Source organism: Engystomops pustulosus, chromosome 8 (assembly GCF_040894005.1).
Source record: "Engystomops pustulosus chromosome 8, aEngPut4.maternal, whole genome shotgun sequence".
Taxonomy (NCBI): domain Eukaryota; kingdom Metazoa; phylum Chordata; class Amphibia; order Anura; family Leptodactylidae; genus Engystomops; species Engystomops pustulosus.
Genome location: NC_092418.1, coordinates 14,348,750 through 14,488,380, shown reverse-complemented (window position 1 = coordinate 14,488,380; position 139,631 = coordinate 14,348,750). Strand labels below are relative to the sequence as shown.

The 139,631-nt window shown below is 46.5% G+C and overlaps 5 protein-coding genes across 13 annotated transcripts; 3 read left to right on the top strand and 2 right to left on the bottom strand.

Annotated features, from left to right (window-relative positions):
* Positions 1–22,262: 22,262 nt before the first annotated feature.
* On the top strand, positions 22,263–69,099 carry PPL (periplakin). Its single transcript, XM_072119799.1, has 22 exons — positions 22,263–22,486; positions 45,972–46,071; positions 50,035–50,189; positions 52,105–52,228; positions 52,322–52,447; positions 60,795–60,836; positions 60,919–61,080; positions 61,190–61,297; positions 61,610–61,705; positions 61,814–61,936; positions 62,054–62,200; positions 62,320–62,471; positions 62,563–62,657; positions 63,709–63,875; positions 63,995–64,173; positions 64,317–64,455; positions 64,556–64,749; positions 64,828–64,978; positions 65,071–65,154; positions 65,290–65,403; positions 65,551–65,643; positions 65,730–69,099. Exons 1-22 carry the CDS (start codon positions 22,422–22,424, stop codon positions 68,394–68,396), a joined length of 5,283 nt encoding a protein of 1,760 aa, XP_071975900.1. The 5' UTR covers positions 22,263–22,421; the 3' UTR covers positions 68,397–69,099.
* A 3,802-nt stretch (positions 69,100–72,901) lies between these two features.
* Positions 72,902–90,314, bottom strand: UBN1 (ubinuclein 1). Of its 4 annotated transcripts, none has more exons than XM_072119788.1 (18): positions 90,169–90,314; positions 88,267–88,681; positions 86,652–86,732; positions 86,411–86,503; positions 85,482–85,616; positions 80,605–80,690; positions 79,960–80,395; positions 79,810–79,880; positions 79,241–79,370; positions 78,786–78,904; positions 78,411–78,533; positions 78,196–78,339; positions 77,247–77,297; positions 76,978–77,020; positions 75,056–76,777; positions 74,737–74,977; positions 74,582–74,656; positions 72,902–73,815 (listed from the first exon to the last, which is right to left on the bottom strand). In XM_072119788.1, the coding sequence occupies exons 2-18, from the start codon at positions 88,495–88,497 to the stop codon at positions 73,757–73,759; spliced, it is 3,840 nt and encodes a 1,279-aa protein (XP_071975889.1). In that variant the 5' UTR covers positions 88,498–88,681; positions 90,169–90,314; the 3' UTR covers positions 72,902–73,756. The 4 variants fall into 4 exon arrangements, with proteins under 4 accessions (XP_071975889.1, XP_071975892.1, XP_071975891.1 ...); XM_072119791.1 differs by having other exon boundaries at positions 88,267–88,529; positions 90,169–90,310; XM_072119790.1 differs by lacking the exon at positions 90,169–90,314 and adding an exon at positions 89,885–89,934.
* Positions 90,315–90,517: 203 nt separating this feature from the next.
* On the top strand, positions 90,518–112,712 carry GLYR1 (glyoxylate reductase 1 homolog). 6 transcript variants are annotated; one of them, XM_072119798.1, is made up of 18 exons: positions 90,518–90,599; positions 92,233–92,269; positions 92,499–92,578; positions 96,585–96,726; positions 98,650–98,805; positions 99,508–99,594; positions 101,037–101,090; positions 101,727–101,798; positions 102,179–102,229; positions 102,311–102,384; positions 105,460–105,559; positions 105,852–105,905; positions 107,567–107,677; positions 108,168–108,269; positions 108,349–108,511; positions 108,694–108,873; positions 109,072–109,196; positions 110,311–112,712. In XM_072119798.1, exons 4-18 carry the CDS (start codon positions 96,637–96,639, stop codon positions 110,383–110,385), a joined length of 1,494 nt encoding a protein of 497 aa, XP_071975899.1. In that variant the 5' UTR covers positions 90,518–90,599; positions 92,233–92,269; positions 92,499–92,578; positions 96,585–96,636; the 3' UTR covers positions 110,386–112,712. The 6 variants fall into 6 exon arrangements, with proteins under 6 accessions (XP_071975899.1, XP_071975894.1, XP_071975895.1 ...); XM_072119793.1 differs by having other exon boundaries at positions 90,518–90,703; XM_072119794.1 differs by lacking the exon at positions 101,037–101,090 and having other exon boundaries at positions 90,518–90,703.
* Positions 112,713–120,354: 7,642 nt separating this feature from the next.
* On the top strand, positions 120,355–128,949 carry ROGDI (rogdi atypical leucine zipper). Its single transcript, XM_072119787.1, has 11 exons — positions 120,355–120,519; positions 125,341–125,412; positions 125,511–125,593; positions 125,676–125,730; positions 125,823–125,903; positions 126,620–126,715; positions 126,825–126,923; positions 127,257–127,370; positions 127,537–127,586; positions 127,714–127,840; positions 127,940–128,949. The coding sequence occupies exons 1-11, from the start codon at positions 120,391–120,393 to the stop codon at positions 127,979–127,981; spliced, it is 948 nt and encodes a 315-aa protein (XP_071975888.1). The 5' UTR covers positions 120,355–120,390; the 3' UTR covers positions 127,982–128,949.
* Positions 128,950–131,745: 2,796 nt separating this feature from the next.
* Positions 131,746–138,560, bottom strand: SMIM22 (small integral membrane protein 22). The gene is made up of 3 exons (XM_072122553.1): positions 138,392–138,560; positions 137,032–137,114; positions 131,746–132,243 (listed from the first exon to the last, which is right to left on the bottom strand). The coding sequence occupies exons 1-3, from the start codon at positions 138,519–138,521 to the stop codon at positions 132,193–132,195; spliced, it is 264 nt and encodes an 87-aa protein (XP_071978654.1). The 5' UTR covers positions 138,522–138,560; the 3' UTR covers positions 131,746–132,192.
* Positions 138,561–139,631: the final 1,071 nt, after the last annotated feature.

The following is a 139,631-nucleotide window of genomic DNA, read 5'->3' as shown; positions in this document are numbered from 1 at the left end:
TTCCTGTACATAGGGGGCAGTATTATAGTAGTTATATTCTTGTACATAGGGGGCAGTATTATAGTAGTTATATTCTTGTACTTAGGGGGCAGTATTATAGTAGTTATATTCTTGTACATAGGGGGCAGTATTATAGTAGTTATATTCCTGTACATAGGGGGCAGTATTATAGTAGTTATATTCTTGTACATAGGAGGCAGTATTATAGTAGTTATATTCCTGTACATAGGGGGCAGTATTATAGTAGTTATATTCTTGTACATAGGGGGCAGTATTATAGTAGTTATATTCTTGTACATAGGGGGCAGTATTATAGTAGTTATATTCTTGTACATAGGGGGCAGTATTATAGTAGTTATATTCTTGTACATAGGGGGCAGTATTATAGTAGTTATATTCTTGTACATAGGGGGCAGTATTATAGTAGTTATATTCCTGTACATAGGGGGCAGTATTATAGTAGTTATATTCTTGTACATAGGGGGCATTATTATAGTAGTTATATTCTTGTACATAGGGGGCAGTATTATAGTAGTTATATTCCTGTACATAGGGGGCAGTATTATAGTAGTTATATTCTTGTACATAGGGGTCAGTATTATAGTAGTTATATTCTTGTACATAGGGGTCAGTATTATAGTAGTTATATTCCTGTACACAGGGGGCAGTATTATAGTAGTTATATTCCTGTACACAGGGGGCAGTATTATAGTAGTTATATTCTTGTACATAGGGGGCAGTATTATAGTAGTTATATTCTTGTACATAGGGGGCAGTATTATAGTAGTTATATTCTTGTACATAGGGGGCAGTATTATAGTAGTTATATTCTTGTACATAGGGGGCAGTATTATAGTAGTTATATTCTTGTACATAGGGGGCAGTATTATAGTAGTTATATTCTTGTACATAGGAGGCAGTATTATAGTAGTTATATTCCTGTACATAGGGGGCAGTATTATAGTAGTTATATTCTTGTACATAGGAGGCAGTATTATAGTAGTTATATTCCTGTACATAGGGGGCAGTATTATAGTAGTTATATTCTTGTACATAGGAGGCAGTATTATAGTAGTTATATTCCTGTACATAGGGGGCAGTGTTATAGTAGTTATATCCCTGTACATAGGGGGCAGTATTATAGTAGTTATATTCCTGTACATAGGGGGCAGTAATATAGTAGTTATATTCTTGTACATAGGAGGCAGTATTATAGTAGTTATATTCCTGTACATAGGGGGCAGTATTATAGTAGTTATATTCCTGTACATAGGGGGCAGTATTATAGTAGTTATATTCCTGTACATAGGGGGCAGTATTATAGTAGTTATATTCCTGTACATAGGGGGCAGTATTATAGTAGTTATATTCCTGTACATAGGGGGCAGTATTACAGTAGTTATACTCCTGTACATAGGGGGCAGTATTATAGTAGTTATATTCTTGTACATAGGGGGCAGTATTATAGTAGTTATATTATTGTACATAGGGGTCAGTATTATAGTAGTTATATTCTTGTACATAGGAGGCAGTATTATAGTAGTTATATTCCTGTACATAGAGGGCAGTATTATAGTAGTTATATTCCTGTACATAGGAGGCAGTATTATAGTAGTTATATTCCTGTACATAGGGGGCAGTATTATAGTAGTTATATTCCTGTACATAGGGGGCAGTGTTATAGTAGTTATATTCCGGTACATAGGGGGCAGTATTATAGTAGTTATATTCTGGTACATAGGAGGCAGTATTATAGTAGTTATATTCCTGTACATAGGGGGCAGTATTATAGTAGTTATATTCATGTACATAGGGAGCAGTATTATAGTAGTTATATTCCTGTACATAGGGGGCAGTATTATAGTAGTTATATTCTTGTACATAGGGGGCAGTATTATAGTAGTTGTATTCTTGTACATAGGGGGCAGTATTATAGTAGTTATATTCCTGTACATAGGGGCCAGTATTATAGTAGGTATATTATTGTACATAGGGGGCAGTATTATAGTAGTTATATTCCTGTACACCGGGGGTAGAATTATAGTAGTTATATTCCTGTACACCGGGGGCAGTATTATAGTAGTTATATTCTTGTACATAGGGGGCAGTATTATAGTAGTTATATTCTTGTACATGGGGACAGTATTATAGTAGTTGTGTAAATGCGGCGGTTTTTCCGAATCCGTGTGCGCCAAAATCCTTTGTGGGCACAGTGGGGGCGGGGCTTGTCAGATGAATATTTTCCGCAGACCCCCACATCTTTTCTCCCAAGAGTCGTGAGGTGTGTAAGGACCTTCTATGGGGGCGGTGGTCATGTTATTGCCCTACAGTACAGTTCACCGAAAAAGTCAAAATCAGAATGTTGTAATGACACATTTCACCTGCAGATGGCAGCAACACAAAGCACTGAGAATGATACATTGTATAACAGGGGATTACTGTGCCCTTTCCATGTGTCAGTGCAGGGAGTCTTATCAGAAACAATGTCACTTCCTCAGCCCCAGACGTGTGTCCAGTATCATGGGAGCCTTAAAGGGGGCATTACATTTAGAAGTGATTGTATTACTTGCAGTACCACTTTTCACCATTGACAGAGGTGGATATTTCCCATAAACTGCAATGCAACAGCGCCCCCTTCTTCTTCCATAAGTCAGTCAGAAACCTGATCTGTGAAGTATTCTGACCTATGAATGGAGGAGGAGACCCCTTTATATATCAGTAATGAGAACACCCCTGTTGGATATGTGGGGGGACAGCGGATGACGTGACCCTTTATGTGTTACCTCCTGTACGTGGGTTGTCAGCCGTGTCGGCTCGCTGGTTTCGATAGAGATTTGGGTGCTGGCACACCCCAGGGAGAGGAGGATGAGGAGGTCTCCTGCCAGCGAGCCGGACTAACTGGTTTCACATAGGGAGTAGATGTAATAATGTGTCACCTCTCCTTTAATTAGGAGCCGTCATCCCTATGCAGGAGGTCGCTCATCGTACAGGACACGACACCGGTCACAAGGTCTAAAGTTTAAAGGAATTCTGTGGATTATTTAAGTATGAGACATAGAATAGACAAATCCTTCCACACCGCTGATGTAAAGCCCCGGGTCACATATAAACTAACAGAAAGTGTCCTCATTATGTGTAATTTCTATGTCAGTGCACTGTGGGTGTGGCTGTGAGGTTTAGAGCACTTTGGGTGTGGCTGTGAGGCTTAGTGTACTGTGGGTGTGGTGGTGAGGTTCAGTGCACTGTGGGTGTGGCTGTGAGGTTCAGTGCACTGTGGGTGTGGCTGTGAGGTTCAGTGCACTGTGGGTGTGGCTGTGAGGTTTAAAGCACTTTGGGTGTGGCTGTGTGGCTTAGTGCACTGTGGGTGTGGTTTTGAGGATCAGTGCACAGTGGGTGTGGCTGTGAGGTTCAGTGCACTGTGGGTGTGGCTGTGAGGTTCAGTGCACTGTAGGTGTGGTGGTGAGGTTCAGTGCACTATGGGTGTGGTTTTGAGGATCAGTGCACTGTGGGTGTGGCTGTGAGGTTCAGTGCACTGTAGGTGTGGTGGTGAGGTTCAGTGCACTATGGGTGTGGTTTTGAGGATCAGTGCACTGTGGGTGTGGCTGTGAGGTTCAGTGCACTGTGGGTGTGGCTGTGAGGTTCAGTGCACTGTTGGTGTGGCTGTGAGGTTCAGTGCACTGTAGGTGTGGTGGTGAGGTTCAGCTCACTGGGTGTTGCTATGAGGTTCAGTGCACTATGGGTGTGGCTGTGAGGTTCAGTGCACTGTGGTTGTGGCTGTGAGGTTTAGTGCACTGTGGGCGTGGCTGTGAGGTTCAGTGCACTGTGGGTGTTGTTGTGAGCTTCAGTGCACTGTGAGGTTCAGTGCACTTGTGGGTGTGGCGGTGAGCTTCAGTGCAATGTGGGTGTGGCTGTGAGGTTTAGTGCACTGTGGGTGTGGTTGTGAGGTTTAGTGCACTGTGGGTGTTGTTGTGAGCTTCAGTGCACTGTGAGGTTCAGTGCACTTGTGGGTGTGGCGGTGAGCTTCAGTGCAATGTGGGTGTGGTTGTGAAGTTCAGTGCAATGTGGGTGTGGCTGTGAGGTTCAGTGCACTGTGGGTGTGGCTGTGAGGTTTAGTGCACTGTGGGATGGACAGACCATTCATAAAGAATGAAACTAGCTCACAGCGGGTAATGTGTACTCCACCCGGTGCACAGGAGAAAGAGCCTGGGGCTGCATAGAGCCACCTTGGAGGTCGATGATGGACAGAGCAGATGTCCAGCACTCTGGGGTGCTGTGTACAAATCCATCCATTCTATAAAAACTGCCATTACAGGTCTATTGCCCAGACACATCGTATCAAGAACGATCTATGCGATTCAACATATAGCCTTAGTCATGATCTCAGTGCACTGTGGCTGTGGTTGTGAGTTGCGGTGCATTGTGGCTGCATTGTGGCTATGATTGTGAGGTCTGGTGCACTGTGGGTGTGGCTGAGTTGCAGGGCTCTGTGGGTGTGGCTGTGAGTGTCAGTGCACTGTGGGTGTGGCTGTGAGGTCCAATGCCTCTTTTCATGATTTCGTGTCAGAGAGTGAGAAAAACATCATCCGTGGCTTTCTATAGAATGTGAGGAAACTTCTGGTGTCAGCTGCATACAATGCAACATGGTGCACACATAATAGTTCCATACTGTACATATAATACCGCCATACTGTCTGTGCACCATGTAATGCCCAGTCTTTACCATTATATTACTGCCACACAGTAACTATAGCATTGTACACTGCCCAAGTAGCCTGCAGCATGGTGCTCACATAATAGTCCCATACCATACTTACTATAATACCGTTTAGTGTCCCAATATTACTACTTACTGATGCAATTTATAGTGCTGCCATATGTACTAAAGGAGACCCACTTACTAGTACCCCCATTATACTGCCACTTAGTGCTCAGATAATAGGCATAATACCGCCGTACAGTGCTCACATAATACATCCATACTGTGCTCAAATAATATTGTCATACAGTACATGGTAACATAGAATCAGTATTTACATACTATCAGCATACAATAGCGCCCACCATATAGTACTCACATTGGGGGTCATTTACTAAGGGCCCGATTCGCGGTTTCCCGACGTGTTACCCAAATATTTCCGATTTGCGCCGATTGTACCTGAATTGCCCCAGGATTTTGGCGCACACGGATTCGGAAAAACCGCCGCATTTAAAAAAGGAAATTGTGTCGCGGAGCTTGCACTCACCTTCATCCAGGATAGGATCGTGAACTTCAGTGCGTTCCGATGCTCTTCAGCGCAGCAGCGCCACCTGGTGGACGGTGGAGGAACTGCCTTGATGAATCCCTGCCGGACCTGAATCCAGCGCAGAGAACGCGCCGCTGGATCGCGAACGGACCGGGTAAGTAAATCTGCCCCATAGTGTTCATGTAGTAATAGCGCTCTCTGCTCACACTATAGTACACTGCAGTGTCAATAAGGGTTACGTTTCCAGCTACTTACAGCCTAAACCTGATTTAAACTTTTTTTTTAAAGATGTTCTGCAGCAGCTGAGTTGTGCGCCACATAAGACATACAACCTGTTGTTGTATTACTATTGCACCATTAAAGCCCAGCCTGCAGTACACACTAATACAGATGTCAATCAATAATTGGAAACTCACACACTCTATGTTAAAAAAAGAGGTTCTACAGCAGCTGAGGTGATAAGGGATTAACCATTTTAACTGATCAGAAATGTTACAAGCCTCTTCCTGGTTCTAGAACTTTATCTCTGGACTTCTATCTGGCCACAGAGCACAGCAGTAATGGGATATTTTCCAGCAGGGGGCGCTCTACCCCACAGCTCCAGGTGACAACCAGGGAGATTCCCAGTAATGTGGGGGAACACAAACTGTCTGACTCACAGCAACCGCCCATGTAATACCGCACAGCTGTGCCTTGTGTATGTATCTGCGCTCCCCCTCCTACTCCCTGCCCCAACACCTTATTACATCCATGTTTTCCATCACAGCGTCCAACAGCTCATCATATAATACATCCATATACCTGACCAGTGCCAAGAGGGGCCACCATACTCTACATTATCATGTAATAGCTTATACATAGGGGGCAGTATTATAGTAGTTATATTCTTGTACATAGGGGGCAGTATTATAGTAGTTATATTCTTGTACATAGGGGCAGTATTATAGTAGTTATATTCTTGTACATAGGGGGCAGTATTATAGTAGTTATATTCCTGTACATAGGGGGCAGTATTATAGTAGTTATATTCTTGTACATAGGGGTCAGTATTATAGTAGTTATATTCTTGTACATAGGGGGCAGTATTATAGCAGTTATATTCCTGTACATAGGGGGCAGTATTATAGCAGTTATATTCTTGTACATAGGGGGCAGTATTATAGTAGTTATATTCTTGTACATAGGGGGCAGTATTATAGTAGTTATATTCTTGTACATAGGGAGCAGTATTATAGTAGTTACATTCCTGTACATAGGAGGCAGTATTATAGTAGTTATATTCTTGTACATAGGGGGCAGTATTATAGTAGTTATATTCCTGTACATAGGGGGCAGTATTATAGTAGTTATATTCTTGTACATAGGGGTCAGTATTATAGTAGTTATATTCTTGTACATAGGGGGCAGTATTATAGCAGTTATATTCCTGTACATAGGGGGCAGTATTATAGCAGTTATATTCTTGTACATAGGGGGCAGTATTATAGTAGTTATATTCCTGTACATAGGAGGCAGTATTATAGTAGTTATATTCCTGTACATAGGGGGCAGTATTATAGCAGTTATATTCTTGTACATAGGGGGCAGTATTATAGTAGTTATATTCTTGTACATAGGGGGCAGTATTATAGCAGTTATATTCCTGTACATAGGGGGCAGTATTATAGCAGTTATATTCTTGTACATAGGGGGCAGTATTATAGTAGTTATATTCCTGTACATAGGGGGCAGTATTATAGTAGTTATATTCTTGTACGTAGGGGGCAGTATTATAGTAGTTATATTCTTGTACATAGGGGGCAGTATTATAATAGTTATATTCTTGTACATAGGGGGCAGTATTATAGTAGTTATATTCTTATACATAGGGGGCAGTATTATAGTAGTTATATCCCTGTACAGAGGGGGCAGTATTATAGTAGTTATATTCTTGTACATCGGGGGCAGTATTATAGTAGTTATATTCCTGTACATAGGGGCAGTATTATAGTAGTTATATTCTTGTACATAGGGGGCAGTATTATAGTAGTTATATTCCTGTACATAGGGGCAGTATTATAGTAGTTATATTCTTGTACATAGGGGGCAGTATTATAGTAGTTATATTCCTGTACATAGGGGCAGTATTATAGTAGTTATATTCTTGTACATAGAGGACAGTATTATAGTAGTTATATTCCTGTACATAGGGGGCATTATTATAGTAGTTATATTCTTGTACATAGGGGGCAGTATTATAGTAGTTATATTCTTGTACATAGGGGGCAGTATTATAGTCGTTATATTCCTGTACATAGGGGGCAGGATTATAGTAGTTGTATTCTTGTACATAGGGGGCAGTATTATAGTAGTTATATTCCTGTACATAGGGGGCAGTATTATAGTAGTTATATTCTTGTACATAGGGGGCAGTATTATAGCATTATATTCCTGTACATAGGGGACAGTATTATAGTAGTTATATTCTTGTACATAGGGGCAGTATTATAGCAGTTATATTCTTGTACATAGGGTGTAGTATTATAGTAGTTATATTCCTGTACATAGGGGGCAGTATTATAGTAGTTATATTCCTGTACATAGGGGGCAGTATTATAGTAGTTATATTCCTGTACATAGGGGGCAGTATTATAGCAGTTATATTCTTGTACATAGGGGGCAGTATTATAGTAGTTATATTCTTGTACATAGGGGGCAGTATTATAGTAGTTATATTCTTGTACATAGGGGGCAGTATTATAGCAGTTATATTCTTGTACATAGGGGGCAGTATTATAGTAGTTATATTCTTGTACATAGGGGGCAGTATTATAGTAGTTATATTCTTGTACATAGGGGGCAGTATTATAGTAGTTATATTCCTGTACATAGGGGGCAGTATTATAGTAGTTATATTCCTGTACATAGGGGGCAGTATTATAGTAGTTATATTCCTGTACATAGGGGGCAGTATTATAGTAGTTATATTCCTGTACATAGGAGGCAGTATTATAGTAGTTATATTCCTGTACATAGGGAGCAGTATTATAGTAGTTATATTCTTGTACATAGGGGGCAGTATTATAGTAGTTATATTCCTGTACATAGGGGGCAGTAATATAGTAGTTATATTCCTGTCCATAGGGGACAGTATTATAGTAGTTATATTATTGTACATAGGGGGCAGTATTATAGTAGTTATATTCCTGTACATAGGGGGCAGTAATATAGTAGTTATATTCCTGTACATAGGGGGCAGTATTATAGTAGTTATATTCCTGTACATAGGGGGCAGTATTATAGTAGTTATATTCCTGTACATAGGAGGCAGTATTATAGTAGTTATATTCCTGTACATAGGGAGCAGTATTATAGTAGTTATATTCTTGTACATAGGGGGCAGTATTATAGTAGTTATATTCCTGTACATAGGGGGCAGTAATATAGTAGTTATATTCCTGTACATAGGGGACAGTATTATAGTAGTTATATTATTGTACATAGGGGGCAGTATTATAGTAGTTATATTCCTGTACATAGGGGGCAGTAATATAGTAGTTATATTCTTGTACATAGGGGGCAGTATTATAGTAGTTATATTCTTGTACATAGGGGGCAGTATTATAGTAGTTATATTCCTGTACATAGGGGGCAGTATTATAGTGACCATGACTAAGAATGTAATATAATCATTCGAAACGCGTAGGTCATTTTTGGGTCTCTGGACCGTATGTCCCTTTTTCTGTAATTTTTACCTATGGATTAAATAAACTCTAATAGATTTTTTACTCTACTGGATATCTGGAGTGCTGGACTTTCTTGTTCTACTGGATCTTTGGTTTGGCTGCTGATCATCGACACAGCATTTCTTATCCGAGCACCCTCCACCACAACCATGGACTTTATCCACCGGCACAAACCGTGAGTGAGCTGACCCTACCTCCTCTTGCAGTATTATAGTAGTTATATTCCTGTACATAGGGGGCATCTGTTCATCATTCCCTCTTCTCGATACCATGGCAACATTATGCCCTCAGCCGGCAGCGCGTGCTTATTAGCCTTTGTTCGACTTCCAGTATCGGCATTGCATACTTCCGGTCATGCACAGTGCTGTTTATTGAACGCCGCGCCTGTGAGTCAAGGGGGTGAGCTACTGTATTTAAGGCGAGTGTACTAAAGTGGGGCTACATACCCCTGAGGAAGTCGCCTAGAGCGACGAAACGCGTGGGGAGTCTCACACCCCTGCCGTCCTCCCGCCACCTGTATGTCTGCCTGCCAGCACCCTTATGGGTAACTAGCACCTTATCTTTGGTATATCCCTTTTTCGTTTCAACTTTTTCCTGTTTTTTTGTCTCAGCACTTGCACTTTAGACGAACACTACAGATTTTGCACTTTATTATTCCAGAATATTTAGGAAATTTTTCCCAACATTAACCAGAGGTTGGTACTGATCTATCTTTGTGTTTCACATGGCAAATTGTGCATGCTGGTATACATAACCGTTTACATATTGGATCCCTATTTGGGACATACACTCAGCGGCCACTTTATTAGGTACACCATGCTAGTAACGGGTTGGACCCCCTTTTGCCTTCAGAACTGCCTCAATTCTTCGTGGCATAGATACAACAAGGTGCTGGAAGCTCCTCAGAGATTTTGGTCCATATTGACATGATGGCATCACACAGTTACCGCAGATTTGTCGGCTGCACATCCATGATGCGAATCTCCCGTTCCACCACATCCCAAAGATGCTCTATTGGATTGAGATCTGGTGACTGTGGAGGCCATTTGTGTCCAGTGACCTCATTGTCAGGTTCAAGAAACCAGTCTGAGATGCTTCCAGCTTTATGACATGGCGCATTATCCTGCTGAAAGTAGCCATCAGATGTTACAGGGTACATTGTGCTCATAAAGGGATGGACATGGTCAGCAACAATACTCAGGTAGGCTGTGGCGTTGTACCAAGGGGCCCAAAGACACCATGACACCACCACCACCAGCCTGAACCGGTGATACAAGGCAGGATGGATCCATGCTTTCATGTTGTTGACGCCAAATTCTGACCCTACCATCCGAATGTCGCAGCAGAAATCGAGACTCATCAGACCAGGAAACGTTTTTCCAATCTTCTACTGTCCAATTTCGATGAGCTCGTGCAAATTGTAGCCTCAGTTTCCTGTTCTTAGCTGAAAGGAGTGGCACCCGGTGTGGTCTTCTGCTGCTGTAGCCCATCTGCCTCAAAGTTGGACGTACTGTGTGTTCAGAGATGCTCTTCTGCCTACCTTGGTTGTAACGGGTCGCAATTTGAGTCACTGTTGCCTTTCTATCAGCTGGAACCAGTCTGCCCACTCTCCTCTTACCTCTGTCATCAACAAGGCATTTCCGCCCACAGAACTGCCGCTCACTGGATGTTTTTTCTTTTTCGGACCATTCTCTGTAAACCCTAGAGATGGTTGTGCGTGAAAATCCCAGTAGATCAGCAGTTTCTGAAATACTCAGACCAGCCCTTCTGGCACCAACAACCATGCCACGTTCAAAGGCCACAAATCACCTTTCTTCCCCATACTGATGCTCGGTTTGAACTGCAGGAGATTGTCTTGACCATGTCTACATGTCTAAATGCACTGAGTTGCCGCCATGTGATTGGTTGATTAGAAAATAAGTGTTAACGAGCAGTTGGACAGGTGTACCTAATAAAGTGGCCGGTGAGTGTATATACTTATCTGTTTACATTTATAGAGTGTGTAGGAGGAATCATTGTGCACCATTGAGTGCTCGTGGCAGGTGGATTCACTGTGCGGACCTTTACCAGGGTCGCCAGTCGTTGTTTTCATGTACATTATCTGTTTTAAGGGATTTTAAATGTATGTCTGTTTGTTTCTCTGTTTGGATCGAAATAAAATTGATACTGTATTACGTTAGATGAGCTTTATTGGTGCATCTTGTCTCTTTGTTGGTCTGCCGATTATTGCTTATGCACCAGCTCAATTATACTATTTGGTTGTGCTACCCTACTCATTTTTCAAGAAATAGTATTAGCAGTATGGTGGTAACATTTATTCTGACAGTGTATTGAATGTTTCTGTTGTTGTTGTGTCTCAGTTTCTCTTATTCTTGTGGGTTTTCCTTGCATCTGTGATTCATCCCGTGGAGTTTGTTGCTGCTCTGTTTCTTATTATTGTGACTTTTTGCAACAGTTTTTTATTTTGTGAGCAACTGAGAAAATACTACAGTGGGTAAAAGCATCGCCCACAGATGGGGCCCAGGCTCAGGGTTTGGTAACAATCAGATATTAGTTACTCAACTGACATAAGACCAAAACCTATCACATCTTATCAGCATAAACCCAGCGGCACAGAGAGCACAGGATTGTGGGTGACAACTATATATATCACAAACACGTTCTGTGTGAACATTCCCTGAGAAGTTCTTGTTGTCTCATTTACTGTGTTACAACATCAAACCGCATCAGGGCAAAGATAACAAAGTAAAGAAAATTTGGTAGCTACAAAACCTGATTACTCAGCGAAAGGCAAATAATTTGGTGTGTCCTCACTGCAGGAATCCACTCCAACCAGAAATACTGCCCCAGCAACATCTAACTGTAATACCAGGTATGGCCAGGAGGTGTCTGGCTGACTGCAGGATAGTGAAATGTTCTACTGCCCCTATGTACAAGAATATAACTACTATAATACTGCCCCCTATGTACAAGAATATAACTACTATAATACTGCCCCCTATGTACAAGAATATAACTACTATAATACTGCCCCCTATGTACAAGAATATAACTACTATAATACTAGCCCTATGTACAGGAATATAACTACTATAATACTGCCCCCTATGTACAGGAATATAACTACTATAATACTGCCCCCTATGTACAGGAATATAACTACTATAATACTGCCCCCTATGTACAAGAATATAACTACTATAATACTGCCCCCTATGTACAGGAATATAACTACTATAATACTACCCCCTATGTACAGGAATATAACTACTATAATACTGCCCCCTATGTACAGGAATATAACTACTATAATACTGCCCCCTATGTACAAGAATATAACTACTATAATACTGCCCCCTATGTACAAGAATATAACTACTATAATACTGCCCCTATGTACAAGAATATAACTACTATAATACTGCCCCCTATGTACAGGAATATAACTACTATAATACTGCCCCCATGTACAAGAATATAACTACTATAATACTGCCCCCTATGTACAGGAATATAACTACTATAATACTGCCCCCTATGTACAAGAATATAACTACTATAATACTGCCCCCTATGTACAGGAATATAACTACTATAATACTACCCCCTATGTACAGGAATATAACTACTATAATACTGCCCCCTATGTACAGGAATATAACTACTATAATACTGCCCCCTATGTACAGGAATATAACTACTATAATACTGCCCCCTATGTACAGGAATATAACTACTATAATACTGCCCCCTATGTACAGGAATATAACTACTATAATACTGCCCCCTATGTACAAGAATATAACTACTATAATACTGCCCCCTATGTACAAGAATATAACTACTATAATACTGCCCCCTATGTACAAGAATATAACTACTATAATACTGCCCCTATGTACAAGAATATAACTACTATAATACTGCCCCCTATGTACAGGAATATAACTACTATAATACTGCCCCCATGTACAAGAATATAACTACTATAATACTGCCCCCTATGTACAGGAATATAACTACTATAATACTGCCCCCTATGTACAAGAATATAACTACTATAATACTGCCCCCTATGTACAGGAATATAACTACTATAATACTACCCCCTATGTACAGGAATATAACTACTATAATACTGCCCCCTATGTACAGGAATATAACTACTATAATACTGCCCCCTATGTACAGGAATATAACTACTATAATACTGCCCCCTATGTACAGGAATATAACTACTATAATACTGCCCCCTATGTACAGGAATATAACTACTATAATACTGCCCCCTATGTACAGGAATATAACTACTATAATACTGCCCCCTATGTACAAGAATATAACTACTATAATACTGCCCCCTATGTACAAGAATATAACTACTATAATACTGCCCCTATGTACAAGAATATAACTACTATAATACTGCCCCCTATGTACAAGAATATAACTACTATAATACTGCCCCCTATGTACAGGAATATAACTACTATAATACTGCCCCCTATGTACAAGAATATAACTACTATAATACTGCCCTCTATGTACAAGAATATAACTACTATAATACTGCCCCCTATGTACAGGAATATAACTACTATAATACTGCCCCCTATGTACAGGAATATAACTACTATAATACTGCCCCCTATGTACAAGAATATAACTACTATAATACTGCCCCCTATGTACAGGAATATAACTACTATAATACTGCCCCTATGTACAAGAATATAACTACTATAATACTGCCCCCTATGTACAAGAATATAACTACTATAATACTGCCCCCATGTACAAGAATATAACTACTATAATACTGCCCCTATGTACAAGAATATAACTACTATAATACTGCCCCCTATGTACAGGAATATAACTACTATAATACTGCCCCCTATGTACAGGAATATAACTACTATAATACTGCCCCCTCAGTACATCCCAGAGCCGTGTAAATGACAGGTTGGTGTCAGTGATGTCACTTTATGGGTGTTACTTACTTCCCACCAAAGGTAAAGCAAGACTGAGGCTCACATTTACTAAGGGCAGTGCAGTGTGTAGTAGGTGCAGTTTGCCTGTGTAGTGTACAGGGGGCGTCAGGATTTCTTCAGTAACCTGGTGCCCCCTGCATTGTCCCGGCAGAGTGCCTGCCTCTAAGAACGTGTAAATTCCTCCAGAAAACTGGTTCATGCACCTTGGTGAATGTCTTACAATGATGGGAGTATAATAGGGCCACATGTGTATATGACGGTATAAATACCTGGCATATGATACATCACCCGGGGCACCCGCCCTGCTCCCGGTGCGACTGAAACCGGAGATGAGTGAGGTGTCATTTATCATATTCATCTCCTTACACTGTATCATAGAGAATCCTCTGGAGCATCAATCACTGGCTCCGCCCCTCAGATCTGGGACACTTCAGGGGTTCACATACTTATCATTGTGCATTCCTCTCATTATCTTACAGTGAGCTCCACGGCTTGTTCTTATGTGTGAGTAGTAGTGATGACTCTTCTAGCACATTCTATTTCGAGTGCAGCTTTGGATGTGACTGGAGAAGAACAGATCATTAATTGACATTTTTATCAACTTTGTGTTGAGAAGTTTGGAGAAGTTTCTTAAAAATTACTATATACACACTTGCAACCAATTAAAAAAAAAAAAAATTCTCTGTATCCTTCACGATAAGTTTTTTGATAATGAATGCAGGGTCAGACTACATAGGGTGTGTTTGTAGTCTGTTACCACGGAGACAACTATGTTTGTACTGAGTTATAGATTGTCAAAATGAAACATTTACAGTAAAGTTATCAAAGTGAATGTCATGGATACATGTTAAATAATAATGGGTTTCTTAAAGGTGATGTTCATGTGATGTTGGGGGGAGGGGGTACCCCAGCATTTTGGATATGGGTGCTTAGAGCATGGAGTAGTCATAGATGGAGGTGCCCTCTTATTAGCTGCTGTGGGTATCTTAAAGGGGTGATATGCTTTGCACCGCAGGAGGTGACACTCGTGTCCCTTTCATGTGTCTTCCCTGTTTACAGAACTTTTTGCGGGCGACACGCCCTGCATAGCGATCACACCCCACCCACGCCCTGCAGACCCCAGGGCAGAATACACATCAGTGGCGGGAGCTGATGACTGATCCCCATTCACTGCTGCCAGGTTTATACACTGCACAGACTGGCACCCACCTGTGCGGCTGAGGGCAGGAGACAGTCCTGGGTGCCCACACGTCTATGTACAGGGGAGATCATAGCGGCACCTGCATAACAGGAGGATGCTCCTTCAAGGGGCCGGTGTTATGTATTGTCCCTGGAGAGATGTGTAATCAGACCACTGTGTATGTTGTTAGTAGCAGCAGGACTGTGAAATATGGATTTATATTCCAGGAGTATACTGGGGGTGTGTCCTCACCCTGCTGTACTCTCTGCCTCCAGTGTTAGATATTGTCTCTGGAGAGATGTGTAATCATAGCTTTCTGTATGTTTTTAGTAGCAGCAGGACTATGAAATATGGACTTCTATTCCAGGATTGTACTAGAAATGTGTCCGCATACTGCTGTGTTCTGTGCTCTCTGCAGCCAGTGTTATGTATGGTCCCTGGAGAGATGTGTAATCAGACCTCACACTGCTGTGTTCTGTGCTCTCTGCAGCCAGTGTTATGTATGGTCCCTGGAGAGATGTGTAATCAGACCTCACACTGCTGTGCTCTGTGTTCTCTGCAGCCAGCGTTATATATTGTTCTTGGAGAGATGTGTAATCAGACCTCACACTGCTGTGCTCTGTGTTCTCTGCAGCCAACGTTATATATTGTTCTTGGAGAGATGTGTAATCAGACCTCACACTGCTGTGCTCTGTGCTCTCTGCAGCCAGTGTTATGTATGGTCCCTGGAGAGATGTGTAATCAGACCTCACACTGCTGTGTTCTGTGTTCTCTGCAGCCAGTGTTATATATCGTTCCTGGAGAGATGTGTAATCAGACCTTTGTGTATGTTGTTAGTAGCAGCAGGACTATGAAAAATTGATTTATATTTTCACACTGCTGTGCTCTGTGTTCTCTACAGCCAGTGTGATGTATTGTGCCTGTTGACATGTGTAACTCTACCTTTGTGTATATCTATAGTAGCTGCGGGACTGTAAAATATGGATTTATATGCCAGGACTGTAGGACTGGTGGGGGGCGAGTCCTCACACTGCTGTACCCTGTACTCTCTGCATTCAGCTGCTTCGAAGCCCCTCCCATCTGAAACTCTGTTATAGTATTGAGGCAGACGTCTACCATGGTTTGTCTTTGGAGCAAAGGGGAGGAGCTATGCAGAGAGCTCAGAGCACAGCAGTGTGAGAACAAATAAAGAAGCTAAAGTCCTAAAATTTAAATAACTTTTTTTTATCATGGTGAATTCCTCTGGGCTTTCACATTTACCTGCTGAATCTGTGGCTGTGGGGAGGTGTGAATGTGCCATTCAGGGTCTGTAGAAAGTTGTGTCACTGCAGAGTTGATGGAAAGTGCTGGAGGCCTCCCCCTGCTGCAGGGGGTTGTTAGGTTGTAGTGCACCCATGTAATTGACTCATACAGTATAATTAATGCTGCAACCCAAAAAAATCCTTTCGTGATGTGTCACTGGGAAGAATGAAGACTCCTCTGCGGACACTCCCTTTAACACAACACAGAATTCTACAACCGAAAAGAATGTGGATCGTCCGCTCGGCGCCGATCCACCAAAACCTGTTACTCTAAGATGTGGAGACTGGAAATACCAGCGATGTCTTAAAGATTTACACCAATGCATGTCCTGGGGCCTATACAGCGCTTAAAGGGGTCCTCCATCTATCACAACCTCATAACTGCTCCCCCTGCAGGACGGATGAGGCATTACATGACTTGATATAGGATGGCTGTGCAGATGTGGCCAGTATTCACACACTGCAGGTTAGCGCGGGGTCTTCTCTAATAGGGGGAGGACGACTAGAAAGGTGCGTATAGAAGTGTAGAGGTTTCCACGGTTACAGACTACACACATTGCCGATGTAGTCTGACCCTGAGAGCAGGACACACATACACCTGCAAAGCAACTGTATACTTAAAACGAGGACACGTCGGAGTGCTATGAGAAGATACAAAGACATATTTGCACTGCAGGTGTAATGGGCTTCTACAACCTGTAGTTAGCGAAAATTAGGTCCTTCTTGACAGGTTCCCTTTAGACGAAGGGTTAAGATTGGTTATAAACAAACGCTTGCTAGTCTGATCCTTTAGTCACTGGTTACTTCTCTCTGGCTTCCCCATCTTTTTGATAACCTCAACTGTAGGATCAGACTACACAGACTTTTGTTTGTAGTCTGTTACCACGGAAACACTGTATACATAAAAGAAAGGCAGGAGATTGGTTTCACGATTAAACACAAACTCTATGTAGTCTGGTCCTATCGCCATGAATTACTCCACTCTCTCTCCCGCCTCCTTTCTAAGAGGAGGATCAGACTACACAGAGTTTTGTATGTAGTCTGTAACCACAGAGACACATAAGCGTGCACAGAAACTGTAGACATAAAAAGCAAGCTAAAGATTGGTTACATGATTTAACACAAACTCTATGTAGTCTGATCCTACCGTCCAATTACTCCACTCTCTCTTCCGTCTCCGTTCTAAGAGGAGGAACAGACTACCCAGAGTTTTGTATGTAGTCTGTAACCATGGAGACACACAAGTGTGCACAGAAACTGTAGACATACAAAGAAGGTCAAATACAAACTCTATGTAGTCTGATCTAACGCCCCCTCTCCCATCTCTTCTTCATAACTTCTCTTTGCCAAGTTGCCAGGCTATGACTACACAAGGTTTTGTTTGTAGTCTGTCACCATGGAACCACATAGATCTGCATAGGAGCTGCATACACATAGTGATGTATTACATTGCTTATACCCTTTAGACAAACTCTATGTCCAATGTCCTCAGCCCCGATGTCATATCAAGTGATATAAACAAATTCTATGTAAAACCTCCGGAGGAAGCGGCGGCTCAGTGACCGGCAGGCGGCCATGTTTCCTGAAGATCCACTGCACAGATCCATGTCTGCCGGATATAAAGAAGAATGTCATCATGGTCACGAGTGACATCACAGCATGGAAATCCATCTAACCAATCAAGGCTCTGTTACGGGGGTCTATAGAAATATCATATAGGTGACTACACATGTGAATATAATATGTTATGTACTGCTGTGTCAGTCTTTACTGTAGTCCTGGAATTGTATTCCCGACTCAGACTCCAAAATAAACTATAACAAGTAAACAAATCATATTACAGTGCCTAAAACTCCACTCCACCCCCTCATTCTCCTCTGGCAGCTCTGCCAATGTATTCATGCACCAGGAGGCGCAGGATGAACTATAGAAAATAATAGGGGGGTATATTTTGGGGCTGTTTAAGCAGTTTTGAGGTCTTGGCGTGTTCTGTATTGACTATGTTGGATAATAGCAGGCGAAGTGTCATTGGCAGGGACCTCAGCGGGTGGGGGGGGGGCTGGGAGTGACATTAACACATTCCCATCCACTGACTCACCCTGGGCACAGAACTACCTGCAAAACTGCAAGAAAATATTATTGACGAGGAGAAAAGAATGTGAATAACTTTGTGTCAGGATGGACCAGGGACGGGCCCTCGGAGCAGAACTCCCCAGCACTTAACCCCTACACCGCCAGCAGCAGATATCACATTGCTGATTCTGCAGACCTCCCAAATAGAGAACTGAACCCCTGAGAGGGAACATCTGAGCCTGCGCACATCTGATGCCTTCTAACAGCTGAGGGTTTGCTACAGTGTAGACAAACCTCTGAGAGCTAAACTCACAAGCAGCAAAAGAATCTTGTGTGTGTGTGTGCGCTGATAGTTTGTTACAATGTAGCAGTGCAACATAATATTCTGATCATTTACTACTATTACATATGTAGCACAGTTAAGTGGCCTCTATATAGCATTATATCAGTATTATGTGTGCACTACATGGCAGTAAAATGATCGAGCTGTACAGTATGCTGGCAGTAAACAGACCTATATGGTCCTCATAGCACTATAGGGCACTATTGCATATGCAGTATATGGCAGTGAGCTGTGTGTTGGCGTTATGTAGGTACTGTATGGCAGCACTATGTATATCCTATGTGGCGACATTACAAGGCAGTATATGGCAGTGAGCTGTGTGTTGGCGTTATGTAGTCACCGTATGGCAGCACTATATATATGCTATGTGGCGGCATTACAAAGCACTATATGGCAGTGAGCTGTGTGTTGGCGTTATGTAGTCACTGTATAGCAGCACTATATATATGCTATGTGGCGGCATTACAAGGCAGTATATGGCACTGTGATGTAGGACCTACTTGGATGTCAGAAGCACAGCAGGGTGAGGAATATACCAGTATATACCAAGATATCATTAAGTGTAATGTGACATCATACAGGGTGATATTATATAATGGGATATAACATTGTCCTGGGTGTTGCGTTACAGTGTAACAGTGTATATATGGATGGTATGTTCTGTATATTACGCTGCGGAGTAATGTGTCATTGCTGCGCTGTGAGTCACTGGTGGAGGTGAGTGCAGTATTTTGGGATGTGGCCCCTCCTGCCTCTCTGGTATGCACCCCTCCCTCCCTGCCTGGAGCTGTCACTTTTAGCCACTCCTATCCCTGCACTATAAACAGAAGGTGCGGATTAACCCCTCTCCTGGCAGCTGGCATACAGTGTGTGGGTCAATAGGGCATCCAGGGCACTACAAGTCCTAGCATGCCCTGTACCTGTCACAACTGATGGTAGTGATCACTTCAATCAAACGTATTGGTATTTTAAGAGGGGTACTGGCAGTGCAGAGGTTAAAAGGCATATAGTGTCATTGCCCAGGAGTGGTGTGTACACTACAGGCTGCTGCAGACCAGTGACAGCCCCAGTATGTGCCAGGCCCCGACTATAATGTATGGTTTATAGAAATAGTCTTCTCATATGGGAAAATGACACCATAAGAGCAGGGGCGTAACTATAGGAGGTGCAGAGGTTGCGGTCGCACCAGGGCCCAAGAGGTTTAGAGGGCCCTTATGGTGTCACTTTCCCATATGAGAAGACTATTACTATAAACCATACATTATAGTCGGGGGCCTGGCACAGACTTTGCACTGGGGCCCATCAGCTTCTAGTTACGCCACTGGAGAAGGGGGCTCCATTCAAATGTCTGCGATGGGGCCCAGCCTCTGCTGGTTACTCCCCTGTGTTTTGTGCATATGTAGTGTATGTGCTTATGTCTGTGCAAAGTATATATGAAATATGTGTATTCTGCGGTATGAGGCTGGCAGCGAGGGTTTAGGTATTTGGGGGGCCCCGTCATTAAGTTCACACCAGGGCCCACTGGGGTCTTGTTACGCCATTACATAAGGGCCCCCTAAACCTCTTGGGCCCTGGTGCGATCCCAACCTGTGCAAAGTTACGCCCCTGATGAGAGGTGGAGTGTACACTACAGTATGAGAGGTGGAGTGTACACTACAGTATGAGAGGTGGAGTGTACACTACAGTATGAGAGGTGGAGTGTACACTACAGTATGGGAGGTGGAGTGTACACTACAGTATGAGAGGTGGAGTGTACACTACAGTATGAGAGGTGGAGTGTACACTACAGTATGAGAGGTGGAGTGTACACTACAGGCTGTTGCAGACCAGTGACAGTCCCTAGTATGAGCAGTGGAGTGTACACTACAGTATGAGAGGTGGAGTGTACACTGCAGGCTGTTGCAGACCAGTGACAGTCCCTAGTATGAGCAGTGGAGTGTACACTACAGTATGAGAGGTGGAGTGTACACTACAGTATGAGAGGTGGAGTGTACACTACAGTATGAGAGGTGGAGTGTACACTACAGGCTGTTGCAGACCAGTGACAGTCCCTAGTATGAGCAGTGGAGTGTACACTACAGTATGAGAGGTGGAGTGTACACTACAGTATGAGAGGTGGAGTGTACACTACAGGCTGTTGCAGACCAGTGACAGTCCCTAGTATGAGCAGTGGAGTGTACACTACAGTATGAGAGGTGGAGTGTACACTACAGTATGAGAGGTGGAGTGTACACTACAGGCTGTTGCAGACCAGTGACAGTCCCTAGTATGAGCAGTGGAGTGTACACTACAGTATGAGAGGTGGAGTGTACACTACAGTATGAGAGGTGGAGTGTACACTACAGGCTGTTGCAGACCAGTGACAGTCCCTAGTATGAGCAGTGGAGTGTACACTACAGTATGAGAGGTGGAGTGTACACTACAGTATGAGAGGTGGAGTGTACACTACAGTATGAGAGGTGGAGTGTACACTACAGTATGAGAGGTGGAGTGTACACTACAGTATGAGAGGTGGAGTGTACACTACAGGCTGTTGCAGACCAGTGACAGTCCCTAGTATGAGCAGTGGAGTGTACACTACAGTATGAGAAGTGGAGTGTACACTACAGGCTGTTGCAGACCAGTGACAGTCCCTAGTATGAGCAGTGGAGTGTACACTACAGTATGAGAAGTGGAGTGTACACTACAGGCTGTTGCAGACCAGTGACAGTCCCTAGTATGAGCAGTGGAGTGTACACTACAGTATGAGAGGTGGAGTGTACACTGCAGGCTGTTGCAGACCAGTGACAGTCCCTAGTATGAGCAGTGGAGTGTACACTACAGTATGAGAGGTGGAGTGTACACTACAGTATGAGAGGTGGAGTGTACACTACAGGCTGTTGCAGACCAGTGACAGTCCCTAGTATGAGCAGTGGAGTGTACACTACAGTATGAGAAGTGGAGTGTACACTACAGGCTGTTGCAGACCAGTGACAGTCCCTAGTATGAGCAGTGGAGTGTACACTACAGTATGAGAAGTGGAGTGTACACTACAGGCTGTTGCAGACCAGTGACAGTCCCTAGTATGAGCAGTGGAGTGTACACTACAGTATGAGAGGTGGAGTGTACACTGCAGGCTGTTGCAGACCAGTGACAGTCCCTAGTATGAGCAGTTTAGTGTACACTACAGTATGAGAAGTGGAGTGTACACTACAGGCTGTTGCAGACCAGTGACAGTCCCTAGTATGAGCAGTGGAGTGTACACTACAGTATGAGAGGTGGAGTGTACACTGCAGGCTGTTGCAGACCAGTGACAGTCCCTAGTATGAGCAGTGGAGTGTACACTACAGTATGAGAGGTGGAGTGTACACTACAGGCTGCTCCACCTTCCAGGTAATAACAACCTGCCCATCAGATCCCTCCCCTCCTACCTGTAGAGCAGGATCCCCAGCTCTTCACTGACTCCTGCAACTCCCCAGCCAGGAGCCAACACCTCAGAGACTGTGCACAGGGACTACACCCGGGGTCCCCAGACTGCGGCATCACCCCAAAACCAAAGAGCAGCCACCGGTCCCACCGAAATATGAGCTCCATATTCAAGAAACGAAATGCTGCGAAATACAGCCCCACCTCTGGGCAGCCTAAATTGTGAGTAACCTATCACCCATATAGGGAATCCCCTTACCTGTACACTGTCACCTATAGAGAAGGATAATGTATAAACAATCACCTATATAGGGAATACCCTCATCTGTATATGGTCACCTTTATAGGGTATTAGCTATAAACTGTCAACTATATATAAGATCCACTCACCTGTACACAGTCACCTGCAGAGAGTGGATCCCCTCATATGTACACTGTCACCTATAGAGAGGCATCACCTGTATATTGTCACTCTTCAAAGAGTATCCACTCAGCTGTAAACTGTCCACTGTATAGAGAGGATCCATCTCCTGTGTACTGTTACCCATATAGGGGCTCCATACCCCTATACATTGGCTTGTCATTATTATACATCTAGCTGTATGCTGAGATAAGGATTATCTATTCTGTATATATGACACCCATCTCCACACACAGCAGCCCCAGTGCAAAATATGTAAAAGGAGCCCCTAAGGCACATACTGCTCTATACTGGGTTCTAGTACAGGTAATTCTGGTCTCAAGCGCTGGTTATACTGGGTGCAGAGGGCTCTAAACTGGATCTATTGAACTTCAATGTGTGTGCTACTGGTTAAACTGGGCTCCAGGACTGTATGTAGTGTTCTTGTGCTGGTTAAGCAGTTTTCTGGGTACAAGGGCCCTAAAGTGGCTGCATTGGGTTCTAATGATGTTTATTCTAAGCTCTAGAACTCTATGTAGGGTTCTGGAGTTGGTAATTACATAGGTCCTCATTTTTGTACTACTTGTCATACCGGACTCTTACATTTTTTATATAGGGTCCTGGTGCTGGTTATTTTGGTTTCTTAAAATGTATATCCAGGTCCAGTTACACAGGACCATCTCTGTGTTTCCCTGGGTTCTGGCTTCTGGTATCAGTGTAACTGAGCGGTTTCCAGACTGTGGGGTGCCCATATAATTGGAGCCATGATGCCCACTAAGTTTTCCTAGAAGCAGATAGTAATGGATGCTTGTTGTAAGTTCTTGGATTCTGCTGTCGGACTATCATCTTTGATGTCAGGAAACAGGTTTGTCCTTCATTGTTCTTCTTGTGTGACACAATGTCATTGATCTTGATGGATGACAGCTCGATTATATGGTAGCTGCAGACACTTCCTATAAATTATGGTCTGGGGGGTCCACCATGGAAAAATTCTGGTCATATGACCTATTAACCCATTGCTGTACTGTACAGGCCTCAATGACTACAATGTTTACAATCAATGGGGGTCCTCTACCGTCCCCGCTTCTCTATGTATGACATTGATAATGCATGATAAGTGGTGGCAGGGTGTGGAGGGGATGACATCTATCATTGTGCACAACAATGTATTGTGTAACTGAGGTGTGGATGATGATGATGATGTAGTTCTAGTCAATGGAGGCTCTGCTTTATTGTGAAACTACAACCTGGCACAGCGGGCAGAAGTCCGGGGCAGGCCCTGAATCTATCCGCTGTAGTGGTGTCACTCCTGTATAGGGCAGGCATTGTTGTCATTATTTATAGTGAGACTACAACCCTCATTATGCCTCGACGGTCAGACATGACGGCTTCATTCATACTATTTGGCTACACCCTCTGTGGGGTGGCTCAGATGAAACTTTAGCACAGTGACATTATACAGACCTACACGTTGTGACAAACAAACCTAATGTGTGATTCATAACCAGACACTGAAGGTTTCGGGCCTTATTTACAGGCCTTTATGAAAACAGGCCTCATTACCCTAAGCAACGAATCACAGCGCAGCTTTCATTCTGTAAACTGCACAGGAAAAATGAGAGCCGTGCTGTGATTGGTTGCTATTGGTGACAAGGTCTGGCTTCCTGTTCAGTTTCAAGAATTGGTCTAAATTTGATTACATCAGAGCTGTTCTAGTTGCAACCAATCAGAGATCAGATATTATTTTATAAACAGCTGTGGGAGAACAAAAGCTGAGCCCTGATTGATTCTCATGGGCAACTTGAACTGTTCTGCTCACAGACACTTCTGATAAATCTCCCCTATAAGCAAATTATTCTGGGGCCCATTTCTGGCCATTTCCCACCAGTAACTCCTTTAAGGGCTTAGTAAACCTACAGTTATGCAATGACACGCATGCTGGGTGTTGTAGTTTCAATATGTCATCCTTTTGTTCCCACAGCATTCTGGGAGTTGTAGTTTTATAATGTGACCCTCTTGTCTCTGTACCAGTTTACTATGAGTCTTTGCCTGTATAGGTATGCTGGGAGTTGTAGTCTCATAATCTGACTTTCTTGACTGTATAGGTATGTTGGGAGTTGTAGTCTCATAATGTGACCCTCTTGTGTCTGTACCAGTGTACTTTGGCAGTCTTTGGCTTTATAGGTATGCTGGGAGTTGTAGTTTCACAATTTATGACTCTATAACTCTCCCATTATTGTAAAACTACGACTCCCAGCATGCCCTTTCAGTCATGAGCTTTGTAGGCATATTGAAACCTGCAATTTTAACACCTTTTATACATTGATCTCCATTGTTGTAAAACAACAGCATTCTTTCTTTGGATTTTGGTGCCAGAGCATGCTGGGAGTTGTAGTTTTACAACGAGGAGAGAGCCATAGGTCTGAGATCTTGTCATTTACACCTGTTGTGTGAAGGTGTCATCCCTACTGTCAGGAGTAGGCCTGTGGTGGCAGTAGTCTCACTTAGGCGGTGACAGTGACTTGTCTAATGGGTGTGGGGAGTGATCCGTCCTACGTGGGGAGTGTGAATGATGAGAGTATAAAGGGGACACCACCCCGATTGTATGTGAAGATCAACCTGGGGGGAGGAGGGGTAGAGAATGTAATTCTACATGTCACCTCCCTAGAGTCAGACACCATCATTGTATGGAGGGTAATGAGAGATGACTCTATTCACCACCATGAAAATGTGTACAATTAGATATGTAGGTTGTTGCGCTGCAAGGCAGAAAACCTCTACTACTGTAATACTTCTCACAGCTGATGGTTTGCTACAGTTGCATCCAGTCTAGACAGTCTTCTGTTAGCTAAGCTTATAAGCACAAATATCTCTCCTGCCTTTAAAGATTGTAACAATGTATCAGTGCAGCTAAAATGTATCAGTCAAGGCTGTTTGGTATTGATATAAGCATTGCAACATTGTAACAAACCCTCAGCTGTTAGATATATTATCTGAATGTAAACAAGAATGTAAGCATACCCTGGTCGGCTTAATACTAATGAATGAATTATTGCCCATTGTGTACTTTTTGAAGACAGGGATGGACCAGGGAAACATTCCTGCTGTAGGAGCAGCGTACATTTGGCTTGTTCGACAAGGTTTTTTTGTAGGTATTCCAAGAATGTGACCTTAGAAGGGGAAAGAACCTGTATTTGGTCTTATTATTGACAACACCAATCCAACTGGTTTAGGATACATCCAATCTGAAACTACAAGAAGGGCTACTATTGACTGGGATCCTCAAATTCCTATCACATCAATGGCCAAATATGGAGAATGTCATACGACCCTTACTACCCAATCAGCCAAAGGAAGAAGGTGACTTGCTTGGCCAGACGCCATCTTGGATGCGATTATAGGCTTCAGTTTATAGAGGAAAATCCCAAGTGTAGGCCCAAAAAATCCCCTTGGGCTCTACTTTTACAGATGGTGCCTTTAAGAGCCACCAGGACAGTTACTTGACTCATGAGATCCTTGCACTGGCATGTTACTGGCACCTGTCTTGTGGTGGCTCTTTTCCCAGTCATGACGCCTCTTTTCTCTGGATAAGAAAAAGGCTCCTTTGTTTGCAAACAATGTGGGACGCCACACGTTCCTCATTGTACCTGTGACTGGATTAACTTGTGTTCATTATACTCAGCCAAGGGGCCCTTCTACGGAGAAATCAAGGATGGTGACATCAATAACGGAGCCTTGAGCAAAAAGTAAACTACCAACATCATATATAATATATATCTATAATACCTCTATACAATGTCCGTAGTATACACCCCAGTTATATCACCATATTTTCTAAACATTACCCCCATACAGTCTCTATATATTATCACCATATATCTAGTGCAATACTGCTAGGACAAACACCAACATACAACAAGCATTAAAGTACATCTACCACCAGGATTATGGTTTATAAACCAAGTACACTTACATGCTGGTGTGTGCCCCCTTTGTCAGGATCCGCTTTTCTTTAAGCTTTTTATGCCTTTGTTTTTACGAAAAAAGGATTCAAAATGAGCCTGTGGGGCTCCACGTTCCATAGAAGTTAATGGGGCCTGGAGCCCCTCAGGCTCATTTGCATAGTTTTTAAAGCATATTTTCTTAAAAATTGAGGGCATATATAATTAAAACAAGAGCAGATCCTGATAAAGGGGCCCACACCAGCATGTAAATGTATTTGGTCTATAATCCATGATCCTGATGGTAGATTTCCTTTAATAATACATTATAAATTGCCCAAATTATACCTTTATACTAAGTTCTTATAATACCTCCATGATACCTCCATGTAACACTCACATAGTTCTGACATATATTTCCAGTTCAGTCTTCAGAAACCCCTTTGGGAACAGAGGCACTAGTTGGGTTTTCCTCCTCAAAAGCAAAAACCACCAGCACAAAATATACCACCAAATATTTCCTGTACAGACTATATAATACCGCCATACAGTGCAAACTGACGTCCCTTAGCAAACAGGAGGGATGAATAATAGTCCACTTTGAATTCCCAAAAGCAGACACTATTATCTCATGTAATGCCGCCATACACTGCACAGCCCAACTGAATCCATACATTGCCTAAATAATACCTAAATACAGTGTTTATATAATACACCCATGTAGGACTTGCATAATTCTCCCTTATATCTCCGGTTTAGTCTGTAGAAACATTTTAGGAAACAGAGGGCAGCCTAAATAATACAGGCGGTCCCCTGCTTAAGCACACTCGACTTACATACGACCCATAGTTACAAACGGACCTCTGGATATTGGTAATTTATTGTACTTTAGTCCTAGGCTACAATAATCAGCTGAAACAGTTATCAAATGTGTTGAAGCTTTAGTGTTAATATTGATTCTTATGACAACCCAACATTTTTAAAATCCATTTGTCACAGAGAGCAAAAAAGTTCTGTCTGGGATTACAATGATAAAATATACAGTTCCGACTTACATACAAACTCAACTTAAAAACAAACCTACAGACCCTATCTTGTATGTAACCCGGGGACTGCCTGTACATCCATACATTATACAACTGAAATAAACACAATATGCATCCACAATGATAATATAATACTACCATATAATGCTCAGATAATACCGCCAAATAGTTCAGTACTCAGGGTCATCTTGGGTCCCATGTGTGTAACCTAAACCTTGACCTGAGTGATAAGGTCATAATATCATGGTGATGAGCAGACAAGATATAAAATCCTATAATTAACCCATAATAAGATCCATCAGCAGCTACAGTCCTGCCCTGATTTCCGCTCATATTGTCCTAAATTTGCCCCCTTCCAACCCCAAGACTCCTATGGATGAGGCGTCAGTGCATTGTGTTCTGGGTGTAAATCTTATATAATTCCTCAGGTATTTCTCGCTATATTTAGCGCTTCCTGAAGACGACAATGCATCTCCTCATCCTGCGCCTTCTGAGGTTGAAACTGATTGAAGATTCCAGAGACTTTGTGATTGGTGGGAGGAGTGCGATCCGCAAATCACTAATGTTATGTCAAATAAGAGAAGGGCGTGAGACAGACATAGCAGAGCTCGGAAGGCGAGCAGGTTCGGCAAGAAGTTGAGGCAGGGGTGTGACTGATACAGTTTCATGGCAGTCGGTGTGAGGGAGAAGGCGCTCGGTGATACGACAAGGATTCAACTCTGGATTATCTGAGGGCAACGGATGCACCGTGTCATAATACACAGCGAGGGCTAACTGCAGGGGGCGCAGGCAAAGCAGTGCACCCAGGCCCTGGTGCCTGAGGGGGCCCCAGCAACAGTATTATAAATGGCACATTGTCAGTGCAGCCATTTTCCAGTTTTTGCATAATAGAGTTCATATTCTGTCATCACTGATGGCTCGGGCTCTATATGGACATGATATAAGAGATAAACAATAGAGGAAGCGCCTTTTACTGAAATGGGGCCCTTGGATAGTGAGGTCCCCAGTATGAGCTGTTCAGTGAAAGCAGCCAACAGAGAGGTTAATAGTATCATGGAAGTGCTGTGACAAAATGGCCACCGTGTCAAAAACATTAATTTCCATTGAACTCTTAAAATGTTGATGTGAGAAGAAACAAAATGGCCACCATGTAAGATCCAATTGCCATAGCAACCACCCGATGGACAACAAATACTTTTGAATAGTGTACGGTATGAAAGTTGCTGTGGCAATTGCTTTTTCCGTGACGCCCATTTTGTTTGGATCTCATGGTGAAATTTTGAGAGGAATTATAACTTCTGACATAGCGACCATTTTGTCACAGCATGTCCTTGATACCATTAACCAGTCTTGACAATCTCGCAGAGTATTTCTGTACAAATATTAGAAGGCCCCATTATGACACAATGGCCTCCATTTTAGAATTCATGCCTAGAATTCATGAGAAAGCTACGCCAAAATGGCCACCCTGTCACAAATATGAATGAATGTGGAGTGACAACGTTCTTTCTGACATCTCCCTTTGGACCATTAACCAGTCTTGACAATCTGCCAGAGTATTTCTGTACAAATATTAGAAGGCCCCATTATGACACAATGGCCTCCATTTTAGAATTCATGCCTAGAATTCAGGAGAAAGCTACGCCAAAATGGCCACCCTGTCACACATATGAATGAATGTGGAGTGACAACGTTCTTTCCGACATCTCCCTTTGAAGGTTCAATTTGTTTTGTGAGAAATGATAGCCTTGAGTTGGAAATTTGAGTAATTTCTGTCTCGCTAGACCTGGTACTGCGACACCTCAGGAGGCCACACTTACATGACAAGGGGTGTGGTGACGCATTTTAGGGATTTTTGGCATTCTGAATGAATGGCAAAAAATTTTCATTGTGAAAAATTCAAAAAAATGTAGTACCACAGGTTTAATTTTTTTTAATGAGGGACTTCTGAATGATTAACCTCTGCTACAAGGGTGGCCATTTTGAATTCTTAAAAGATGTAATAAGATTTTTTTTTTTTCAACGAAACTTTTCCACCTGCTCCGAAGAAAACTGCTCTCCATTATTGTCACTACTTTATATTTAGGAATTACTGATCCCCTTATAATGTTCCGGCGCTACTATAATCAGACCTTTGTATGATGTAGTAAGAGTCTATGACTAGTGCGCACTCGGCAGAGGTCTTACTTCATTCAGTCCTTATCTCAGGAGATTGTAAAGCAAATACAGAGCACAGAATGTTTCCCGACATCCATGAGATGAAAGGAGAGAGAGTCCGTTACACATGAGCAAAAACTGAAGTGACTCAATGTGGGATGGTAGTATATACTGGGAGATACTCATCTTATATATATAGTGATAAGGAGCATGCTGGTATAACCTGGGGACCTCCTGTATATAATGATATATGTACAGCCGGTATAACCTGGGGATCTCCTGTATATAATGATATATGTACAGCTGGTATAACCTGGGGATCTCCTGTATATAATGATATATGTACAGCTGGTATAACCTGGAGATCTCCTGTATATAATGATATATGTACAGCTGGTATAACCAGGGAATCTCCTATATATAATGATATATGTACAGCCGGTATAACCTGGGGATCTCTTGTATATAATGATATATGTACAGCTGGTATAACCTGGGGATCCCCTGTATATAATGATATATGTACAGCCGGTATAACCTGGGGATCTCCTGTATATAATGATATATGTACAGCTGGTATAACCTGGGGACCTCCTGTATATAGTGATATATGTACAGCCGGTATAACCTGGGGATCTCCTGTATATAATGATATATGTACAGCCGGTATAACCTGGGGATCTCCTGTATATAATGATATATGTACAGCTGGTATAACCTGGGGATCTCCTGTATATAATGATATATGTACAGCCGGTATAACCTGGGGATCTCCTGTATATAATGATATATGTACAGCTGGTATAACCTGGGGATCTCCTGTATATAATGATATATGTACAGCTGGTATAACCTGGGGATCTCCTGTATATAGTGATACATGTACAGTCGGTATAACCTGGGGATCTCCTGTATATAATGATATATGTACAGCCGGTATAACCTGGGGATCTCCTGTATATAATGATATATGTACAGCTGGTATAACCTGGGGATCTCCTGTATATAGTGATACATGTACTGCCGGTATAACCTGGGAATCTCCTGTATATAATGATATATGTACAGCCGGTATAACCTGGGGATCTCCTGTATATAATGATATATGTACAGCTGGTATAACCTGGGGATCTCCTGTATATAATGATATATGTACAGCCGGTATAACCTGGGGATCTCCTGTATATAATGATATATGAACAGCCGGTATAACCTGGGGATCTCCTTTATATAATGATATATGTACAGTCGGTATAACCTGGGGATCTCCTGTATATAATGATATATGTACAGCCGGTATAACCTGGGGATCTCCTGTATATAATGATATATGTACAGCTGGTATAACCTGGGGATCTCCTGTATATAATGATATATGTACAGCCGGTATAGCCTGGGGATCTCCTGTATATAATGATATATGTACAGACGGTATAACCTGGGGATCTCCTGTATATAATGATATATTTACAGCTGGTATAACCTGGGGATCTCCTGTATATAATGATATATGTACAGCCGGTATAACCTGGGGATCTCCTGTATATAATGATATATGTACAGCCGGTATAACCTGGGGATCTCCTGTATATAATGATATATGTACAGCCGGTATAACCTGGGGATCTCCTGTATATAATGATATATGTACAGCTGGTATAACCTGGGGATCTCCTGTATATAATGATATATGTACAGCCGTTATAACCTAGGGACCTCCTGTATATAATGATATATGTACAGCCGGTATAACCTGGGGATCTCCTGTATATAATGATATATGTACAGCCGGTATAACCTGGGAATCTCCTGTATATAATGATATCTGTACAGCTGGTATAACCTGGGGATCTCCTGTATATAATGATATCTGTACAGCTGGTATAACCTGGGGGCCTGGCAGAAATGTATTATTGTGTGGTGTGCCTGATATTTTTAGGAGCGCGGTGTGAATCATTTTCCTCTTAGTCAGGAAACATTGCAGATAATAGTATTATGTGTCAGAGCTGAGGGGCCACAGGGGGCCGGTCAGGAAGGAGCCTTGTTGTTACCTGCGCGGCCTGGCATGGCCTGCTGTGTCCTATATGTACATTCCCTATGACTCTACATCTTCCATGTAAAACCTCTATTTATTATCTCACTTGATCCATTAAAGTTATAGACCCAAATCTTGAGGCTGCACTTACAATGATGACACCATCTTCTAATCTTAGCACTTGCAGTTATACAGGCCCCATTTTGTACATGGTTGTGTTTGGCGACCAGCGGCAGCCATGTTTGTTGTCATGGTACCAGTTGTTGTCGCACCTTCCTGGTAGCCAATCACAATGACAGATACAGTTTTGGATTGCAGCTGTCACTCAGGGTAGTGTTATCATCGGTGTAAGCGCTGCCAAGCAGATGTGTGCCGCAGCTATGAGCTGGAGGCGACCATGGCGGCCTGTGGTGATAACACTGCTGGATGTGTACTGGAGGCCCAATAACATCAGCCCCAAGTATCTGACCTGCCATGACTCCTGACCTTTCACATAGGACATATAGAGGTCTTTGAGAGAACCCCTACACATGGGAGAAGTTCTGTACATAGATGGAGATCACACGTGAAGGGAAAGTGACAAACACTAATTACATCTGTATTGTTACTGTGAGCGGAGGCACAAAGGAAGGATTTATGTGAGCGGAGAACAAAAATAACCTTCATTATAATCTTCTGATTCAGCGCCCAGCAACGCCCAACCGGGCCGAGCCCAGGACCTGCTGAATAATGGATGAGTGAAGAACATCCATCTGCATCCACCTACATACTGTGTATACACCGCATACATATTATAGTAGTTATATTCTTGTACATAGGGGGCAGTATTATAGTAGTTATATCCCTGTACATAGGGGCCAGTATTATAGTAGTTATATTCCTGTACATAGGGGGCAGTATTATAATAGTTATATCCCTGTACATAGGGGGCAGTATTATAGTAGTTATATTCCTGTACATAGGGGGCAGTATTATAGTAGTTATATTCCTGTACATAGGGGGCAGTATTATGGTAGTTATATTCCTGTACATAGGGGGCAGTATTATAGTAGTTATATTCCTGTACATAGGAGGCAGTATTATAGTAGTTATATTCTTGTACATAGGAGGCAGTATTATAGTAGTTATATACCTGTACATAGGGGGCAGTATTATAGTAGTTATATTCCTGTACATAGGGGGCAGTATTATAGTAGTTATATTCCTGTACATAGGGGGCAGTATTATAGTAGTTATATTCTTGTACATAGGGAGCAGTATTATAGTAGTTATATTCTTGTATATAGGGGGCAGTATTATAGCAGTTATATTCTTGTACATAGGGGGCAGTATTATAGTAGTTATATTCTTGTACATAGGGAGCAGTATTATAGTAGTTATATTCTTGTACATAGGGGGCAGTATTATAGTAGTTATATTCTTGTACATAGGGGGCAGTATTATAGTAGTTATATTCTTGTATATAGGGGGCAGTATTATAGTAGTTATATTCCTGTACATAGGGGGTAGTATTATAGTAGTTATATTCTTGTACATAGGGGGCAGTATTATAGTAGTTATATTCCTGTACATAGGGGGCAGTATTATAGTAGTTATATACCTGTACATAGGGGGCAGTATTATAGTAGTTATATTCCTGTACATAGGGGGCAGTATTATAGTAGTTATATTCCTGTACATAGGGGGCAGTATTATAGTAGTTATATTCTTGTACATAGGGAGCAGTATTATAGTAGTTATATTCTTGTATATAGGGGGCAGTATTATAGCAGTTATATTCTTGTACATAGGGGGCAGTATTATAGTAGTTATATTCTTGTACATAGGGAGCAGTATTATAGTAGTTATATTCTTGTACATAGGGGGCAGTATTATAGTAGTTATATTCTTGTACATAGGGGGCAGTATTATAGTAGTTATATTCTTGTACATAGGGGGCAGTATTATAGTAGTTATATTCTTGTACATAGGGGCAGTATTACAGTAGTTATATTCTTGTACATAGGGGGCAGTATTATAGTAGCTATATTCTTGTACATAGGGGGCAGTATTATAGTAGTAATATTCTTGTACATAGGGGGCAGTATTATAGTAGTTATATACCTGTACATAGGGGGCATTATTATAGTAGTTATATTCCTGTACATAGGGGGTAGTATTATAGTAGTTATAGTCCTGTACATAGGGGGCAGTATTATAGTAGTTATAGTATTGTACATAGGGGGCAGTATTATAGTAGTTATATTCTTGTACATAGGGGGCAGTATTATAGTAGTTATATTCCTGTACATAGGGGCAGTATTATAGTAGTTATATTCTTGTACATAGGGGCAGTATTACAGTAGTTATATTCCTGTACATAGGGGGCAGTATTATAGTAGTTATATTCTTGTACATAGGGGGCAGTATTATAGTAGTTATATTCTTGTACATAGGGAGCAATATTATAGTAGTTAAATTCCTGTACATAGGGGCAGTATTATAGTAGTTATATTCTTGTACATAGGGGCAGTATTATAGTAGTTATATTCTTGTACATAGGGGGCAGTATTATAGTAGTTATATTCTTGTACATAGGGGGCAGTATTATAGTAGTTATATTCTTGTACATAGGGGGCAGTATTATAGTAGTTATATTCTTGTACATAGGGGGCAGTATTATAGTAGTTATATTCTTGTACATAGGGGGCAGTATTATAGTAGTTATATTCTTGTACATAGGGTTAGTATTATAGTAGTTATATTCTTGTACATAGGGGGCAGTATTATAGTAGTTATATCCTTGTACATAGGGGGCAGTATTATAGTAGTTATATTCTTGTACATAGGGGCAGTATTATAGTAGTTATATTCTTGTACATAGGGATCAGTATTATAGTAGTTATATTCTTGTACATAGGGGGCAGTATTATAGTAGTTATAGTCTTGTACAATGGGGGCAGTATTATAGTAGTTATATTCTTGTAAAAAGGGGGCAGTATTATAGTAGTTATATTCTTGTACATAGGGGGCAGTATTATAGTAGTTATATTCTTGTACATAGGGGGCAGTATTATAGCAGTTATATTCCTGTACATAGGGGGCAGTATTATAGTAGTTATATTCCTGTACATAGGAGGCAGTATTAAAGTAGTTATATTCTTGTACATAGGGGGCAGTATTATAGTAGTTATATCCCTGCACATAGGGGGCAGGATTATAGTAGTTATATTCCTGTACATAGGGGGCAGTATTATAGTAGTTATATTCCTGTACATAGAGGGCAGTATTATAGTAGTTATATTCTTGTACATAGGGGGCAGTATTATAGTAGTTATATTCCTGTACATAGGGGGCAGTATTATAGTAGTTATATCCCTGTACATAGGGGGCAGTGTTCTCGTGTAGTAGTTATATTGCAGTATTATTCCTGTAGGTACGCAGTGTGGGCCAAGGTTGTTGCTTCCTCCTAACATGATAATAATAGGTTTGTGGCTTGGTCTTTGTATAGACATGACGTGTTAAGGACCTGAGGATCTTTCTTCCCTCTTCTTCTTTCCCTTGAATATTATTAGTAAACTTAATCCTAAATATGTAGAGAAGAATCTGTGTACAGGCTGTAACCTGTCAATGTCAGGACGTTTCCTCTCTGCATCTCGGAGAACGTGGCTCCTGACAATGGTGATTCTGCTCCCCTTTATTGTCAGTATTAGGGATGATCCCACACACCTCAGAGGATTACACCCCCCAGGGAAACACGTTGGGGGGATATTTGTATAAACATATTTCATTGACTGACATATTGTAAAATAGAGGAGAACAGTGCCATAGATTTGCTAAAGATTTGCTTCTGAGACGTAATAGGGCACTTCATTGAACTGATATCATTGGAAATGAGAGGTGCTAAATTTTTTGCTTCAGGGTGAAATCTGCTACACACTGCACAGCTTTGTCACTGTTCATATAACTATTGTCAAACAGTCCTCTGTAGTGATCCGCCTCCTGTAGTGGCTTGTCCTCTGTAGTGATCCGCCTCCTGTAGCGGCTTGTCCTCTGTAGTGATCCGCCTCCTGTAGTGGCTTGTCCTCTGTAGTGATCCGCCTCCTGTAGTGGCTTGTCCTCTGTAGTGATCCGCCTCCTGTAGTGGCTTGTCCTCTGTAGTGATCCGCCTCCTGTACTGGCTTGTCCTCTGTAGTGATCCGCCTCCTGTAGCGGCTTGTCCTCTGTAGTGGTCCGCCTCCTGTAGCGGCTTGTCCTCTGTAGTGATCCGCCTCCTGTAGTGGCTTGTCCTCTGTAGTGATCCACCTCCTGTAGTGGCTTGTCCTCTGTAGTGATCCGCCTCCTGTAGTGGCTTGTCCTCTGTAGTGATCCGCCTCCTGTAGTGGCTTGTCCTCTGTAGTGATCCGCCTCCTGTAGTGGCTTGTCCTCTGTAGTGGTCCGCCTCCTGTAGCGGCTTGTCCTCTGTAGTGATCCGCCTCCTGTAGTGGCTTGTCCTCTGTAGTGATCCGCCTCCTGTAGTGGCTTGTCCTCTGTAGTGATCCGCCTCCTGTAGCGGCTTGTCCTCTGTAGTGATCCGCCTCCTGTAGTGGCTTGTCCTCTGTAGTGATCCGCCTCCTGTAGTGGTCCGCCTCCTGTAGTGGCTTGTCCTCTGTACTAGTCTGCCTCCTGTAGTGGCTTGTCCTCTGTAGTAGTCCGCCTCCTGTACTGGCTTGTCCTCTGTAGTAGTCCGCCTCCTGTAGTGACTTGTCCTCTGTAGTGGTCCGCCTCCTGTAGTGGCTTGTCCTCTGTAGTAGTCCGCCTCCTGTAGTGGTCCGCCTCCTGTAGCGGCTTGTCCTCTGTAGTGGTCCGCCTCCTGTAGTCGCTTGTCCTCTGTAGTGGTCCGCCTCCTGTAGTGACTTGTCCTCTGTAGTGGTCCGCCTCCTGTAGCGGCTTGTCCTCTGTAGTGGTCCGCCTCCTGTAGCGGCTTGTCCTCTGTAGTGGTCCGCCTCCTGTAGTCGCTTGTCCTCTGTAGTGGTCCGCCTCCTGTAGTGACTTGTCCTCTGTAGTGGTCCGCCTCCTGTAGCGGCTTGTCCTCTGTAGTGGTCCGCCTCCTGTAGTGGCTTGTCCTCTGTAGTGGTCCGCCTCCTGTAGTAGTCCGCCTCCTGTAGCGGCTTGTTCTCTGTAGTAGTCCGCCTCCTGTAGCGGCTTGTCCTCTGTAGTAGTCCGCCTCCTGTAGCGGCTTGTCCTCTGTAGTGGTCCGCCTCCTGTAGCGGCTTGTCCTCTGTAGTGGTCCGCCTCCTGTAGCGGCTTGTCCTCTGTAGTAGTCCGCCTCCTGTAGCAGCTTGTCCTCTGTAGTGATCCGCCTCCTGTAGCGGCTTGTCCTCTGTAGTGGTCCGCCTCCTGTAGTGGCTTGTCCTCTGTAGTGGTCCGCCTCCTGTACTGGCTTGTCCTCTGTAGTAGTCCGGCCTCCTGTAGTGGCTTGTCCTCTGTAGTAGTCCGCCTCCTGTACTGGCTTGTCCTCTGTAGTAGTCCGCCTCCTGTAGTGGCTTGTCCTCTGTAGTAGTCCGCCTCCTGTACTGGCTTGTCCTCTGTAGTAGTCCGCCTCCTATAGTGGCTTGTCCTCTGTAGTGGTCCGCCTCCTGTACTGGCTTGTCCTCTGTAGTGGTCCGCCTCCTGTAGTGGCTTGTCCTCTGTAGTGGTCCGCCTCCTGTACTGGCTTGTCCTCTGTAGTGGTCCGCCTCCTGTAGTGGCTTGTCCTCTGTAGTGGTCCGCCTCCTGTACTGGCTTGTCCTCTGTAGTAGTCCGCCTCCTGTAGCGGCTTGTCCTCTGTAGTGATCCGCCTCCTGTAGTGGCTTTTCCTCTGTAGTGTTCCGCCTCCTGTAGTGGCTTGTCCTCTGTAGAGGTCCGCCTCCTGTAGCGGCTTGTCCTCTGTAGTAGTCCGCCTCCTGTAGTGGTCCGCCTCCTGTAGGGGCTTGTCCTCTGTAGTAGTCCGCCTCCTGTACTGGCTTGTCCTCTGTAGTAGTCCGCCTCCTGTAGTGGCTTGTCCTCTGTAGTGATCCGCCTCCTGTAGCGGCTTGTCCTCTGTAGTGATCCGCCTCCTGTAGTGGCTTGTCCTCTGTAGTGGTCCGCCTCCTGTAGTGGCTTGTCCTCTGTAGTGGTCCGCCTCCTTTAGTGGCTTGTCCTCTGTAGTGGTTTGCCTCCTGTAGTGGCTTGTAGTGGTCTGGGAGTTGTACTTTCACCACTGCCGGTTGTAGACCCCTCCATAGGGAATGGCTTTTTATGCGACTGTACTCATCATGGAATTGTCCGCCGGTGCCAGCCGTCCCTGTTCCTTACATAACTTGTCATCATGCTGCAGGGATCACCCTCCGCAGCAGAGCAGGAGGGTCACGTGTCTCCTCTAGTGTAGTTGTTGCCTTGGGGGGTCACTGGAAATTCTTTAACTCATATTTCATTTTTACTTCACATAAATTAAAAAAGTTTTCCCCGCAGCAAATCAGAGCTGACCCTGTGTGCGGAGTGCAGGTTACTGCAGGTACGGCCGTCACACTGTACATGAGGCGCCAGGTTATTATTATGTGTTCTTACCATCGCAGCAATGTGTCAGGCAGAGAGAGAAGCCAATCAGATGGTGGGAATAGAGGAACACCTACAGCCAATCAGATGGTGGGAATAGAGGAACACCTACAGCCAATCAGATGGTGGGAATAGAGGAACACCCTACAGCCAATCAGATGGTGGGAATAGAGGAACACCTACAGCCAATCAGAGGGTGGGAATAGATGAACACTCTACAGACAATCAGATGGTGGGAATAGAGGAACACCCTACAGCCAATCAGATGGTAGGAATAGAGGAACACCCTACAGCCAATCAGATGGTGGGAATAGATGAACACCCTACAGCCAATTAGATGGTGGGAATAGAGGAACACCTACAGCCAATCAGATGGTGGGAATAGAGGAACACCTACAGCCAATCAGATGGTGGGAATAGAGGAACACCTACAGCCAATCAGATGGTGGGAATAGAGGAACACCCTACAGCCAATCAGATGGTGGGAATAGAGGAACACCTACAGCCAATCAGAGGGTGGGAATAGATGAACACTCTACAGACAATCAGATGGTGGGAATAGAGGAACACCCTACAGCCAATCAGATGGTAGGAATAGAGGAACACCCTACAGCCAATCAGATGGTGGGAATAGAGGAACACCCTACAGCCAATCAGATGGTGGGAATAGAGGAACACCTACAGCCAATCAGAGGGTGGGAATAGATGAACACCCTACAGCCAATCAGATGGTGGGAATAGATGAACACCCTACAGCCAATCAGATGGTGGGAATAGAGGAACACCTACAGCCAATCAGAGGGTGGGAATAGAGGAACACCCTACAGCCAATCAGATGGTGGGAATAGAGGAACACCCTACAGCCAATCAGATGGTGGGAATAGAGGAACACTCTACAGACAATCAGATGGTGGGAATAGAGGAACACCCTACAGCCAATCAGAGGGTGGGAATAGATGAACACCCTACAGCCAATTAGATGGTGGGAATAGAGGAACACCTACAGCCAATCAGATGGTGGGAATAGAGGAACACCTACAGCCAATCAGATGGTGGGAATAGAGGAACACCTACAGCCAATCAGATGGTGGGAATAGAGGAACACCCTACAGCCAATCAGATGGTGGGAATAGAGGAACACCTACAGCCAATCAGAGGGTGGGAATAGATGAACACTCTACAGACAATCAGATGGTGGGAATAGAGGAACACCCTACAGCCAATCAGATGGTAGGAATAGAGGAACACCCTACAGCCAATCAGATGGTGGGAATAGAGGAACACCCTACAGCCAATCAGATGGTGGGAATAGAGGAACACCTACAGCCAATCAGAGGGTGGGAATAGATGAACACCCTACAGCCAATCAGATGGTGGGAATAGATGAACACCCTACAGCCAATCAGATGGTGGGAATAGAGGAACACCTACAGCCAATCAGAGGGTGGGAATAGAGGAACACCCTACAGCCAATCAGATGGTGGGAATAGAGGAACACCCTACAGCCAATCAGATGGTGGGAATAGAGGAACACTCTACAGACAATCAGATGGTGGGAATAGAGGAACACCCTACAGCCAATCAGAGGGTGGGAATAGATGAACACCCTACAGCCAATTAGATGGTGGGAATAGAGGAACACCTACAGCCAATCAGATGGTGGGAATAGAGGAACACCTTACAGCCAATCAGATGGTGGGAATAGAGGAACACCTACAGCCAATCAGATGGTGGGAATAGAGGAACACCTACAGCCAATCAGATGGTGGGAATAGAGAAACACCCTACAGCCAATCAGATGGTGGGAATAGAGGAACACCCTACAGCCAATCAGAGGGTGGGAATAGATGAACACCCTACAGCCAATCAGATGGTGGGAATAGAGGAACACCTACAGCCAATCAGATGATGGGAATAAAGGAACACCCTACAGCCAATCAGATGGTGGGAATAAAGGAACAATCTACAGCCAATCAGATGGTGGAAATAGAGGAACACCCTACAGCCAATCAGATGGTGGGAATAGAGGAACACCTACAGCCAATCAGATGGTGGGAATAGAGGAACACCCTACAGCCAATCAGATGGTGGAATAGAGGAACACCCTACAGCTAATCAGATGGTAGGAATAGAGGAACACCCTACAGCCAATCAGATGGTGGGAATAGAGGAACACCTACAGCCAATCAGATGGTGGGAATAGAGGAACACCTACAGCCAATCAGATGGTGGGAATAGAGGAACACCCTACAGCCAATCAGATGGTGGGAATAGAGGAACACCCTACAGCCAATCAGATGGTGGGAATAGAGGAACACTCTACAGACAATCAGATGGTGGGAATAGAGGAACACCCTACAGCCAATCAGAGGGTGGGAATAGATGAACACCCTACAGCCAATCAGATGGTGGGAATAGAGGAACACCTACAGCCAATCAGATGGTGGGAATAGAGGAACACCTTACAGCCAATCAGATGGTGGGAATAGAGGAACACCTACAGCCAATCAGATGGTGGGAATAGAGGAACACCTACAGCCAATCAGATGGTGGGAATAGAGAAACACCCTACAGCCAATCAGATGGTGGGAATAGAGGAACACCCTACAGCCAATCAGAGGGTGGGAATAGATGAACACCCTACAGCCAATCAGATGGTGGGAATAGAGGAACACCTACAGCCAATCAGATGATGGGAATAAAGGAACACCCTACAGCCAATCAGATGGTGGGAATAAAGGAACAATCTACAGCCAATCAGATGGTGGGAATAGAGGAACACCCTACAGCCAATCAGATGGTGGGAATAGAGGAACACCTACAGCCAATCAGATGGTGGGAATAGAGGAACACCCTACAGCCAATCAGATGGTGGAATAGAGGAACACCCTACAGCTAATCAGATGGTAGGAATAGAGGAACACCCTACAGCCAATCAGATGGTGGGAATAGAGGAACACCTACAGCCAATCAGATGGTGGGAATAGAGGAACACCTACAGCCAATCAGATGGTGGGAATAGAGGAACACCCTACAGCCAATCAGAGGGTGGGAATAGATGAACACCCTACAGCCAATCAGATGGTGGGAATAGAGGAACACCTACAGCCAATCAGATGGTGGGAATAGAGGAACACCCTACAGACAATCAGATGGTGGGAATAGAGAAACACCCTACAGCCAATCAGATGGTGGGAATAGAGGAACACCCTACAGCCAATCAGAGGGTGGGAATAGATGAACACCCTACAGCTAATCAGATGGTGGGAATAGAGGAACACCTACAGCCAATCAGATGATGGGAATAAAGGAACACCCTACAGCCAATCAGATGGTGGGAATAGAGGAACACCTACAGCCAATCAGATGGTGGGAATAGAGGAACACCCTACAGCCAATCAGATGGTGGGAATAGAGGAACACCTACAGCCAATCAGATGGTGGGAATAGAGGAACACCCTACAGCCAATCAGATGGTGGAATAGAGAAACACCCTACAGCTAATCAGATGGTAGGAATAGAGGAACACCCTACAGCCAATCAGATGGTGGGAATAGAGGAACACCTACAGCCAATCAGATGGTGGGAATAGAGGAACACCTACAGCCAATCAGATGGTGGGAATAGAGGAACACCCTACAGCCAATCAGATGGTGGGAATAGAGGAACACCCTACAGCCAATCAGATGGTGGGAATAGAGGAACACCCTACAGCCAAAGGTGCACCGTGATTGGCTGTTATGAACAACTGGTAACTCCCATTAAATCCAGATTTGAACAAGATGTCTCTTGTGTAATTCTCCTGCGGATTAGTAGAGGGTCTTGTAGATATGACGCTGCATTAGCGGCTTCAGGAGGAGACTTTAGGGGTTTTTATAAGATTAGTAAAACCTGGCTGCATCCTGACAAGCACAGCGCCACCAATGGTTACAGGCTGGATGTGGTATTGCAGCTCAGTCCTATCCACTTACATGGAGCTGAGCTGCAGACACAATCCCTGGACAGGTGTGGCGCTATTTTTGGAAGAAGGCCGCCATGTTTTCCTAATCCTGTACAATCCCTTTAGTAGCGTCCGCGGGGCCCGTGTCCAGGGAGAACATTCCGGAGATGTCAGTGTCGGGCAGGACAAGAATTACAAGGAGTGAGACAAGAAGGATTCACCCCGTCTCTCTATCATTAGTGGTCCCCAGGAAGTCGCTGGGTGCAGGAGCCTTAGGGGCCACATGGGGAGAACACGTACCACAATGTATTATAGATTGGCCCCTGGTAGAGATTTTACATGAGCGCCCCACAGCCTCTAGAGGACATGATTAGGTTGTAGATACAGCAGAGACCCCCAAATACAAGGTGTAGCATGACCCCCCTTATACACGCCAGGTGTAGCATGACCCCCCTTATACATGCCAGGTGTAGCATGACCCCCCTTATACACGCCAGGTGTAGAGTACCCCCCTATGTATGCCAGGTGTAGTGTACCCCCCTATATATGTCAGGTGTAGTGTTCCCCCCTATATACATGCCAGATGTAGTGTACCCCCCTTATATATGCCAGGTGTAGTGTACCCCCCTATATATGCCAGGTGTAGTGTACCCCCCTATATACATGCCAGATGTAGTGTACCCCCCTTATATATGCCAGGTGTAGTGCACCCCCTTATATATGCCAGGTGTAGTGTACCCCCCTATATATGTCAGGTGTAGCGTACCCCCCTATATATGTCAGGTGTAGTGTACCCCCCTATATATGTCAGGTGTAGAGTACCCCCTATATATGCCAGGTGTAGTGTACCCCCTATATATGCCAGGTGTAGTGTATCCCACCGTATGCATGCCAGATGTATACATGCCAGATGTAGTGTACCCCCCTATATATGCCAGGTGTAGTGTGCCCCCCCATATACATGCCAGGTGTAGTGTACCCCCCTATATATGCCAGGTGTAGTGTGCCCCCCCATATACATGCCAGGTGTAGTGTACCCCCCTATATATGCCAGGTGTAGTGTGCCCCCCCATATACATGCCAGGTGTAGTGTACCCCCCTATATATGCCAGGTGTAGTGTACCCCCCTATATATGCCAGGTGTAGTGCACCCCCTTATATATGCCAGGTGTAGTGTACCCCCCTATATATGTCAGGTGTAGTGTACCCCCCTATATATGTCAGGTGTAGTGTTCCCCCCTATATACATGCCAGATGTAGTGTACCCCCCTTATATATGCCAGGTGTAGTGTACCCCCCTATATATGCCAGGTGTAGTGTACCCCCCTTATATATGCCAGGTGTAGTGTACCCCCCTATATACATGCCAGATGTAGTGTACCCCCCTTATATATGCCAGGTGTAGTGCACCCCCTTATATATGCCAGGTGTAGTGTACCCCCCTATATATGTCAGGTGTAGCGTACCCCCCTATATATGTCAGGTGTAGTGTACCCCCCTATATATGTCAGGTGTAGAGTACCCCCTATATATGCCAGGTGTAGTGTACCCCCTATATATGCCAGGTGTAGTGTATCCCACCGTATGCATGCCAGATGTATACATGCCAGATGTAGTGTACCCCCCTATATATGCCAGGTGTAGTGTGCCCCCCCATATACATGCCAGGTGTAGTGTACCCCCCTATATATGCCAGGTGTAGTGTGCCCCCCCATATACATGCCAGGTGTAGTGTACCCCCCTATATATGCCAGGTGTAGTGTGCCCCCCCATATACATGCCAGGTGTAGTGTACCCCCCTATATATGCCAGGTGTAGTGTACCCCCCTATATATGCCAGGTGTAGTGTGCCCCCCCATATACATGCCAGGTGTAGTGTACCCCCCTATATATGCCAGGTGTAGTGTGCCCCCCCATATACATGCCAGGTGTAGTGTACCCCCCTATATATGCCAGGTGTAGTGTGCCCCCCCATATACATGCCAGGTGTAGTGTATCCCCCTATATATGCCAGGTGTAGTGCACCCCCTTATATATGCCAGGTGTAGTGTACCCCCCTATATATGTCAGGTGTAGTGTACCCCCCTATATATGTCAGGTGTAGTGTTCCCCCCTATATACATGCCAGATGTAGTGTACCCCCCTTATATATGCCAGGTGTAGTGTACCCCCCTATATATGCCAGGTGTAGTGTACCCCCCTATATACATGCCAGGTGTAGTGTACCCCCCTATATATGCCAGGTGTAGTGCACCCCCTTATATATGCCAGGTGTAGTGTACCCCCCTATATATGCCAGGTGTAGTGTACCCCCCTTATATATGCCAGGTGTAGTGTACCCCCCTATATACATGCCAGATGTAGTGTACCCCCCTTATATATGCCAGGTGTAGTGCACCCCCTTATATATGCCAGGTGTAGTGTACCCCCCTATATATGTCAGGTGTAGAGTACCCCCCTATATATGCCAGGTGTAGTGTACCCCCCTATATATGCCAGGTGTAGTGTATCCCCCCGTATACATGCCAGATGTAGTGTACCCCCCTATATATGCCAGGTGTAGTGTACCCCCCCATATATGCCAGGTGTAGTGTACCCCCCTATATACATGCCAGATGTAGTGTACCCCCCTTATATATGCCAGGTGTAGTGCACCCACTTATATATGTCAGGTGTAGTGTACCCCCTATATATGCCAGGTGTAGTGTACCCCCCTATATATGCCAGGTGTAGTGTACCCCCCTATATATGCCAGGTGTAGTGTACCCCCCTATATATGCCAGGTGTAGAGTAACCCCCTATATATGCCAGGTGTAATGTACCCCCCTATATATGCCAGGTGTAGTGTATCCCCCCCGTATACATGCCAGATGTAGTGCACCCCCCGTATACATGCCAGGTGTAGCATGGCCGCTCATATACATGCCAGGTGTAGCATAGCCGCCCCTATACATGCCAGGTGTAGCATAGCCGCCCCTATACATGCCAGGTGTAGCATAGCCGCCCCTATACATGCCAGGTGTAGCATGGCCGCTAATATACATGCCAGGTGTAGAATGGCCGTCCCTATACATGCCAGGTGTAGCATGGCCGCTCATATACATGCCAGGTGTAGTGTACCCCCCTATACATGCCAGGTGTAGCATGGCCGCTCATATACATGCCAGGTGTAGCATGGCCGCTCATATACATGCCAGGTGTAGCGTGGCCGCTCATATACATGCCAGGTGTAGCATAGACACCCTTATATACATGCCAGGTGTAGTGTACCCCCCTATACATGCCAGGTGTAGTGTACCCCCCTATACATGCCAGGTGTAGCATAGACACCCTTATATATATGCTCATATAATATTCGGGCCCCAGGTGTGGCGTGCTCTCCCTATAGCACTGACAGTACAGTCCGGGGGGCTCGGAGCGGGGCTGGACACACGGCTGTAGCTCTCGCTGATCCTTTGGCTCAGACACACAAATAGTTTAGGAAAGTAATACAAAAGGCCGAGTGAGTCACCGGCTAATGAGCTGGCAGCGCGCCCCGTCCCTGCTCCCCCTTGGCACGCGGCCGGCCGGCCCAGGGGTGTGAACCAGAGAGAGCCTGGACTGCGGGAGGACTATGCTCTGCCTGGCTGACAGCAGCTCCGTCTCCTCTTCTAGGATCTCCACCAAGGAGCTGTCCGACCTCATCGACCGACTCCAGAAGAATGCCGACAAGGTGGAGCGCAACGTGGTGGACACCGACTCCAAGCTGCAGAAGGTACAGGGGGGCAAATCATACACATACTACCCCTGCAGGGGGCTCCACACTATTACTCCACGCTCTGCAGGGCTCCACACTATCACTCCATGCTTTGCAGGGCTCCACACTATTACTCCACGCTCTGCAGGGCTCCACACTATTACTCCACGCTCTGCAGGGCTCCACACTATTACTCCACGCTCTGAAGGGCTCCATACTATTACTCCACGCTCTGCAGGGCTTCACACTATTACTCCACGCTCTGAAGGGCTCCACACTATTACTCCACGCTCTGCAGGGCTTCACACTATTACTCCACGCTCTGCAGGGCTCCACACTATTACTCCACGCTCTGCAGGGCTCCACACTATTACTCCACGCTCTGCAGGGCTCCACACTATTACTCCACGCTCTGCAGGGCTTCACACTATTACTCCACGCTCTGCAGGGGGCTCCACACTATTACTCCACGCTCTGCAGGGCTCCACACTATTACTCCACGCTCTGCAGGGCTTCACACTATTACTCCACGCTCTGCAGGGCTTCACACTATTACTCCACGCTCTGCAGGGCTTCACACTATTACTCCACGCTCTGCAGGGCTTCACACTATTACTCCACGCTCTGCAGGGCTTCACACTATTACTCCACGCTCTGCAGGGCTTCACACTATTACTCCACGCTCTGCAGGGCTCCACACTATTACTCCACGCTCTGCAGGGCTCCACACTATTACTCCACGCTCTGAAGGGCTCCACACTATTACTCCACGCTCTGCAGGGCTTCACACTATTACTCCACGCTCTGCAGGGCTCCACACTATTACTCCACGCTATGCAGGGCTCCACACTATTACTCCACGCTCTGCAGGGGGCTCCACACTATTACTCCACGCTCTGCAGGGCTCCACACTATTACTCCACGCTCTGCAGGGGGCTCCACACTATTACTCCACGCTCTGCAGGGCTCCACACTATTACTCCACGCTCTGCAGGGCTCCACACTATTACTCCACGCTCTGCAGGGGGCTCCACACTATTACTCCACGCTCTGCAGGGGGCTCCACACTATTACTCCACGCTCTGCAGGGCTCCACACTATTACTCCACGCTCTGCAGGGCTCCACACTATTACTCCACTCTCTGCAGGGCTCCACACTATTACTCCACGCTCTGCAGGGCTTCACACTATTACTCCACGCTCTGCAGGGCTCCACACTATTACTCCACGCTCTGCAGGGCTCCACACTATTACTCCACGCTCTGCAGGGCTCCACACTATTACTCCACGCTCTGCAGGGCTCCACACTATTACTCCACGCTCTGCAGGGCTCCACACTATTACTCCACGCTCTCCAGGACTTCACACTATTACTCCACGCTCTGCAGGGCTCCACACTATTACTCCATGCTCTGCAGGGCTCCACACTATTACTCCACGTTCTGCAGGGCTCCACACTATTACTCCACGCTATGCAGGGCTCCACACTATTACTCCACGCTCTGCAGGGCTTCACACTATTACTCCACGCTCTGCAGGGCTCCACACTATTACTCCACGCTCTGCAGGGCTCCACACTATTACTCCAAGCTCTGCAGGGCTCCACACTATTACTCCACGCTCTGCAGGGCTCCACACTATTACTCCACGCTCTGCAGGGCTCCACACTATTACTCCACGCTCTGCAGGGCTCCACACTTTACTCCACGCTATGCAGGGCTCCACACTATTACTCCACGCTCTGCAGGGCTTCACACTATTACTCCACGCTCTGCAGGGCTCAACACTATTACTCCACCCTCTGCAGGGCTCCACACTATTACTCCACGTTCTGCAGGGCTCCACACTATTACTCCACGCTCTGCAGGGCTCCACACTATTACTCCACGCTCTGCAGGGCTCCACACTATTACTCCACGCTCTGCAGGGCTCCACACTATTACTCCACGCTCTGCAGGGCTCCACACTATTACTCCACGCTCTGCAGGGCTCCACACTATTACTCCACGCTCTGCAGGGCTTCACACTATTACTCCACGCTCTGCAGGGCTCCACACTATTACTCCACGCTCTGCAGGGCTCCACACTATTACTCCACGCTCTGCAGGGCTCCACACTATTACTCCACGCTCTGCAGGGCTTCACACTATTACTCCACGCTCTGCAGGGCTCCACACTATTACTCCACGCTCTGCAGGGCTCCACACTATTACTCCACGCTCTGCAGGGCTCCACACTTTACTCCACCCTATGCAGGGCTCCACACTATTACTCCACGCTCTGCAGGGCTTCACACTATTACTCCACGCTCTGCAGGGCTCCACACTATTACTCCACCCTCTGCAGGGCTCCACACTATTACTCCACGTTCTGCAGGGCTCCACACTATTACTCCACGCTCTGCAGGGCTCCACACTATTACTCCACGCTCTGCAGGGCTCCACACTATTACTCCACGCTATGCAGGGCTCCACACTATTACTCCACGCTCTGCAGGGCTCCACACTATTACTCCACGCTCTGCAGGGCTCCACACTATTACTCCACGCTCTGCAGGGCTCCACACTATTACTCCAAGCTCTGCAGGGCTCCACACTATTACTCCACGCTCTGCAGGGCTCCACACTATTACTCCACGCTCTGCAGGGCTCCACACTATAACTCCACGCTCTGCAGGGCTTCACACTATTACTCCACGCTCTGCAGGGCTTCACACTATTACTCCACGCTCTGCAGGGCTCCACACTATTACTCCACGCTCTGCAGGGCTCCACACTATTACTCCACGCTCTGCAGGGCTCCACACTATTACTCCACGCTCTGCAGGGCTCCACACTATTACTCCACGCTCTGCAGGGCTCCACACTATTACTCCACCCTCTGCAGGGGGCTCCACACTATTACTCCACGCTCTGCAGGGCTCCACACTATTACTCCACGCTCTGCAGGGCTTCACACTGTATGAATCCACCCCTGCATGTCACAACCATAATGTGCCGCCATAGAGTGCACAGACAACTTATGTACCCACCTGCATGAGCATTCAGCTCTAATTTACCAACATGTCAGAGTATCCCTTTAAGGGCTGAGCTGCATGTCTTGCTTCATGCTGTCAAAAACAGCGCCACACCTCTCCACAGGTGCTGTGTGGTATTACAGCTCATCCACATTCACTTCAAGGAGCCAGAGATGCAATACCAGACACAACCACTGGCCAGAGGTGGCGCTGTTTCATCATAAATGTTTTTGTCTACCTCCTAAACTGGAATTTATATTATAATTACATTTAGTCTCTCTCTCCTGAAGCCACCACTAAGGGGCGCTGCACATTATGTCTGTGCTGGGGATTTGGTGCTGTGTTTCGGATTAGGGTAGCTCCAACTACTACAAAAATGTAGGGAACAGAATAATGTACCAGGAAGGTCCCCTAAGGTTTCAGAGACCCTCCACAATTCTGCATGTCCCATCAGGGAGCAATGCCTTGTGGGAAGTCAGACGACTCATTAGCTGCTTTGGCTGTGACTAGAGAAACAGTTCAGAAATTGGTGCAAAAATAGTAAAGCCTGAACATGTCGAGTTGTTTTTGAGCGCAGACTACTGGTGCGAACACAGATAACCGTGTCCTCGCCTCGTAAATCACTTTCTTGTGGAATTTCGTAAGGAAAAATAGCAGGAAACGGGCTGGGAAGTAACCTGGACGCAGATCACAGGGCAGGGGGGACTCTCCCAGTGTTTACACAGACCCGTCCGGGTCACACACACAATCTGCAGGTGCTGGGGATGTTTTTCTGCACATGCGTTCCTACATCACACCACTAGGGGGCAGAGTTTTTCCCATGACCCGAGGCTATTTCTATTAATGCGCATAGCAATAGCGCCGCCTGGTGGCGATAGAGGAATGTTTTTTTTTTTACGTAAGTGTCTCGGAGCTGCATACATTGAGACTATTTATACGGTTTTAACCCTTTATTTTCTGCCCAGGATGTGGAGAACATTCTCGCCCAGCGGCCTGTGATGCACAAGGACTACACGGATAACACCATGTCCGAGACCGAGAAGATCATCGTAGTCCTGGAGACGGACGCCGTGCTGGCCCGTCAGTTCAATCACCCCCAGGCCGACATGATAAAAGAGGAGTGAGTGTACATTCATGGAGTCATATACTGACCCACTAGCAGGGCGGCTCGGGTCGTAGGTAACGGGTGGCCCTATCTTGTACCCAATCTTTAACAGGTCCTTGGAGGCTCTCTATATGATTGACAGCTCACGCCCCACGCCTCTCCTGATCCAGACTCATGTCTTGTCATGTCCGAGGCTCAGGGCTAGGGCTCACTACAAAACCGGCCCGACAGAAATAGCCAAAGAGCGACACCGGATCCCTGACAGGTGGTCAGCACCACGCCAGGCACATTCCCTAATGGGGCGTCATGTATTAGGTCGCCGGGTGTAGGGAAGGGTTAAATAATATTAATAATATCCTAGCCTGTCCAAGTCAAGTGCGGGAATATGCTTTTATCCAAGGTCCAAGTGTAGCAGCACGTTACTATCCCGACCCAGGTCAACTATGAAGTTATGTGACTATCCTGGCTAATTATAATACTATGTTATCACCCCAGCCTGGAGCATGTATGGTACTGAGGAAGGGTATTATATTATACTACAATCCTGGCCCAAGCCAAATACAATAGTATGCGACTATCCCGACCTGGGAGTACTGTATCATTAGCCCGGCCAGGAACAAGTAGACTATTGGGGCAGATTAACTTACCCGGTCCTGTCGCGATCCAGCGGTGCGTTCTTTGTGGAGGATTGGGGTCTTCCGGTGATTCACTAAGGTAGTGCGCCCGATGTCCACCAGGTGTCGCTGCTGCGCTGAAGTCTGCCAGAGTTTGCAGGAGTTCACGATCCGTTGCTGGGTGCAGGTAAGCGCGTGTCAAGCGCCACTTTTTCAAAAAAAATTCAGCAGTTTTGCTGAATCCGTTGCGTTTTCCAACGGGCGCCCCCCCCCCCGATTTCCGTTGCGTGAAAACCGGCGTCGATGCACCACATGCGCCACAGTCCCGGGGCAATTCAGGGAAAAACTGTGCAAATCGGAAAAAATCCGAGAAAACCGACGAAAATGTGCGAATCGGACCCCCATTATGTTACTATCCCGGACAAGATGAAGTATCATATTACCCTACTAACTCGACCCAAGCCAAATAGAATATCACGCGACTACCCAGACCTAGGCCAAATACGATATTATGCGACTATACTGACCCGGAAATAATATATTATTACCCTGGCCTGGACCAACTATAATATTGGTGGTAATTTACTAAGGGCCCGATTCGCGTTTTCCCGACGTGTTACCCGAATATTTCCGATTTGCGCTGATTTCCCCTGAATTGCCCCGGGATTTTGGCGCACGCGATCGGATTGTGGCGCATCGGCGCCGGCATGCGCGCAATGGAAATCTGGGGGCGTGGCCGAACGAAAACCCGACGGATTCGGAAAAACCGCCGCATTTAAAAACGGAAAATGTGTTGCGGAGCTTGCACTTACCTTCACTCAGCCCGGCCTCGGTGTATTCCAGCGCGTTCCGATGCTCTTCAGCGCGGCAGCGCCACCTGGTGGACGGCAGAGGAACTACCTTAACAAATCCCGGTCGGACCCGAATCCAGCGCAGAGAACGCGCCGCTGGATCGCGAATGGACCGGGTAAGTAAATCTGCCCCATTATGTTACTATTCCAGACTTATCCAACTATCTTATACAATATGTCGCGACTATTCCAACCTGGGTAAATACAATTGTGTGTGACGATCCCAACCCGGGAATATTATGTACCGTAATTATCCCCAGTTATATATTTTACCCAGTTACTGTCCTGACCTGGGTAAAATATCGCACGACTATTCTGGCCCAGGTGAGGTTTATTATTTGTACTCGGGTCAGGTAATATGATACAACCTGTGCCATGTGTGGCCAAGTAGTGAGAGACTCTCCCAATACATCTGAGCCCTCTTCAGGACCAGGGTTGATCCCACTGATCTCCTCATTTTCCCAGCATCCGTCAGCTAAAAGAACGTCTGGAGAGCCAGAGACAGAAGCACGACCAGATTTACAACCAGAAGATGCCCATAGTGGATCCTCCAAAACTCAACTGGGGCAAAGTCATCGATGACAAGATGGTAAGTGATGGATATTCCAGGACCAGGGTAACACGTAGGTGACAGGTGTGACGCTACATGACCACTTACTGTATGTATCATCCACATTTCCAGGACCATTTGAACAACACCACATTTGCCACCAATTTACCCGACTTGGAGAACCAGATTATGAAGCACAACATGTTCCACAACGAGGTGAAGGCCATTGGAGATCACGTCAACAAGGAACCGGACAAGGTAAGCAACGTTTATCACCAAAAGTACATTATAATTACTTTTCTTACTACTACCCCTGTCGGGGGCGTAATCTACAAACAACCGGTCCGGTCAGTCACCTCGAATTAGACAGAGCAAGCGTGCACAGTCTCAAGAAAGACTCTGATATAAAGTTGTACAGTTTCAGTCTCGAGACAAGCTCGTACTGTCCAGCACAACAAGACTGGCCTTTATTTCCGGGTTAGCAGACTTTATACAGAAGGGAAAGAGGCGTGGTTATATGTCATAGTAGATAAGGGTTAAGCATATATGTCTAGCATCAGGTGCACCACGATTGGTCGATTCCAGTATCTGCGTCTTCTTGAAATCGGGCGCGGTGACCTGTCCTCGTGAACAGGGTGTTGGCTGTGCTGTGTCAGCGGATGCCGGCGCCATCTTAAATAACATATCTAACCATATTGTTGAGGACGAAAACTTTAGTATTCGCAAGTTATATAAAATATAAAAAGACTATAAAAGTATAAAAGCTCATATACAAATATTCCCCTTCACAATCCCCCCTAAATACTAAATTTTCCTCTGATGTACCTTTGAGGTTGTCCATGAGTGGCGATAGGTCGGGATAGGGTTGCTTCACAAGCTTCGGGCAAGGCCTGCCCTTTCAGCAAGACCTCACCTCCTGCTTGCACTACGCTAACTTACACTCATGGAGTCCTCCCATCTTTCCCTAATTTAACTCTACCATGAATGGGGGATTGGGCGATCGTGGTTTAATCTGAGGCATATGGGTTAACTCTTCGTCTTCTGCTCCCATTAGGGCCTCTTTTTCTTGGGCCGTCAGAATGTTGGATCCACTTTCTGCAATGTCGCCTAATTAAAGACTTATAAACTGGGATACAACAACAAAGAAGGAAAAGGCAGAGAATAAACATCCCTAGCAGGACTACACCTATTTGTTGAAAGAACTTCTTCCAGCCTCCGGTCCAGTTCAACAGCCAATCTGCCCAGGAGGTGTCTTCTCCCGAGTTCTTTTTCATCTCTATGGCTAGGTTCTTGAGGCCGTTTAAGGCTACTGTGGTCTTGCCGTCGGCACCACTGTTCTGGGGGATGTAGACTCCTCCCTTTTCAGCCAAAATCATATCAAGGGTCATTCTATTCTATTCTGAAGGGTCATTCGGGTATTGGGGCCTATTTCTTCAACTATTCCAACAAGGTCTTCTACACTATAGTTGACAAATCTTTGTTCATTATAATAAATATAATTAATCCAGTCTACATTTTTATTAATTTGAATCTGGGGAATGATGGAGGCAAATCCTGCAGCAATTTGATCTTGGGACTTGTATCTATTGGGGACCCCCCTTGGGACTCCTATAGCATCTATATACACTTCGGGGTCTTCCTTGTATCCTTTGAGGGACTCGATGGCCCTTTTTGATCTTTCACCATTGACCTTAGGATCCCAGGGAATCATTTTGAAGGGGAGGACCAGTTTAACTAGGGTGCATTGTCCTCTCCAGGAAAGGGGCAGTTTGCTCCTAAGCCTACCATTCCCACATAGCCAGTAACAATCCATCAAGATGCCTGTGTGGTTGGTTAGTAGGTCGAAGTTTATGGTGGAGTTCCCTGCACAAAATCCATCTGCGAATACCCCCAGAGATGTTCCTGATTGGTCATCACCATTGAAACTGGAAGTACATATATCTCTCCTGGTGGTCTTATTTTGGTTTTTTTGGTAATTAGAGGCTGGTATTGGGGGCATTTGACATCCGCCTTTCCTTGTAATAGAGTCACGAGGCACTCCACTATTGAATCGTTCTGGGGTCTAGGGAAGGGAGTGGTACTCAAGTCGGGGCTGGCACAGGCTATACATCCTACTGTCATGTTACTGGCTCTTACAGAGTATCTGACCCATTCTAGCCATAAATTCTTTCTGGGGGCAATTCCCGTCTCGATGGAGAAGACTTGGTCCCAGGAGAAACCAGGTAGTGGTATTACATCCTGAATTGCAGCATCCCTCCTACCTTCTTCGGGTTCTGAGGTAGGCTCGATTGCTGGCTTAGCCGTGGGTCTAAGGGTGATATCCTTTAGTTCAATAACTCCTAATTTTCCCCCGGATCCTCCGGATATGTGTACCCCCAACACATATTTTACCATGTCTCCCATAGAGGGGTTTTCTAGGTTCAAATAAACTGGGAGACAATTACCTGGGTGCGTACATCCTTCCCAGTTCTGGCCACCCTTCGTCAGGGTCATCCGGGTAAGGAGGGATCTGCCATTGCGGTCTTTTCTATTTTGGGCTTCCTGGGGTTTGCAGTTCCAATCGTTCACAGTATTCCACCCCACATCTGACCAGTAATAACAATTTTCATTGCCAGGTCTAGTGACACAAAGGTAGTACTGTCCCCTGGCTATGGTGTAACGCCAATTCTCCCTAGCACAGGAGACTATGTTACAATAATCAAATCGATAGGTCAGCACGGGCTGGGTAGTGTTGACCAATAACGTGGTTAGCCCTGTGGCGACCTTAGGCGTGCGTCCAGGTAGGTTTTTCCTCAAGTTTAACCGCAGTGGGGGTGACAAGAACCACCGTGTATGGACCGTCAAACCTTGGGTCCAGGCAGTTCTTCCGGATGTGCTTCTTTACATACACCTTGTCACCCGGTTGGAAGTCGTGGACCGTGTCACCAGTGGATTCAGGAATAGAAGCAGAGACTGCAGAATGTGTGTTAGACAGTTCTTTAGACAGACGGACAACAAACTTAACAACTCTATCCATCCCTTCAGCTAACTGCGGCTCCCTAACTTCTGACAACTTAGGGCGTGATCCGAACAGGATCTCGTAGGGAGTAAAACCATGTTTGGCTTGTGGGGTATGTCTGACATGGTACAGGGCAATGGGCAAAAGTTCTGGCCATTCCTTAGGGTTTTCTTGTGTCATTTTGAGCAATTTGTTCTTCAAAGTCCCATTCATCCTTTCGACTTTCCCGGAGCTTTGAGGATGATATGGCGTGTGGAGTCCGATGTTAGCTCCTAGCATCTGCCATAGTTCAGTGTAGATTTGTCCGGTGAAGGCTGGTCCTTGGTCACTCTCTATTACTTGAGGTACTCCAAATCTACAGGCAATTTCAGTAATCAGTTTCTTGGCTATGAGCTTGGCAGTCATGTTGACAACTGGGTAGGCTTCTGGCCATCCTGAGAACATGTCCACAGCTACTAAGGCATATTCATATCTTCCTGATGTGGTCAACTTGGATCCTTTGGAAAGGGTAGTCTGACTTGGCCAGGTGCTGATAGGGCACTTTGGTTGTGGGAGCTGGGTTACAAGTAGCACAATTGGAACAGGCCTTGATGTAGGCATTCACAGCTGTAGATAGTCCTGGAGCAAAATATGTCTTCTTGGCATAGGCTAGTGCTTGGTTCTTTCCTCTGTGTGTTACCCCATGAGCCCAGGTAGCAATGGCGGGGTAGACCTTTCTAGGGAGACAGACAAGTCCTTGTATTGTCCAGAGTCCATTCTCATAAGTAGCACCCCATGCTTTCCATGCTTTATGTTCTTCTGTTGGGGCCATTCTTTGTTCTTCTTGTAACTGGGCAAGGGTAGGAGAGGTGGTCCTTCCTTCTTCCTCCTTCTTCCTCTGGGCTCTAGTAGCCACCATGTAGGGATAGGTTGTCTCTTGTTCTTCCTCCAGGATCCTTTCCAGCCACTCGGATGACACATTCCCCATGGCAGCTTCCTTGGCCGCACAATCAGCTAGGTAGTTCCCTCTGGCTGCTTTGGAGTTCACTTTTCCATGAGCTTTTACCTTGATCACTGCCACCTTGGTAGGCAGTTGCAGAGCTTCCATCAGGCTCTTGATGAGGTCTGCATGCTTCACTGGGGTATGATGAAGCCGGCTGTGATGAAGCCTCTGTTTTTCCAGATTACTCCAAAATCATGGGCAATACCATGAGCATACCTTGAGTCGGTTCTGATGTTCACCGTCTTCCCTTTGGCCAGAATACAGGCTTCCTTGAGGGCTATCAGTTCTGCTTTTTGAGCTGACATGGAGGCTAGTATGGCTTCTGCTTTCACCACCTGTGTTTCAGTGGTCACCGCATAGCCTGTGTGGTACCTTCCAGACTGGTCTGCAAACCTGGAGCTGTCTGTCCAGAGTTCAAGGTCGGGATGGGGTAGTTCCTGGGTAGTTATCCCTGGGGGCGTTGAAGTGTCATCGAGAAGAACTTGTAAGCAATCATAGGGGTCTTCAAAAGCTTAAAATTCTTATTTCCATGATCAATTTCTGAGTCATCCTCTTCACCTTTTTCACCTTCTTCCCCCCTGGAGTGTAAGAGGAGTGTGGCTGGATTGATGATTGAACAACGTTTGAAGGTGATATGGGAAGGCAAAAGTAAGGAACACTGGAATCTGAGGTGCCTCTGGTGGGCCAGATGTCTGGGTTGGGTCTGAGTAAGGACTGCTGCCAGGTCATGAGAGGCTTGAATGACGAGGTCATGTCCCAGGATGATATCAGCAGTTTTGTCCAGAAGTGCATGAGCGGCATGAACTGCTTTCAAACAAGTAGGAGAAGTTCTGGCCACAGGGTCTAGGCGACAAGAGTAGTATCCAATAGGGCCTTGTTTCCCAGCATGCTGCTGTGCCAGGACACCAGTTGCATGTCCTTCACTCTCAGAAACAAACAAGTTGAAAGGCTGGGTGTAGTCTGGAAGTCCTAGAGCTGGCGCTCTGGAAATAGCAATCTTGAGTTGGTGGTGACAGTCTTGTAGATGTGGGAGGACCAGAGATGAAGCGCCTTGTGGTCCTCCTGACTTTAAGCAGTCGTACAAGGGTTGCATAAGTCTCGACGCGTCTGGAATCCATTGTCTGCAGTAGGTGATGAGTCCCAAAAGGACTGGAGTTGGTTAGTGGTAGATGGAAATGGTAACTTGGCAATGGCCGACTTCCTGTCTTCAGTGACCAAGAAAAATAACCTTTGTGTGGCACCACTGAACTTTATCCTTGGAAACTTTGCAGTTGACTGTAGAGAGGACTGCCCAAATAAAGATAAGCCTAAACCACCGCAGATACAGCGGACACGGGGCAAGCCTTGCCTTCAAAGGGACGCAACGATACCCAACAACCCCGCCCCCATATATCAGTTTTAGAGCGACGAAGCCTAAAGCGCAAACCATTAGACGACAGAACCACATCCTCCATAAACAAACCACCAGGACGTGTAGCACTCACGCAAGGCACCAAAAAACGTGAGGATAAAAGCAACCCCGAAACAACAACACTTCAAACTCATCCGAGCACACATGGGGGAAGGGAGGCTAACAAGCAAAGCAAAATAGAGAAAGAAACCGGGCGACGGGAATCGAACCGCTTGGAACCTTTCTTCGAACCTTTCAACCTCCGAACAAAAAAAAGCATTTAGTCACGTCCTGCCACCCAAATAACTTATAAAAGAAAACCAAACCGGTCAGACGGCGCTGCGCTACCAACCCCTTGCAGACGCAAGCTATCCAAATATTGCAGCGTTACAGGCAATATCTGGCTGGGACCACCAAACACCCTTTCCCCCACCCACACCAATCCCTTCATACACAAATAGAAAAAGGAAAACGCTATGATTTTAGAAGATTTTGCGAGTGCTGGAATACTTCCTTACTTTTCACCACACCAATCCCGCCATGCTTTACCATACGCCGTCCACGTAGAAAAGGCCACCGACGACCTTACGAGCGGGACCAGCTGGCCTCCATCGCGGTCCAAAGGGAACCCGCACAAGGGGTCCCCTGCAAGTCTGCCGATGGACACAGATCCCGAAAAACCTGCCAACGGAAACGAGAGCATCAGCCGCTGTATTCTCAACCCCGGGAACATGGCGGGCCCTAAAAGAAATATTGTGCTGGAGGCAGCGGAGCACCAACCTACGCAGCAGCACAAAAACTGGAAGGGAGGAAGAAGAAAGATTATTAATTGCATGCACAACACTCAAATTATCCGTCCAGAACATGATAGATTTAGCAGACATGGAAGCCCCCCACAATTCGACTGCAACTACTGGGCCCTACCAAGGAGGCGGGAACCACCAACTGTCCCGAGGACAGCGGCTCTAACTCCGCCCCCAGCGGTGCCTCATCGGGCTCGTTACCAATATCAGAGGTAGAGTAGAGTGCACGGGAGGTCAACTGGGCAGGGGGCTGGGGGCCAAAGGTAGCAGCAGCCTGACCCCTGCCCATTGGCACTGTGTGAGGGGGAGTGGCTCGAGGCGCCGGGACGGGAGGCTGGGGACCATGATGCACTGCAGCCACACTCCCACCCGGCGCCGGCAGTACGGAGTGGGAGGCGGCAGCGAACGGAGCAGGGGGCTGGAGGAGGAAGTCAGCAGCAGCGCGCACGGGGAGCTCGCGCTGCTGCCGACAGAACAGGTACAGCGGACGGCGGAGGGGGGGCTGCTCGCGTGCTGCCGAAGCCCGCAATCTCGCCGGAGCTGCGCCCCCCCCATCTGCCGACAGTTCTGGCTGCATCACGGGGGAGGGCTACCGACCGGCCACTTGCACCACCGCCACTACGGCCGGAGCCGCAGCGACATCCGGAGCGGGGGACAGAGGGGGCAGAGCGGGGACGCGTGGCCACCGACGCAGAGGGGGAAAGCCGTCTGTGCGGCCGTGACAGCCTACCGGACCGACGCTGCTGTGAGGGAGCAGGCGGGGGCATCGCAGAGGACCCAGAGGAGGCCTCATCCAGGAGGGCCTGAAGCTAGGAGGACCCTTCGGCCCGAATTCTTTGCCGCACAGCGTCATCAGACATGGTGCCAGAGAAAAGGCGATCCAGAAAGAGGATGAGTGACGTCTATGCTCACTTCCTGTACCACCCACGACACAAGCCCCCCCCTAGTCACGTAGCCCCTACCCCCTGGGATACGCAGGATATCAGAAAGGGAAAGAAGGAACCACCTCAGTCAAAGAGGGCCTATTCCTGCACTTAGAACCCCGCTAACTAGACACCCTTTGTGCAGTCATTAGCCCAACGGCTATACACCTCCGGGCCTACAAGAACAGTAGGAGAGACAATGGGGCAGATTTATCATGTGTCTGAAAGTCAGAATATTTCCAATTGCCCATGGCAACCAATCACAGCTCCCCTTTAAAATATTCATGAGCACTGGTGAAATGAAAGCTGAGATGTGATTGGTTGCCATGGGCAACTGAAAATATTCTGACTTTCAGACTGCTTGATAAATCTGCCCCAATGACTCTTGTTCCAGCAGTTGCTTGAAGTCAGCACAGAGAAGAAGATCATCCACATACTGTAGAAGAGTAACTTGGGAATGCTCAGCAATCCAGGGAGACAAAACAGTTTTTATAGCCTGGGTGAATTGGTTAGGGCTGTTCTGGGCACCTTGTCCAGGTGAGCTGGCTTCCACATGAGGTAAAGGCAAACAGGTAGCGGCAATCTGGGTGTAGAGGTACACTGAAGAAGGCATTGGCAAGATCAATGACTGTGAAAACCTCTGCAGAGGGCGGGATACTGGCCAGCAGAGTGTTGGGGTGAGGTACCACTGGAGTTTCCAATATAGTAGCTGCGTTGACTGCCCTGAGGTCCTGGACTAACCTGTACTTGGGCGGAGACCCTTTGGGGGTCTTCTTCTGGACTGGAAATAATGGGGTGTTGCAGGGAGAAGTACAGTAGACCAAGACACCTTGCTTGACAAGGGCATGAATCTGGGTGGAGAGGCCTTGTTCTTGAGCCAGAGTGACTGACGGAGCGGGCGTGGTGATTGAAAACGAAACTAAGTCGTCTTTCTTGTTGTGTCACGGTTCTGAACGTGGCGCTGAGACTAAGAGAAATCCCCACCACTCGGACAGTCACCCCAGAGACCCGTAGGGTCCAGAGACTACTACCTCACGCCCTCGGATACATAGAGAAGTGCTATATATATAGTATATACATAGACTTACCGTGTTCCTGTGAGATTGATCAGATCTCCTCCGGGAGCGTCAGGGGTTTTTATTTCCGGGTTAGCAGACTTTTTACAGAAGGGAAAGATGCGTGGTTATATGTCATAGTAGATAAGGGTTAAGCATATATGTCTAGCATCCGGTGCACCCCGATTGAGCGATTCCAGTATCTGAGCAGACTGAGTCTTCTTGAAATCGGGCGCGGTGACCTGTCCTCGTGAACAGGGTGTTGGCTGTGCTGTGTCAGCGGATGCCGGCGCCATCTTAAATAACATATCTAAGCATATTGTTGAGGAGGAAAACTTTAGTATTTGCAAGTTATATAAAATATAAAAAGACTATAAAAGTATAAAAGCTCATATACAGATATTCTCCTTCACATCCCTCCCATCATCTCATGTGCTTTCCCCTTTGTCCACAGGAGTACATTAGTGGCCTACAAGTGAAATATCAAAAACTTTTGGTAAGGAATCTTAAGTTGGAATCGATAATAAATGTCGTTGGATGCAATCAGGTCCTTCATGGTTCGTCTCTCTCTTTGGTAGGGCGCCTCCCAAAAACACCAGCGGGATCTGGGCACCCTACAGGATTACATGCAGCGCTGCACCAATGAGCTCTACTGGTTGGATCAACAAGAGAAGGAACGTATGGAGTATGACTGGAGTGACCGCAACACTGACTACATCAGCCGCAGGAGACAATATGAGGTGAGCGTTTAGATCTGGTGGACCTTCTGGTGTTCCACCAACCCAAATTCTCATCTGTTTACCTTGACTAAAAAAGGTAAATCCCACAATGATTTCTCTTCTTTCACAGAACTTTATCCAAAGAAGTCTGGAAGCCAAGGAACACGAAATAAACAAACTTCAGGAGGAGGGAGAGAAGCTCTTGGCGGATGGTCATCCAGCCAAAAGCCCCATAGATGTAAGTTGTTCTACATGGACATATGGAGCTTCGTGTGTACAGCCTTGAACCTCTAGGTCTCGTGATGCTGTAGAAAGCCAAAGATCTAGGATGTCCAACAGGTTCCAATTTCTTCTTCATCGTAACATTCAGTCATCATGACTTCAAAGTACAACTTTCGAGGTGGAACATTACTTTGCCATTGGTAAACCCATTAGGCGGTGGATAGGTGTGGTCTCATAGGTGATATCTGGTCTGAACTCTCAGATCTTTATAGCGACTTCTAACATAAAGTCTTCCCATCATATATACATATACTACATTGTCCTGCAGGCTCACATGGAGGCCGTACATGCCGACTGGAAGGAATATCTCAACCTCTTGATCTGTGAAGAGAGCCACCTGAAGTACATGGAGGATTACCACCAGGTATGGACCAGGGGCATAGGGTTAGACCCTTAAAGTTGCGGTCTCCATTGGCCGAATGATGTTGGGCTATACTATGGAATGGAACAATGAATGTATCTTTTCTTCTAGTATTATCGAGATGTCAAGGACACTCAAGACCTGCTGAAGAAGGTGGGCAGTGACCTTGACCACAAGTACAACCCGGACTTCAAGGACGTCTACCAGATTGAAGCTCAGCTGCATGAGCTAGAGGTAAGAGGTGGGGGAAATGCAGCAGGGAGAGTAGGAGACAAAGTATCCAGGAACTGAGATGTATTAAGGCAGGGGACCCGGTGTCTATACTACTTATTATATGATATTGTTTTTTAGGACCAGGACAAGGCTCTGGATAAATACGAAGATGTGGTCTGTTCCTTACAAAAGCGAAGCCACCAGGTCGTACCATTGAAGTTCCGGAGAGAGACTCCACTCAAACCCATCCCGGTGGAGGCCCTATGTGACTTCTATTTAGATGAGGTGAGTAGCCTCCACATTATGTCTGGGTGACCGGTGGGGTCTTCTATTGTTTATCATTGGCATGTTCCATCTAGGATGTAATATTAATATTAATAAAATCTTGTAATAATATCTTGTAGGGCGAGCTCATTCGAGGTTCTCAGTACACCCTGAAGGCAAACAGAGGTGAGAAGTGGGAGGTGACAGACAGCAACGGGAAGAAGCTGGTGGCTCCAGGGGTATGCTTCACCATTCCCCCTACCGACCCCGAGGCACTGACCCAGGCAGAGAGGTAAGAGGGGGAGAACTTCTATTCTTACTTCCGCCATTTGCCTGGAACTACATTTTCTGATATTTACCCCCAATATTCTCCCTCTTGTCAGCACTTTCAACCAATACCGAGACACAAAGCAGAAGGCGGCAAACTGCAAGAATGCTTTACTCCAACGCTACGAAGATGTCAAGAGGAAGTCCAAAGGTTTGTCACGAGCAAAGTGTATATACTGATCCTTAGGGGACTCCTCCATAATATCTGTCCGAGTAAACATGGCTGCCTGGTGTAACCAGTCCTGCTGCATGGCAAATCTTTAATTTGGTCTTAGTAATAGCAGATGACCAGAATAATCTGATAATGTACTGTGCAGTCAGACAGATGGTCAGCGCTCGCACTCGAGGCTGGCAGCTATTACGTAATATAATCTGCGCTGTGTCACCAGCCGCCGCTGCCAACTCGTTGGATTCCTGAGAAACATGCGAGAAGACTATCAGCGTACCAGGATAGGGTCACCAAGCCTGGGCAGAATGGTGAGAGTTGTAGTGTATGCAATATCTCAGAAATGACACTTGATCCAAGAGAACCATCAGAAAACCGTCGGTTGTTGCATCAGATGGATCCCCAGATGTTGTCAGGAGTAAATACTGGCATATGGGGACAACTTCACCAGTTTTGGGACGATGCACTATCCAGCCTGATATCGGACATATTGGGGCAGATTTACTTACCAGTCCCCTCGCAATCCCCGCCTTGCGTTGTCCAACGAGGATTCAGGTCTGCCGCGATTCACTGAGGCCGTACGTCCAATTTCCTGCATGTGTCGCTTCCCCGCTCAGGTCAGCCGGAGTTCACCTTCTTCTTCCTGGTGCATGTGAGTGCTTGATCTTGCGACACAATTTCGTTTTTAAATTCTGCGGTTTGTCCAAATCCGTCGGGTTGTCCGACAGCACAACCCCCCCTCCCCCCCAATTTCTGACGCATGCAAGCCGGCGCCGATGCCTCACAAGCCGATCGCGTGCGCCAAAAATCTGGGGCAATTTGGCGCAAAAAGGAAATATTTGGGAAACCTGACGGAATCACGGTCCGCGGACCCTTAGTAAATGAGCCCCATTGTTTTCATCCATCTACACACTTTCACTCTTCAGATGGTCTAGAGTTCCAACAGGGTAATTGTATCCCATCGCATAAGTTTGTGCAGTTTGACCATCCGCTAAGTTTTTCCCTATGAATAGAGTCTTTATTCTATGGCCCACAGAAACCACCAATGCTCAAGATGCCCAGGGACATCAGCTGCTTGCTGGAATGGACAGGATTATCACTTCCCTAGATAGACAGGAGAAAGCCATCAGCTCCCACCTGCGCCCACCTCTGGAGCAAAGCCGGGCTGTGCAGGACTCCTCAGAAAGGATAAAAGAGCTGAAGGTGAGCTCTAAAGTCCTCGAAGGACGAAAGTAATATCTTGAATTTTATGGCTTCGGCTGTACCTTGAAAAATCACTTGGTAATGAATTCTTTGTGTTTTCTTGCAACTTTACTTTACAGAACATTGGCAATAATGTGCGTCGCATTGATACCGAGAAGTCCCAGTGTGTGCAGGATTGTGAGGTCTACTTGTCCAAAGCTCCACAAGTCTCCAGTGCTCCAATTCTTCGAAGCAAAATCAATGAGACCAACAAGAAATTTGACAAGGTTAATGATCTCCTGACCTCCGCTCAGGATAAGTAAGTGGCAGCCATCGAGAGGTCATAAACCTAATGCGTGATTTCACCAGTCACATTGTTGTTACAGGACCAAGGTCCTCCTCATCCACTACAATTATGAAATGTTTCAGCTCTTATTGACTTGTCTATCATTGCCTTTGCAGGATTGAGGCATCCAATCGCCTGGAAGGCAGTCTGCAGAAGAGCAGGGACCTTCTCTCCTCCTACGAGACGAAGCTGTGCCAGGATGACACCGTCCCGGAGGACCCAAGAGCTGTGGATAAGAAGCTGCAAGAGTTGTCTGTAAGTGACCAAAGAATTCACTTTGCGTAATCACAGAAGTCTTCTAAATCCGATTCGTTCATCTTGGTTTTGACCATCTTCTTCACCATCATCTTTACAGGCGATCAGCTCAGAGCTACAGATGGGACGAGGTGTTCTGGCAGAATCGGAGCAGAACCTTCATACTAGTAAACTGAGCTGCCAGAATCTTGCCAATCGTTTCCAGGAGCACTGTCCAGATATTGAGCGTCAAGAAGGAGAGGTGTCCAAACTCAACCAACGTTACTCTCAACTTGACCAGCAGATCCAGAGCAGGTGAGTAAGAAAAACCCACCAGAGATGATAGATTCAAGGATATTTGTTATCATCCACTGAGGGTTTTCTTTCTTTCAGGTCCCAGGGCTTGCAGAAAGCTAGAACAGCCTATACCAACTACCGCAGCAGCTATGACCATCTTGATGACTGGCTCCGTAACCTGCCCAACTATGAGCCTAAGGACACCGACAGTGTCAACCAAGTGCAAGACAAGCTGAAGAAACAAAGGGCAAGTCAAACTCTACATAATCATAATATAAGTAGCCCAAGACTGGGGAAATTGGAAAGATGGATAATTAATTCCTTCCACTCTCCTTGCAGCTTCTAGTAGCTGACATATCCAGTCGGGGGCAAGACTTGGAACATGTGACCAGCAGTGCCCACCAGTACCAACAGGCAGTGAAGGTAGGTTCCTCACTATGTAAACTACATTGGTTGTCCGTCTGGTGGATGAAGACATTTACTTTTGATGTTATACTTAGTGTAAAGGTCATGTCCTGCAATGGAAACTTACAGATGGCTCTTCCTTGCTCATGTTAGGATTATGAACTTGATTCAGAGAAGCTGAGGTCTGTTCTGGATATGGAGAACCGCAGGAATAGCTACAACCGAAGGTCTAGGGTGCTGTCACCAGCTAACAAAGTAAAGGAAGAGGTGAGTGGGGATGTATATATGTAACCATGCTATCCTTGCTTTGTGAACCACTACTACAGCTATGTAATGATACTCAACCACCACTCTTCCTATATGCAATGCCTCGACTGCACTATATAAAATGTAAACCATTTGTCACCCATGCAGGAGGCCGACTTGTCTGCTAGATTCACAGAAGCCAGTGCAGTCAATAAACAGAGGCTGCAGACCCTGGAGTTTGCCCAAAGCCTTTTAAGTCAGGTAAGCTAAAGCTTGTATATGCCGCTCATATTCATAGGATTGGAGAATATTCAATACTTACCCAGCAACTTATCTTATATTCACAGCAACCTGAGGTAAAAGAGCAAATTCGTACAATCCAGATGAACCATTCAGAGAAGCCGACTGAAGAGACCTGGAAAATTCAGAACATGTTGGATGATGAAGTCCAGCGTCGTCAGCAACTGGAATCAGAGATCAGAATGACTCAGGAGGAGATCAACAGCCTTCAGAATCAAAAACCACTGGAGACCGTAGTCAAGAGAGAGGTTGTGAAAAAAGTACCAGATCCACAACTGGAAGACGAATACCAAAAGGTCCTTGAGCAGGTTTCAGAAGAAGAGCGCCACAACAAGGCTCTGCAGCACGAACTAGACTCCTTGCGAATCAAGATCCGAGGGCTGGAATATGAGCAGAAGGAAGGTGGACAGCAATATATTGTGAAAGAAGTCTTGAGGATTGAAAAGGACAAAGGGCAACAGGAAGAGTTCCTACGACTTAAGGAAGAGTTGGATGAGCTGAACAGGCAAAGAGTAGTAAAGCAAAATGAGATTTCCAGCTTAAGGGAGCGTATCCTGATTCTGACCGAAGAGAAGAACAAGCCTCAGGAGAAAGTGACAGAAAAGGAAGTGGTGAAACTTCAAAACGATCCTCAGCTGGCTTCAGAATACAGGACGCTCCAAGAGAAAATGCAGAGAGAGAGCGCTCAACGACAGAAAGAAGAAGAGGAGCTGCAGCTGCTTCAGGAGAAACTCAAACGCTTAGAGAAAGAGCGAGCCATGGCCGAAGGTAAGATAACGGTAAAGGAAGTGTTGAAGGTAGAAAAGGACCATGCCAGCGAGAGGGAGGTAGCGGATCTCCGCAGACAGTATGAAGAAGAGTCGTCAAAAATACGTTTAACCCTACGCGAGAAGAACGAGCTGATTCGGAAGATTACCACTTTAGAAGAAGACAATGCCAAGGTCATTGTCCAAGAGAAAGTACGTGAGATTGTCCGGCCAGATCCCAAGGCCGAGAGCGAGTTGGCCAATTTACGTCTTGAACTGATTGAGCAAGAAAGAAAATTCCGAGCTGCCGAGGAGCAAGTGAAAGTTCTTCAGAGTGAAGTAACAACTTTAAAAGCACGTGGTCCACAAGTAGAAGTGAAAGAAATAACTAAACAAGTCATTAAGCACAAGACCGATCCAGAAATCATAGCTGAGCTCGAAAGACTTCGGGAGGAAATCTTGGAGAAGACAAGGGTGGTGGAAAGATCCGAGCTGGAGATCACTCAGCTAAAACAGGAGATACAAAGCTGGATCGATACCAAACCACAAATACAGATCAAGGAAGTAGTTCAAGAAGTCTTGCAATACCGTGAAGATCCAACCACCAAGAATGAGGTAGAAACATTAAGATCCCAGTTGACTGAAGAGCAGAGGAAGCGCTTAGATCTTGAACGGGAAAGAATGGCTCAAGAAGACAAGATCAGACAGAAGGAAAGGGAGCTCTCGCAGGTGAAAGAGAAGTTGGTACAACAGGAGGTTGTTAAATATGAAGAAGATCCTGTATTGAAGTCAGAGGTTAATAGTATATCAAAGAATATTGAAAGTGAATTGAAGCAAAAGGATCAACTGCAAGAAGACCTGCGCAAGTTACAATGGAGGAAATCCGAGCTTGAGCGTCAGCTGGAAGAACTGGAGAGAGAGAGACAGGCTAGACGCGAGGCAGAACTAGAGATCAAACGTCTTAAAATCCGACTGAACGAGCTGGAACAAAGGGACATTGAAACTAAAGAAAAAGTCACCTTGCAGCAAAAAGTTGTCCTACAACAAGACCCTCAGCAGGAGAAGGAACACAATCTCCTGAAGCTTCAAGTGGAAGAAGAAAAACACAGAAGGCAAATGCTGGAGACAGAGTTGGAGGCGCTTAAGATGAAGCTCGTGACCTTAGAGAAGACCACGGTGAAGGAGAAAGTCGTCTTTACAGAAAAAATAGAAGTAGAGAAGGATCCAGAAACAGAACTGGAAATAAAGAGGCTCAAGTCTGTGTTGGATGAAGAAGGGAAACGCAGAATAGAATTAGAGTCCGACGTGGACCGTCTACAAGCTCAGCTCTCAGAGTTAGAATTCAGCAACTCCAAATCTAACAAGGAGCTTGAATATTTGCGGGAAGAAGTCCACAAATTACAGATGGAGAAGCAAAGTCTCCAACTGGAGACCCGTCACTTGCAGTCCGAGATCGAGATTACAATAAAGGAAGCGCAAGGTCTAAGAAGCTTAACTCAGGTGGACAGCGGCACCAATCTGGACTCCCGCTTATCAGCCCTGGAACAAGAACTTCAGGAACTGAAGAAAATATCCAGAGATAAAGACCTGGAAATCGAACAGCTTCAGAAACGTCTTGAAACCATGCAAATCAAGAGGGAACAGAGAGAGAACCACCTCCGACGTTCCATCGTTGTCATCGATCCCGATACTGGCCGGGAGATGTCACCAGAAGAAGCCCGGAAGTTGGGTCTGATTGATTGGAAGATGTTCGTCAACTTACAAAGTCAAGAGTGCGACTGGGAAGAAACCACCATCAAGGGGCCAAATGGCGACTCTTCTGTGATCCACGACAGGAAGTCGGGCAAGAAGTTCAATATTGAAGATGCTCTTAAGAGCGGCCGCATCACCAAACGTCAGTACGAAAGTTACCTCAACAAAGAGATGTCCATCCAAGAATTTGCAGCCTTAGTTTCCGGAAAGAAGTAAATCTTCGGGGGTTGCCGATGCGCCGCTCTTTGCGGCCATAACGCAGACTTTGAACCAGATATCGCTGCCCTGTCTGTTGCCTTCATCAATAGCAGAACTTCTACGCTTCTGTTATTCTTGGTTGACCCCACGTAGAGGGGAGATATTTTGCCGTGATAGTGCCATGAAGCTCTCCAAAGTTGAAGGCTTGGGTGGGTCTCTTCGTAAATCTCATAGGATCTCCCATCTGTACTGGAACTCCGTCATTTTCTACAGAGGCTGAAGGACTAACCAACCGCTTGCCCTGTCCAATGGCAAAGTATTCTCTGTTGTAACTTTCCAAAGCCGAAACACTAATGGAAGCTTCTTTAAAATATGCACTGAAAAGTTGAGATTGTTGCGAAAAGCCAAACCACAAACCACGGAGGCGTCCTCCTTTATGCCATACAAGAGCAGATAGAAAGCTCCTATATATATATACATACATACACGATATATGTCATTTGGTATATGGTTTAGATAGCACATGTTCATGCTCTGTCTTGTTACACATCTACTATGGTGCCTTACTAACCCCCAGCCCTTCCCTCCAACACGAGGATGTGGTCCTCAACCACAATTCAGATCCTGGTTTCCTGTACGTCTTTCTTATATAAGTGGGGAAAAAATCGGAAAAATGTATTTTATTTATGATAACGCTAAATAAAGATGCGGTGGTTTTGAATGCTTGGCCTCGTGTCTGATCGCCCTCCATGAAAATTAAAGTATACAACAAATTGAGGAAAAAAAAAACAAAAAACATTTATTTACCCCTCCCATTTGTACAAATAAAAGCCCCCCCCCCCCCCCATCACATTTCTTACACCTTCCTGCACCCCAAACTCTTTCAGGGAAGGAAAATTAAAAAAAAAATTGTCTGGTTTAAAGAAAAAAAAAACCCTGAGCACCGAGGGTTATGGTTCCCAATCAAAGTGCTTGTGTTTTGCAGCAGAAGTAAAGCAAAAATAACAATAGCCAAGACATCTGCAGGACAAGATACAAGATTGACGAAGATGGAATCGCCCTTCAAGGGCTTGTCCAGGATTGGAAAAACATTTCCAAAAATACCACCACACCTGAGCAGAATAGTGCAGCATTACAGAGATGAATGAGGCTGAGCTGCAATACCGCGCACCGCCAGGGGTCAGGTGTGGAGCTGTTTTTGGAAAAAAGTAGCCATGTCAAACCCTGCACAAATGGTGAAATCCATGGGTGCATCATTAACTATTGAGGCAACAAATTGCTATAAGGGACACTCCGACTCCGCCAATAGAACAGAGGAACCAACACGGACACCTCTACATTATGAGCAGGTCCAAGGATACACCATTTTTACAACCAGCTTTTACCTCATTGAACTCCAAGCCTCCCCAAATAGGGGATGAAACATCCTTTCTAGAATTCCCACTGATATGTGAAATCTCATCCATTTACCCATATATATATGTATATATAATATATCTGAACTCAATGAGCAGAGAAGAGTCATATTTTACCTGAAATGAGTGAAGTTTAGAGGCTGCAGGGGGAGGGTCACTTCAAACGCAGGTTCTGTAACACCTAAGGACACGCACCTAGTGTCATATTAAAGATAAGAATTTCAGCTTTATGATTGCGTCAGGCTTGTGGATATAAAACCTCTAGACTTGTCTCATCTTATGCAAAAATGACTCTGCTCTGTTCATTGCCAAATGAATGAGGGATACTTGTTTTTATAGGTAATGGGTGGGATTACACCTAAAAAGTGGGAATTCTAGAAAAGGACATTTTATACCATCCCTGAGGGGCCTAGTAATTTAATGGGGCAAGATCTGGTGACAGGTTCCCTTTAAAGGAAACCTAAATTTGAGAGGGAGGTTGATCCTCCTTGTTATAGTCACTGGTTGTGGTGGCTATGTCATGGAGCTGTGACCGGGCCCCAGTGGGAGTGGGTGCAGGTTGCACCCTGCTCTGTAAAGCTTTGTATAGATGCATAGCCCCTTCCGTGCTGCTCTCCAATGCTTCATCACCCCCGCATGTTGGATCGCTCCTAGTCTGGCCACAGACACGCCCCCTACATGGTCTGAAACGGGAAGGGGTGTGTCTGTGCCTATCAGGAAGCTTCCCCGCAGAAGTCAGCTGACATTTAAGAAGAGCCCTAATAGGTAAAGCCTGGTGGGGGGTTGGGCACCAGGATTCGATGGATATTCATGCCTTACATATCAACAATTCGGTTTTCCGGATGTAGGATCGGGATATTATGGCATCCATTAAACTGATGCTTGAATACTGGAATACTATGATGCTAGGGCTGTACCGACATATATACTCACCAGTCACTAACCACAAGGCCAACACCACCAGAGCCTTGTGGGACCATTACATGAGCCTTGGGTGTAGATTGCAGCATCTGATCGTCCACAAAGCCTCCAAATCCGGCCCATATTCTGATACAGAACCGCTCATTGCAGCCTCTGTGGGAATAATCCCAAATGATGCGGAATTAAAAACAAAAATAGTTTACTGACCCTCCAGACACATTTGTAGTCACTCGCCCCTTTAGGGAAACACCTTACGCACAGAACACCTTTGTATTTGGTTCAGATTCCACAAGGTTCTAATTTTTTTAACCCCAAAACCTCACTGGAATGTGCCATCAGAAATAACTATAATATACAGACGGTCCCCTACTTAAGGACACCCAACTTAGAGATGACCCCTAGTTACAGACGGACCCCTCTGCCCCCTGTGACCTCTGGTGACCTCTCTGGATACATTACTATAGTCCCAGACTGTAATGATCAGCTGTAAGGTGTCTGTAATGAAGCTTTATTGATAATCCTTGGTCCCATTACAGCAAAAAATGTTTAAACTCCAATTGTCACTGGGGCAAAATTTTTTTTTATCTGGATCTACAATTATAAAATATACAGTTCCGACTTACATACAAATTCAACTTAAGAACAAACCTATGGACCCTATCTTGTATGTAACCCGGGGACTGCCTGTACATTCTTAAAGGGGTTGTCCAGGATCTTTTTGGTAATATCAACGCTTCTTTATGATTGGTCTGTGTTGGGTCTGTAACCTAGGACATCGCTGGAGGATCCTCTCACCTGTCATGATGTAGCAGAGTCGGGTTTGTGACATGTTCAGGATTCCTCACTTCTTAGGCATCTACCGGCTTCTGCTACTGACCATGCGGATCATCTCACTGTACTTACCCCTTCCATACTAGAAGTCCTGGGTTCCAAACCAAGCAGAGACAAGTTCTAGAACCCTAAGGGCGCGGTCACATGATGATGCGTTTTGGTTGCGTTTTCATCGTGTTTCGAAACGGATTTGCCTAATTACATTACTGTTAACATTTCCGTTTACAAACCCCAGTGTAAAGGCGATTAACGCCTGTGTTAACATCGCGTTTGCACAGCATTTTGTAAACACAAATGTTAACAATTATGTAATTGGGCAAATCCCCTCTCCTCAGTTATTGTAAAGCGTTTCAAAATGTCATGAAAACGCAAGCAAAACGCAACGTGTGACCGCGCCCTGACTGAGCCGATCCTGGGAGCAGTACAAAGGTGCTGGGAGTCTCGTAGGTTCGTGTGTAGTCGTCTCATCCTGAGGTCATGTGTTATGCATCTTCTCTGCTTTACAAAACACACACACTTGGTTGCAAAAGTCTACACACCCAGTTGAATAATAGGACGGGTTCTCAACCTCAATGGAAAAAAAAAAAGTAACACCTAACGCTGGGAGAGATCTCTGCCCCGGTAGTGGGAAAGCCTCTGCTGGTGGACAATCACGCTGAGAACTTAAAGGGATTGAACAGAAGTGGAAAAACATGGCTGCCATCTTCCAAAAACGGTCAGATGAGGCGCTGTCTTTGGAACCTCCAGAAGATCCTTTTACCCATAACCCATGGTCTAACCAGCGGTCCAAACACCTTAGATGTCCATGGTTCAGCTGTAGCCAGTCCCTCCATCACAACCAGACTTGTCCCTGCCCTGTCTGCAGTGGAGGAGAGAAGGCGCCGGGTAGCAGTCATGTGATCACCTGCCCTGTCTGCAGTGGAGGGGAGAGAAGGCGCCGGGCAGCAGTCGTGTGATCACCTGCCCTGTCTGCAGTGGAGGAGAGACGACGCTGTGCAGCAGTCATGTGATCACCTGCCCTGTCTGCAGTGGAGGAGAGACGACGCTGTGCAGCAGTCATGTGATCACCTGCCCTGTCTGCAGTGGAGGAGAGAAGGTGCTGGGCAGCAGTCATGTGATCACCTGCCCTGTCTGCAGTGGAGGAGAGAAGGCGCCGGGCAGCAGTCGTGTGATCACCTGCCCTGTCTGCAGTGGAGGAGAGAAGGCGCTGGGCAGCAGTCGTGTGATCATCTCTTCTCTCCACAGACATTAGTAATCAGATGTTTTCAAAAATACACGGAGGTGGATTATAAACTCTTGAATAGTTTCCTAATTTTACAAAATAACATCCGTGAAGAACCCATAAAACCCAAGAACCCTAAAGAGAATCTTTAATATTAAAGGGATTCAGTAGAATCATGTCAACAAAGTCCAATTATAGTACAAAACTGTTCACATTTCTTATTTTAACCCTTAAGATTTCTGCTTCTCATTTCTACATTGAGGCTTACACCCCCCCCCCCCCCCCCCTAAAAACTGCACAGCAGCGACAAGCCCTGGCGCACCCTACATCAGACCAAATATCAAAATCTACTATCAAATCGCTATAAAAACGTGCGGAGCCACCACCACACCACTGCACGGAGCAGACACCTCAGCCGGACGCTACAAAACTAGTGCAAGGAACCTGGCCCCGGCCTCACCTGCGCATGCGCTCACAGACATGTCATCAAAACTGAAGCCCCGCCTCCTGCCACAATCTGGTAATTTACATAATAGTCAAATATTAAAAGAAACAAATCCAGAGTTTTTGTCGGTGCCTCTTGGTGGCGACCATGTAGTGCATAACATCCCGGGGCGTCCCCCCCAACCTCATGGATTGTCACGACATGGAAGACTTTGTTCTGCCTCCTCCCATAATCCTTTGCTCCGTGTAACTGCCGTAGTTGTATTCATCCAGAGAATAATGTAGCGGGATACACTGCGAGGACCCCCGGCGGAGGGCGATGGGAGAGATGTCCACCTACCAGGACTTACTGTCCACACCCCAGTGCCGGCCTCCGCCATAGAAACGTATAGAAAAGAAGCAGAGGCCGGGATACATCTGCTTTTTATCATTTATACAAATATAAAAGTCACCGACGTCCGCAGCAGAGGGGTAGGGAACAAGTGTGAGCCGTGTAGGAGAGACTGACCGCAACGTCCTGCTGGTCCGGTCGCCCCTCCGGGTCCTCAGGGGTTGTTGGGTCGGCTGGATCTCACCTGGGTGGGTGCAGAACTGTGAGCGCCATCTGTCAGACAGAAAGAGAACTGCTTGGTCAAGGGTCCTTACAGTATAATGCAAAATCCCCCCAACAGAAGAAATCCCACCAGCAGGGATCCGACTAACCCCCTAGTGCAGCCCCAACACCAACAAATCCATCCTGATAAACCAGGGACATTACTCACAGGCACCGGGACTGTGGCATCTTCTTATATTTGTTATCCACGGCCTCCGTCCTTCTAAAATCAACTTTTAAAATGACACTAAGGAGCCTGAAGTGCCTTACAAAAAACCCTCCATGCTGTAGCTTCACATGAGGAAGGGAGGGAGCAAACGGGGGATGCAGTGTAACAGCCTGTGAATCTGAAGCATGAAGTGGCTCCGGTCATGTCCCCGTTAGCATAATTTTAAAAGTTGATTTTAGAAACAAGGAGGCATCGGATAACAAGTGCCTGGATCTACAAGCCCCTGGTTTATCAAGATGGATGTTGATGGAAGATTTCCTTTAATACCCCATTTATCCTTCCGTGTTGTGCCGTGTCTCTCCTCCCGCTGCATCCTATTCATCTACCAGAGTGAACCCAGACATTATAACACCATAACGATATATAAGAATTGTGACAATATTGCTGCATGGCGCAGGACTGCCCCTAGGAGGTGACGAGTGGTACTGCAAGAGTATTAGAGCATGATGGAGTCCCATCCTACCCATATGATAAAGGTTTAACATCTCCCATATATGTACAGGAGCTGTACTGTAGGGACAAGCTGACGAGCGGCCCACCCCATTGTACCTGTCTGTGCCGGCTGCAAGGATCCAGACAAGGCTGGGTGAGGAATGGTACTGGTGTGGAGACCACCCAGGATATCTGCACACAGAGAGGGCACAGAGTCAGAGACCTTTCTGCCACTGGATGACATCATGACAAGGTCTTACATGTGCACTTACTCCTTGGTAGCCCATGGTTGAAGGTGCCCGGGGCCGGCCCGGTGACAATGGCGTCTTTTGAAGCTCCAGCTTTTGGGGAAGGCTCAGTGGTGATGGACACAACACGCAGAGGAATGGTGCTGATAGGGGAGAGAAGATTCAGGGAAGCCGGAGACGACATCTTCCCTCCGTTTGGTTTGTACGATGGGGTAATGATAGTCAGCGGGGCGGGTCCAAGCAATCCGGGAGCTGCATTACCCTTCTGCAAAGGAAACCGAAAGGGAGCATCAAACATCACATACATAGGGGGGGATCCACCGACTCACACGGTGTTACTTACATTAAGGTTAGCCGATGCATTCCCTCCTCCGCCCGCCATGGACGATGTCAGCAGCTTGGCCACTCCTTGCGTCCCTCCTCCGGAGTTCTGAGGAGCCATCAGGGTTAGTTTCTGGGGAGGGTTAGGCTTTTTGGTAGAGACGGTGTTGGGATTACGACTGGTGGATGAAGAGGACTGGTTCGGAGTCACAGGAGAAGCCTGCCCACTGGGATTCACATGCTGCGGAGCGGGCGGCCTGCTCACGGGTCCTCTGTATACCTGAACTCCAGCAGTACCGGGACTACTCAAGTGTCGGACTATGAATCCTGTGGGACCTATGGGCTTGTGACTAGTTGCAGGAGATGGAGGGATGCCCTGGGGTCTTATAGGTTTGGTCTGAGGTGCCAGGGGCTGCTGTGAAGGTGCAGCGACCTTGGCCCCTCCACCCTGGGTAGGATGGGTATAACTCCCCTTGTTGCTTATTTGGTAGAGACTTACTGAGGGCTGCAGAGATGGGTTTGCAGGTGGAGTCTTTACTGGTCCAGGTTGCTGCATAGATATCTGCTTTACTTGTCCAGGCTGGTGCGGAGACAGCGACTTGGTTTGTCCTGGTTGGTGCATAGACATTTGCTTTGCTGGCCCAGCTTGGTGCGGAGACATTTGCTTTGCTGGCCCAGCTTGGTGCGGAGACATTTGCTTTGCTGGCCCAGCTTGGTGCGGAGACACCTGCTTTGCTGGCCCAGCTTGGTGCGGAGACACCTGCTTTGCTGGCCCAGCTTGGTGCGGAGTAATTTGCTTTGCTGGCCCAGGTTGGTTTAGAGACATCTGCTTTATTGGTCCGGGTTGATGTGGAGACATCTGCTTTATTGGTCCGGGTTGATGTGGAGACATCTGCTTTATTGGTCCGGGTTGATGTGGAGACATCTGCTTTATTGGTCCGGGTTGATGTGGAGACATCTGCTTTATTGGCCCAGGTTGGTGCGGAGTAATTTGCTTTCCTGGTCCGGGTTGATGTGGAGACACCGGCTTTGCTGGTCCAGGTTGATGTGGAGACACCGGCTTTGCTGGTCCAGGTTGATGAGGAGACACCGCCTTTGTTGGTCCAGGTGGGTGTGGAGTAATTTGCTTTGCTGGTCCGGGTTGATGTGGAGACATCTGCTTTCCTGGTCCAGGTTGGTGCGGAGTAATTTGCTTTGCTGGTCCAGGCTGGTGCGGAGTAATTTGCTTTGCTGGTCCAGGCTGGTGCGGAGTAATTTGCTTTGCTGGTCCGGGTTGATGTGGAGACATCTGCCTTGCTGACCCAGGCTGGTGCTGAGACAGTGGCTTCTGCTGGGCATCAGGTGAGGGTTTTGAACTGGGCACAGGAGGTGGCATCTTCTTTTCTGAACCTGAAACTGTAAACTTCTTATGTATAATTGGACGAGTTGCCGGCTGTGAAGTCACAGAGACAACGGAAACTGTGGTGAAAGGCTTCTTCTTCTCCTCAACCCCGGCCGCTTTCTCAGACACAGATTTTGAGGGGTTGGGATATTCAAAGACCAAACCAGAGGTCCTGGCAGAGAGGGCTGACAGGTGCTCGGAAACACCGTCCAGCGAGGGAGGGTTATGGATCAGATCCCCGTCCAGCGAGTTGTCCTGAGTGTGAGAAGACACCACGGAGGAAGGACTGTCCCTGGCCGACGCAGATCCTCGACTCTCCACAGAAGAGCTGGGAATGTTCTTGTCAGGTTTACCAGTGGATTCCTACAAGAGGAGAAGAGACGACGTGACCATAAGGGAGGGCATGCAGCCTCTGTCATGTGACATCTATGTGAAGAGCGCCACATGCTGGACGGGTGTATAAGGTGAAGGTGTAGAATCTCCTGGTAAGGAGGTGGATGGTCATGGATGGGGGATCTTGCATTGAGTACTAATCTACAATAAATAACAAAGGATCACGTTACCTTTCCTTTTATTTTTGGAGGAGTGGTGGTTTTGTTCTTTGACCTGGAAAAGAAAAACAGCGAAGATCAAATAATAAGAAGATAGATAAGTAGACAGAACAAAAGCCCAACTCCACTTGAGAACTTGGGGTCTGGTCTGATAGTGTAACATATGCCCAGCAGAACTAGGTTGAGTTCCAGTTTCTGGATAGAAGAGCGTTTCCATTTACTGACAGCAAGCAGATTGTTATGCCAAAACTGCACATGGACCCCAGCTAATGTATACTCACATCAGGGAGCTGAGCTGGGGGTACAGACGTCTGCTCTCCTTAAAGAGCGTCCTGCAAATGACAAAGAGGATGTGAGGAGTATAACATACTGAGCACCAAGCTTATCCCCCCCCCCCCCATACTATCGAACAGTAGCTTTAATTCCACAAATCATTGTTTGTAAAGGAGTTGTCCGCTAACGGCAAGTAAATTATATTATTTGTGTAATGAAAATTTCTACAATTTACGCATTTGATACTTTTTGTATCAATTTCTCAGTTTTTTTAGATCTCTGCTTGCTGTCATTCTATAGGAAGTTTCATTGTTTATTTCCTGTGAAGTACTAGTTCCTGGTCATGTGATGTCACACAGGTGCACTCCTCATTACATCCCTGGTCATGTGATGTCACACAGGTGCACGGCTCGTTATATCCCTGGTCATGTGATGTCACACGGGTGCAGTCCTCGTTACATCCCTGGTCATGTGATGTCACACAGGTGCACGGCTCCTTATATCCCTGTTCATGTGATGTCACACGGGTGCACTCCTCGTTACATCCCTGGTCATGTGATGTCACACAGGTGCACGGCTCGTTATACTACAGAGTAATCAAAGCTGTGTGTTATAATGAGCCATGCACTTGTGTGACATCACATGACCTGGGAGTGCTGTTTATTCACATGAAGAAAACAATGGAGCTTCCTACAGAAGGACAGCAAGCAGAGTTCTAGAATACAGAAGAACTGACACAGCAAGTTATTGATGTTCTTTGAGAAATGAAAGGTTGTACAGTTTTCCACTGTACTTTCTAACAGTAGACCAGGCTTTTAGTCAAGTTATTAAAATGATTAGACTCCTTCCTGGAAAGCTGGGTGACGAGCACTATCTCAGTCGCTATAACACTCAGCTTTCCAGGAACCAGTTCAGAATGGATAAACGTGTGGAAAAGCTGGGATTCCCAGCACATACCTCGCCTGCATCCATCCGCGGGGCCACAGGTGTTTGACCTCCTCATCCAGGAAGGTTTTTAAATAATCTTCCAGGCTGGACATGCCAATCCCCTCGGGCTCATAGAGGTCCACCTTCATCCTCACGAGCTGGCACAGCAGCTGCCTGCAGAGACACAGCGGGTAAGGGCACAGACAGGGCACAGGGCATGGTCCATGCGGGCACAGACCCCTCACCTGATCTCCTCTGTCCACTGGAACTTCTTGCGGGGTCCGGGCGCTTTCTTGCTCCCCTTGTCCTCGTCCTCCTCCTCCTCGGATGCCATCTTCTGTTCCTTCTCCTTGTCTTCAGACAAGATCCTGACAGATAGAAGACACATATTGTATTGTACGTTATAGATAAAATCCCCAACATTGAATCTCTCATTTTTTTCATAGGCACCGGACACCCAGGACTTATCAGAACCATTTGTGCAATTTAGCTTCAAACTCTATTGTTTTGTAAGACTACAACTCCCAGCATGCCTCGCTCCAGTACATTATGATGAGACGCAAGCTGTAGAACTACAGGGCTCCATTGGCTGGGAGCACAGAAGATGGCGCGGCTCTTACTTGGCATATTTGGCTTCGTTGTAGACCTTTAATTCTGCGTGGTAAACGGTGATCTGCTCTGGCATGGCCTTCGCCACCGCCTCCTTCAGCTTCCGTAATGGCTCCCGCAACCTTTCACCCTGCAGAGTAATGTAAGGAATTATTCCACCATCTCACAGATCCCACACGGTGAGCACAGGGACACTCAACAACATTTCTCCAAACTATTTGTTCATCTTTCAAGATCTCTGCTTGCTGTCAGTAAATGCAAACATTCTATTCAGGAGCTGGGACACCCACTGTCCGACACATGGACTGTGGCCGTCTATAGCTTATGGTTGAGCACAAATCCCTGCTATGTCCTGGACGCCAGCACCATATCAGTCAGTATGTTTACTGACATCTAGCAGAGATCTTAAAAAATATGCAGAATGCAAAATGCACACAGCAAAGCCTAATACCCTCTGGTTACCTACCTTCTTCTGTAAGTAGAGGCGAGTGGACCACCTCACCAGCAGATCCTTGCTACAGGGGAGGACGGAGGAGAGGTGGCTGAACACAGAGGAGCGAAGGCCGGAGCTCAGGTCCCGACACTGCAAGTAAATGCTTCCAGAGAGAGAAGAGGGACATTAGAGCCCAAGCCGCAGAGACAGAAACAGAGGAGAAAACTAGACAACCCCTGAGGAAGTCACCCTGCAGTGCCGATACGTGTGGGGTTCTCTACCCTCAAGGCTCTCTGTCCACCTCCATTACCCTGAACATTCGTTTTTATGCGGTTGATTTAGCTGGGGGCAGGTGTTTTACACCTTCATACATACTTGTTTACTATAGGTTATTGTGTACTTGTCTGCTTTACTTTGTAAGTTTCTGACATTTCAGTATATTGTATTGGTGGGCAGTATGGGTCGTTCCTGGACCCGTGAGAGCTGGGTACATACCATTGTTTTACCCTTTTAGTGTTTTTATTGTACTCTTGTCTTGTCTGATTATTATTGTTATACATATCAGTGGTCTCGCTCTGCATATGACAACCCATAATACTCACTCTAACAGAGACGGGTTTATTTCCGGAGAGAAACACTTGAACTTCTTCTCACCGTCGGGGGTCTGTGCCCACTGCAACATAACAAGCGTTAGATATAAGGCATTGCTATAATGTGTTGTGCTGACTTCATTGTGCAGGACCATCTCATACCTTTGCGAGCTCCTTAATCTTATTCTCCAGTGCAGGCGGCAGCCCTTCTGGGGCAGCTTGTTGTTTCTTAAACGCCTCCTTCCCAGCTTCGCCTGGGTGAGCGACGCTCCGTTTCTCAGGAGGCGTCTCCAGGTTTCTCACTTGTTTCTCAGTCATGGAGTCCATAGCACTGGAGGCTGGGAGACGCTTGCTCTCTATGGTGGACAGTAAGGGGTCTGGTGCTGGCTCAGCCTCTCGTGGGGGTGGTGGGGGCAGGGCCGGGGAGGAGGATGAAGATGTTTTGGGTGTAGTGATGCTGGTCGGGGCAGCGGTGACTGGAGGCGTCCATTTCTCAAAATCCTTCTTATCCTTTTCGAATCTCGCCAGCATCTCCTGCAGATTGGCCATCAGCATTTTCTTCTTCTTCTTGTCCTTGGTGCCGTTCAGGGCTGTGATACTGAAAGGTGGAGACAGTCAGCAGGCAGATATACTGGGAGCAACGTCCACACAACCTGAACGCTCTCCAAGGAGAGACACAGGCATGGGGGACACAATGTATCATCCCTACAGGGCAACAATTGGACTGTAGTGTTGATACTGAGGACCCCCAGGGGCTGTGCTGCCCTCCAAGGTAATAAAAATGTGTCAACACATCAGACGTCTTACCCCAATTTGGAATATTTGCTTTTCTTGCTCTTTTTCTCATCCTCTCGATTAGGTCTCTTAACTTTATCTCCTCTTTCCTTTATTTTCTGGAAATAAATATGATGGGTTAAGTTACTTTTAGGACCTCTTAATGATTAGCAACTGTCCCCTAGATAGGGTGACCTAAATAAAACAGGACTCAGCGTAATGTATGTACACAGTCACTGCAGCAGCAGCAGAATAGTGAGTGCAGCTCTGGGGTATAATACAGGATGTAACTCAGGATCAGTACAGGATAAGTAATGTCATGTATGTACACAGTGACTGCACCAGCAGCAGAATAGTGAGTGCAGCTCTGGAGTATAATGCAGGATGTAACTCAGGATCAGTACAGGATAAGTAATGTCATGTATGTACACAGTGACTGCACCAGCAGCAGAATAGTGAGAGCAGCTCTGGAGTATAATACAGGATGTAACTCAGGATCAGTACAGGATAAGTAATGCCATGTATGTACATAGTGACTGCACCAGCAGCAGATAGTGAGTGCAGCTCTGGGGTATAATACAGGATGTAACTCAGGATCAGTACAGGATAAGTAATGTCATGTATGTACACAGTGACTGCAGCAGCAGCAGAATAGTGAGTGCAGCTCTGGAGTATAATACAGGATATAACTCAGGATCAGTACAGGATAAGTAATGACATGTATGTACACAGTGACTGCACCAGCAGCAGAATAGTGAGTGCAGCTCTGGAGTATAATACAGGATGTAACTCAGGATCAGTACAGGATAAGTAATGTCATGTATGTACACAGTGACTGCACCAGCAGCAGAATAGTGAGTGCAGCTCTGGAGTATAATACAGGATGTAACTCAGGATCAGTACAGGATAAGTAATGTCATGTATGTACCCAGTGACTGCACCAGCAGCAGAATAGTGAGAGCAGCTCTGGAGTATAATACAGGATGTAACTCAGGATCAGTACAGGATAAGTAATGTCATGTATGTACAGTGACTGCACCAGCAGCAGAATAGTGAGTGCAGCTCTGGAGTATAATACAGGATGTAACTCAGGATCAGTACAGGATAAGTAATGTCATGTATGTACACAGTGACTGCACCAGCAGCAGAATAGTGAGTGCAGCTCTGGAGTATAATACAGGATGTAACTCAGGATCAGTACAGGATAAGTAATGTCATGTATGTACACAGTGACTGCACCAGCAGCAGAATAGTGAGTGCAGCTCTGGAGTATAATACAGGATGTAACTCAGGATCAGTACAGGATAAGTAATGTCATGTATGTACACAGTGACTGCACCAGCAGCAGAATAGTGAGTGCAGCTCTGGGGTATAATACAGGATGTAACTCAGGATCAGTACAGGATAAGTAATGTCATGCATGTGCACAGTGACTGCACCAGCAGCAGAATAGTGAGTGCAGCTCTGGAGTATAATACAGGATGTAACTCAGGATCAGTACAGGATAAGTAATGTCATGTATGTACACAGTGACTGCACCAGCAGCAGAATAGTGAGTGCAGCTCTGGGGTATAATACAGGATGTAACTCAGGATCAGTACAGGATAAGTAATGTCATGCATGTGCACAGTGACTGCACCAGCAGCAGAATAGTGAGTGCAGCTCTGGAGTATAATACAGGATGTAACTCAGGATCAGTACAGTATAAATAATGTCATGTATGTACACAGTGACTGCACCAGCAGCAGAATAGTGAGTGCAGCTCTGGAGTATAATACAGGATGTAACTCAGGATCAGTACAGGATAAGTAATGTCATGTATGTACACAGTGACTGCACCAGCAGCAGAATAGTGAGTGCAGCTCTGGGTATAATACAGGATGTAACTCAGGATCAGTACAGGATAAGTAATGTCATGTATGTACACAGTGACTGCACCAGCAGCAGAATAGTGAGTGCAGCTCTGGAGTATAATACAGGATGTAACTCAGGATCAGTACAGGATAAGTAATGTCATGTATGTACACAGTGACTGCACCAGCAGAATAGTGAGTGCAGCCCTGGGGTATAATACAGGATATAACTCAGGATCAGTACAGGATAAGTAATCTCATGTATGTACACAGTGACTGCACCAGCAGCAGAATAGTGAGTGCAGCTCTGGAGTATAATACAGGATGTAACTCAGGATCAGTACAGGATAAGTAATGTCATGTATGTACACAGTGACTGCACCAGCAGCAGAATAGTGAGTGCAGCTCTGGAGTATAATACAGGATGTAACTCAGGATCAGTACAGGATAAGTAATGTCATGTATGTATACAGTGACTGCACCAGCAGCAGAATAGTGAGTGCAGCTCTGGAGTATAATACAGGATGTAACTCAGGATCAGTACAGGATAAGTAATGTCATGTATGTACACAGTGACTGCACCAGCAGCAGAATAGTGAGTGCAGCTCTGGGGTATAATACAGGATGTAACTCAGGATCAGTACAGGATAAGTAATGTCATGTATGTACACAGTGACTGCACCAGCAGCAGAATAGTGAGTGCAGCTCTGGAGTATGATACAGGATGTAACTCAGGATCAGTACAGGATAAGTAATGTCATGTATGTACACAGTGACTGCACCAGCAGCAGAATAGTGAGTGCAGCTCTGGGGTATAATACAGGATGTAACTCAGGATCAGTACAGGATAAGTAATGTCATGTATGTACTCAGTGACTGCACCAGCATCAGAATAGTGAGTGCAGCTCTGGGGTATAATACAGGATGTAACTCAGGATCAGTACAGGATAAGTAATGTCATGCATGTGCACAGTGACAGCACCAGCAGCAGAATAGTGAGTGCAGCTCTGGAGTATAATACAGGATGTAACTCAGGATCAGTACAGTATAAATAATGTCATGTATGTACACAGTGACTGCACCAGCAGAATAGTGAGTGCAGCCCTGGGGTATAATACAGGATATAACTCAGGATCAGTACAGGATAAGTAATCTCATGTATGTACACAGTGACTGCACCAGCAGCAGAATAGTGAGTGCAGCTCTGGAGTATAATACAGGATGTAACTCAGGATCAGTACAGGATAAGTAATGTCATGTATGTACACAGTGACTGCACCAGCAGCAGAATAGTGAGTGCAGCTCTGGAGTATAATACAGGATGTAACTCAGGATCAGTACAGGATAAGTAATGTCATGTATGTACACAGTGACTGCACCAGCAGCAGAATAGTGAGTGCAGCTCTGCGGTATAATACAGGATGTAACTCAGGATCAGTACAGGATAAGTAATGTCATGTATGTACACAGTGACTGCACCAGCAGCAGAATAGTGAGTACAGCTCTGGGGTATAATACAGGATGTAACTCAGGATCAGTACAGGATAAGTAATGTCATGTATGTACACAGTGACTGCACCAGCAGCAGAATAATGAGTGCAGCTCTGGAGTATAATACAGGATGTAACTCAGGATCAGTACAGGATAAGTAATGTCATGTATGTACACAGTGACTGCACCAGCAGCAGAATAGTGAGTGCAGCTCTGGGGTATAATACAAGATGTAACTCAGGATCAGTACAGGATAAGTAATGTCATGTATGTACACAGTGACTGCACCAGCAGCAGAATAGTGAGTGCAGCTCTGGAATATAATACAGGATGTAACTCAGGATCAGTACAGGATAAGTAATGTCATGTATGTACACAGTGACTGCACCAGCAGCAGAATAGTGAGTGCAGCTCTGCGGTATAATACAGGATGTAACTCAGGATCAGTACAGGATAAGTAATGTCATGTATGTACACAGTGACTGCACCAGCAGCAGAATAGTGAGTACAGCTCTGGGGTATAATACAGGATGTAACTCAGGATCAGTACAGGATAAGTAATGTCATGTATGTACACAGTGACTGCACCAGCAGCAGAATAATGAGTGCAGCTCTGGAGTATAATACAGGATGTAACTCAGGATCAGTACAGGATAAGTAATGTCATGTATGTACACAGTGACTGCACCAGCAGCAGAATAGTGAGTGCAGCTCTGGGGTATAATACAAGATGTAACTCAGGATCAGTACAGGATAAGTAATGTCATGTATGTACACAGTGACTGCACCAGCAGCAGAATAGTGAGTGCAGCTCTGGAATATAATACAGGATGTAACTCAGGATCAGTACAGGATAAGTAATGTCATGTATGTACACAGTGACTGTACCAGCAGCAGAATAGTGAGTGCAGCTCTGGGGTATAATACAGGATGTAACCCAGGATCAGTACAGGATAAGTAATGTCATGTATGTACACAGTGACTGCACCAGCAGCAGAATAGTGAGTGCAGCTCTGGGGTATAATACAAGATGTAACTCAGGATCAGTACAGGATAAGTAATGTCATGTATGTACACAGTGACTGCACCAGCAGCAGAATAGTGAGTGCAGCTCTGGAATATAATACAGGATGTAACTCAGGATCAGTACAGGATAAGTAATGTCATGTATGTACACAGTGACTGTACCAGCAGCAGAATAGTGAGTGCAGCTCTGGGGTATAATACAAGATGTAACTCAGGATCAGTACAGGATAAGTAATGTCATGTATGTACACAGTGACTGCACCAGCAGCAGAATAGTGAGTGCAGCTCTGGAATATAATACAGGATGTAACTCAGGATCAGTACAGGATAAGTAATGTCATGTATGTACACAGTGACTGTACCAGCAGCAGAATAGTGAGTGCAGCTCTGGGGTATAATACAGGATGTAACTCAGGATCAGTACAGGATAAGTAATGTCATGTATGTACACAGTGACTGCACCAGCAGCAGAATAGTGAGTGCGGCTCTGGGTAATGTATATAGACTTGAGGCATATCTTGATACAGAGACCAGTATTACCTTGGGAGATTTCTTTTTCTTCCCTTTGACAGATTCGTCTTCAGTATCTGACGCTTGTCTGAATTGCAGCGTTCCCGAGTTGATATAAAATCCTCCGTACTTCGTGGTGAGGGAGGCCGGAACAAGCTCATCGTACTGAAGGAGAAATAGGGGGAGAGGGAAAGAAATCAATTAAAGACCCCTTGGTGCATCCCCTTTGAGTGATACTTACCCTGCTCCGTCTTCTGTATCCAGCGTCAGTTCCTTTCTTTTTCGGTCACATTTCCCCACCATTAACCCCTCAATGACACACTAATTACTATAACATCGAGAGGCCATCGAGTCTCTCTGCACTGAACTGCTCCACGGTCCATTCAGTAAAAGCAGCAGGACTATCATTCAATAGCACAGGCATCAGTCATTACAGCAGATCCATGCACAGAGCACAGCAGTGTGAGGACACGACCCCCAGCTAAAATACTTCAATATAAATCCATATATCACAATCCTGCTGCTACTAGCAACAGACACTAAGGTCTGATCACACATCTCTCCAGGGACAGTACCTAGCAGTGTTTGCAGGGTCACATCTGTTGACACATCCCCTTTAATTGTACCTAAGCGGGGTCACTATCTATATGTGCAATGCTCATCACATCTCCGGGGACGGATTAAGATTCCATAGTAATTATAGCATCGTCATTCCCGCAGGAGAACATGGATACAAGTGTTCAGGGACCTCGAGACGGAAACAGCAGAATCTGTGCAGGTGTTCAGGGGAGCTCATAGGAATTGCTATTCTGGCATCTCATACATAATATATGTACATCCCGGCACATAGTAACAGATTATATAGGTGCAGCAGGAAAGTGTCGCCTATGTGGTCACATACAGACACTGCAGGATCTGGCAAACATTTGGAAGGATCTCAGACTTTCCTCTTGTCTTACCGCCTCGGAGTTGTCGATGAAAGAGTCAGACTCGTCGTACCCGTAGCCCATGTCAACCAGATCCTGCATGCGGTCCCTGCGCCGCTTCTTACCCTGGAGAAATACAAGGGGTTAATGCTGTGAGGTCCCAGACACGGGATGTATAACCCAGGACAGTCCGGCTGATCCTCAGATACAGCAGCCCCAGGTCCCAGCGCCACACACAGCGTTACAGACACTGGCGGGGATCACACACACTTACATATTTCTCCTCCAACCTCTTGGACAAAGCTTCAACTTCCTTTCTCTCTGCTTCATCAGTGTTAAAAGGATCCAACGGTTTCTAAAAAAATCAAAAACAAACAAAGAGTAAGCAGAACTATACTATATGTATCCCGTACTGATCCTGAGTTACATCCTGTATTATACCCCAGAGCTGCACTCACTATTCTGCTGCTGGTGCAGTCACTGTGTACATACATGACATTACTTATCCTGTACTGATCCTGAGTTACATCCTGTATTATACCCCAGAGCTGCACTCACTATTCTGCTGCTGGTGCAGTCACTGTGTACATACATGACATTACTTATCCTGTACTGATCCTGAGTTACATCCTGTATTATACCCTAGAGCTGCACCCACTATTCTGCTGCTGGTGCAGTCACTGTGTACATACATGACATTACTTATCCTGTACTGATCCTGAGTTACATCCTGTATTATACTCCAGAGCTGCACTCACTATTCTGCTGCTGGTGCAGTCACTGTGTACATACATGACATTACTTATCCTGTACTGATCCCTAGTTACATCCTGTATTATACTGCAGAGCTGCACTCACTATTCTGCTGCTGGTGCAGTCACTGTGTACATACATGACATTACTTATCCTGTACTGATCCTGAGTTACATCCTGTATTATACTCCAGAGCTGCACTTACTATTCTGCTGCTGGTGCAGTCACTGTGTACATACATGATATTACTTATCCTGTACTGATCCTGAGTTACATCATGTATTATACCCCAGAGCTGCACTCACTATTCTGCTGCTGGTGCAGTCACTGTGTACATACATGACATTACTTATCCTGTACTGATCCTGAGTTACATCCTGTATTATACTCCAGAGCTGCACTCACTATTCTGCTGCTGGTGCAGTCACTGTGTACATACATGACATTACTTATCCTGTACTGATCCCTAGTTACATCCTGTATTATACTGCAGAGCTGCACTCACTATTCTGCTGCTGGTGCAGTCACTGTGTACATACATAACATTACTTATCCTGTACTGATCCTGAGTTACATCCTGTATTATACTCCAGAGCTGCACTCACTATTCTGCTGCTGGTGCAGTCACTGTGTACATACATGATATTACTTATCCTGTACTGATCCTGAGTTACATCATGTATTATACCCCAGAGCTGCACTCACTATTCTGCTGCTGGTGCAGTCACTGTGTACATACATGACATTACTTATCCTGTACTGATCCTGAGTTACATCCTGTATTATACTCCAGAGCTGCACTCACTATTCTGCTGCTGGTGCAGTCACTGTGTACATACATGATATTACTTATCCTGTACTGATCCTGAGTTACATCATGTATTATACCCCAGAGCTGCACTCACTATTCTGCTGCTGGTGCAGTCACTGTGTACATACATGACATTACTTATCCTGTACTGATCCTGAGTTACATCCTGTATTATACTCCAGAGCTGCACTCACTATTCTGCTGCTGGTGCAGTCACTGTGTACATACATGACATTACTTATCCTGTACTGATCCTGAGTTACATCCTGTATTACACCTCGGAGCTGCTCTCACTATTCTGCTGTAGCATGGACCTCTCTCTCACCTTCTCTGGATGTTTCTTGTTGTTTCCTTGCAGTTTGTTTAACAGTTCTGGATAGAAGAACTCGGGGCATTTCTTCTGATCAGGCTCAAAGAGAGTCAGCGCAATGCGGACGGTGGCGGCTACTGATGTCTCAGGGTCGGGGTCATCTATACGCGGCTTCTTAGGAGAAGAAGGTTGTAGGGACGTACTGGATGAAACACTGGAGAGCTGTACCCTCCGGGGTTCAGCCATGGTGTCCCACAAAATCAAGGACTAGGATTCACCTAATAAGCGCCATTGGAGTAAAATGAAAAGTTCAGGGTGACTTAGGGAGATGCTCCGTTCTTTGTACGCAGCTCCTCTATCCGATGGATTTATAGGGGTGGGTATGGGGGGCTGGAAGCTTCGGCTCCTGAATCATGACTGCAGGGGCTTCCTGTAGGGAAATGATCAGAGATATAGAAGCCTGAGATCTCATCTCCCCTCCCCCTTCATCAGACTACGGCTGTCTCCTCCCTTATCTACACTGCGGAATCAGAAAGTAGCAGTCACTTTACTATAGAGGCGCCAACACAGCAGGTCTCCTCCGCATTGCACTGGTGTTACTGGGTCACAGGACTAGTCCTGCACACCTACTACAACCCCATAATTAGGACCTCCGCCTGTGACCGCCAGGACTGGAGGACTCTCCGAGGCTGATCATTTAACATTTTAATCTCCATCTGTGAATGAGCCCCTTGGCTTCCTGGTGAAATGCAGATCTGGGATGCACCCAAAGGTGGAACACGCAGCATGAGGCCAAAAACGGAAACCACCTCACACAAGTGGTGATGACCATGCTATAGGGGCTACTACACAGACTTAGGAGCACTTGGAATTTTCTCTGTAGCCCCCACGGATGCTGAGAAATCATTAAAGATATCTGGCCATTGTAATCCTCTCCACTGTCAGAGAGGAGGAGATGGTGTTGCGGTAGGGGGTGTGTGTTATTCTAATCTCCTACTAGTCAGAGAAGATTTGCATAATACACGCCCCCCTCCCAGCCCCTCCTCTCTGACACTGGAGAGGATTATAACGGTCAGATACCAGGACTGATATCTCTGCAGTCAATTCAAAGTGCCCCTGGAACTGTGTAGCAGCCCCCGGTGCAGGACATTTCACCCCCATGTGTGTGAGGAGGGGAAAGGTCCCATTTAAAGGGATTTTCTGACATTGAGAACACAAGGTCTTTGTTAGGCTGCTGGTTTTAGAAATAAAAAGGTATTACAAACCCTCCCTGTTACAGAGGGGGCTCCCGGCCGCTGCAGTGGTGACGGCATCACGTTGGCTCAGAGTGCAGGACGCCATCAGTCAGGGTCCGGCAAACGACCACCGTGGGAAGCGAAGGTGGTCTCTAGCATGGAGTGTCCCATAGGGGGCGCCTCTTCTTCACCCCATTAACAAAACCTTAGTGGTTTATCATAACTTTGGACACCCCCTTTAAATAACTGTGTTGTCATGAGTGGGGGATCTGATAAAATGCCCACACACCCGGGTCACACTACAGCCAATCAGCGGCCTCAGTGTTATGTTCCAGCCGAGGTCAGTGATTGGCTGCACAGGTGACTGAGGGGACAATATCCTGTCACACATCATTCACCGTTCTAAGGACCGGCCTGGACACTTGCATAGAGGGCAGCAGCACAGGTTGTCACCCGCCACGGCTACTGCCCGCCGCACACTGAAGAGAAACTGTCACTGCGCTGTGTTTTATACCCTTGGGCCACTCCATTCCCCTCAGCAGGGGGGAGAGGAAGAGCCCACTAAGTGTCCACTCATGGGGGTTGACCCGACCACCCGGAAGTGCTCGCGGCTCGCAGTCCGAAGTTCCTGCCCCATATCTCTGACCTCCCGCCGGCCGGTAACGCTCCCCGCTTCACTCACCTCCAAAGCTCCTCCGGTCTTCGGTATCCAGTCACGTGTTCCAGTGAAGCGGTAGAATAAACCCCCCTCCCCCTCTGCGCGTCACGTGACTGCCCCATCCAGGGTGACGACAAGGAAAGAAAAAAAAAACAACAACAACAACCGCTGACAGCCCGCACGCGGCCCCACGTGACGCCGGTCTGGCCAGTCAGCGCCCGGCGCGGGTCACGTGGTCGCGCTTTTGTTCTCTGACGGGACGCAGCAGCCAGTGAAGCGCCTTCCCGCCCTTTCCCATTGGCGGAGTGCGGGTAGCGGGAGGAGCCGCGGATTGGTGGAGGCGCGTCACGTGGGTGCCGTCGGGTGACGCGAGCGCAGGCCGGTCGTCGCAGTTACGTAGGGAGCGCGCACGGCGGGCGGGGGGTGTTTCCTGTTGTCCCGGCATCCTCTGCGCGGTCAGTATTCCTTCCTATCCCCCACATCCTCCTCCTTCTCCCCGATCTGTCTGTGTCGGTAAGATGGCGGCGCCAGTGAGTCTGCGGCAAGGAGACCTGGTGTGGTGAGTAGAGACGCGGGCAGCTGCGATGGCGGCAGAGACGTCATGTGACCGGCGGAGGGGGTGCGCATGGGGTCATGTGGGGGCTGCTGCAGGTGCCGGGGGCTCTGCTCCGGCTGTCACGTGTCTCCTAGTGACCCTGATGCCCCATGAGCGGTGTGTGGGGGGCAACGGGGCGCTAGTGCAAGTGACAGGCCCCAACCTGCTGCCAGGGATCCACTGTACGGAGGAGAGGAGGGAGGGACGGGGATCCACTGTGCTGTGAGGGGGGCAGAGGAGAGAGGGGGCCAGGGCTCCACTGTGCTGTGAGGGGGGCAAAGGAGAGAGGGGGCCAGGGATCCACTGCGCTGGGAGGGGGGCCTAGGAGAGAGGGGGCCAGGGCTCCACTGTGCCGGGAGGGGGGCGGAGGAGAGAGGGGCCCAGGGATCCACTGTGCCGGGAGGGGGGCGGAGGAGAGAGGGGCCCAGGGATCCACTGTGCCGGGAGGGGGGCGGAGGAGAGAGGGGCCCAGGGATCCACTGTGCCGGGAGGGGGGCGGAGGAGAGAGGGGCCCAGGGATCCACTGTGCCGGGAGGGGGGCGGAGGAGAGAGGGGCCCAGGGATCCACTGTGCCGGGAGGGGGGCGGAGGAGAGAGGGGCCCAGGGATCCACTGTGCCGGGAGGGGGGCGGAGGAGAGAGGGGGCCAGGGATCCACTGTGCCGGGAGGGGGGCGGAGGAGAGAGGGGGCCAGGGATCCACTGTGCCGGGAGGGGGGCGGAGGAGAGAGGGGCCAGGGATCCACTGTGCCGGGAGGGGGGCGGAGGAGAGAGGGGCCCAGGGATCCACTGTGCCGGGAGGGGGGCGGAGGAGAGAGGGGCCCAGGGATCCACTGTGCCGGGAGGGGGGCGGAGGAGAGAGGGGCCCAGGGATCCACTGTGCCGGGAGGGGGGCGGAGGAGAGAGGGGGCCAGGGATCCACTGTGCCGGGAGGGGGGCGGAGGAGAGAGGGGGCCAGGGATCCACTGTGCCGGGAGGGGGGCGGAGGAGAGAGGGGCCAGGGATCCACTGTGCCGGGAGGGGGGCGGAGGAGAGAGGGGCCCAGGGATCCACTGTGCCGGGAGGGGGGCGGAGGAGAGAGGGGCCCAGGGATCCACTGTGCTGGGAGGGGGGCGGAGGAGAGAGGGGGCCGGGGATCCGCTGAGCTGGGAGGGGGGCGGAGGAGAGAGGGGGCCTGGGGATCCGCTGTGCTGGGAGGGGGGGGGGGGGGGGGAGAGAGGGGGCCTGGGGATCCGCTGTGCTGGGGGGGGGGGGGGAGAGAGAGGGGGCCTGGGGATCCACTGTGCTGGGGAGGGGGGGGTCGGGGGTGTGGGTGCAGGAGGCAAAGTTTCTGGGGATGTGGAATTTGATATGTGGTTAGTGTTGTTACTTGCTTCATTTTGGGGTCAGAAGTTGCTGTTAGTATTTTGGGGGATATAGATGGGATCACACGTGTTGATCATACAGTTGCACTTGGGATGTGACTCTTAGATTCTCTCCGTTTTTCTTTTCTGTAGGGGAAAGCTGGGACGTTACCCTCCGTGGCCTGGAAAGGTGAGTGTGATCTGAGTGCTGGGCAGGACGGGTGGGGGTGCACTGTGCGGGGTCCAGCTGATGAGGACATGATGCCGATCACACAAGGTTATCACTATCCTGTCGCTCAGGACATTTGCTCCTCTTCTATCAGAGCTAATAGGCTTTTTACCTTTGCACATGGAAGATTGTGTCCCTGTTACACTGTGCAGGATCTGCAGCTGTAATCTTTTTTTCCTTGTATCCCCAGATTGTCAATCCGCCCAAAGATTTAAAGAAGCCACGAGGCAAAAAATGCTTGTTTGTGAAATTTTTTGGAACTGAAGATCAGTAAGTGTCACCTATATCGTGAATATGTTTCATATTATTAACGCACTTTACCTTCATCAGCAGGGAGTGCAGCTCTGGGGTATAATACAGGATGTAACTCAGGATCAGTACAGGATAAGTAATGTCATGTATGTACACAGTGACTGCACCAGCAGCAGAATAGTGAGTGCAGCTCTGGGGTATAATACAGGATGTAACTCAGGATCAGTACAGGATAAGTAATGTCATGTATGTACACAGTGACTGCACCAGCAGCAGAATAGTGAGTGCAGCTCTGGGGTATAATACAGGATGTAACTCAGGATCAGTACAGGATAAGTAATGTCATGTATGTACACAGTGACTGCACCAGCAGCAGAATAGTGAGTGCAGCTCTGGGGTATAATACAGGATGTAACTCAGGATCAGTACAGGATAAGTAATGTCATGTATGTACACAGTGACTGCACCAGCAGCAGAATAGTGAGTGCAGCTCTGGGGTATAATACAGGATGTAACTCAGGATCAGTACAGGATAAGTAATGCCATGTATGTACACAGTGACTGCACCAACAGCAGAATAGTGAGTGCAGCTCTGGGGTATAATACAGGATATAACTCAGGATCAGTACAGGATAAGTAATGTCATGTATGTACACAGTGACTGCACCAGCAGAATAGTGAGTGCAGCTCTGGGGTATAATACAGGATGTAACTCAGGATCAGTACAGGATAAGTAATGTCATGTATGTACACAGTGACTGCACCAGCAGCAGAATAGTGAGTGCAGCTCTGGGGTATAATACAGGATGTAACTCAGGATCAGTACAGGATAAGTAATGGCATGTATGTACACAGTGACTGCACCAGCAGAATAGTGAATGCAGCTCTGGGGTATAATACAGGATGTAACTCAGGATCAGTACAGGATAAGTAATGGCATGTATGTACACAGTGACTGCACCAGCAGAATAGTGAGTGAAGCTCTGGGGTATAATACAGGATGCAACTCAGGATCAGTACAGGATAAGTAATGTCATGTATGTACACAGTGACTGCACCAGCAGCAGAATAGTGAGTGCAGCTCTGGGGTATAATACAGGATGTAACTCAGGATCAGTACAGGATAAGTAATGTCATGTATGTACACAGTGACTGCACCAGCAGCAGAATAGTGAGTGCAGCTCTGGGGTATAATACAGGATGTAACGCAGGATCAGTACAGGATAAGTAATGTCATGTATGTACACAGTGACTGCACCAGCAGCAGAATAGTGAGTGCTGCTCTGGGGTATAATACAGGATGTAACTCAGGATCAGTACAGGATAAGTAATGGCATGTATGTACACAGTGACTGCACCAGCAGAATAGTGAGTGCAGCTCTGGGGTATAATACAGGATGCAACTCAGGATCAGTACAGGATAAGTAATGTCATGTATGTACACAGTGACTGCACCAGCAGCAGAATAGTGAGTGCAGCTCTGGGGTATAATACAGGATGTAACGCAGGATCAGTACAGGATAAGTAATGTCATGTATGTACACAGTGACTGCACCAGCAGCAGAATAGTGAGTGCAGCTCTGGGGTATAATACAGGATGTAACTCAGGATCAGTACAGGATAAGTAATGTCATGTATGTACACAGTGACTGCACCAGCAGCAGAATAGTGAGTGCTGCTCTGGGGTATAATACAGGATGTAACTCAGGATCAGTACAGGATAAGTAATGTCATGTATGTACACAGTGACTGCACCAGCAGCAGAATAGTGAGTGCAGCTCTGGGGTATAATACAGGATGTAACTCAGGATCAGTACAGGATAAGTAATGTCATGTATGTACACAGTGACTGCACCAGCAGCAGAATAGTGAGTGCAGCTCTGGAGTATAATACAGGATGTAACTCGGGATCAGTACAGGATAAGTAATGTCATGTATGTACACAGTGACTGCATCAGCAGCAGAATAGTGAGTGCAGCTCTGGGGTATAATACAGGATGTAACTCAGGATCAGTACAGGATAAGTAATGTCATGTATGTACACAGTGACTGCACCAGCAGCAGAATAGTGAGTGCAGCTCTGGTATAATACAGGATGTAACCCAGGATCAGTACAGGATAAGGAATGTCATGTATGTACACAGTGACTGCACCAGCAGCAGAATAGTGAGTGCAGCTCTGGGGTATAATACAGGATGTAACTCAGGATCAGTACAGGATAAGTAATGCCATGTATGTACACAGTGACTGCACCAGCAGCAGGATAGTGAGTCCAGCTCTGGAGTATAATACAGGATGTAACCCAGGATCAGTACAGGATAAGTAATGTCATGCATGTACACAGTGACTGCACCAGCAGCAGAATAGTGAGTGCAGCTCTGGGGTATAATACAGGATGTAACTCAGGATCAGTACAGGATAAGTAATGGCATGTATGTACACAGTGACTGCACCAGCAGAATAGTGAGTGCAGCTCTGGGGTATAATACAGGATGTAACTCAGGATCAGCACAGGATAAGTAATGTCATGTATGTACACAGTGACTGCACCAGCAGCAGAATAGTGAGTGCAGCTCTGGGGTATAATACAGGATGTAACTCAGGATCAGTACAGGATAAGTAATGGCATGTATGTACACAGTGACTGCACCAGCAGCAGAATAGTGAGTGCAGCTCTGGAGAATAATACAGGATGTAACTCAGGATCAGTACAGGATAAGTAATGTCATGCATGTACACAGTGACTGCACCAGCAGAATAGTGAGTGAAGCTCTGGGGTATAATACAGGATGCAACTCAGGATCAGTACAGGATAAGTAATGCCATGTATGTACACAGTGACTGCACCAGCAGAATAGTGAGTGCAGCTTTGGAGTATAATACAGGATGTAACTCAGGATCAGTACAGGATAAGTAATGTCATGTATGTACACAGTGACTGCACCAGCAGCAGAATATTGAGTGCAGCTCTGGAGTATAATACAGGATGTAACTCAGGATCAGTACAGGATAAGTAATGTCATGTATGTACACAGTGACTGCACCAGCAGCAGAATAGTGAGTGCTGCTCTGGGGTATAATACAGGATGTAACTCAGGATCAGTACAGGATAAGTAATGTCATGTATGTACACAGTGACTGCACCAGCAGCAGAATAGTGAGTGCAGCTCTGGGGTATAATACAGGATGTAACTCAGGATCAGTACAGGATAAGTAATGTCATGTATGTACACAGTGACTGCACCAGCAGCAGAATAGTGAGTGCAGCTCTGGAGTATAATACAGGATGTAACTCGGGATCAGTACAGGATAAGTAATGTCATGTATGTACACAGTGACTGCACCAGCAGCAGAATAGTGAGTGCAGCTCTGGGGTATAATACAGGATGTAACTCAGGATCAGTACAGGATAAGTAATGTCATGTATGTACACAGTGACTGCACCAGCAGCAGAATAGTGAGTGCAGCTCTGGGGTATAATACAGGATGTAACTCAGGATCAGTACAGGATAAGTAATGCCATGTATGTACACAGTGACTGCACCAGCAGCAGAATAGTGAGTGCAGCTCTGGAGTATAATACAGGATGTAACTCAGGATCAGTACAGGATAAGTAATGCCATGTATGTACACAGTGACTGCACCAGTAGCAGAATAGTGAGTGCAGCTCTGGAGTATAATACAGGATGTAACTCAGGATCAGTACAGGATAAGTAATGCCATGTATGTACACAGTGACTGCACCAGCAGCAGAATAGTGAGTGCAGCTCTGGGGTATAATACAGGATGTAACTCAGGATCAGTACAGGATAAGTAATGTCATGTATGTACACAGTGACTGCACCAGCAGCAGAATAGTGAGTGCAGCTCTGGAGTATAATACAGGATGTACCTCAGGATCAGTACAGGATAAGTAATGTCATGTATGTACACAGTGACTGCACCAGCAGCAGAATAGTGAGTGCAGCTCTGTATGCTGTTATAATGGATATTACAGCCTGACTTGTATTGTGTTCTCTTTCAGTGCTTGGATCAAGGTGGAGCAGCTGAAGCCGTACCATCCACACAAGGAAGAGATGATTAAAGCCAACAAAGGCAAGCGCTTCCAGCAAGCAGTAGATGCGGTGGAGGAGTTCCTGAAGAAGTTGAAGGCAAAGCAGGAGCAGGTTGGTGATTATTGCTCTTTAATTGTATCATGTCTCATCCACAGACGCAGGACTTCTGTAACCTTAAAGGGTTTGTCCACTTTAAGCACATTACAGCAAATAATTAATGTGTGTGTGTGTGTGTGTAACAAAAAGTTATTCAATTTTCAAAAATACTTCCTGTATGAATTCTTCTGTTTTCTATATCTCTGTTTGCTGTTTTCTTGCTGTCATGCAACACAATGCATCATTGTTCACTTCTTGTAGATGAACACCGGTCCAGGGTCATACAGGTGTATGGCGCTTATATCATAGTGAGAAATCAGAGCTGTGTGTTATAACGACCTGTGCACCTGTGACATCACATGACCCTGGACCAGTGTTTCTCTACCGTAAACAATGAAACTTCGTTTTGAATGACAGCAAGAAACCAGCAAGCAGAGATCTAGAAATCTATAAAGAAATGATATTGGAAAGTTTTTTAATTTTTTTTTACACAAATAATATTCGTTATTTGATGGAATGTCATTTAAAGTCAACCTGTCCTGGGTCAGGGCACTTCACATACAAAGCCTTACCTTCCCAATAAAATTGTATGGGAGCCAACTGCTTCCCTTCCTATGGAGCAGAACATTGGATTGTCTGACATCTGGTACTGAGCTGGTTAGAGACTGTTACCTTGACTTCTCCTTGAGGTCTGCCATCTGAGTCTCAGGCCTATTGTAGTGAATTGAATAAATCTGCAGTAGTGGGTGTTCCACGGGTTGATCTGTGGCAAATCCAGGAATTGACCTCGAACCATCTGAAATTAAAGGATAGGTCATCAATATTTAGGCTTTAGCACCTTCACATGTGACATAGCTGTACAGGCTGAGCGCTCTCTGTCCACAATGGCAGCCAGTTGCCTTGACAGATTTTTGAAGGTGAGAAGTGGAAAATGTTACTGATCCGTCGGCAGCAGGGGGTTAAATATTATTATTATTATTTTTTTTTTTACTTTCTGTTTTTTTTTGTCAGATCTGTGGGGAATAGAGGTTTTTCAGGGGATATGGAAGGGAGATTGGTGTGAAAGTTTCTGTTTGCTTTCCAATTATCCGTGTCTGTTTTTGTACTTTGCTACTTGGCACTTCTGTGAGGTTGCTCATCTGTAAGAAGGGGCTGCCATAAGACCCCCCCCTCCCCCTGCTGAATGCCCAGCAGCACTTCATGTCATTCTTGTGTCTATTCCCAATTCAGTAAATTAACCTGATGAATTCAGGAAGTTATCCATGTATATCAGGTTTAGAATATCTCTGCTTGCTGTCATTCAGCTGGAAGCTTCCACGATTGTCATGTGATTGGTGAACAGATCATTAGATTTGCAGGGCAGTAGTAGTCTGTGCCATAAGGTTGGCGGCACGTCCTGTACACTGGACCCTTGTCCATCACAAAATATCTGACCTGTTGCCGCAGTGAGGGCTTTCCTGTCTCTGCTCATCGTTCAGACGTGACCACTAAGTCTAGAGATTGGCTCTGGGGTCATGTGTGAAGTGTATAAGATGTCAACTTCCTCTGGAGACAGATGAGCTGTAGGAGGCTCATGTAGGCAAGTACTTGGATGAACCTGCCCCCAGGGATGTATTCCAGTTGCCAGTAAGCAAGGATTTGGAAAATTTTAAGAAATTTAATTCGGACTGTATTTTGTGACGTTGTTGCTTATTATCACACCGCTTATGGCTATGGACTGATTTTTAGGTGCAGCATGTTGCTCCAACATTGGGTGCCACTTACCAACATGGCTGCAGATGGAGGGTCACGTGACCTGGCATGTACAACTGCACATGTACTACATTATTGAGGGAAGGTCCAGGTCACCCTCCAGCAGCAGCCATGTTGGAGGGTCAGGGTGGAGGTGAACCATGCAGTAGGTGGCTGTAATAATAAGTCACTGTATTGTTTTCACAGAACTCGGGTGACGACAAAGGCAAAAAAGAAGGAAAGTCTAAGAAGCCTGCGGGAGAACGGAAGAGGAAGTCCTCGGTTTCTGGCCCCGGCTCCCCTACAAAGAAATCCCGCGACCAGAGCCCACGCAAACGCGGAAGACCTCCCAAGGAAGATAAGGTGCGCAGAATCAGTTTAGTGGGTTGTTACCTCTAAAGACACTTATCCACTCGATATGAGACCTGGAAGATCATTGGTTACCACAATAGATACGACAGATGCTTTCCTTGGTCTGCTGCTCCCAGACTGGTCCAAAACGGCTCATCAGCCCCATTTCTAGGGAGGGGGAGCTGTGTGTTTTCATTTTGATGATATAGGTTGACACTAAATCACAGGTCTACATTACAGGGGTCACATAGCAAAGACTACAAACCCCCTACAGTTACGCACCGGAGAGAAGCGAAGCAAAATAATGGTTCAACATTTATGGTTCAACATGAAACTTTATTGATTGTTGCATTGCAATACAGAATGTGGTAGGATATTACGTATCTTGCAACAGTCAGGCATGCGTGTGCACTCAGTGAATATAGATATACTCTCTTAGAGAATGGTATACTTCAGGCAAATTTGAACACACCTAAGTCTTGTCACAGCTGAGGGTTTGGTACCATTTTTATCCAGTCTAGACAATCCTATGATCTGCACAGTGTGCACAGGCTGATACTCTTGTGATGCTGATGTGTGTAGGTCTGTGCTTGTTATTGAATGAATCTCACCCTCTGTTGTGAGATGTTTCAGGATGGATTTGATTATGGATGATGGGAATGATGAGTGTGTGTGATGATAGAAGGGTTAACATTCTTTATCCTGGTTATTTAGGACGGCTCACCCCCCCAGCCCAGCTCACTGAAGAAGCTGGCAATGAAGACAGTGTCTCGCTTTAGCTGGCCTCCACCCACCAGTGAGGTAAGAATAGATCAGCGTCACCTCCTGGAAATACCCCGCCATCTGTGCAGGGGCAGTCGCCCTACACAGGGTGGGGGCACCAGGGCAGAACACAAGTCACCCGGTATCAGTACATTACTGTTACTATGAGGGAGTTATAGCTGCTTAATGTCTTTAAAGTCGGCAAAAATCTTTCGCAATTAAGTGAACTGGGCATAAAGGGGTTTTCCAGGGAGGGTAAAGTTGTGTATGTGATGCCACTGGGTCTTGACTGGAGGGAGCCATATTGCTCCAATACCTATGGGTCTTGGCAGGCAGAGTCTTCATTACAAGCTCCATCTGGAGGCTATATACCCCTGTATATGGGGCTCATATGTCACCTAATGGTCTTTCATGACATATTGGGGTTACACTCTATGTAAGGAGTGACAGAAGAGAACCTCTAACTACACTGGAGCTGACCTCTCCATCTAGTATACTCCTATAAGGAAATAAATGTAATTGTAGGGAGGATGCGACTTACACATGGGTTTTACTGCTGCATAAGGAAAATTATATCCTGAGATAAAGACGTAGAAGCCATCAATACTATAACTGCAGAAGTACATTTATATTCCAGGATTGTAGCTTCTACAAGTACAGCGGAGGCGTATCCTCACACTGCTGCTCCCTTAGCTCTCTGTATTGAGGCGTTCCACAGTCCTTTCCTCTGTTCCTCTGTTCTTGCAGCTACGCAGAGAGGAAGGGTTGTGGAGTTTCTCAATACAGAGAGCACAGCAATTTGAGGACAGGCCCTCAGTTATACAATCTGGGAATATAAATCCATATATCACAGTCCTGCTGCTACCACCGTACACAAAGATGTCAATACACATCTCTCCAGGGACAATACCTAACACTGGCTGCAGGGAGCACAGCAGTGTAAGGACAATACCCCCAGTTCTACAATTCTGGAATATTTCATATTGTTCTGCTGCTACTAACAATATCCATAGCAATATGATTACCTATCTCTTCTGGGACTATACCTAACACTGGCTGCAGAGATCACAGAGCACAGCAGTGTGAGGACACGCCCCCATCCATTACCACCGCTGTGTAGCTGCACTTATAGTTCTGACTGAATGCTCTGAGTTTTACTTGTATCATATACAATTGTAATGGCATTAATACATTATGCAAATGAAGGGGGTGGCGCTGCTGATACTTTCTTCCTCTAGAGGTCGGGCTGGGAGATTTATCCTTTTAAGGACAGTACAGGACAGTCTCTACTGTGACATTTCATGACAAAGCTGAGATAATGGTTGTGGTGAGCAGTATTATAGCGGTGACGCCTCACATGGCGGCGGTGACCTTATGTAAGTATAGGTGTTGTGAGACTACTACTCCCAACATGCCCAGTGGGTAAGCCTGCCTCTCCTGTAGAGGGAAGCAGCTCAGTTTCTCTCTCTGTTCGGTTGCAGCGTACCGCGGACGACCCTCACTTCCACCACTTCCTGCTCAGCCAGACCGAGAAGGTAGGACGCGCTGGCATGCGAGAGCATCTGCGGAGGCCATGTCTGGTCCTCTGGTGCTTTTAGCATCACCCCAGTTCAGGCAGGCTGATGTCACATGAGAAGCCGATCTAGTATGGTTAGCTTACGCTCCAATCACATCCAAAGCTGTATCTCTGTATTCTTTCAAGATTTAACTTGCAAACAGACAACTACTACCTCCTGCTGCTGCATTCCCATCAATACAGTGCATTCATCCCGGACATTAAGCCTTTGTGGTGCAGGATGGTGTAACAGATCGCAAACTATAAAGGCAGCTTTGGGTGTGACTGGAGTATGTGGATATAAACTGTATAAATATTTCTGTCGGATAGTAACACACTTGAAGCCAGTATGAGTAGAGCTGCAGTGTAAGGTTTGGTAGATTTGGAGCTTATACAATAAGCCACGATCTGATGCTGTACAAAGGTGATTTCCCAGGTTCTGCATTCGCTTACATTGGGAAGATGGATGGAGTTTAGGGTGACTGTTGGATCAGACTACACACAGTTTGTAGTCTGTTAGCATGGAAACCAGTAGATCTGCAAAGGGATACAGTAACTGATTACCTGACACGGACCAGTTGCCTTGGTCTTTAATGGCTTCTGTTTCTGGTTGCAGGAGGACTCAGCGGGTGACAGCTGGCTGCTACATAGGCACAGGACACTTGGCTCTGAGATGGTATTGAAGAAGGTAAGAGGTTTGTGCTTTGTGTAGGTTTTCTGCTGGGAAGAAAGTCCTTGTGTTAGTCCTAAATGTAGTCTGCACCCAGCTTTCTAGGGCTACTGATTGGTGAGGGTCCGTGTTATAGGAGTCCCCACTGATCCTCAGAATGTGGAGCTGAATCCTTGCTGCATCACCTTCATTCTCCGGATCAGATCTGGGTCATGGGGCGGGGGGAAGCATTAGCAGACTTTGCTGTACGTTATTCTGGGAAAGCTGGATGACTCTGCTATAATTGGAGGGTCTTGTGCACCCCTGACAGTGGTCTCTGCAATGCTCGCTTATACTGGAGCTTATTAGATATACATCCTTTTGTGTACATCTATATGACCTCTTCTCTCTGTCCTCAGCCCAGCGTCACCTACCAGGCCATCAGCAAGAGGCTGAAAGTCTCAGAAGAGGTGAGGTCCTCTCCCCCCGTCACCTGTCTGTCTGGTCGGGTCTCTTCAGGGACTGACATTGCTCTCGCTATTTGTTCACAGGACACCGGCTCAACCTCCATCCAGGCAGCGGACAGCACGGCTATCAACGGCAACATCACACCCACAGATAAGAAGTAGGTCTCCTGCCAGCGGGCGCCACACCTAGCACTCAATGCAGAGTGGAAAGTTTTAGAATTCCTTCTATACAGTCCCCATTTTTAGAACTTCAGTTCATTATCTGGGAGTCCGACTATAGTCTATATACATAGGCTGCAAATGTAGTGTGTCTGACTAGAGGTACTGCTACCAGAGGCATCGGCTACTACACTGATACACTGCAGGACTCGCAGGGAGCTTTTTGGGGCTCCGGAGTCCTCTCTCCGTTTTTCTTGGGGTCCCTGCAGACTGATCTCCTTGAATCTAGATATAAGAGCAGAATTTTTTTTAAAGGGGTTGGGAACTCCTCCAATCACTAGAACTGGGGGTCACTAATGCGGCAGGTCTCACGCTCAGTTATCTCACAGATGCATTAAGCTCAGTCATCTGATAAAATCCAGAATTGTGTGTATCGTACCATAATACATACACTGGCGAGAATGCACAATTTCCTAAATGTCCAGGTCATTGTGTTGTCCTGTGTGAATATATCCTAAAATGCGTAAAATCGCAGCTTATTTTATATAATATATATAATAAAATTTGTATATATTCTAAAGCACAGAATAATATTGTAAATGACACTGATCAGAATTGGAGAACATGTTCAGATATTTGCAAGTTATTGGTGGTTTTTTTTGGCACCTAGTGCTAAATGTTTTTTAAATTATCTAACAAACCCGATGTAACTGGCACATAACTTTCCAGTTTTAACTGGACTGCATCCTGTGTGACTGAACCCCACGGGCAGCAGGTTACCCAGATGAAGGCCTATGGTTTGACTCGATCAGCCATAGCAAGAGAAGTTGGCCAATCAAGTCTGTGATTTCTAGAATATTGGATCTTTGAAACATTAACAAACTCATTCAAGTCGCCCTAGAAGGCTGGTGCCCCCTGAAAGACAGATTGAAGAGAGGACTGGATAATGCGGAGAATCTCCATGGGTAATCGTTTCATTACTGCAGCTGGAATTGCCACCAATTTAGCACAGAACAGGGAAGGATCTGTCTCATACAGCGTCGCAACGTTTATGACTTAAAGCTTACTCTGCGCTGACCAAACCTCAGAAATAATCAAAAGGCGAAGCTCTCCTTTACTGAGGAGCATGTTCTGTGGACAGAGGTTCATTTTGGTGATTATAACGAGTTTATTTGGATCTGATGGGAAAGATTAAACTCGAATTGTGTGAAGACGTCAGTTAAAGGTGGTGGAGGAAGTGTCATGTTTTGGGGAATGTTTTCTGCAGCAGGAGTTGGACCTCTCATATAGCTACATGGCAGAGTGAATGCAAGTGTGTATCAGAACCTTCTTGGGTTCCTTTCTTGTGCTCATCACTCAATTAGCATCAATTTTCATGCCGGACCCTGCCCCCTGTCACACAGCAAAATGGGTAAAGCAGAAAACATTGAAACCATGAAATGGTCACAGCCCGGAGTCCTGATCTAATAGAAAACCTCTGGAAAATCCTGGTTGACAAAGTTCTGGTCAAGAAACGCACTAGTCAGAGAACTGTGGAAGAGACTGGAAGAAGAACGGAGAAGAGCCGTGTGAGAGACCAGTGAGGTCCTGCCGCCGGTGCTGGAGGTCCTTTGCTCTCCCTACTGACTGCTGGGACCTGCAGAGATGTCCTTATAATCTCTCTCTGCTACAGTCATCATCACCACGTTTTTTTACTACATAAAAGTATTTTTGTAAAAGTCTCAAACCGACAGAAAGGGTTGGAGAGAGTTGAAAGTCTGTGTTGCCCAGCAACAGCCCCAAAACATGATTGCTCTAGAGGAGATCTGCATGGAGGACTGAGCCAACAGAACAGCAACAGTGTGGACCTACCTTGTGAAGGATATAGATCAGTGATGGCGAACCTTTTAGAGGCCGAGTGCCCAAACTACAGCCAAAAACCCACTTATTTATCACAAAGTGCCAACAAGGTAATTTCATCAGCAACCTATTGCTCCCTGCTCTTCCACAGCTTTCAATCGTATTGGCATATTGAGGACCCCAATACCATTAAATGCAGGAGGGGATATTCAGATAATCAATGTAGCTTTCCTCCAGGGTCCTTTTGAGAAAGAAGAATCGTGGCCAGAAGCTCCAATGATAGTCCAGCCCTGTCTACACCTACTTCCTCTTCCTGCAGGAGGTGTCTGGAAAACTCTGTGCTGGGTGATGCCTGGGTGCTCACAGAGATGGCCCTGAGTGCCACCTCTGCCACCCGTGCCATAGGTTTGCCACCACTGATATAGATGAACTCTAGATATAGTATTAGTATAGATATAGTATTGAAATTAACTTTTGCAGTTTACCAAATATGTATTTTCCACCATAATTTGCAAATTAATTAACTCCTCCCCGACTGCGCTCTGATGAAGGATGTCAATGGGCACGGGTCCTGAGTCTGCAGCAACCAATTTTGGCTTTGCTGTAATTTTCTTCTGCTCCTGCGCTATTTTTGGGAGCAGGACCTGGTCTGGGGAGAAGGGAGATGCGGTTTACTATTGGTTCCCCACAGCATTGCAATGAAGTATCGTGGTGCACAGAGGAGGAGGAGAGCCCGCTCTGCCCCCATTCTATAGAGTCTAAAGGGGTTAATCAGAGCTGCTGGAGCCAGTCAAGCTCGGATCCAACATCTGCCCCCACCGGGGAAGTTTCCCCCTGTAACTGAGGGTCTTACAGATGCCCCAGTTACAGGTGAAAACCAGAATTTAAAAAAAAAAAAAGCCCTGCTACACTATAAACAACTATACTTGAAAACTGACAAAAATTTGTACTATACATTACAAAAACATATATTTCTCTTCAGAGAAAAAAGGGCCCCAAACTTTTTTATTTTTTAACAATCCCTATGTGTCATGGAAAAAAAAACCCAGCAAAATATTTATAGTATTGCACAAAAAAAGCCCTTAAACCAATATGTTTCTCATAGTTGAGGTTTTGCCTCTGATGTAATTACGGGAAGTGGGAGAACTTGTATAATTGGTGGCTTAGTGCTGTATGTGATGTGTGAATGGGGCCTTATGCAGGGATCCGTCTGACCTGTCATTTCCGTTGTTTAGGATCGGATTTCTTGGCTTGGGATTAATGGGTAGCGGCATAGTATCCAACCTGCTGAAGATGGGCCACACGGTGACTGTATGGAACCGGACTGCAGAGAAGGTAAGAGATTATAGTGTGTGGTTCAGTGCATGACCCCCCCCCCATGATGATGATGATGATGAGGTGTCGTGTACGGAGGGTTGTAGTATTCCACTGGGGGCAGAGCTTACCTGCATCTCCTTCTATTGTTGAGCCGCTGGCTCTGCACATCCCGCATCACGTGTGATCTCATACTTCATTGGAATGACTGCAGCGCCCCCGTGTGTTCAGACCTTTCAGGGCTGTCCTGTGGCTTCATGGTCTGTCACTGTCAGCCCTGAGAATACCAATCTCCATTATTTCTCTAAACTAGAACGCGGCTGGAGGAATTCACAGTGAAGTGTGTGATCCAGAGGAGGACGGCCAGGTAAAGACGCTTCCTTTCCTATCACTGCCTGGGAGAACAGACAAGTCTCTGAGTCGTCCTCATTGGTTGTCAGGGGTAGGGGGTGACCACTATTATGGCCGCTCTTATAGCCCCTCCAGCAGTTAGCACCCAAATGCTTCCAGGGTTGTAGCTCCTGAGGACATGTTCTCACTCTGCTCTCTGCATTGAGCTGCTCCATAATCTATAACCGCTCCCCTAACAGCCATGCAGAGGGAAAGCAAAGCCGTAGCAGCCGTACGAGGACGACTCTGGGATTTGAATTCACTGGAGAGTTTTGGAGTTGGGATTCGGTTGCACTGTTCTGCACTGGGAAGGGGAGGTCATGTGATGTTATATGAATTGTAGCCCCCAGTGCTCGCTGTTCTGCAGGGTCCATAGTCGTCATATAGTGAACATGTCACGTCACACAGTCTTCACTCCAGGGATTTTTTTTAATTATTATTTATTTTTAATCACAAAGCAAATTTTGATTCTGACAACCTATAGCAACAACAGGTATCTGATTGGTTGTAGTCAGAGACACCAACCCCACACCAGGCAGGTAGTTACTGGCAGACACCAGCAGAAGGCTCCGTCCACTGTATAGAGGCTGCAGCTTCGCTCCCACAATGGTGAATAGGAAACATTGGGGCTGATTTACTTACCCAGTCCAGTCGCGATCCTGCGGCACTTTGTCCGACGAGGATTCGGGTTCTGTCGAGATTCACTAAGGTCGTGCGCCCGATATACAGTAGGTGTTGCTGCTGCGCCGAGGTCCACCGGAGCTCACCTTCTTCTTCCTGGTGCATGTGAGTGCTTGATCTTGCGACACATTTTCGTTTTTTAATTTCCGCAGTTTTTCTGAATATGTCGGGTTGTCCGACGGCCACGCCTGTCGAGTTCTGTCGCGCAAAACGGAAAAATTCGGGAAACCCGTTGAAAGTGCGGCCGTGGAGCCCTTAGTAAATGAGCCCCATTGTCCACCCTCTGACTGTTATTATTACATACTCCTGTCAAAACTGGAGCTCAACCTTCCACTGAGCGCTAACATGCAGCCGGATGACCTGCACAAATAAGGCCCTTGGGGTGCACCTTGTGCTGGGGGGTGTCTGTGCATTACTCTGGAGCCTCACTACATGCATTAGATTTTATCGGGGGCGGCTGTGATAACACGGGACTGGGGGAAGTTTAGCTTGCAGCTCCATGTGTCATTGAACGACAGTGTGGATACGAATGCAAAATAATTGTTGGTGCTCAGTATAATCCATTTCTCACCACAGTGGTTTGTTCTGCACCTCTAGTGACCTCACTTACCTGCCGTCCATGACCTCACTTACCTCTTGAATAGACCAAACGTTTGTTAGAGGGTTTGTCCATTATAGTTGCAAGAACATGGATGTTTGCTTTCCTCCTATAACCACTCCGGCCATGTTTATCCTTGCTGCCTGTGGACAGACTTTTGCACTGTATTTGGACCAAATCAGCCACGTTCTTGTCATCCGGGGCAAACCCTTTAAATCTCCTTCTCAGGGACCCCTAGAGATGGGCAGGAGATTAACCCTGAGTTTCCTAAGATTCAGTGTGACTGAGGGCTTCAGGATGCTGTGGCTCAATGCTTTTTACTTCTCCATGATGACTCCTCTTGTTTCCGCTTCTTGCAGTGTGACCTGTTCATTCAGGAAGGAGCACATTTGGGGAGGACCCCGGCAGAGGTGGTCTCTACCTGCGACATCACATTTGCCTGTGTGGCAGACCCCACAGCAGCTAAGGATGTAAGTTACTGGATGATGTACCGTGTGCATTGCATTGTGCAAGATGGAAAATAGGGTGAATATAACAAGTGGTGCGTTGTATGAATACACAACGCTGACAGTTTCTAATGGTGATCTTTATCCCGTATACACAGAATGTTAGTGATTAATAGAGGTCCGGTCCGTATAGAGTAATAGTCAAATCAGTAGCCTGACACTGCATTGCTTATGTGGCCTTGCTGGAGACAGGTGTGTAACCACCTCCTGACCACCTTCAGGCGCCCCGTTAAGATCAATAGCTTTTAGTGTTCTGGACCACCCCAAATCTACAACTTCATGACTATATGTGAGTAGAGTTCTGTTGCCTTGATAGGGAAGCCCTGTGATATTAATACCTATTCACGTGGCCTGGTCATGAGACTGGAGCCCCTGTGTCCTGCCTTGGATAGGAGCAGGGGGTGTGCGGTGGTAGACATGGTGTCACGTGTATGGTTCTCTCCTCTTCTTGCAGCTGGTGTTAGGACCCTCTGGCGTGCTCCAGGGGATCCGTCCTGGGAAGTGTTACGTGGACATGTCTACAGTGGACCCTGAGACTGTGATGGAGCTGGCACAGGTAACCTCCCTGATATTAGGCTGTGCCCTATTATCTTCGTAGCGTGCACCCCCTCATCTCTCTGTGTTCCTGCCTCCAGGTCATAGTTTCCCGAGGCGGCCGCTTCCTAGAAGCCCCTGTGGCCGGTAACCAGCAGTTATCCAATGACGGCATGCTGATGATCCTGGCAGCCGGAGACCACGGCGTCTATGAAGATTGCAGCAGCTGCTTCCAGGCCATGGGCAGGACCTCCTTCTTTCTGGGTAATCTGTTTCTACACTTGTATATTGTTGGCACCTCTACTAGTGCACCTGATTTGTCACTGTGTGTCGAGGGTGATGGTAGTAGATGTTGAATGTGTTTAGTGGTGTCAGAAGAGCGGGATATGATGGAGAAGTAGGCAGCGGGGACTGTGATGTTGATGCCTTGTGTGTTTCTCTTCCAGGGGAGGTGGGGAACGCGGCCCGGATGATGCTCATCATTAACATGGTGCAGGGAAGCTTCATGGCCACGATAGCAGAAGGCATGACCTTGGCACAGGTGACCGGTCAGTCCCAACAGACCCTGCTGGACATCCTCATCCAGAGCCAGCTCTCCAGTGTTTTCCTGGACCAAAAGTGCCAAAGTAAGAACTTTACCCTCATTCCTGCACCAGCCCCCCCCCCCATCCCGCGGCCCCTCCATGCCTGTCCCGGCACGGCCCCTCCTACCATCACTGGGTCCTTGTTCTCTGTCTGAAAGCCGTGAAATTGCTAATGTCCCGGCCTCATTTTCCGCTCTACTTCTCATCCGCCTCTCCCTGACCGCACGCTTCTCATTTCAGACATCCTGCAGGGGAACTTCAAGCCAGACTTCTATCTAAAGTACATCCAGAAGGACCTGCGGCTCGCCATCGCCCTGGGAGACTCTGTAAACCATCCTACCCCCATGGCTGCCGCAGCCAATGAGGTGAGGACACGCTCCCTATATTATGTGTAGCTCTTGCCCAGCAATTATTGACCTCTGTAATCTGTTCAGCCGTGCAATTTAAATGGGAATTTGAGAAATGGCCTTCAAAGGAAACCTTGAATTTGATTATGAAGCAAACATACCTTGAGAATATGCTGCAGCTACACTGATGCAGGATCGTAGCTTGGTTAATCCCTGAGCTGAGTGTTTTTTCATGCAAAACCAATTATAACATTCAGGACCTTGGGAAAGCTGGGTCAGGCTGGCTGCCTAGATAAACACACATTACACAGGAGCTTGTAATTACAAATGAAGGTTAAGCAAGACATGACTAATCAACCTGAGCTGGATCACTCATACACAGCAGCTGGGGGATGGTGCAGCAATTGATTATTCTGCCTTCAGGCACAACCCAGGGATTACATCATCCTCTCCTGCAGTGAATAACTAATGTGCTAGGAGAAGGGCTGAACCAGCCACAGGAGCAACAGAGCTTCATTATCATAATGTTATATCTGTTTTATTAGCAAAACCATTCAGCTCAGAGATTAACAAAGATATGATCCTGCATCAGTGTAGCTACAGCGGTCTCAATGTATGTTTGCTTCATAATGCATCAAATCAAATAGTAGGTTTCCTTTTAATAAAATCTTGAGGATTTTCTGCTGGATGCAGCTCTAGCTGTGACTGGAGTTTATATTTGATTAAAGCTTCACAATGCAGGATGTGACGCTGTGGAGTTCTATAGCCGGCTTCAGTTCAGATGTAACTACTATATTATTTTTATTAGTGGAGGGAACCTTACTGAGGTTCTCACTGCAAATCTAAACAGGATTGTCGCACTGCTGTGCTCTTTTCTCTCTGCAATGAACTGCATGTAAATCTATATTTCACAGTCCTGCTGCTACTAATAACATACAGATCTCTCCAAGGACTAATACATAGTGCAGGCTGCAGCCTGTTGGATCACACCTGCTGACAGGTTCCCTTGTAAAGGGATATTGATATTGCCGGTTTGTGCTGAGGGCGGTCCAGCAGCTTGGAGAAGCCCTTTAAGGCAGAGAATGTAGGAGTGTCGCTCTGCCTGATCCTTGTTTTCTCTTTTCTTTTCCAGGTCTACAAAAGAGCGAAAGCATTGGACCAATCTGATAACGACATGTCTGCCGTGTACCGGGCCTACATCCACTAGTCCGCTCCCCCACACGGTCCGCCTCTGTCCTTTCTTCTCCAGATATATATTTTTTTCTCTCTCCATTTGGCGCCAGCCTCTAGTTGTCCGTGAACTGTCGACACGTCGGCTCCTCTCCAGGCAGACTCTCTCTCCGGCCTTGCACTAATGGCGACAGTTCCTCCACCGTTGTGGACCCCTCCTGGTGTGCAGAACTTGTAGTCAGAGTGAAGACCCTCCCCACCCCCTCCTGGACCCTCCACTTCACTGCTGAAGGACACACGAACGTTCCCTTGTAGACACGAGAACGCCCGTCCTCCGGATGACTACTTTCTTGGAAGATGATTTGCCTAGTTGTACAGTGCACAAGTTTTTTGTTTCTCCCTTAGGACTCCCCCTGCATTTCCGTCACGTGGCGGCGGTGGCGCTTTTGGTTTTTCCCTTTTGGACTGTGCTACAAACCCCAACAGGGCAACAGCTGGAGACCTCGTGTTACCTGCAGTTGGTTTATGTCTCCTGTAAATCAGGAGATTCTTACCTGTCCCAAAAACTACAAGTCCCAGCATCCTCCGGGCTGTCGGGGCATGCTGGGAATTGTTGTACTGCAATAGCTAAAGAGCTACAGGTTGGAAGCAATTTCTTTTTTTTTTTTTTTATATTCAGTAGTAGATTTACTGATTTGAATGTCTTTTTCCTCCAGTTACATCCAAAGCTGCAGAATTGTTGTGCTACATACGTCTCCCTGTAGCTGTGTCTGATGTCCTGCATTGTGGGGGATGTAATGTGTGTACTGTAACGACTACAACTCCCACCATGCAGCACATCAGAGCCAGGCTGTTGTGTAGTGCTGGAGAGGGTTTTGAATGCTGCTTTGGTTGTGACTGGAGCTTAAAGGTAAGTTAAGCAAATGATATAACTGAAGATGTAACTGCATGTTTATGGTGTTTGGAAGGTGCAACCATTGGGTTACCCCTAGATCATGAGAACGGGGTCCCATCCTGTGTAGAAGTAGTGTCTGCATTAGGGAGACCCCTTTAAGACGCTGAGGCACTTGGCTGCGGCCCCCTTAAATCCCCGGAGCCTCCAGCCTTTCCATTATTAGTGGCAGCTAATCCCGTCCCCTCTGCTAGATTAAGATAAATCCTTTTTGTTTTTCCCTTCACTTTTCTTGCTGAAAACTTTTAAGAAATCCTTGTTTTATTTATTTAATTTTTTTAGTGGATTTTATTGTACGTTTTTACTTTGGTTCTTTTTAACGACAGGAAGTTCTTCTGCACGAATGTGATAAGATAAGAGAGGATTCGAGGCGAGGCACGGACACGGGAGGAGGGGGGTTTCCTGTGGGCTTTAATAGGGGAGGAGGAGACCACAGAGGAGTCCAAGTGCTCCATCCCTGAGAAAGTCACTTGATTTAAAGGGAGAGTCCAGCATTCTGTTAGAGCAGCAAATCTCCAGCACAGACCCAGCATTCCATGACAGAACCTGACTACCTGCAGCCACCTCTAGAGGGAGCTCCCTGCAGACGGTGATCATTGGCTTTTATGTATACGCAGCCTGCACTGAGCTCCCTCTAGTGGTGGCTGCAGGTAGACGCACAATAATTCCTGCAATGTCTGTGCAGAAGATTTGGAGCTTTGCTATTGGAAAGAATGAGCAGAGGTCTAGTAAAACAGACAGGACATTGACATCCAAGTCCCCTGACAGGTCTGATCTGTAGCTGTAGACGCTGCCGCCCCTTTGGCGCTATGTAGAGATTTCTATTACTAATAATTGGAAGTGTCTATGTTGTGCCAGAGGGGTCTGACATCTCTGCAGGGACGTCCCCTACCACGTGGCACACATCTCTTGTAGTCTCCTTCAGCGGCTCCTACTGTTGTGACACTACAGGTCCCAGCATGCCCTGAGCTTGCAGAGAAGTGATCTAGGATCTACCTGGTGGGAGTCACCTTGATGCATATGCAGTTCTACATGGTACCGATAGGTGGCAGGTGTATAGCGCAGGACATTGGGAGGAGCATTAGCACAGCCCCCGCCGCCATATCCCCCTGTGAATAGCGGACCCCACGACTCCCGCCGCACCCCTTTTCGTTTTCTGGATTGTGGCCCCCGCTGTAACTTCCCCTGCTTTCCCCTCTGAACAGATTATCTGGTAACCTGCATTTTGGATTATTTTTGTTTATTTTTTGGGTTGGGGGAGGGGCATTGTGAAAGGGGAGGGGCTTTTATGTTTTATAATTCAAAGTTTTGTCATTGGAAGATAGTGTGGTCTATGGGCGGGGGGAACAAGTGAGTTTTGTGCAATTAGCAATGCTACTGGCAAACAATAAAAGCCTTCCTTGTTAATTATTTACACGGCGCCTTTATTCCTTGTGTGGGTGCAGGCCCTTGGTGCAGGCCCTTCAACACTGACTTCTGCATTACTCCTCCTGGCCAGAGGGAGGCGCTGTGCTGTGAAGACTCACAGGGGGCATCAAACAAAAAACCTAAGATTGTCCTAAAACTTGTGCTGCGCCCCACCTGACTACAGGCTCTGTGGGGTATTGCTGCTCTGCTCTATTCCCTACAGGCCCACAGAGCTGCAGTACCACCTATGGACAGGAGCGGCGCTGTTGATGAAATCAAACATCTTTATTCATCCTGCACAAACCTTTTATTCGAGTTTATTATTCACCAACTTGTACTTTTAATAAGAAAGTCCCTCGTAGGCAGAGGTCGCACTAACATTTTTCCAGAAGGGTAAAAATACTCCTCTCACCATTTTTGAGGAGTATTTTTACCCGAGGAGGAGTATGAAAATTTCGGTAATACACCGCACACACTACACTACACTACACGCACACACTACACTACACGCACACACACAGAACACAGCATACACTACACGCACACACACAGAACACAGCACACACTACACGCACACACACAGAACACAGCACACACTACACGCACACACACAGAACACAGCATACACTACACGCACACACACAGAACACAGCATACACTACACGCACACACACAGAACACAGCACACACTACACGCACACACACAGAACACAGCACACACTACACGCACACACACAGAACACAGCATACACTACACGCACACACAAAGAACACAGCACACACTACACTCACACACACAGAACACAGCACACACACAGAACACAGCACACACTACACGCACACACACAGAACACAGCATACACTACACGCACACACACAGAACACAGCACACACTACACGCACACACAAAGAACACAGCACACACTACACTCACACACACAGAACACAGCACACACACAGAACACAGCACACACTACACTCACACACACAGAACACAGCACACACACAGAACACAGCACACACTACACTCACACACACAGAACACAGCACACACACAGAACACAGCACACACTACACTCACACACACAGAACACAGCACACACACAGAACACAGCACACACTACACGCACACACACAGAACACACACAGAACACAGCACACACTACACACACACACAGAACACACACACTACACTCACACACACAGAACACACACAGAACACAGCACACACTACACTCACACACACAGAACACACACAGAACACACACACTACACTCACACACACAGAACACAGCACACACACAGAACACAGCACACACTACACTCACACACACAGAACACAGCACACACTACACTCACACACACAGAACACAGCACACACACAGAACACAGCACACACTACACGCACACACACAGAACACACACAGAACACAGCACACACTACACGCACACACACAGAACACACACAGAACACAGCACACACTACACTCACACACACAGAACACAGCACACACACAGAACACAGCACACACTACACTCACACACACAGAACACACACAGAACACAGCACACACTATACTCACACACACAGAACACAGCACACACTACACTCACACACACAGAACACAGCACACACACAGAACACAGCACACACTACACTCACACACACAGCACACACAGAACACAGCGCACACACAGAACACAGCGCACACACAGAACACAGCACACACACAGAACACAGCACACACACAGAACACAGCACACACACAGAACACAGCACACACACAGCACACACACAGAACACAGCACACACACAGAACACAGCACACACACAGAACACAGCACACACTACACGCACACAGCACACACTACACGCACACACACAGAACACAGCACACACTACACGCACACACACAGAACACAGCACACACTACACGCACACACACAGAACACAGCACACACTACACGCACACACACAGAACACAGCACACACTACACGCACACACACAGAACACAGCACACACTACACGCACACACACAGAACACAGCACACACTACACGCACACACACAGAACACAGCACACACTACACGCACACACACAGAACACAGCACACACTACACGCACACACACAGAACACAGCACACACTACACGCACACACAGAACACAGCACACACTACACGCACACACACAGAACACAGCACACACTACACGCACACACACAGAACACAGCACACACTACACGCGCACACACACAGAACACAGCACACACTACACGCGCACACACACAGAACACAGCACACACTACACGCACACACACAGAACACAGCACACACTACATGCGCACACACACAAAGAACACAGCACACACTACATGCGCACACACACAAAGAACACAGCACACACTACACGCGCACACACAAAGAACACAGCACACACTACACGCGCACACACAAAGAACACAGCACACACTACACGCGCGCACACAAAGAACACAGCACACACTACACGCGCACACACTACACGCACACACACAGAACACAGCACACACTACACGCACACACACAGAACACACTACACGCACACACACAGCACACAGCACACACTACACACACAGAACACAGCACACACTACACGCACACACACAGCACACAGCACACACTACACGCACACACACAGAACACAGCACACACTACACGCACACACACAGAACACAGCACACACTACACGCGCACACACACAGAACACACACAGAACACAGCACACACTACACGCACACACACAGCACACACTACACGCACACACACAGCACACACTACACGCACACACACAGCACACACTACACGCACACACAGCACACACTACACGCACACACAGCACACACTACACGCACACACAGCACACAGCACACACTACACGCACGCACACACACAGCACACACTACACGCACGCACACACACAGCACACACTACACGCACACACACAGCACACACTACACGCACACACACAGAACACAGCACACACTACACGCACACGCACAGCACACACTACACGCACACGCACAGCACACACTACACGCACACGCACAGCACACACTACACGCACACACACAGCACACACTACACGCACACACACAGCACACACTACACGCACACACACAGCACACACTACACGCACACACACAGCACACACTACACGCACACACACAGAACACAGCACACACTACACGCACACACACAGAACACACACAGAACACAGCACACACTACACGCACACACACAGCACACACTACACGCACACACACAGCACACACTACACGCACACACTACACGCACACACACAGCACACACTACACGCACACACAGCACACACTACACGCACACACAGCACACACTACACGCACACACACAGCACACACTACACGCACGCACACACACAGCACACACTACACGCACGCACACACACAGCACACACTACACGCACGCACACACACAGCACACACTACACGCACGCACACACACAGCACACACTACACGCACGCACACACACAGCACACACTACACGCACGCACACACACAGCACACACTACACGCACGCACACAGCACACACTACACGCACGCACACAGCACACACACAGAACACTGCACACACACAGAACACTGCACACACTCACCCGGCCTTGCTCTGAAGTCCCGACATAAACGCAGCCAGCTGCGGGCAGGTAGGGAGATGGAGCAGCACAGGGAGCAGCAGCCCCGCTGTCCACAGGTCTCCCGGGGCCTGCGCTCTCGCTCCGGAGCGCTGGTGACACAGATCACTGTGTCACGTGCCCCGCTGAGCGGCCCGGCGCGCGCTGTGATCGCGCGACATTTACCTCTTTTGCAGCGCGCGCCGAACCGCTCAGCCTGCGCGCTGCAAGGAATAATTGCCAAGTGTAACTTTACGCATGGCAATTATTTTGGGGGGTAATGGCGCCTCATCACGCGTCTATGACGCGTGGTGAGGCGTTAATGCGACCTCTGCTCGTAGGTGATTGTTTATAACTGTGTGTATATGTATATATATATATATATATATATATATATTACACAGCGCCACCCGTGGGTAATGGGAGACCATGGAGCGCGTGTATCATAGTTTTTTCGGCTGCCACTTTTTCAGGTTTCCTGAAGTCGGCTCCAATCATTGCACTGTTATGTTTTCCTCTTTGTGATACGTGTCATGTGTTTAGTCTCACTTCTGCGACTTTTTAGTCCCAAATATTCGCTCCCAAAAGTATAACTGTCTCTAGCGCACTCTGTATTGGGACTTATGAGGCGCAGGAATGGGACAATTTCAGAGGCCACAAGGTGAACAAACCTCTGGGCTTCAAAGATACATTCAGTCCCTGCATCACCTCCTGGAGGCAGATAATTTTGGTTCGCTGCTTAATTCCGCGCCTAAAAAGTCTCAAGTTACAACAAACCGCACAATAAAAAGAGCAATCGGAGTGACACATGTCCCACAATGACTGATACATGCACTGTCCTGGTAGTGAAGTGGTTAAAGGAAATTTCTCTTCAGAATCTGCCATAATAAACCAGCCATGACTGTGGTATCTTCTTATATTTGTTATCCATGGCCTCCTTCCTTCTAAAAGCAACTTTAAATATTATGGTAATGAATTAGAAGAGGGTATGTTACCAGAGCCCTCCGTTCTGTAGCTTCGTAGGCTGTTACACTGTGCAGGAGCCTCCTGCCCCAAACTGAGATAACAGCAGACTGAGACAGTGTAACAGCCTGTGATGTTACAGCATGGAAGGGCACTGGTAGTTCCCCCCTGATTAGCATCATAAAAGTTGATTTTAGAAGGAAGGAGAAGTGGATAACGGGTGTAAGATCTACACTCAGCGGCCACTTTATTAGGTACACCTGTCCAACTGCTCGTTATCACTTAATTTCTAATCAGCCAATCACATGGCGGCAACTCAGTGCATTTAGGCATGTAGACATGGTCAAGACAATCTCCTGCAGTTCTCCCGAGCATCAGTATGGGGAAGAAAGGGGATTTGTGGCCTTTGAACGTGGCATGGTTGTTGGTGCCAGAAGGGCTGGTCTGAGTATTTCAGAAACTGCTGATCTACTGGGATTTTCACGCACAACCATCTCTAGGGTTTACAGAGAATGGTCCGAAAAAGAAAAAACATCCAGTGAGTGGCAGTTCTGTGGGCGGAAATGCCTTGTTGATGCCAGAGGTCAGAGGAGAATGGGCAGACTGGTTCCAGCTGATAGAAAGGCAACAGTGACTCAAATCGCCACCCGTTACACCCAAGGTAGGCAGAAGAGCATCTCTGAACGCACAGTACGTCGGACTTTGAGGCAGATGGGCTACAGCAGCAGAAGACCACACTGGGTGCCACTCCTTTCAGCTCAGAACAGGAAATTGAGGCTACAATTTGCACAAGCTCATCGAAATTGGACAGTAGAAGATTGGAAAAACGTTGCCTGGTCTGATGAGTCTCGATTTCTGCTGCGACATTCGGATGGTAGGGTCAGAATTTGGCGTCAACAACATGAAAGCATGGATCCATCCTGCCTTGTATCAGCGGCTCAGGCTGGTGGTGGTGGTGTCATGGATCCATCCTGCCTTGTATCAGCGGGTCAGGCTGGTGGTGGTGGTGTCATGGATCCATCCTGCCTTGTATCAGCGGGTCAGGCTGGTGGTGGTGGTGTCATGGATCCATCCTGCCTTGTATCAGCGGGTCAGGCTGGTGGTGGTGGTGTCATGGATCCATCCTGCCTTGTATCAGCGGCTCAGGCTGGTGGTGCTGGTGTCATGGATCCATCCTGCCTTGTATCAGCGGCTCAGGCTGGTGGTGCTGGTGTCATGGATCCATCCTGCCTTGTATCACCGGGTCAGGCTGGTGGTGGTGGTGTCATGGATCCATCCTGCCTTGTATCAGCGGGTCAGGCTGGTGGTGGTGGTGTCATGGATCCATCCTGCCTTGTATCAGCGGCTCAGGCTGGTGGTGCTGGTGTCATGGATCCATCCTGCCTTGTATCAGCGGCTCAGGCTGGTGGTGGTGGTGTCATGGATCCATCCTGCCTTGTATCAGCGGGTCAGGCTGGTGGTGGTGGTGTCATGGATCCATCCTGCCTTGTATCAGCGGGTCAGGCTGGTGGTGGTGGTGTCATGGATCCATCCTGCCTTGTATCAGCGGGTCAGGCTGGTGGTGGTGGTGTCATGGATCCATCCTGCCTTGTATCAGCGGGTCAGGCTGGTGGTGCTGGTGTCATGGATCCATCCTGCCTTGTATCAGCGGGTCAGGCTGGTGGTGCTGGTGTCATGGATCCATCCTGCCTTGTATCAGCGGGTCAGGCTGGTGGTGCTGGTGTCATGGATCCATCCTGCCTTGTATCAGCGGCTCAGGCTGGTGCTGGTGTCATGGATCCATCCTGCCTTGTATCAGCGGGTCAGGCTGGTGGTGGTGGTGTCATGGATCCATCCTGCCTTGTATCAGCGGGTCAGGCTGGTGGTGGTGCTGGTGTCATGGATCCATCCTGCCTTGTATCGGCAGGTCAGGCTGGTGCTGGTGGTGTCATGGATCCATCCTGCCTTGTATCAGCGGGTCAGGCTGGTGGTGGTGGTGTCATGGTGTCTTTGGGCCCCTTGGTACAACGCCACAGCCTACCTGAGTATTGTTGCTGACCATGTCCATCCCTTTATGAGCACAATGTACCCTGTAACATCTGATGGCTACTTTCAGCAGGATAATGCGCCATGTCATAAAGCTGGAAGCATCTCAGACTGGTTTCTTGAACATGACAATGAGGTCACTGGACACAAATGGCCTCCACAGTCACCAGATCTCAATCCAATAGAGCATCTTTGGGATGTGGTGGAACGGGAGATTCGCATCATGGATGTGCAGCCGACAAATCTGCGGCAACTGTGTGATGCCATCATGTCACTATGGAGCAAAATCTCTGAGGAGCTTCCAGCACCTTGTTGTATCTATGCCACGAAGAACTGAGGCAGTTCTGAAGGCAAAAGGGGGTCCAACCCGTTACCAGCATGGTGTACCTAATAAAGTGGCCGGTGAGGGTATGTGTGATGTCCCTGGTTTCTCATGGTGCATTTTGAGGGTCCATTTCCTTACAGCGCGTCCCACATAAAAGATCGTCTTACATTGGTCGGCAAAAGGAAGTTCATTTTATTTTTACAAATATTTTTTTTTTTTTAATTAAAAATTAATTTTTAATTAAAAGATCGAACTAATAGAAATGTGGTATCTCCGTGCTGGTACCGACCCAAACAATAAAGAAAGGGATGTGCACTGGAAAAGATGTAAAAGTAAAATGCCATCTCTATACACTGAACGAAATATAAATATCCGCAAATGGAATAATAAACTAAAACGGGTCCGATATGGAAAGAGTTAAAAATAACAACAAAAACTGACGCCTCAGTGTGAACAGCGGCTTATAAATCTCCTCAGCGAAGGGAGATGTGAGAAGGCGGAGCCACCATGACCTCACACCTGTCCCGGCCAATCAGAAGGCTGCTTTACCCTCCAGGGGCGGGATTTATCTTCTCGCAACAACACAGCGGCGCGCGTCCAATCAGCGTGCGATGTGGCGAGGATTCTGGCCAATGGACAGTCGCCGGTGCGCGCTGTGGGCCAATCCGCGTGCGCCATTGGATGCACCCAGTCCAATGGGATGTAAAGGTTTTGCCTACACCGTCTGTGAGGTGTCGTCTGACCGGAGAGTACCGCAGGATGGCGACAGCAGCGGCGGCGGCAGCGAGCAGTGTGGAGCGGGGAGTGCTGGTGAGTGCCGGGGCCTATATACATCAGCATCCATTCTCCTCAGCCTTTCTGACATCATCCCCCATAGTAACGTGTGTGACTGAGGTAAAAACCGCTAGTATCTGCATCCGTTACCTCAGGAAATCGCTCTATGACGTGCTGGATGCGTCATGTCCCGGGGATGACGTCACTTTGCTTTATTGTTTGAAATTTGGGGCAAAAAAAATGGACTAAAATCTGCGAATAATGGCGTCTGTGCGAAAAACCGTATAGAATTCCGCGTCCTGAGGTAGTATAGAGGCGCCGTACAGACCCCGCCCTCCGGACTCCTCAGCGCTCTCCTCATGTGTGTAACCATTGGAGATTGCGGTGGATAGGTCCTCGTATTAACCCTTCAATGGAGACGTGTGACTGGATGCTATCCGGTAATACATGGAGGACGCGGAGTGGTCACATGACTGCGGTTTACTCAGATTTCCTCTATAGGATGCGGGACCCCCCATTGTCAGTAGTCAGACCCCCATCCGGCTGGACACGGGGACCCCTGCACCCTCTCCCAGTGTCTGGAGGCAAATCCCGGCAGTGATCAGGATCTCTACTTGCTGTCAGTGACTGGCGGCGGCCATCGCATCCTACAGCGCCCCCCCGAGGGTGGGGGGGGGGGGTCTGTGAGGAGCGCAAGAGGCGCAGCATCTCCTCCATCTGGATCTCATATAAGATCCACAAGGAAAACAGCGCTCTCCAGTTACCATATGGCAAAGGAGGAGCGGCCCCTCTAATCCACAGCAACCTACTCCCCTCCCCTGCCACCGGCTATTACTCTCTGTTATCAGCCATTATGTCCTGGGGAGAAGAGACTGTACAGGGGGGATAACGGAGAGTAATAGATTGTATCCCCCTGTACAGTCTCCTCTCCCCAGGGTGTAATGGCTGATAACAGAGAGTAATAGATTGTATCCCCCCCCCTGTACAGTCTCCTCTCCCCGGGGTGTAATGGCTGATAACAGAGAGTAATAGATTGTATCCCCCTGTACAGTCTCCTCTCCCCGGGATGTAAAGGCTGATAACAGAGAGTAATAGATTGTATCCCCCCTGTACAGTCTCCTCTCCCCGGGGTGTAATGGCTGATAACAGAGAGTAATAGATTGTATCCCCCTGTACAGTCTCCTCTCCCCGGGGTGTAATGGCTGGTAACAGAGAGTAATAGATTGTATCCCCCTGTACAGTCTCCTCTCCCCGGGATGTAATGGCTGATAACAGAGAGTAATAGATTGTATTCCCCTGTACAGTCTCCTCTCCCCGGGATGTAATGGCTGATAACAGAGAGTAATAGATTGTATCCCCCTGTACAGTCTCCTCTCCCCGGGGTGTAATGGCTGATAACAGAGAGTAATAGATTGTATCCCCCCCTGTACAGTCTCCTCTCCCCGGGTTGTAATGGCTGATAACAGAGAGTAATAGATTGTATCCCCCTGTACAGTCTCCTCTCCCCAGGATGTAATGGCTGATAACAGAGAGTAATAGATTGTATCCCCCTGTACAGTCTCCTCTCCCCGGGATGTAATGGCTGATAACAGAGAGTAATAGATTGTATCCCCCCTGTACAGTCTCCTCTCCCCGGGATGTAATGGCTGATAACAGAGAGTAATAGATTGTATCCCCCCCTGTACAGTCTCCTCTCCCCGGGATGTAATGGCTGATAACAGAGAGTAATAGATTGTATCCCCCCTGTACAGTCTCCTCTCCCCGGGGTGTAATGGCTGATAACAGAGAGTAATAGATTGTATCCCCCCCTGTACAGTCTCCTCTCCCCGGGATGTAATGGCTGATAACAGAGAGTAATAGATTGTATCCCCCCCTGTACAGTCTCCTCTCCCCGGGATGTAATGGCTGATAACAGAGAGTAATAGATTGTATCCCCCCTGTACAGTCTCCTCTCCCCGGGATGTAATGGCTGATAACAGAGAGTAATAGATTGTATCCCCCCTGTACAGTCTTCTCTCCCCGGGATGTAATGGCTGATAACAGAGAGTAATAGATTGTATCCCCCCTGTACAGTCTCCTCTCCCCGGGGTGTAATGGCTGATAACAGAGAGTAATAGATTGTAACCCCCCCCCCTGGAGGAGACTGTACAGGGGGGATCGTCAGCACACACAATGGAGGGATTGTGGGGTCCCATAGTAAAGGACATGGCAGCTAACATGCAGTCATACATGTATCAGTCCCTATTAAGGGCTATGGAGGGGAGGTCCCCTCTGTTATCAGCCATTACACCCCGGGGAGAGGAGACTGTACAGGGGGGATACAATCTATTACTCTCTGTTATCAGTCATTACATCCCGGGGAGAGGAGACTGTACAGGGGGGGGGGTTACAATCTATTACTCTCTGTTATCAGCCATTACACCCCGGGGAGAGGAGACTGTACAGGGGGGATACAATCTATTACTCTCTGTTATCAGTCATTACATCCCGGGGAGAGGAGACTGTACAGGGGGGATACAATCTATTACTCTCTGTTATCAGCCATTACATCCCGGGGAGAGGAGACTGTACAGGGGGGATACAATCTATTACTCTCTGTTATCAGCCATTACACCCCGGGGAGAGGAGACTGTACAGGGGGGATACAATCTATTACTCTCTGTTATCAGCCATTACACCCCGGGGAGAGGAGACTGTACAGGGGGGATACAATCTATTACTCTCTGTTATCAGCCATTACATCCCGGGGAGAGGAGACTGTACAGGGGGATACAATCTATTACTCTCTGTTATCAGCCATTACATCCCGGGGAGAGGAGACTGTACAGGGGGATACAATCTATTACTCTCTGTTATCAGCCATTACACCCCGGGGGGAGGAGACTGTACAGGGGGATACAATCTATTACTCTCTGTTATCAGCCATTACATCCCGGGGAGAGGAGACTGTACAGGGGGATACAATCTATTACTCTCTGTTATCAGCCATTACACCCCGGGGGGAGGAGACTGTACAGGGGGATACAATCTATTACTCTCTGTTATCAGCCATTACACCCCGGGGAGAGGAGACTGTACAGGGGGATACAATCTATTACTCTCTGTTATCAGCCATTACACCCCGGGGAGAGGAGACTGTACAGGGGGATACAATCTATTACTCTCTGTTATCAGCCATTACACCCCGGGGGGAGGAGACTGTACAGGGGGGATACAATCTATTACTCTCTGTTATCAGCCATTACACCCCGGGGGGAGGAGACTGTACAGGGGGGATACAATCTATTACTCTCTGTTATCAGCCATTACACCCTGGGGAGAGGAGACTGTACAGGGGGGATACAATCTATTACTCTCTGTTATCAGCCATTACATCCCGGGGAGAGGAGACTGTACAGGGGGGATACAATCTATTACTCTCTGTTATCAGCCATTACATCCCGGGGAGAGGAGACTGTACAGGGGGGATACAATCTATTACTCTCTGTTATCAGCCATTACACCCTGGGGAGAGGAGACTGTACAGGGGGGGATACAATCTATTACTCTCTGTTATCAGCCATTACATCCCGGGGAGAGGAGACTGTACAGGGGGGGATACAATCTATTACTCTCTGTTATCAGCCATTACACCCCGGGGAGAGGAGACTGTACAGGGGGGGATACAATCTATTACTCTCTGTTATCAGCCATTACACCCCGGGGAGAGGAGACTGTACAGGGGGGGGGGGGGATACAATCTATTACTCTCTGTTATCAGCCATTACACCCCGGGGAGAGGATTCCATAATATTTTCAGGTATGAGACTTATTACAGGTGACTCCCCATTTTGCTATGATGTGTAATGTATGTCACTTACTTAGTTACTGTCCCTTTAAGTGACAAAACATGATCTCACCACATCCGATGGTATCTCCTGGCTGAGGTGGTGTCACATGGTACTGGGATGATGAGGTGAGTGGTGTTGGATGATGAGTGTTATCAGCTGTGCTGTGTCCTGCCGACTGTCCCAAGGTGCCAAGCATCCTTTAAGGGTCCTTTAAACATCTTTAACAGTCCTATGCGGCATTGGGTAATATGTTTATTTAGGGGGGGGGGCCTCCCCTCCATAGCCCTTAATAGGGACCAATACATGTATGACTACTCCCCCATTAGGTGCAATGTCCTTTACTATCAGACCCCACAATCCCTCCATTGTGGGTGCTGACGATCATCATTCTGAGAACCCATGTAAATAAATATGGTGCCTGCTGCCCCCCTTCCTCTTGGTGCAGGCAGGTCTTTCCAGTTTTGCTTGTTTTGTACCCTTGCATGCGCCTCATTTAGGATTTGGTTCCTGTTGGGTACAAGCTGCTTGCTGCAGCACATGAGATTGTGACACATCCCTGACTGTATACACTACAAGCCGAGAGACTGTATATACAACACGGCAGTCCTGTGCAGACCGGCCGCCTCCCGTCACCCAGGGAGCTGTCACCTCACAGGGAGGGGGGCTATTTAATACTCCTGGAGCGGTGGGCAGGTGTTCTTGTAGAGACGCCGCTGTAGCCTGGAGGTAACTTATGTTGTGTGTAATCATTAGCCCGGGTCACGATGTGATGAGCCCAAGTTACAGAGGGCAGTGTGATAAATGGCGAGGAGCGGGATCAGCAGGAGAGACCTGGAATATTAACTCCTAATACTCCTCTATACTGAGACTCCTCCTGCAGTCACAACCATCGCGCCTGTCACCTCACACGGCCGAGGGGTGACAGGTCAGAGACCCCTGGATAAGGCTGTGAAGGGAATAATCAGATTCCTGGTTCCTTGCAGTGTCATGGCCGCCCACTTAACTCTCCCCTCAATCTGTATCATAGGAAGAAGAGTTCAAATGGCTTCTAAAGGAGGAGGTGCACTCGGTCCTGAAGCAGCTTCAGGACATCTTAAAGGTCAGTGTCCTCATGAAACAAAAACCAAGATGGCTCCCGGGGCACAGCAAAGCCATAGCCTTAACCTCATGGTCTTGTAAATCAAATCTTATGTACAGGAGGCATCTCGGAGGTTCACCCTGCCCAGCGGGGCGGCGGATGGTGCCACTAAGCAGGAGAACTTTGTATTGGGAAGCTCGGGGTGAGTGCAAGAGGCAGAGGGGGGTTCAAATATATAAAGTTATAGATGTTCATGAATAACGCTGCTCGTTTTTTGTTCACAGCACCGACCAGGTGAAGGGCGTCCTGACGTTACAAGGAGACACTCTGTGCCAGGCTGTGAGTATGTGACGTGTGTATAGAGAGATGATGGGAGATTTGCCTCTGTACAGGGGTCAGTGACAGATTTGTATGTTCCCTTGGGTCTGCAGGAAGTGAACCTGAAGGTGGTGAGGACCAATCAGCTGCTGCACTTTGCCTTCCGGGATGACAAGCAATGGAAGATGCAGCAGGTAGGTACATAGCCTTCTGCAATCAGCTCTCTGTGTACACGGTTTTATAGAGGGGTATTCCCATATCTATAGCACAGAAGATAATAGGATGATAAGTGGTGATCCCAGGGCCAGACCTGCACCAGTCACAAGATATTTGGTGGCCCTGCTCTGGACTGAACTGAGTGATAATAAAGCGTGAGTTTCAAATACCTGTGAGGGGTTAATATCTACACCAGAGTTAGGATGTCAAAAGTAAGAGTGTGAATGGAGCCGGATACAATGGGGCAAATTTACTTACCCGGTCCATTCGCGTTCCAGCGGCGGCTTCTCCGCTCTGGATTCGGGTCCGGCCGGGATTTAATAAGGTAGTTCTTCCGCCGTCCACCAGGTGGCGCTGCTGCGCTGAAAGTAAACTCATCGCGCCGGAATGCACCGAGCTGGACCAGGTGAAGGTAAGCGGTCCTTATGCGACACATTTTCGGTTTTTAAATGCGGCGGTTTTTCCGAATACGTCGGGTTTTCGTTCGGCCACGCCCCCCGATTTCCGTCGCGCGCATGCCAGCGCCGATGCGCCACAATCCGATCGCGTGCGCCAAAATCCCGGGGCAATTTAAGTACAAGCGGCGCAAAACGGAAATATTCGGGTAACACGTCGGGAAAACGCGAATGGGGCCCTTAATAAATGACCCCCAATGTCTTTGTCATGTGCCGTGTTAATGATGTTGTTTCTTCAGATTCAGGATGCCAGGAATCACGTGAACCAGGCGATCTATCTGCTCACCAACCGGGGGGAGAACTACACCTTCCAGACTGGTGCCGAGGTGCTGAAGGTGAGAGCCCACTGATGATTAGGATCCTCAGTACTTGATGTGGTGAATGGGCCGGGTCCTGCATAATACTTGTGGATGTTGATCTCCTCATATTTCCTCTTCTCGGCAGCTGATGGACGCAGTCATGCTGCAGCTAACCAGAGCCCGCAATCGCCTCACAACGCCTGCGACCATGACTTTGCCAGAGGTGGCCACCAGCGGCCTGACGGTAATTTCTGCATTCTTCCTCCATTGCTTAGATGTGACATGGCTGACTATTGTGGTATTACTATCCCCAGCATGCAGACACGGATGCAGATCTGCACGGCATGCTGGGAGTTGTGCTACTGCAATAACCTCAGTGATGCACATTGCTCCAGTACCATAGACCAGAATACAAACCGGCTTCACATTGTGGGTAGACATGCACACGTGTGTAGCAGAGCTGAGTTTGTCAATTGGCTCCCTCGATGATCATTTCATGACGCATCACTTTTTGGTTTTTTGGTCACTTCATTCCTTGCTTATTATGTGACTATTTCTTGTATTTTTTTTTCTTCAGAAAATGTTCACCCCGTCACCCCCATCAGATGTGCTGCTTAATTTCTACGTTAATGTGAATAAGCTGTGCCTCCTGGTCTACCAGCTGCACGCCCTGCAGCCCAACTCTACCAAGGTGAGACGCAGAGACCACATTAGGGCATGTAATCTGTGTTTTTAAAGGGTTTTCTGATTCCACCACCTATCTTTGGGAATTTGCAATTACATGGGGAAACCTGTACATAGCGCTGTGTACACATGTACGCTGCACCTCTGCTCACTATGGTCTCCTTTATTTTTAGAATTTCCGGCCAGCAGGAAGTTCTGTCCTGCATAACCCTGGAGCAATGTTGTGAGTATATACAAATGCTAGAGGGTGACTCGCTTTGTGCTATGCCCACATGGAGCGGGCGCCTGGCATCAGCTTTATCATTGTAAAACCCTTAGAATAATATTACAGCATCTTGTGTCCTCCGCAGTGAGCTGAACAACCAGCGCTTTGAGGTCAGTCATGTCCATAAGGTGGAGTGCGTGGTGCCATGGCTGAATGACGCCCTGGTCTTCTTTACCGTGTCTCTTCAGCTCTGCCAGCAGCTCAAGGACAAAGTAAGTCTCCTTGAAGTATCCTTAGTAGTCTTGTGTCATTACATTACCTGGCCACTAGGGGCAGACTGACAGGTAACTGACCCTTTGTTTCCTTTACAGATCTCCGTATTTTCAAGCTATTGGAACTTCCGACCGTACTAAGGGTCCAAGGTGTCAGAGTGAGGACTTCCAGTCCAAGCAAGGACCAAGGAGGCTCATACGTGACCTCCAGTCCCCATCCGTGGACATTGTACATGATGATAATGCATGGCTGCCCTTGTGATGTATAGTCCTTATTTATTTCAATTTTGCACAGTCGATAGAAGAAACGGGGGCCATTGTTTTTAATCTACCACAACCTGTTTTAATTCTGTGAAGGACCAAAGATGTCGTCTGACCGTCGCTAAATCATCTTGTCTGTTCCTGGAAAAGTTGAATTACCAGGAAAATGGATGGTGTTGTCCAGCTTTCTCAGACTCTGCGGGATATAAAGGGAGTCCCCGTCATCTGCACTACATATTTGATGCTGAGTTCTCTACTTCATGATGTTCACCTTGCTCAGTCTCTTTTGTTTTCATTTTACGACCTTTGCGCTGGTTCTGGTGTTCCCGGAGCAGCACCAGGACACTTCCTGTCAGATGACCTCTGCTCCTAGGAATGGAGGTCATGTGACAGGAAGTGCAGACATAAGGATTATGTTGTAGCATCAGTGCGGGGATAAATACCATAAGGTCTCATTATTTATTATAAAATGTCTTTTCCAGATTTTCTATTGCTGTCAAACTGCAGATGCCTGGCTTTGTCAGGAGATGGCGCTATGTAGCTGCCAGATGCATGGGTAAAGTATAGGATCACAGGATCAATACTGCTGCCAGGCATCTGCAGGTCCCATGTCCTGACCTCAGGCTGCTGCATCGCACTCTCCACATACTGTGTTCTCCTTTTTATGTATACAATTAGTTTTGTTTTTTTGCACACTATCGCTGTTTGTATGTAGCCACCATGAACAAGTTGACATCAGCGCTCCCCGGATAGGATTCCTGTCCCCTGTTCACAACAGATGCGAGTTCTTTCTTTGTAAATAGCGTAATGGAAATGTGTGTGCGAATTAAAGAGGCGCGTCTGATGTCTCTGCTTGTTACAAATCTCTTATTGTCCCTGCACCTGCTCCCTCTGCTGCTGCAGACAAAGGCGAGGATTAGAGAACCCAGCAGCTGTATGGTAGGGAATGCGGGGTTTGAGTCCTCCAAATATAATATAGCGCTAGGTCAGCGCTCCAGCTGTAAGGGGTACTACACCTCCATGCGCTTCTGCTTTCAGAACTTCTATGTAAGTGCATGCTGGGAGTTGTAGTTTTACAACAGCTGGGGTACAGATGATTGCTAATTCCCTGCCCTCAGAGGTAGAGGTTGTGTGTTGTACCTACATCCACCACTAGGGGAGCTTGAGATGTATACAATGAGCTGAATACAGTTAGCTCCCCCTAGTGGTGGCAGCAGGTAAGAAATATTTTGCTGTTTATTTCTGGGTTTGGAGCTCTTTATTGGACGGCATCTCTGCACATTGAGCATCTGCTGCTATATGGTCACACTCCTGTCTTGTTCACTGAATACTGTATATGTCCTTCCTTAATTATCCAGCTCCCTTGAAGTCCTTGCTCACCCTTGTGAATATCTAGGCTTCTAGAATTTGAGATTTTCTTCTTCTCTGCTTTCATCGTGTGTGTATATGTCCATGAGTGTGTATGTATAGGTGCATGCTGTATGTGCTTGGGTGTGTATGTATTTATATTAGGGGTAATGATTTGTAACTGGGGAGTAGGAAGATGTATAACCTTAACTTTTCTACTGGGGGCAGCATTCATTTATGAATATTGTATTATTGGGGTAGCTGCAGATACAATCAGTGCTGTATGGTGGTAAGATGGGTGCTGCCCCCCCCCGCCCCCCCCCCCCCCCAGCTACGCCTCTGCACCCTCCAGCCTTGGCTCCTGGACAAATACATTTCTCCCAAAGTGCTGCATCCAATCATGAGTCATCGGAGAGGAGTCACATGTGTAACATTATCTGTGAAATCCTTTAGTCCCAAAATACTAAATATTATAATCAAGAGTTTGCAGCAACCAATTAAGGAGGGGGGGAGATGGTAGCCGATCACTAGGTCATTGTGTAATTCCTTGTTTTGCCTGTAGGGGCGCTGCAACAGATCACAGCAGTGTGACCCTTATCACATGTGACATTGTACTGGTATCAGTTGTTCTCTCCATGTAGTGTCCTGACCTGCTTCAGGGTAAAGCATGGCGGTCAAACAGCCACACCCTGCAGCGGGCTCAAATCCATTTCGGTCTAGTTCCTAGTTTGACACCTCTTTAGTAATGCTGCAGACATGATCGCGTGTTGTGCTGCAGCAGAGAAGAGCTGCGGTATAGACTCTATACCGTTGGAGCTCATCAGCCGGTCCGCGCAGGGGCGGCAACGGCCAGCACTGAGCTCCTGCACCGGACAGGACCACGTTGCAGCCCTCTGTCCGGCACCTTGCTCCCCGACGCTGCCAGCACCTTGCGGCCACCCCCCGACGCCTTCAACGGCCCCCAGACCCTGCCGGCACCAATCTCCAGGCTCCCTAGCCTCCCGGCTCTCAAGACCTACCCGCTCCCGGCTACATCACCGCGCCACCACCACTGCAGGACAAGGCACGGAAATTTCCAAGAACACAACAGAGAGGTAAGGTGTGTGTATATGTGTGTTTGTATATATGTATATGTGTGTGTGTATATATGTATGTATGTGTGTATATATGTATGTGTATATGCTGTATCTACTGTTTGTTTGTGTGTATATATGCTGTATGTATATGCAGCATTTGTGATATTTATCAGGGTTTCTATTTTGTACTACATGGCAGTATTCGGTATGCATTTTATACTTCTTGGCGGTACGTTGTATCTATTTTATAATACTTGGTGGCATGCTGTGTGCATTTTATACTACATGGCGGTATTCTGTATGCATTTTATACTACATGGTGATACGCTGTATGCATTTTATACTACATGGCGGTATGCTGTATGCATTATATAGTACACGGTGATACGCTGTATGCATTTTATACTACATGGCGGTATTCTGTATGCATTTTATACTACATGGTGATACGCTGTATGCATTTTATACTACATGGCGGTATGCTGTATGCATTATATAGTACACGGTGATACGCTGTATGCATTTTATACTACATGGCGGTATTCTGTATGCATTTTATACTACATGGTGATACGCTGTATGCATTTTATACTACATGGTGATATGCTGTACGCATTTTATACTACATGGTGATATGCTGTACGCATTTTATACTACATGGTGATATGCTGTACGCATTTTATACTACATGGTGATATGCTGTACGCATTTTATACTACATGGCGATACGCTGTATGCATTTTATACTACATGGCGATACGCTGTATGCATTTTATACTACATGGCGGTACGCTGTATGCATTTTATACTACATGGCGGTACGCTGTATGCATTTTATACTACATGGCAATACGCTGTATGCATTTTGCATTGATTTATTTTTACACCAAACCAATATGATGGATCTGGTCCGGACACTCCCTGATATCTTATATTATAAGCTCCACCCCTCCATAACCCCACCCCATATGACCAAAGCCCCGCCCCCACCGGGCCATGGAAAACTGGTCTAGATTAAAGCCGGTCCCTGGTGCAAAAAAGGTTGGGGACCTCTGGTATAGAGCATTGTGATAAGTCAGGAGGAGGGTGTCAGACCTTGGTCTCTTCTAGACCCTGCACCTAATCTGGGGTCATTGCAGGTAACGTGTATGGCCTGTAGAGGGAGCAATAGGGGTCCTCCTGCCTCATGTCCTTCATAAAACTGGGAAAAAGTTCTCTGAGTACAAACAATTGATAAAAACTTTATTCCTTAAATTTTTTTTGTAAACTAGGACCCTGTAACAGATGCTGAGATCTGCACAACAGAGGCCGACGCATTGCAGTCATTATAGAAAATATAAGAATTTTATGTATAAGAATCTAAAATCATGGGGGTCACAGTTGGGTCACGCATCACTATGCAAATTAACATAACGATGTGAGGAAGTAATGATCGGTCTATGTATAATGTGATCAAGGAGAGGAAACGGCTCCTGCCCTCTAGTGGTGACTGTTATATGACGGGTGTAATTAATAATCGGTATCCATTGTAATTATAGAAGTAGTAATAAAACATCACAGGCTGAGCCCTACAGATATACTGGGCCTCACAGTCATCAATCATAAGAATCACAGCGCATGAGACTCAATGCTTCCATTTCATTGGCTCCGTTATCTGTAGAAACGCAATTATGGCTCCATAGCAAGATTATCCACACCCACTTTTTGTCTATATTTTCTCTGTCGAAAGAGAAAAACAATATATCAGTGATGCAAGAATATAACTACTATAATACTGCCCCCTATGTACAAGAATATAACTACTATAATACTGCCCCCCTATGTACAAGAATATAACTACTATAATACTGCCCCCTATGTACAAGAATATAACTACTATAATACTGCCCCCTATGTACAAGAATATAACTACTATAATACTGCCCCCTATGTACAAGAATATAACTACTATAATACTGCTCCATATGTACAGGAATATAACTACTATAATACTGCCCCCTATGTACAGGAATATAACTACTATAATACTGCCCCCTATGTACAAGAATATAACTACTATAATACTGCCCCCTATGTACAAGAATATAACTACTATAATACTGCCCCCTATGTACAGGAATATAACTACTATAATACTGCCCCCTATGTACAAGAATATCACTACTATAATACTGCCCCCTATGTACAAGAATATAACTACTATAATACTGCCCCCTATGTACAAGAATATAACTACTATAATACTGCCCCCTATGTACAAGAATATAACTCCTATAATACTGCCCCCTATGTACAAGAATATAACTACTATAATACTGCTCCCTATGTACAGGAATATAACTACTATAATACTGCCCCCTATGTACAAGAATATAACTACTATAATACTGCCCCCTATGTACAAGAATATAACTACTATAATACTGCCCCCTATGTACAAGAATATAACTACTATAATACTGCCCCCTATGTACAGGAATATAACTACTATAATACTGCCCCCTATGTACAAGAATATAACTACTATAATACTGCCCCCTATGTACAAGAATATAACTACTATAATACTTTCCCCTATGTACAAGAATATAACTACTATAATACTGCCCCCTATGTACAGGAATATAACTACTATAATACTGCCCCCTATGTACAAGAATATAACTACTATAATACTGCCCCCCTATGTACAAGAATATCACTACTATAATACTGCCCCCTATGTACAAGAATATCACTACTATAATACTGCCCCCTATGTACAAGAATATAACTACTATAATACTGCCCCCCTATGTACAGGAATATAACTACTATAATACTGCCTCCTATGTACAAGAATATAACTACTATAATACTGCCCCCTATGTACAAGAATATAACTACTATAATACTGCCCCCTATGTACAAGAATATAACTACTATAATACTGCCCCCTATGTACAAGAATATAACTACTATAATACTGCCCCCTATGTACAAGAATATAACTACTATAATACTGCCCCTATGTACAGGAATATAACTACTATAATACTGCCCCCTATGTACAAGAATATAACTACTATAATACTGCCCCCTATGTACAAGAATATAACTCCTATAATACTGCCCCCTATGTACAAGAATATAACTACTATAATACTGCCCCCTATGTACAAGAATATAACTACTATAATACTGCTCCCTATGTACAGGAATATAACTACTATAATACTGCCCCCTATGTACAAGAATATAACTACTATAATACTCCCCCTATGTACAAGAATATAACTACTATAATACTGCTCCCTATGTACAAGAATATAACTACTATAATACTGCCCCCTATGTACAAGAATATAACTACTATAATACTGCCCCCTATGTACAGGAATATAACTACTATAATACTGCCTCCTAGGTACAAGAATATAACTACTATAATACTGCCCCCTATGTACAGGAATATAACTACTATAATACTGCCCCCTATGTACAAGAATATAACTCCTATAATACTGCCCCCTATGTACAAGAATATAACTCCTATAATACTGCCCCCTATGTACAAGAATATAACTCCTATAATACTGCCCCCTATGTACAAGAATATAACTCCTATAATACTGCCCCCTATGTACAAGAATATAACTCCTATAATACTGCCCCCTATGTACAAGAATATAACTCCTATAATACTGCCCCCTATGTACAAGAATATAACTCCTATAATACTGCCCCCTATGTACAAGAATATAACTCCTATAATACTGCCCCCTATGTACAAGAATATAACTCCTATAATACTGCCCCCTATGTACAAGAATATAACTCCTATAATACTGCCCCCTATGTACAAGAATATAACTCCTATAATACTGCCCCCTATGTACAAGAATATAACTCCTATAATACTGCCCCCTATGTACAAGAATATAACTCCTATAATACTGCCCCCTATGTACAAGAATATAACTCCTATAATACTGCCCCCTATGTACAAGAATATAACTCCTATAATACTGCCCCCTATGTACAAGAATATAACTCCTATAATACTGCCCCCTATGTACAAGAATATAACTACTATAATACTGCCCCCTATGTACAGGAATATAACTACTATAATACTGCCCCCTATGTACAAGAATATAACTACTATAATACTCCCCCTATGTACAAGAATATAACTACTATAATACTGCCCCCCTATGTACAGGAATATAACTACTATAATACTGCCCCCTATGTACAAGAATATAACTACTATAATACTGCCCCCTATGTACAGGAATATAACTACTATAATACTGCCCCCTATGTACAAGAATATAACTACTATAATACTGCCCCCTATGTACAGGAATATAACTACTATAATACTGCCCCCTATGTACAGGAATATAACTACTATAATACTGCCTCCTATGTACAGGAATATAACTACTATAATACTGCCCCCTATGTACAGGAATATAACTACTATAATACCTCCCCCTATGTACAGGAATATAACTAATATAATACTGCTCCCTATGTACAGGAATATAACTACTATAATACTGCCCCTTATGTACAGGGATATAACTACTATAATACTGCCCCCTATGTACAAGAATATAACTACTATAATACTGCTCCCTATGTACAAGAATATATCTACTATAATACTACCCCCTATGTACAAGAATATAACTACTATAATACTGCCCCCTATGTACAGGAATATAACTACTATAATACTGCCCCTATGTACAGGAATATAACTACTATAATACTGCCCCCTATGTACAAGAATATAACTACTATAATACTGCCTCCTATGTACAAGAATATAACTACTATAATACTGCTCCCTATGTACAGGAATATAACTACTATAATACTGCCCCCTATGTACAAGAATATAACTACTATAATACTACCCCTATGTACAAGAATATAACTACTATAATACTGCCCCCCATGTACAGGAATATAACTACTATAATACTGCCCCTATGTACAGGAATATAACTACTATAATACTGCCCACTATGTACAGGAATATAACTACTATAATACTGCCCCCTATGTACAAGAATATAACTACTATAACACTGCCCCCTATGTACAAGATTATAACTACTATAATACTGCCCCCTATGTACAGGAATATAACTACTATAATACTGCCCCCTATGTACAAGAATATAACTACTATAATCCTGCCCCTATGTACAGGAATATAACTACTATAATACTGCCCCCTATGTACAAGAATATAACTACTATAATACTGCCCCTATGTACAGGAATATAACTACTATAATACTGCCCCCTATGTACAAGAATATAACTACTATAATACTGCCCCCTATGTACAGGAATATAACTACTATAACACTGCCCCCTATGTACAGGAATATAACTACTATAATACTGCCCCCTATGTACAAGAATATAACTACTATAATACTGCCCCCTATGTACAAGAATATAACTACTATAATACTGCCCCCTATGTACAAGAATATAACTACTATAATACTGCCCCCTATGTACAGGAATATAACTACTATAATCCTGCCCCCTATGTACAGGAATATAACTACTATAATACTGCCCCCTATGTACAGGAATATAACTACTATAATACTGCCCCCTATGTACAAGAATATAACTACTATAATACTGCCCCCTATGTACAAGAATATAACTACTATAATACTGCCCCCTATGTACAAGAATATAACTACTATAATACTGCCCCCTATGTACAAGAATATAACTACTATAATACTGCCCCCCTATGTACAAGAATATAACTACTATAATACTGCCCCCTATGTACAAGAATATAACTACTATAATACTGCCCCCTATGTACAAGAATATAACTACTATAATACTGCCCCCTATGTACAAGAATATAACTACTATAATACTGCCCCCTATGTACAAGAATATAACTACTATAATACTGCCCCCTATGTACAAGAATATAACTACTATAAAGCCGCCCCCTATGTACAGGAATATAACTACTATAAAGCCGCCCCCTATGTACAGGGATATAACTACTATAAAGCCGCCCCCTATGTGCTGTGCTCTGTACAGACATCTGATTATCATAAGTGATATGTTATCTCTCTCGGATGATAACAGGTTATTACGGTACAGATTACCTGGTGATATTTCGGCTATGATAGATAAGTGAGGCTGTGATACCTCTGTCCTGTGTGGTATGTGGCGGCACAGGGGACTGATGTATGAGCACTCGCCCGGTGTAAGGTGTAAGTTATTTGGGTCCTTAGCACTTGCAGGACACAGTTTGTATTGTTCTTCCTGTATTGTGTGTGATGATGTTTTTTTCATGCCCCATCTAGATGGAATTCCCCTCAAAGTCCCAGAGAGTCGCCTAATCCCGTGTCCCCCAATATGGCCTCCGGCCCGGAGGGGCCACACGTGAGAACCAGTATGTAGCAGGGCTGAGCGCGCTCCGGGGACAGCAGTGTACAGGCAGGTACAGACATGTGTTACCTTATCCACCGAGGAATCACAGTCACAGCAACAACAGCAAAAACATCTGATGAGAACCAGGAGGATGAGGAGGAGGATGAGCCCTGGGGACAAGACACCGATACATAGTAACAGAACATAACCCCAACTACATCCATCACTGCACAGGATAATACACACAGTCATGTCACAGTACAGGGGATAATACACACAGTGATGTCACAGTACAGGAGAATACACACAGTGATGTCACAGTACAGGGATAATGCACAGTGATGTCACAGTACAGAGATAATACACACAGTGATGTCACAGTACAGGGGATAATACACACAGTGATGTCACAGTACAGGGGATAATACACACAGTGATGTCACAGTACAGGAGAATACACACAGTGATGTCACAGTACAGGGATAATGCACAGTGATGTCACAGTACAGGATAATACACACAGTGATGTCACAGTACAGGGGATAATACACACAGTGATGTCACAGTACAGGGATAATACACACAGTGATGTCACAGTACAGAGATATTACACACAGTGATGTCACAGTACAGGGATAATACACACAGTGATGTCACAGTACAGGGATAATACACACAGCGATGTCACAGTACAGGAGATAATACACACACAGTGATGTCACAGTACAGGGATAATGCACAGTGATGTCACAGTACAGGGATAATACACACAGTGATGTCACAGTACAGGGAGAACACACACAGCGATGTCACAGTACAGAGATAATACACAGTGATGTCACAGTACAGGGATAATACACACAGTGATGTCACAGTACAGGGATAATACACACAGTGATGTCACAGTACAGAGATAATACACACAGTGATGTCACAGTACAGGGATAATAAACACAGTGATGTCACAGTACAGGGATAATACACACAGCGATGTCACAGTACAGGAGATAATACACACACAGTGATGTCACAGTACAGGGATAATGCACAGTGATGTCACAGTACAGAGATAATACACACAGTGATGTCACAGTACAGGGATAATACACACAGTGATGTCACAGTACAGAGATAATACACACAGTGATGTCACAGTACAGGGAGAACACACACGGCGATGTCACAGTACAGGGAGAACACACACGGCGATGTCACAGTACAGGGAGAACACACACGGCGATGTCACAGTACAGGGAGAACACACACGGCGATGTCACAGTACAGGGAGAACACACACGGCGATGTCACAGTACAGGGAGAACACACACGGCGATGTCACAGTACAGGGAGAACACACACGGCGATGTCACAGTACAGGGAGAACACACACAGCGATGTCACAGTCCTGTACTTGTAGTGTTATATATAAAGATTAGTCATTTCTCACCTATAAAAGCAAAGAAGATGACGAAAGCTGCGATGTCCCAGTCGGACTGGAACATGTGTTTGGTGGCGAGGCGGCCCAGCACATCGTTCCACTGATTCTCCAGCTGTTGGCCGACGTTACTGCTGGACATGGCGCCGCACGCTCTCTACTACAGGAGAAGGACACGATGAGAGGTACAACATGGCGGCTCCTACACATCTACCTGATCATTATAATTACTCAAATTATCCGGCAAAATTGTATAAAATAAAACCTCAAATCCTTCATCTGTTTATCAGTTTCTAGGAAAGCTGAGTGACAACCAATAGGGTCGCCTAATGTAGTAATCACTCAGCTTTCCCAGAGTCTGCATAGATCTGTAGTGTATAAGAGAGACAGAGCACGATGGGGCACACTAGCCATTCAGGATCTGGTAAAGCTGGGTGATGGGGCTGAGCTTTTCTGTGATGGCCGTACTATTAAAGGGATGATGAGGGACCGTCCCCCAGCACAGACATCTGTGAGATTTGCATCCAGGCTCAGGTGAGGTGATGACGTTGTGTCTTGTGTCCATGGTGACAGGTTACAACCGAATGTAACGATTCCTGATGACATTTTTGTTACTTTTTTACTATATGTTAGTCTCCAGAAACCATCAGCAAGGAGCCGAGATGTATTGTAGTATAAGTGGCTAGCAGCAAATGTCATGTCATGTGACCGTATGTGACGAGCCATGCGATACGGTCCCGTAGGATCTGTCAGCGCGCTGCTTGTCGATGGTTTCCACTTTGCAACAGAAGTCGTCTCATAGTAGCATATGGTGCACATCCAAGCCAGTAGTGTAGTAGTATATACGGCGCTGGCCGGGAGTGTAGTAGTATATACGGCGCTGGCCGGGAGTGTAGTAGTATATACGGCGCTGGCCGGGAGTGTAGTAGTATATATACGGTGCTGGCCGGGAGTGTAGTAGTATATATACGGCGCTGGCCAGCAGTGTAGTAGTATATATACGGCGCTGGCCAGCAGTGTAGTAGTATATATATGGCGCTGCCCGGTAGCGCAGTAGTAGTATATACGGCGCTGGCCGGGAGTGTAGTAGTATATATACGGCGCTGGCCGGCAGCGTAGTAGTATATATACGGCGCTGGCCGGCAGCGTAGTAGTATATATACGGCGCTGGCCGGCAGCGTAGTAGTATATATACGGCGCTGGCCGGCAGCGTAGTAGTATATATACGGCGCTGGCCGGCAGCGTAGTAGTA

Bases quoted from the DNA above. Each gene is read 5' to 3' on its own strand.
- SMIM22 (XM_072122553.1), bottom strand. From the start codon at position 138,521: ATGTCCAGCAGTAACGTCGGCCAACAGCTGGAGAATCAGTGGAACGAT. The intron at 137,115-138,391 runs GTGAGAAATGAC...TCTTGTCCCCAG, and splicing joins CATCTTCTTTGCTTTTATAG to GGCTCATCCTCCTCCTCATC. The intron at 132,244-137,031 runs GTAACACATGTC...CTCTTTCGACAG, and splicing joins GTGATTCCTCGGTGGATAAG to AGAAAATATAGACAAAAAGT.
- PPL (XM_072119799.1), top strand. From the start codon at position 22,422: ATGAGCTCCATATTCAAGAAACGAAATGCTGCGAAATACAGCCCCACC. The intron at 52,448-60,794 runs GTAAGCAACGTT...CTTTGTCCACAG, and splicing joins TCAACAAGGAACCGGACAAG to GAGTACATTAGTGGCCTACA. The intron at 62,658-63,708 runs GTTTGTCACGAG...TATGGCCCACAG, and splicing joins TGTCAAGAGGAAGTCCAAAG to AAACCACCAATGCTCAAGAT.
- UBN1 (XM_072119788.1), bottom strand. From the start codon at position 88,497: ATGGCTGAACCCCGGAGGGTACAGCTCTCCAGTGTTTCATCCAGTACG. The intron at 86,504-86,651 runs GTAAGTGTGTGT...GTATTTCTCCAG, and splicing joins AGAGGTTGGAGGAGAAATAT to GGTAAGAAGCGGCGCAGGGA. The intron at 73,816-74,581 runs GTACAATGGGGT...TCTGTCTGACAG, and splicing joins CTTGCAGCCGGCACAGACAG to ATGGCGCTCACAGTTCTGCA.
- GLYR1 (XM_072119793.1), top strand. From the start codon at position 90,663: ATGGCGGCGCCAGTGAGTCTGCGGCAAGGAGACCTGGTGTG. The intron at 92,579-96,584 runs GTAAGTGTCACC...GTTCTCTTTCAG, and splicing joins TTTTTTGGAACTGAAGATCA to TGCTTGGATCAAGGTGGAGC. The intron at 108,270-108,348 runs GTAACCTCCCTG...TCCTGCCTCCAG, and splicing joins CTGTGATGGAGCTGGCACAG to GTCATAGTTTCCCGAGGCGG.
- ROGDI (XM_072119787.1), top strand. From the start codon at position 120,391: ATGCACCCAGTCCAATGGGATGTAAAGGTTTTGCCTACACCGTCTGTG. The intron at 120,520-125,340 runs GTGAGTGCCGGG...TCTGTATCATAG, and splicing joins GTGTGGAGCGGGGAGTGCTG to GAAGAAGAGTTCAAATGGCT. The intron at 127,841-127,939 runs GTAAGTCTCCTT...TTTCCTTTACAG, and splicing joins GCCAGCAGCTCAAGGACAAA to ATCTCCGTATTTTCAAGCTA.